Source organism: Fundulus heteroclitus, unplaced genomic scaffold (assembly GCF_011125445.2).
Source record: "Fundulus heteroclitus isolate FHET01 unplaced genomic scaffold, MU-UCD_Fhet_4.1 scaffold_277, whole genome shotgun sequence".
NCBI lineage: Eukaryota > Metazoa > Chordata > Actinopteri > Cyprinodontiformes > Fundulidae > Fundulus > Fundulus heteroclitus.
The window spans coordinates 34070-178248 of NW_023396686.1; the positions used below are offsets into that span (position 1 = coordinate 34070).

Here is a 144179-nt window from a genome sequence, read left to right on the forward strand (position 1 = left end):
GTTAGTTTTTCAAACTGCATCCAAAAATTGAACAAATGTGCATTATATTTTATTCAAATAGTTTTTAATTTTTAGTTTTCATTTATATATCATCAAGAGTATACAACTAGAGTAAATCCTTATTAACTTAGTGCATCACTGTTTTCAGTGAAACAGATCATTGGTTGTTTCAGTGCCTTCTCGCTGGGCACACAAGAACTGGAGTAGTATTCGTAAACTAGCTAGAAATGAGCCTTATAACCAGTTTTGTAAATACTTTGAGTTGAGTGAATGTTTAGCATACTTTGTCTACAGCTGAACGTCCTCACATGGGTTATTGCATTAGAATGCAGAAATTGTGCACGTCGAAGCTGTACAGACCTCGTGTCTTTTGGTCTGCTGGTGGTCAGTGGCTTCAACGCCAAAGATCGACTCTTTGTGTACATCCTGATAAAGTGCCAGTTTTATGGCTCATTGATCTGTTTTGGTTTTCTCCTTTTCACTTTAAGTTTCCGTTTAAGGTTTGCCTCTTGACAATCCAAAATTCATTTTTGTTCTGTTCCTACACTTTATTGTTGTTGTTTTTCTCTCCCTCCTCAAGACAAACCAGTTTGGTTGTCTGTAGTTTTCTGCAAATGCATGGACAAACAAGAGGCTGGTCTCCTATAATTGTCAATAGCTCTTTTTTTTTTTTTCTTGTTTTCTGTGTATATTTTGAAACTGATGCATTAAGACCGTTACATTTAGTATTCACTTTACAATCCCAAACAGCTGTTGTTTTAGGATGCCGTTTATGTAAACTTGACTAATGTGATTTGTGGAGCTGTGGATGGTGTATGTCAGGGTGAGCAATGTGAGTGGTGGTGTTGTTTTTTTATTTTTATTTCAAAGGGACCTTACTCCTGAAGGAAACATGACTTGGGAGTGAAGAGCTTTCTGGCTTTCTTCAACTTGTGAAATAGAAGAACTATTTCCAATGTTGACTATTTATGATTTGTGTTTGCTTTTGTGTGTAGAGAGATAATTATGAGTATACTAACTTTTTTTTTTTTTATCACAGTAGTAGTTATGCATCTTAACAGAGAAATCTATCTAATTTATTTGTGCGTTGGTGGTTCTTAGAGTTGTGTCCTGCAGTTATGGTTGTTGTTTTTTTTTCCTTCTAACTGTAGTAATGAATGTGATTATTGCCCCTCTACCCTTTTCATCCGCTCATTCCTGTTCCAGCTGGGAGAGCCCCGCTCTGGGACCAGTCTGCCGCCGGGGAGGAGGCGGCCGCCTTCTACTGTGACTAAAGTGAATGTCGTGTTGCTGCACTTGGTTATCGTTGAATCAAATCCGGTTGGAGCTCAGAATGTAAATATTACATGCTCAGCAATACCAATATTTACTGACTTGCTTTTAATTTGTTACTCCCTCTTTTAAAGTCTTTAATGAAGCCGAGGGGAATCTTTTTACTCTGTTGTCCACCGATGAGGATACTTACACCAGCTGTAACTTTTCCAAATTCTCCAAAGCGCCTAAACTTCTTGTACATGTTGTTTTTTGCAGCTGTTACTAAACTTGGGAAAACCTCAGATGGAAAATTTAAGGGTGAACCATCTTGCGCTGCTGGTGGTGGTGCCTTTTTTTAAGGCGAGCGAAATGCTTTATATACTATGAATAATGAACATAGAAATTACTGTGCATAGTTACCCCTGTATATACCACCTAAGTGTACATACAAACATATGCTCTAGACTCTGCTGACCAAATAGTTTTTTTTAGCAGGGTGCCATGCTGTCAGACCAAGAAATTTCAGTATTCATTGTGAATGTACCGCTCACATTGTGAATTATGGATGGAAAAAAATTCTTTCTTGTATCCAGAATCTTTTAGCGGCACATACAGAAAAGGTAATTACTTTATTGAAATTACAGTTTTCTAGTCTGTGTACGTACGACTTTTATTACAGTCTTTGCTAAGTTATGGAGAAGAGGGAGATTTTTTTGTGAAAGTTCTCATTTTTATCTGTTCTTTGCATTTGAAGTTTTTTTTTTTTTTTTTTTTTTTTTTACATTTAAAGATAATTTAACTCAGTCACAGCTAATCTTACATTATGCACTCTCAGTAAAAATTCCTACAACACTGCAGAGATTGCACGCATACCTTGAGAAGAGACGACTGTTGCAACCAGGTTGAATTATTGCTGTTGCCTTTTAAATGTCTAACTACATCCTCAGCTATAAATTTAAGCCATAACGCCTGAAGTGTGCTTTGAGCGTTTGACAGTTTTTGCAATTGTCATTTTCCTAAACTTTGTATTGACGATTTTTCTCATTTGCATCTGTCCCATTTATACATAAAAAAAACACATTGCATTTATGACAAGTAACAAATGCAAACACATTTTTCTCAGAAACTGCTATGCAGCTGATATACTTTAATTCAAGATCTATATAGCTTTGTGTTTAAACCACAGAAGAGAAGCTGAAGTACATATTTTATTATTTATGTTGCTTTAAAAAAAAACTGTTCTTATGCTTTGATTGAAGCACAATGATATTTCTTCTCTCAACAGTAATCAAAGTTGTGAGGCTCTTTTTTTATTATTTTTTTAGACTGTTCTCAGTAAGGAAAAAGTCACAAGCTGTTTGCTTTGTGGTTTACCACCTTGCTTGCAGGGTTTGTACGAAGACCTGTCTGGTAGTTGGTCTTGCTGTTTACTGGAACAGTGGTTACTCTGAGGCGATCTGCTCTATTGTCTTGTGTTTTCCAGTCAGCAAAAATCCAAATCTGTGCCTATCGGAGTTGTTTTAATGGTAACACTGACCTAAAGAAAAATGTATATAGTTTTGAAATTTGATCCTACTACTCCTTTGCAAATTCTGTAAACCAGGTCAAATCATTCTTCTAGTAAACAGCTGGGAAAAATGTTTCTCACCATTTGAGCAACTGTTAATCGTCCCTCGTTAGGGGAGGGGGGAAATCGATGTATATATTTGGAGTTTGTTTTTGTTACTTTTATTTTCTCGGAATTACATTTTGTAAATTTACTGCAATCTGTAATTAAACTAATATACTTTAAACGTTAGTGGTGTTTTACTTTATCTGTTATACTGAAGGGTATTTCACGGTGGTTATCCTACCAAAGTGCCTCAATTACTGTTCTAGTTTCATCTCATAGCTCAGTTCATATTTAAATGATGTATGTATTCGCTTCTTTAAAGACAATCTGAGTAATATTTTTTTAATCCACAGTTTTGGCTAATTTGACTTAATTTAGTTTGTATACAAAAAATAAATAAATAAACAGAAGACAATACCAGCTACTTGAAATTTTGAGAGTTGATTAGGAAAAAGGCAACAAAGCTAACATTTGGAGCCATAGCCATATATACCGCAATCCAGTAAAATTCCATGATCAAGTTTTAGAAACTTAAGCATGAAGGCTTTGTCTAAACTGTGCCTTAATCCTCTTGTTTTACATTCAGAATCTAACTCTTTATTTCATCGACTGTGCTACACAAGCTGAAGTTGATAAACAAAACTCAGATAAATTAAGAACAGCGCATGCAATGCTTTTGAAATCAAGTTATATGAGAAAATGCTCTAAAATGTCCAAAACTTTTGAGAAAGATTCCTTATTATTCCAGAATCTGAAGCTAAAAGATAGCCAACATGTCAGTTTTAACTGTAAATGGGAATATAGTTTTGCAGAAAGGTAATTATTTTATGTTGCAATGAACATGGCAATATATGGCTTTGATTATAAAAAAAAAAAAAAATTCAGTGGGGAAAACGGGTCAGTTTTCTTTTTTTTTTTTTTTTTTTTTTGGAAAAATTTTCTCTTCTATACATTATAAGCATTCTACTTTTTGTGTTTACAGAGCTCAGTGATAACAAAACCAGTGGACACTTGTATTTCTGAAATCAGAGAATAATAAATGTTGCTAAAAATAATTATTTATTATTATTAATAATCAGAAGCCCTCTTGGCATGAATCCGACCTGTCAAATATTCGTTGGGTTCAACAGATAAGAAGCTGCATTACACTAGAGAGGAAAAGATCCAAAACTCCTCCAGGTACCTGACACACTGAGAACGACATCGGTCAGCTGGTCACCGGGTTGTAGGTGGTTGTATTTCTCAATGAAGTCCGTAAGTGACAAGTCTACATGATACTTGTGTGGGTAAGGGTCCTCAGCCGTGCCCTTCAAGTCTTGGATGGCCTGGGTGCGGATCTTGTAGTATTGCTGTGACACAGACACTGTGTTAGCCAGTCTGCAGCACATTCTGCAGGAAAGTTGTTACAATTCTGACCAATTTTCTGTACATGGCATGCAAAGCTGTATCGTAGGCAGTAATTCACTGATCTAACAGATTTGCATCAACCCATCACCTCCTCTCACTCTGTTTGCGGCTAATGCCAAGTAAAGCAGCTTTTCATTGGATGTTCACGGTCTTAGGGATGGTCAGGTTTGTCTGCATAGAGTTCTATTTATTAACTTTTTTTAATGCACTTTGGGGAGAAAATAAAATGGATTATTAAAATTATTTCATAGTTGTTACCCAGGCAGAATAGATCTTTGTCCTTTTTTGGAGCTATAGAGAATGGTTAACCACATATGAATGGGCCTCCTATGGCACCATTTTACAGAACTTCTTTCAGTTTCTTTTTCAGCTGACCTGGACCAAGGACACCCGGTTTAATCCCTTTTGGCAACCATCTACCATAGTTACAGATTCCTCCTTTGCTAACCAAATAAACATGACATTACATGATTATTTGTGACCCCGCCTGCCTACTGTGCTCTGCGATAGTCAAATCCTTCCTCTTGCTCCGCGTACACGTGACAAGACGTTTGTACTTTATTGAAAGTATTCACAATGCAGATAAACCGAGACACAGCTTTCTTTACGCCATTACAATAAATACCTTAAACATCTAGCCTGAACTTCAAATATTCCTATTTTAAAAAGGTCAGTAAAACAGTTTAACAGATGACTGGTGCTCTTAATGTGTGTTTGTACTGTTGTACAATAGTACCTAAGAAAATAATAGTAGTGAAACTAAAAGTGAAAGCAGCAAAAATTATATATTATCTAGATGAGTAATGCACTGTAGACCGAACGGAGCTCATATTAATCCTCCTAATATACAGCAAGCGACAAATATGAGCAACTAAAAAAAAATTCATTTCTTTAAAGACCGACCAAACACTAAACAAAATTTAGCCAGTTTCTGTTAAAGCATTTGAATTTTATGCATTATCTACCCGATTTAAGATACATTTTCGCAAAAAACTAAATACTGTGCCGAGATTGCAAAATAAGGAAACAAAATGTTATTTGGGGGAAAAATCAACATGACATATACAAATATTTTCACAGTTATCCAATGATAAAGGCGTCATAAAAGCACATGTACATATTAAAATAAATTAGAAATTTAAATTATTTTTATGTCTTAACGGGTAGTTTCTAAAGAACAGATAAGTGCATTTAAAAAGGCCCTCAACTCGCACCATTTAACTTTAGTTTAATGTTCTTTCACTTTTCATTTCAGGAGCACACGCCCAGATTTCAAGCACAGAGGCAGATAAACATGCTATTTGTTATTTGTTATTTATTTTTATTTAAAAGGGGACAGTGTACATTAATCAACATTAAAACAATGTAAATGTACCCGAGTTAGCTAAAAAGTGCTAATTTTCATCGGTAGTCCCCCAGCCAGGTGTAAAAAAGGCAACCTTAAAAGTAATCACAAGTATAAAATCACAAGATAAAATTACAATGCCAATTACATAACAAAAACATTATGGTTAAGAAATACAATTCATGTAAAATAATTATAAATTATTTCAATACACACAGAAAACCTTAGTGTCCACAAGTTTGGCTCTCTACAAGCCATTTTTTTGCATTCTTTTTGAATGAAAAATGCCCTTCAAAATTAAGCAAACATCACATTTTTGTGCCTCGTGATTGATGGATGCAGCTTCTTCCCCCAAATCCTTTGCTTTTGCTTCTTTCTCAGCTGCTATCTTCTCAGCTTTCATTCGCCTCTTCTGCCCACTGGAATGAAAACAATAGATGGACCCAACGACTCTCTTAAAAACAAAAAAGGACCTTCAGATTATTATTTTTTTTTTTAAAGGTTTACCAACTTCAAACGTCAACAACGCTTAGTACAGTGTGCTGTGGGCTATTCAAACAAAAGATGGAACACATCTAGTTTTTTGATGACAAAAGGTTGGTCGTCTCTCACACTGGAACGGAAAAGCCACCAACCGTTTGTAACCTCTCCACCTCTCTGAATATACATGTATTTTGCATCATTATCCATCGAAAAATCAGTAATTACATATTTTCAGATTTCTTCAAGAAGAAACTACATTTGTATTTAAAATGTTCAAATATTCCAGAGCATTCATGACATCCTGCTCTCCCAAAAGAGAAAGAGAAAGTTACAGATGCACGGGGTGGTGCAACAGGAAAGCAATCTCATCCTAGCAGCATTTTTTTTTTTTTTTGTGTGCCTTTCACCAGTCCTCTGTTTGATATATGAATATGTTGCATGCAGTGTTCATAAAGTGTTTCTCAGCGTTTAAAACAACGAGACACACTTTATGTTCTATTGCATTGTATCTAATTACAGTGCAATAAATTTCAGTTACAAGTTGACAAACACTTGAACAATCCTCGTCAGTTTTTTTTTTAGAGGAAATCTTAGGAATGCCAGTAAGTGCAGCTCAGCTGATTTTGGTTCAATTATTATTTTTTCTTCACCTTTGACGAAATTCACGTTCAGTAATTAAAACCTGAATTTTTCCAAATACATATTGTGTGAGATTTTCCAACTGCTATAAAAGACTAATTTATCTGAAGGCTGTATCATCAGAGGTGCCCATAATTTTAGGGTGTGCTGTATATTAATGAAACTGCCCTTTGAAGTCTTGGGCAGTAGGACTAACCAGCCTTGATTTGATTCTCCTTAACCCATATAGTTGGAAACCAATTGCTGGTATTTGTGGCAACAATTTCATTAAAGCACCCATCTTTGGAGATTACTGCGTTATAGATATGTTTTACTTTTTAGAAAGTGTAAAAAGTGAAAGTGAAATGTTCAGTGAAAGCAAATTATTTGAATAGTCGTTAATGATAATCAAAGACCTTTTGTCGAAAAATACTTTCACTTATGTTTAGGGTGTGACAGGCTGTAACCCTGTGCATTTATCCAGTGTTGGGACTGGCCCAAAATAAAACTCAACCCACTGTGCCTGGGGCTGCATGTTCAATATGTGTGTTATAATAGGCCACCTCCCACCCTTTTAAATACGTTGCTTTTGTTCTTTTTGGAGTACTTTTGTACTATTTCTACTTGTTTTTTAATTAGTGAAAAAGGCAAAAGCACTTAGGGAAATTGTCTAATGTTAGGGATATTTTAAAATGTCATGATAAAACACTTGTTTGGCATTCAGCGTGATGCGTTGACAAACGCCTAGAAATGTTGAAACTCCTTGCTTAAATTGTCGGTTATGTAAAAAAAATAGCATTATAACGTACATTTTCAAAAAGAGCAAAATGCAAAATTAGGCTAGCTTTACACTGATATTACAAATAATACAGAACTGATTAACAGTGGGTAAATATCTTTGATTTACTTTCGATGGCCTGATTTCCGAGATTCCCCTGAACGCAACCGTGAAGCTTTTATCTTGCGCGCACGCGTATGCGCCGTCTCAGAACGGTTCTGTCTTTCTGCGCGCAGCATCAAGAACATGGCTGACGTAACAGCGGTGGAGGACGAGAAACTCAGCAAAAAGTGAGCACATTTCTTTACTCGCAAGCTTTTCAACCTCCCGCTGCTCCCTAATCTGTGGTCTTTTCTGCCAGGTGGCTCTTCTTTTAATAAAAGGACGTCTTTATTCTCGCTATGCGAAGTATTGTAGCAGCTAAAGGAAGGTCTCGTATGGAGGCACGCTTACAGACCCCCACATCCCACGTTTAAGCTCGCTATGCCTTCTGGTAGTTATAGTCCACAATGGTAACGACGACCAGTCTCGGATGACTGTTAGGCGAACAGTAAAAACTACAAAATGCACTTCCGCACTACAACAGGATGCCGGATTCCACTTTCTCCTTTAAAAATGACTAGATTTATAGGTTTTGTAGCTAAATTGTTGGTTGAAAACGACTTATAAACTATAATAATTGCGTTTGACATATATGCAACCGACAACTTAATGCATTTTCTCGTAATTTTATTATTATTATTATTATTATTATTATTATTATTATTATTATTATTTCCCATTTAGTCCCCCTCCGGTGAGCAAACACAGCCTTTGATGCCCCCCTTTGTCTTTGCGTGTATATGTCTGTTTTCTCAGGTCTGTCTGCTGGCTGTGGTAGCTCAACATGCTGTGTCTGGCCAGAGCTGCCAGGCAGCAGCTGTGTCAAGCCTTTGCTGTCAGAGGACAGTGGTTAAAATATGCCTCCCCGTATGCAGCTGCAGCCCCAGCTCAGTCTCACGGAATCCGATGGAGAGGTGACAAAAGGTTGGTGGCTTTTCCGTTCCTGTGTGAGAGAAACAACCAACCTTTTGTCACCAAAAAACTAGATGTGGTCCCTCTTCTGTTTAATAGCCCGCAGCACACTGTAGTAAGCGTTGTTGACGTTTGAAGTTGGTAAACCTTTTAAAAAAAAATAAGGTCCTTCTTTGTATTTAGAGAGTCGTTGGGTCCATCTATTGTTTTCATTCCAGTGAGCAGAAGAGGCGAATGAAAGCTGAGAAGAAAGCAGCTGAGAAAGAAGCAAAAGCAAAGGATTTGGGGCAAGATGCTGCATCCACCAATCACGAGGCACAAAATGCCAGCGCCCTGGATGATGAGACGCTCGATCCCAATGTAAGATTGTGTTAAATCATGGCTTAACAGACACTCAATGTTATGTTTGCTTAATTTTCAAGGGCATGTTTATCTGCCTCTGTGCAGGGTTGGTCAAGCGAGCTTGAAATCTGGGCGTGTGCTCCTGAAATGAAAAGTGAAAGAACATTAAACTAAAGTTAAATGGTGCAATTTGGGGGCCTTTTTAAATGCACTAATCTGTTATTTAGGAACTACCCGTTAAGACATAAAAATAACTTAAATTTCTAATTTAGTTTAATATGTACATGTGCTTTAATGACGCCTTTAACATTGGATAACTGTGAAAATATTTGTATATGTCACGTTGATTCCCCCCCCCCCCTCCCCCCCAAATAACATCATTTAGTTTTTTCTGAATTTCTTATTTTAAAATCTCAGCACAGTATTTTTATTTATTTTTTTTTTGCGAAATGTATCTTAATCGGGTGGATAATGCATAAAATTCAAATGCTTTAACAGAAATTGGCTAAATTTTGTTTAGTGTTTGGTCGGTCTTTAAAGAAATTAATTATTTTTAGGAGGATAAATATGATTTCCTACTTTCTGAATTGAAATATATAATATCTATTATATATAACATCTTTTGCAGCTTTCACTTTTAGTTTTACTACTATTGTTTTCTTATGTACTATTGTACAACAGTACAAACACACATTAAGAGCACCAGTCATCTATTAAACTGTTTTACTGACCTTTTTAAAATAAGAAATATTTGAAGTTCAGGCTAGATGTTTAAGGTGTTTACTGTAATGGCATAAAGAAAGCTGTGTCTCGGTTTATCTGCATTGTGAATATTTTCAATAAAGTACGAACGTCTGACTGTATGTGGAGCAAGAGGAAGGATTTGACTATCGCAGAGCAAAGTAGGCAGGCGGGGTCACAAATAATCACGTAATGTCATGTTTATTTGGTTAGCAAAGGAGGAATCTGTAACTATGGTAGCTGGTTGCCAAAAGGGATTAAACCGGGTGTCCTTGGTCCAGGTCAGCTGAAAAAGAAACTGAAAGAATTTCTGTAAAATGGTGCCATAGGAGGCCCATTCATATGTGGTTAACCATTCTCTATAGCTCCAAAAAAGGACAAAGATCTATTCTGCCTGGGTAACAACTATGAAATAATTTTAATAATCCAATTTATTTTCTCCCCAAAGTGCATTAAAAAAAGTTAATAAATAAAACTCCATGCAGACAAACCTAACCATCCCTAAGACCGTGAACATCCAATGAAAAGCTGCTTTACTTGGCATTAGCCGCAAACAGAGTGAGAGGAGGTGACGGGTTGATGCAAATCTGTTAGATCAGTGAATTACTGCCTACGATACAGCTTTGCATGCCATGTACAGAAAATTGGTCAGAATTGTGACAACTTTTCTGCAGAACGTGCTGCAGGCTGGCTAACACAGTGTCTGTGTCACAGCAATACTACAAGATCCGCACCCAGGCCATCCAAGACTTGAAGGGCACGGCTGAGGACCCTTACCCACACAAGTATCATGTAGACTTGTCACTTACGGACTTCATTGAGAAATACAACCACCTACAACCCGGTGACCAGCTGACCGATGTCGTTCTCAGTGTGTCAGGTACCTGGAAGAGTTTTGGATCTTTTCCTCTCTAGTGTAATGCAGCTTCTTATCTGTTGAACCCAACGAATATTTGACAGGTCGGATTCATGCCAAGAGGGCTTCTGGTGCCAAGCTGCTCTTCTATGACCTGCGCGGTGAAGGAGCCAAACTGCAAATCATGGCAACCTCAAAGTACGCCACCCGGCGCTTCACTGTACATTGAGTCGGGTTCTGAAGTCATCAGAGGGCACTGAGCTCACTTTTCTGCTGATTTTGGTTACTCTGGCAGGAACTACAAGTCCGAGGAGGCGTTTGTGGCCATCAACAACAAGCTGCGCCGTGGCGACATCGTCGGCGTCCGTGGAAACCCTGGAAAGACCAAGAAGGGAGAGCTGAGCATCATTCCCGTCGAGATGACCCTCCTGTCACCATGTCTGCACATGCTGCCCCACCTCCACTTTGGCCTCAAAGACAAGGTAATGCACAACACGATGATACTAGACCCGAACAGCATGAAGCTTGTCTCTCCATCTTTGTTACACATTTGAGACAAGACGAAACATTTCTACCATCCTCTTATATTTTTACTATACATGTAGTTAACTGCACGTTTGCAGTGTTTTAGTTGGTAATTACATGTTTAGCAACAGAACCTGAGTTTTCTGCACTTTCCTTAAAGGAAACGCGATACCGCCAGCGCTACTTGGATCTGATTCTCAACGACTATGTGCGGCAGAAGTTCTTAACCCGAGCCAAAATCATCACGTACCTGCGAAACTTTCTCGACCAGATGGGGTTCCTGGAGGTAAGTTGTGTTCTGGGATGTTGAAGTCAATGCTATCACACAGCTAACCTACTAGACCACATATCAAAGGCTAAAAAGTGGCTGTTCAGTCAGTTTCTACACTTAAGGAAGTGCATTTTCCAGTGTTGCTCTGTTGATCTGACGTTTGTCTTAATGTTTCAGATTGAGACCCCGATGATGAACATAATTCCCGGTGGAGCAGTGGCCCGCCCTTTTGTTACCCACCACAATGAGCTGGATATGAAGCTCTTCATGAGGATTGCCCCTGAGCTCTACCACAAGGTACAGTGCTGTCAAGGCTCAGCAGTCTCTTCCAAAAACTGCCATTCTCAGTAAACTCGCTCTCAGGACGTTTGGGGAAACAGAAAATCAAAAGCTTTTACTCTGCTTTTTTTGACCAATGGAGCTTCCTGTACCTTGTTGTGCTCAGACGTTCACGTTTTCTTCTCAGATGCTTGTGGTCGGTGGCTTGGACAGGGTGTATGAGATTGGTCGTCAGTTCAGGAACGAAGGCATCGACCTCACTCACAACCCAGAGTTCACCACCTGTGAATTCTACATGGCATACGCTGATTACCACGACCTGATGGACATCACAGAGAAACTGCTTTCAGGTAACAGGGAAACCATTTGGAGCAAAGTCGTTTCTTTACGAGCAAACGTTGGGTCTAATTTAAAAATCATGTGTTTCAAGGTAGAAAAGTTGGGCCTAAAACAGTCTCTCTTTGGTTCTTCATCATTGAACAGTTTGGATAATACATCGCTATTGTGTACCATAGCTGCAGCTTAATGTTTGACTCATTATTAAGGGAAATTTAAAAAAAAACTCTTTATAGTAACACATAATGATAATAAAGATTCTTGAGTAGGTCTGAACCAGCATTACAACTTTTCAGAACAGTGTAGTAGTCTTATTTATTATTAGATAACAGATGCAAACAAAATTGCACAAAATTAGAGCATCAGCTCAGTTTTTACTGCCTGATGATGAGCTAAATTGCGTAGATGTTTCAAATTGTTTTCTAGAGGAAAGCATTCTCTAAAGTTAACTTTGTGTATTTTAAGCTATTTCAAACACCCAGTGACGTCAAACTGACCAACCAAATTGCGGTTTAACGAGTTTAATCATCCACACATCAAGCTACTGGGTGTGATGGAGCATAACCAAACAACGCAACAATGGGGACAAGACGAACACGTATTTCTTGATGCTCAAGCTAGGCTTTGTCCAATGTTGGTCCTCAAAGCCTTTGTTTTCTAAACCTCTCTGGTTCCAGACACCTGACACGTTTAAATATCCTTACAGATGCGCTATAAAACGTTTTTGTCTCACTGCTTCTACGTTTATTTCAGGAATGGTGAAGCACATCACTGGAGGATACAAGGTGACGTACCACCCCGAGGGTCCCGAGGGCCAGGCCTACGAGGTCGACTTCACTCCGCCGTTCAGAAGAGTGAGCATGACTCACGACCTGGAGAAGATCATGGGAGTTAAATTCCCTCCCACCGACTCGTACGACTCTGACGGTATGAGCCTGTACGAATTCATCCTGCGGTGGAGCGGCCGCCTATCGTGTTGTTGACAGTTTATCTAACATAAGGTCCCGGTTTGTTTTTCAGAGACCCGCAAATTCTTCGACGAGCTGTGTGCCCAAAAAGGGGTTGAGTGTCCTCCGCCGAGGACCACTGCCCGCCTCCTCGACAAGGTGCTGTGTGATGAACTTTGTTCCCACCCCCCTGGTTGCTTCTCTTTGTGGTGCTAATGTTGTTCCCTGCTCTGCAGCTGGTGGGAGACTTTCTCGAGGTCACGTGCATCAGCCCGACTTTCATCTGCGATCACCCCCAAATCATGAGCCCCCTGGCGAAATGGTAAGAAGCAACAAGCTGTTCGTTCTAATTTTGGGTTGGTGCCGAGACTCTGAGGCTGACGCTTTGCCCTGATGTTTTAGGCACAGATCGGAGAAAGGTCTAACTGAGCGTTTTGAGCTCTTTGTCATGAAGAAGGAAATCTGCAACGCTTACACGGAGTTGAATGATCCAATCAGACAGAGAGAGCTGTTTGAGCAGCAAGCCAAGGTCCGTATAGACCAGTCCCACATTAGTACATTGTCTCGGTATAAAAAAAAGATTTCCACTCTGTTCGCTTTCACCGTTCTCATGATCTAAGGTGGCTCTTTCTAGGCAAAAGCTGAGGGTGACGATGAAGCCATGTTCATTGATGAGACCTTCTGCACAGCGCTGGAATACGGTCTGCCTCCAACTGCCGGCTGGGGGATGGGCATCGACCGTCTCACCATGTTCCTCACCGACTCCAACAACATCAAGGTGGCGTTTCCGTAAAAATCATAATACAATTGGGAAAACTTCTTGTTTTTTTTGTTTGTTTTTTTCAGAAGAAAGATTTCAATCAATTGAACATTTTCAATTGTGTACAGTGCGTGGTAATCTGATCTCTTATCAGTTTGTCTGTTCAACTATTGAGGTCCAGAAAGAAATCATAAATATGACGCAGAACTTTTTGCTAAAACCACACAACCTTCAAATTAAATCAAGTTAATCTAATTTTTGGGACATTTTCATAGATCAAGTGAACAAAAACATCGACTCGGAAACCTTAAAGTAAAAATAAAGAAATAACAGAAGAATGAGCAGAAAGTCCATGTTTGCAGGTTAAGTGCAAGAAAGCTGCAGACGGAGACAAACAGAAAGTGAAACAAAAACACAAGCAATCAATGTAAGACAAGGTCAGACTGGGTTAAGGAGAAGCAGCCATAAACTGTGGATGAATACATTAAAATTATATTTAATCAAAATCCTTGAGTTTAACAAAGGAGAACAAGCAAAAACCTTTATTAAGCATAGGCCTAATGATGCGTTGAACATCGACAAGTTATAATTTGGATTACTAGATGAGGTTGTATGTCAGGTAAAGTACCAGAGGCCTATCCTGAGAAGTGGGTTAGAAATTCCTAAGGTTGCTCTTAAGACTCTGGCTTTGGTTAAACTCATAGTTGAACTACAGAGCAGGTTATTAACTCACTGAGTCTCTAGATATGTGAGCATTCATGCAAAATAGGTGGAGCTAGTAAAAGAGTGCAATAACAGTTAAACAGGAGGGAAAGCTGGCTTAAAAAATGTTTAAGTTAATACATGGCTGAACATAAGAGACATGCAATAAAGAGGGGGTTCCCAATCTATTTAGCCTGCGACCCCCTTTTTTTTGGGGGGGGGGGGGGGGGGGTTATAAGAATAAAGTCCTAATATGATGAGAACAAAGTCTCATCATACAAACATAAAGTTGTATTTTTACGAGACCTCTTACAGTAAAGTCCAGCCTTCCCCTTGCGTTACAAAGGGAAATGTCTTGTAAAGTTATACTTTGGTATTAGTTTTGCAAAAAAGGAAAAACAAAATCTTTTTAGCACCTCAGCATCAGGTCACCTTGACCCCCAAGAGGTGTTTCGTGACCTCCGCTTTGGGAACCCCTGCATTAAAACATGAATGAATTCAAAACTTCTCTTTGCATTATCTATGAAATTAATGCTTTGCAAGTGTCGGTGTTAGTGGAACATAAGAAATGAAATGCTCACAGTAAATAATGTCCAACAAAGCTCATCTAACTAAAGAAACATTTCGACTCGTGGAATTTGACGTCGATGTTCAAACAGATGCAAGAGCCGGTTTGGCGAGATGTCCTTTACGCTCTAATTCATTCGAGATAAGTCATTGTGTACAAAACAAACAAATTATGTTGGTCAAAAGATCCAGTGGCTAACACCATATGTACATACAGCAGCCAGTGAAAATACACTACTCTGGCTCTTGTCGGATAGATGAAAAGATGAATTGCATAAAAATCGTATAAAAAAATATATATAACTTAATTCTAATGGGCATAAATCGTCTGATGGAAAATGGCTACAACAGTCAGGGATCATCTGTCACTGCTTAGAAGTATTCTGTACAAAATAATGTTTCCTTCTGAGCTTTATCTCCTAAACTGAAAAAAAATTCAACAACTATCAGCCTCTTTTTTTTTTTATGCCGTATATAATTACCACTTCTGCCTTTATAGCTGACGTAAAACCATTTCTCTGTGAAAGTCAACTGTTGTGTAACCTGAGAAGGGTAAAGAGAAGAGGCAGACAGTTCAGGCGTCCCAGTGATATTCGCTGTATATGTTTTTAAAAAGCAACTAATCAATGATTTCTAGCATGAGTTATCATGGCGACATACCCAGGTAAAATGTGAACCAGCTTCATGGTACTGGGGATCTGCTACTGAACCACAGAGCGAACGTCTTTTAGGATAGATGCTTCTGTAGTATCATTTATTTATTTTTTTTAGTACCGGTAGATAATTGATATATTTTATTGCAATAAAATTAACTTGAGAACTTCAATTGATCCTTTTATGGTTTGACAGGATGTTAAGAAGAGAAATTGTGAGTGGAAATTGTCTTGATAGAGTAAAATCCCTGCTGTGGTGGAAACCCTCTCCAGCCTGTGGTGTCACACCATAAATGACTCCAAAACATCATCAGGGGAAATTTGTTCTCCAACATACAGTTTAAATATAATGCTTGATCTTTTACAGGAAGTGTTGCTGTTCCCAGCCATGAAGCCTGATGACAATAAGAAGTCTGCCGCTTCTGAGGAAACCTCCACCTAAGGCCATGATCCTGCATCTCTCCAGCTCTTATATCTCTGCAGGCGTCCATATGAAGTTTAGGGCTTTGGATACCAGCAGAATGTCAATGTTTGGGTCTATCTGTGTTGATTTGTTAAACAGATTGTTTTGGTCATTAAGGTAAATCATTATATCACTGGTATTACTGTTTTTTTTTTTTTTTTCCTTCATCTGCTCATCATACTGGCTAAATCCTCGGTGTCTGAAAGAAAATTGTACTGCTCTTTGCTTACTAAATGGTAAAGTTATTAGATCTGCTGTCATTTGCAGATCTGGGGGTTACTTTTCTGTCTTTATGCTGAGTTACTGAGGGAGTCCTTCGGTCTGAATACCACAGTCATACCATGGATTTACACCCGAGCAACAACAACTCAGACAATTATGTTTGAGGTGTTCCCGGTGTATTCATGTCGTTTTTAACTACTCTGCTTGAACTCCTTGTTCAAGATTTTTCACGATGGGTTCCACAAATTTAATATCTGCCAAGAAACTGAAATATTAGGCTTGAATAAAGTACAAATGAACCAGTGTTGTCTTGTGTTTTGTTCATTTCCTAAGACGTTTGTCTAAGGGGTTTAATTTAAGATAAGATAAGATAGGGCTTTTAAAGTACAGGGGAAATAAAGCAGATTTGTGTCCACATATGTACAGTGTATCAAAAAAATAAAATAAAAGTACAAGGGGAAATAAGCAGATATTTAGGATGACTTATGTACACTCAGGTGACTTATATACAAGTAGGATGATGTCTATTAGGTGGTGCCAGGTAAGAACAACAGTGAGGTAGTGAGATAACTATTCAGCTGAAGTCACTTATTAAACAGGATTATTTAACAGTATTATTGCACAGTGTATTAAAGAGAATTGCACATTAGTTGTTAGTTACAGCAGGGACGAATGACCTGTGGTAGCGCTCCTTTTTAGACGGGGCGTCTAAGTCTGTCACTAAAGGAGCTGCTCAGCTCCTCTACAGTCTGGTGCAGGCGGTGGAAGGTGTTGTCCATGATGGATGTGAGCTTGGACAACACCCTCCTCTCAGCCACTTCCTCCACTGAGTCCAGAGAGCAGCCCAGGACAGAAGTGCCCTTCCTCACCAGCTTGTTCAGTCTCTTTCTGTCCCGCTCTGCACTGCCAGGAGCCCAGCAGACGACAGCGTAGAGGAGGGCTGAGGCCACCACAGAGTCATAGAAAGTTTTAAGCAGGGACCTGCTCACTCCAAAGGACCTCAGCCTCCTCGGGAGGTGGAGGCGGCTCTGGCCCTTCTTATACAAAAACATTTTAAAATGTCACATATTAAAACAAAATTTATGTTTCACTGGGACTCTGGTTATATAAAGTGTGATTTTTATTACCAAACTGCACACAGTAATTGTATTTAGTTGTTTTATGGATATTTATGCTCTCAATAAACCAACAGTGGAGAAAAAAGCCAAAATAACATTCCTGACAATATTGGCAGTTTTCAGACAAGACAAGTTGGAATTTATCGTTGTCACAATAACAATAAAACAATACGATCAACACCCAGCATCAGTCAAGTGGAACTATAATGCTTTCGTCCGAATCACTTGTTAATTTACCACCACTTTACCCCTTTTTACCCCTATTCTGGGGTGTACCTGAGAGCAATTTGTTTCGGTGTGGTCTCTTTACATTTAAAGGGGCCACTTCACACCCTGCACCCCTCCAGGTAGCAGGGGGTTATACTTCGCCCGTTCAGCCATTTTTGTAGTATGCAAGGGACAGTGTAATGAACAACCAATGACTTCTTTCTTCTTTGGCATCCTTCAGTTTGGACTACAAAATCCATCAGAGAAATAAAAATGGAAAAGACCACTAAGCTGGAAGTCCATAACCTTCTTTGGCAGTTCCACAGCAAATACTTGTTGCATTCAAGTTTTCGATGTTAGAACTTAGAAATTAAATGTTTTTGTTGTATTTGGTTACAAAAAGAAAAAAAATAATCTTTGTAATGTATATGAGTCTGACGGTATTTCAACCGAATCATTTTTCTTTTAGATAAAACTTCTAATTTATAAATATTTATATAATTATATATTTAATATGTAGCGTACTCTCCCAATTATTGGCCCGAGGCAGATTCCAAAGTTAGGACCCTTCTAAGCTGTGATCCTATGACAGCCTCAGCATTAGGTGTCAAACTCATTCTATATTGTGCCACTTTGGCATCGTGAAGTCATTAAAAGGGTCGGTTGCACGTGTGTAGATGACACTTTGGATTTCATAATTTCATTCCAGTTCACACAAAAAAGTAAAAAAAAAAAAATAATAATTCATAGTAACCCATTTGAACAGTTTATTGCAAAACAAACATTAATATTGGGGTGAGCTACACTATACACTCATCATTCTGCATCACCGTTCCTCTTTTTGGACATTTCTGGGTTGTTTTAAGGTGTTGTGGAAAAACAGACATCTAGTGGCAGGATGCTGTCATTACACATTAAAAGGAAGGATTAAAAAGGCTTGTGAAGAGGTTAACTGCTTTAGAAAAAGATCAAGCAATCTGCATAGTTGGCTTTATTCGGAGAAGCCAGAGGTTATTCAGATTAAAACTTCCTAAGGAACAGAGTTGATGGGGACTTCCTAACGTAAAGTTGTATACTGCTATGAAAAATATTTGTCCTACAGATTTTGTCTGTTCAGATTGGTAAACAGCTTTGGAGCAAGGCCAGCTAAATAAATACAAGATGCAGTTGTTAAATTCATAAAAGCAACAACAACAAAAAAAACAACAACAACAAAAAAACAGCTATTCAAACCTATTTTAAAAAGTAACTGCCCCATAAACTTAACTTGTGCCCCCTTGGCAACATCTGTCAAGTGTTTGGAGGAATACTGGACCATCCTTCTTTGCATTGAACAGCATTCAAGTATAATTGATCTAAGGTCATGCCACATCATCTCAGACTGAAGTTTAGACTTTAACTAGGCTACTCTGAAAAAACGTGTTTTTTGTTTTTAAACATTCAGAAGTGGTCAGTGTATTTTGAATCACCAATCCTACTACATAACCCAAGTGGACTGAGCTACAGGACACAAACTGATGCTTGAACATTCAACTTTGAATTTTCTGCTGGACACATACATTTATAATCGTCAATTATGGCAAGTCCTCGAAGCAGAGCAGCCCCAGAACATCTCACTACTGCCGCCAGGTTTGGCAGTCAGTATGTTTGTTTTTCTCAAGTGGAATAGTATTTATTTTAAATGTATTTGCCCAAGTTATGTTTGATATAAAAAAAATGTATTTAACTGAAAACATGCAAGCTTGACAAAAAGAAAGAAGCAATATGTAGAGGGAAATGTGATTTTTCACCGCAGGGCATGATTGGCTGCAGAAAAATAGAAGCTGTGACCACACCTTGGCTCATATCGAAACTGACATCTGTAAACTTTTCTCTCCAGTTAATTCTTTCCTAAGGATAAAGGATGAAAAATTCCACATTGCTAAGGATAATCCCTTAAGTAATGTAATATTACTCATCCTCTAAATCACATGTGTCAAACTCGAGGCCCCTGGGCTGAATCCGGCCCATCAAGGCAATTTAGCTGGGCCTCAAAAGCCAATAGAGGCATATATGCTTTTAAAGTGTAGAAAGTGGCTGAAACTGTGCCTCTTGTAGCGAAGTTTTTTATGTGTAATGACAGCATCCTGCCACTAGATGTCTGTTTTCCCACAACACATTAAAACAACCCAGAAATGTCCAAAAAGAGAAACGGTGATGCAGAATGATGAGTGTAAAGTGTAGCTCACCCCAATATCAACGTTTGTTTTGCAATAAACTGCGTCAAATGGGCCTAAGGGGTACTATGAATTCTCTTTTTTTTTTTTTTTTTTTTTTTTTACTTTTTTTGTGTAAACTGGAATGAAATTATGAAATCCAAAGTGTCATTTATTTTGTAGTCCAAGCTGAAGGATGCCAGAGACAACAAGTCATTGGTTGTTCATTGCATTGTCCCTAGCATACTACAAAAATGGCTGAACGGGCGAAGTAGAACCCCCTGCTACGTGGAGGGGGGCAGGGTGTGAAGTGGCCCCTTTAAATGTAAAGAGACCACACCGAAACAAATTGCTCTCAGGTCCGTCCGTCCGTCCGTCCGTCCGTCCGTCCGTCCGTCTTCTTCCGCTTATCCGGGGTCGGGTCGCGGGGGTAGCAGCTTCAGTAGGGAGGCCCAGACGTCCTTCTCCCCAGCCACTTGGGCCAGCTCCTCAGGAGGAATCCCAAGGCGTTCCCAGGCCAGCCGGGAGACATAGTCCCTCCAGCGTGTCCTGGGTCTTCCCCTGGGCCTCCTCCCAGTGGGATGTGCCCGGAACACCTCACCAGGGAGGCGTCCAGGAGGCATCCTGACCAGATGCCCGAGCCACCTCAACTGGCTCCTCTCGACGTGGAGGAGCAGCGGCTCTACTCTGAGTCCTCCCCGGATGACTGAGCTCCTCACCCTATCTCTAAGGGAGAGCCCAGACACACTACGGAGAAAACTCATTTCTGCCGCTTGTATCTGGGATCTCGTTCTTTCGGTCACGACCCAAAGCTCGTGACCATAGATGAGGGTAGGAACGTAGATCGACCGGTAAATCGAGAGCTTCACCTTTTGGCTCAGCTCTCTCTTCACCACAACGGACCGGTACAGCGCCCGCTTCACAGCAGACGCTGCACCAATCCGCCTGTCGATCTCCCGCTCCATCTTCCCCTCATTCGTGAACAAGACCCCAAGATACTTAAACTCCTCCACTAGGGGCAGCACATCCTCCCCAACCCGGAGAAGGCACTCTACCTTTTTCCGGTTGCTCTCAGGTACACCCCAGAATAGGGGTAAAAAGGGGGAAAGTGGTGGAAAATTAACAAGTGATTCGGACGAAAGCATTGTAGTTCCACTTTATATAGACTGATGCTGGGCCTTGATCGTATTGTTTTATTGTTATTGTGACAACGATAAATTCCAACCTTTCTCGTCTGAAAACCCCCAAAACTGCCAATATTGTCAGGTATATTATTTTGGCTTTTTTCTCCACTGTTGGTTTATTGAGAGCATTAATATCCATAAAACAACAACTAAATACAATTACTGTGTGCAGTTTGGTAATAAAAATCACACTTTCTTATATAACCAGAGTCCCAGTGAAACATACATTTTGTTTTAATATGCAACATTTTAAAATGTTTTTAAGGGCTGTATTTGTGCTTTAAAGCTGTGAATAGTCTTTTATCGTCACTTTTATCACAACATTACCATGACAAGGAATGTGTTATCCTGAATGTGTACACCACATATGAGTGCCTCACAAATGAAACTGAGCATCTTAACAAACTTGCTTTTATTAATTATTTTATACAAGATAACAAGTTTTTTAATGTGTTTGTTATTGGTGACATGAACTCTGATATCACTGATAGTATATCTATATTTGGTACTCATTTATACCAGTGTTGTGAGGATAGTGGGTTAATTCTCTCAACCAAAGTCCTGCTGCCTACAGATAGTTTTACATACATTAGTGAAATAAAAGTAAAAGATCAGGCCAGATTGGAATAACCACGTTTTATAATAGAGCTCGGGAGGCTTCTAAGGAATGGATTCAGGCAGGGAGACTGAGATTTGGGCCTGATTGTGAACATAAAAAGCTTATTAATGCCTAATACAAGTATGCTGTGCGTTATGTTGGTAAAAATGAAAGAGCAATGAGGACTGATTCAATGGCCAGAAACCTCTTTTGTAACAATACATAAGACTTTTGGTAAGAAGTTAGAGGTATGACATCCTACAAAACATCCCTGCCCTGTGTGGTTGTTGGCATATCAGGCGCTGCTAATATTGTGGAGCTGTGGCACAAACATTACAGTAGATTATTTCATTGTATTCATAGTGAACCATACACTGTAAATAATGTTGACCATATAGAAGAATTCTTTCCATATGAGGTTCATAAAGCTATTTCCAAATTGTCTAACAATAAAGCCACTGGGTTGGATGGAGTCTCAGCAGAGCATTTAAAGTATGCAAGTGCAAGGCTCGCTCCTCTACTTTCCATTTGTTTTACAGTGTTTCTTATACATAGTCTTTTACCTGACTCTATGTTAAGTGTCCTGTTAGTACCCGTCATCAAAGATAAAACTGGGAAGATTGGCAGTTCTGATAATTACCGTCCAACAGCGCTGGCCAGTATAGTTTCAAAAATTATTGAATAAATCCTGCTGGACAGGATTTTAGGGGTTATCAATTCTACAGATAACCAATTTGGTTTTAAGGCTAGGCTGGGCACAGATATATGTATATTCAATTCAATTCAATTCAATTTTATTTATATAGCGCCAAATCATGAAACATGTCATCTCAAGGCACTTTACAAAGTCAAGTTCAATCAGATTATACAGATTGGGTCAGATTATACAGATTGGTCAAAAATGTCCTATATAAGGAAACCAGTTGATTGCATCAAAGTCCCGACAAGCAGCATTCACTCCTGGGGAAGCGTAGAGCCACAGGAAGAGTCATCTGCATTGTACATGGCTTTGCTGCAATCCCTCATACTGAGCAAGCATGAAGCGACAGTGGGAAGAAAAACTCCCCATTAACGGGAAGGAAAACCTCCAGCAGAACCGGGCTCAGTATGAACGGTCATCTGCCTCGACCGACTGGGGTTACGGAAGACAGAGCAGAGACAGCTCAGTTGCTGGGTTACAGCAACTACTTAACATCTGTTCTGAGTATGGTCTGGAACATGACATTAAGTACAATCCATCTAAAAGTGTGGTCATGATCTGCAGGAGTAAAGAGGATAAATCTATTCAGTTTTCAGATTTTCGGCTGTCAAATATTGTGCTGGGTGTTACAAACAAAACCAAGTATCTTGGGCACATCATCACAGAAAATCTGCTAATGCCCTTGCTCGTAAATTTGGTGCATGTAGCTACTAATGAAGTAAAAGTGGAACTATTTAATGCATATTGTACCTCTCTGTACACTGCTCACCTGTGGTTTACATATAGAAAAGCCAACCTGCAAAAGCTGCAGGTGGCCAATAATGGTGCTTTGTGGGTACTTTTGAAATGGCCAAGATGGACTAGTGCGAATGAGATTTTTGTCACAGCAAGAGTCAATACCTTACATGCTGTTTTATGAAGGTTAATGTATAAGTTTATCTGTAGTTTAAATGCATCTGGCAGTGAATGATCTTGTCATTTACTGACACCACACGTAGTGCATTCTGATACCAGTCTAAGCTGTGGAGATACTCCTGTCTTCTTAAAGCTCCGATTTAACTGATAATGGTACTTGTATTGTGTTTTTATTCTTATCTATTTATTTTATTTATGTATTTATTGGACCACGAGTCCAGAACAAAGTCTATCTATCTATCTATCTATCTATCTATCTATCTATCTATCTATCTATCTATCTATCTATCTATCTATCTATCTATCTATCTATCTATCTATCTGTCTGTCTGTCTGTCTGTCTGTCTGTCTGTCTGTCTGTCTGTCTGTCTGTCTGTCTGTCTGTCTGTCTATCTATCTATCTATCTATCTATCTATCTATCTATCTATCTATCTATCTATCTATCTATCTATCTATCACCGTATATCATGATACAATATAAAGTCCATATCACCCACTCCTAATAGACCACAACTGAATGATTTCAATCTGAAAAGGGAGAACCGAAAAGCATGATGTGTCCCCATTAAATTATTAATGAGCTTTATATAATAGATAGTAGTACCAATAACATACAGTTTGTAGTCTATTATATTAGTTGGGAGACATTTTTAAATTAAACCGTCGGTAACTGCCCGAAATTCCCTCTGACCTTAGATCCCCTTTCTCTCTTCTTCCTCCTCCTCCTCCTCCTCCACTGGGAGCTGACGGTGCGCGCCCCCGCGGCCCGATGTGTGTGTGTGCGCGCGTGCAAGTGTGCGGGTTAAACGGTGGCGGCTGCCGCCTGCTGCAGACTGAGTGAAGATGGCGATGAGAGCAGCGCTGCGGTGCCTCTCTGTGAACTTTTCTCCCAGGCTGCCCAAACTCTCGTCCGCAGCGCTGCTTTCAGCAACTCGGCTGGCGAACAGGAGCTGCTCCCAGCGGACCCTGACAGTGACCTCGGGCCAATGCGCAGGTAAAAAAAAAAAGAAAAAGAAAAAAGACAAACAAACCAAACTAAGGAGCAGGGACGGATCCCACTTTCCATGCGGACAGATTCCTCTAATCATCTACTGAAATACACACATAGATAACACCGTAGGTGACCGTGCAGCGCAGGAATAGGAGGGGAACCAGAGATTTGTTGTTTAACTTTAATGTTTTCTTTTTCTTTATCCTGTAAATTTGGCAACATGTTGCATGCCTTTTCTTATTAACCGCAAGCTCCTGATTAGGGTGGTAACGTAAACCCATGTGCGCCAATAAGCAGCCGATTCAAGCAAATGTCCCCCACGATGCTGGAGTTGCTCCACATAAATATCCACAGGGGGATCATTATCCACCCAACTGCTCTCGTGTTTTAAGAGTATTTTTTTAAGCATTTAGTTGACTGCGGTCATGCATCAGCATCTTGCACCATCTCAAATCAGGTTCAAACCTGTATTTTGCTGCATGATCAGATGTCAGCTCTGGAAATTGTTGAGGCATTGGCCTGCGGTTTTCCCCTTGGGGCGATGACAGCACTCAATACTGGTTATTTTCTGAGTCAGATGGGAACTTTTCCTGAATGCACAACTGTACCTGCAGCCAGGGGCGGTTCTAGACAGGGGCCAACAGGGGCCCATGCCCCTGTAGAAATGGTACTGGCCCCTGTTATGGCCCCTGTACTGAAGACATAACATTACATAAACTTCTCATAACTATTTGCAATGGCAAAGAAACCATAACTGATTGGTCACTTTGACCAATTTTATTTTTTACCTATACAGTTTTACTCTAAGAAGGATTTAGAAATTAAGATGTTTCACGTTTAGCTTTAGCCATATTGAGCTGGGGGGCAAAGTTTTCAACTGCTAGATCAGGTGTCTGAAACCTGCACTTCCAAAACCACAAGTGGCTCACTCAACATTATTACACAGTTAAACATTGCCATTTTATTGTTTCACTTTTTTGTTCTGTGCCCCTGTGAAAAAACACTGGCCCCACCTTGGCCCCCCTGGTAAACTTGGTCTAGAACCGCCACTGCCTACAGCAGAAAACTATATGCTCTGCATGATAATGTTTTATCTCTCTGCACGTGGTATCGTATAAGTGGGAGCCCACCATCTGGCTCTGGTCCATAATACAATTATATATATATTTTTTGCCAGTCTTTTTTCCCCCCTGTATGACTAACCGCATTTGTTATCACAGTTCACATAACCTCTTTTGAATATGCAATAATTTTTCTCCCTGTAGCGCTCAAGTTCACCGAGAAGCATGAGTGGGTGCTGGTGGAGAGCGGAATCAGCACTGTTGGTATCAGCAACTATGCTCAGGTTTGTTTATTAATCAGCCACTCTATCAATCTTTGATTTATGGCCCTCTTTGTTCTGGTTTTTCCTGATAGCAGTCTAAAAGCTGTACAGAACTGCACTTTGATCACAGCAGACCCACTGTATCAGGGCCATTTACTGCTTTATGGCTATTCATTGGGATTATTGATTATCACAACGCAGCAGAGGTTGGCAGATCATTTTAAGTTCAGTCACTCGATCACCTGCAGATGTCCAAGCGGTGAATAAAAGCAGGAATGTTATCATCCCAAACCTGAATGAAGCAGTTTAGCTTTTTTTTTTATGATCATTTCCTGTGCTATTTAAGCAGAGCAGCAGAGAGAGATTAGGAGACAATCAGCAAGCTAAGGTAAAGATGCACTATACAAAACTAGCATTACATTTAACTTTAAACAGAAAAAAAAATCCCCTAAATTAGTTCGTAGAAAACAAAAAAATCAATTTTTGATGTTTTATTTTCAGATACCTCGTGGTTACTGGCTAAAAAGTAGCATAAATAGGATCTCCAGATACAGTTTTTGCAAGCAGTTAGACAACTTTTACAGCTTGGGTGTAAACAGCTTGTTGTGACATGTCTTCACTCCAATTACTTGGTGCTGCTGATGCACTAATTGTGCAGCTCAGGAGCAACACCCAAATGTGATCTGCAGTTAAATGTAGAGGTTATTTTATGTGATGTTATGACCAAAGGGAATTTTCAGCTCTAACAAGAAACAAGTCGGCCTTGAGTTAACCTTTCTAGGTAGACGTTGTTAGTGCATGAGTTTTATCTACATCCGGCCAGAGTTGAGCAATCTGCTCTTCATATAAAAAAGTCTCATATTAGCCCCCCCCCCACCCAAAAAAAAAAGAAAAGAAAATCTAAAGATAAACATACTTTGTACACCTCTTTGCACAAATACAGCATTTAAAGACAGAAACCGAAGCATAACCTCAGATTGTTTCATTCGCATGGAGATATTTTTGTGTCATTCTATGTGTTGGACCAACATAAAGTAGCCCTGATCAGATACAATAAATTTTTTTAGTCAGCTTGTGAAATGTTTTAGTGGAAAACCTATCCTGGTGTAACCATAGTGTAAATGTCATGCCGTGGAAATCCTGTTTTTTTCAGCAGGGATAGGAAAGTGAGTCTGAGGTGTGGTTGATGATGGACTGAGCTAAATGCAGACTCGATGCTGAAAAATAACTTTTTACAGGATCTAGAAAACCTGAGGGTGAGGCTCACATTCCACCAGGACAACATGCCTTTGTGTACAGCTGGGTTACAATGGAAAGGTTCAGATCAAAACATGTTCATGTGTCAGGATGGCCCAAGTCCAGATCTAAATCCCATTCAAACTCTGTCACATGACTGGAAAATTGATAATCACAATATGATCTTCCAACCTGTATAGCAATTTTGCAAAACAGAACTGAGGTGAAAACTCTAGATGTGCAAAAAAATACAAATGATTGTAATTTTTTTGTAGTAAAAGATTGTTCTACAAAGAGTTGACCTCCTTCTCTTAGTTCCACACAACTCTGTGTTGGCCAATGACAGCAGAAAACATTGCAATTTGTGGCTGTGAAGTAACAAGATTTGAAAAATAACGGGGATGTGAGTTTTCTCACGCCTGCTTAAATCGAATAGTTTGTAAAACACGGCAGACTGCGTTGATTGTGTTGTAGTTACATTATAAATCATTTCTCTAATTCTGAAAACATATTAATTTTTCCTTTAGTTAAAGTATCTCGTGGTGCTGTGTGACTTGAAAAATAAATTAAGCTAAAACACATTAAAATATATTTATCTTATTTTCTATGTTCATCCATCTATACCCATTTATCCTTGCAGGGTGGAGTTGGGTGGCTTTCTCATGTGGCCATCTTGTGAGAGGCAGGGTACAGGCGGTACTGTCCTTTTAAATCGGCAAAATACAAAAGCAGTTTCACAAATAGGGCTAAACAGACTTCATTGAATTCCCACTATAATGTAATTGAAAATGGTTAACGTGACTGGCAAGAAGGTCTGATAGACTGGCGACCTGTCCAGGTTGTACATCGCCTCTCGCCCAGTGACCACTGCATGCATAAGCGGGTATAGAAAATGGATGGATCGCTGGATGGATAGCTTGACTGGAACACAATGTCAACATCTATCTGTCGTATTTGATGAGTGTGCAATTAATTGTTGTCCTAACTCCTTTTTCCCCTGAGCTGTGGATCTGTGCAGTTCAGCAGTTTATGTAGACGGCCATTACTTGGTAGGTATGTGCCATACTGGCGGCACTGGTTTTTATTTAGGGGTAAAACAGGCAACGAGATAAAGGGAGCTGAATGCATATTCACACCACAGTTTTCAGAATAGTTTTGTAAAAGAAAAAGAGAACCATCTATGTTTTTCTCCCACATCACATTTAGGAGTTATTCTGCATTGGTCACCACAAACCAATCCCAATAAAATGCATTGAAGTTTTTGTTTGTACTGTGACAAATGTGGAAAAAAAATCAAGGGGCTGTAGTACTTTAATAATTCATGCACACTGTATTTTTGCAGGTAATGTGTAATTATTATTATCCGAACATTTTAGGAAGCCTTGGGTGATGTGGTTTACTGTGGACTCCCTGAGATCGGCGTCAAACTTGAACAAATGGGTAAGATCCAGAAATATGTCCTATGAGTAGTAAGTGTCTATGGCAGCACAGTAAGCTTAATCTTCTATCTTATATTGTGTTGTGTATTTCTGTCGCAGATGAGTTTGGTGCCTTGGAAAGTGTAAAGGCTGCCAGTGAGCTGTACTCACCGTTGACAGGGGAAGTGACAGCAGTCAACAAAGAGCTGGCCGACAACCCAGGACTTGTGAATAAATCCTGCTACGCAGACGGTGAGACTCTGTGTGGTGCATCCTGTTACGTCTGCCAGAAACCTTTCTGTGCCAGTTCAGTTGTAAAGCTGCCAAAATAGAGTCCTGTAACAGTTTCGCTTACGGGTTTCTATCTTTTTTTTACTTTTCAGGATGGCTAATCAAGATGACTGTGGAAAAGCCTGAAGAACTCGAAAAGCTCATGGACCAGGCTGCTTATGATAAATTTGTTAAGTCACTGGAAGAATAAATCAACACATTTGTTTGCGATTATTTGTTCTGCAACTGCTGTCAAAGATGTTCAGACAGGGTTAGTAACATCTGCAGCAACCTGTATCATTCTTTGAGGTGTTTATTTTATGAACTTTTGATAATGTGTTGTAAAATGTTTAAATACCCAGAATGGTTTGTGATCTGCCAGTAAATCTAAAGGGCCCTCATCCATATCATTGGATCTCTTTTCTTGTAATCCTTGCCCTGTTGTTAAATAGTGCAGAGATTTGTTAAAACGCTGGAAGGTTTTGTTTTAAATTCATTTAATAAAAGATAGGTCTTTAAGATGGATTTTATGTGTCTGAAGTCTGTTGCATAGTTTTAAGCAGATTCGTTTTCACACATCACCCTCTCACAGTACGTCTTTATCATGTGCCACACACATAAACATATACTCTGATCATGTTCCAGCTGCACGGGTGCTGGCAGGGCACACTGCCTGTTTGAGTTTATTATAGGTCCTTACACCTTGACCTTTCCCTTTGGTTGAGGTTAGACTGAGATTGCTGCAACTACTTGATCAATGATTAACCCAACTGTGAGTATTTTTAAGCCGTTGACTTAGCACTTTTAGTTAAAGTTTTTGATAACGTGTTAAAAAGAACAACACAAACATTTCACATTATGGGCCCTGTGATAAACGAACAGCATATCTCCATAGTTTCTAGTTTCAGTTCATCCACACAACACAAGTTTTGCTGTCTAAGTGAAAACCTATAGTAAATATCCTAATTCAGTATCTCAAAAATTTAGAATATTGTGGAAAGGTCCGATATTGAAGACACCTGGTGCCACACTATAATGAGCTAATTAACTCTAAACACATGCAAATGCATTTAAAATGTCTCTCAGTCTAGTTCTGTAGGCGACACAATCGTGGAAAAGATTGCTGACTTGACAGTTGTCCAAAAGACGACCACAGACACCTTGTGTAAGGAGGGCAAGACACAAAAGGTCATTGCTAAAGTGGCTGGCTGTTCACAGAGCTCTGTGTCCAAGCACATTAATAGAGAGGTGAAGGGAAGGAAAAGATGTGGTAGAAAAGGTGACCAAGCGATAGGGGTGACAGCCCCCTGGAGAGGATTGTGAAACAAAACCTGTTCAAAAATGTGGGGGAGATTCACAAAGAATGGACTGCAGCTGGAGTCAGTGCTTCAAGAACCATCACACACTGATGTATGCAAGACATGGCCTTAAAGCCAGGACATCTAAATTTTACCATTAAACTGAAAACAAGTCCTCATTGAGTCTTTTAGCAGGATGAATGATCCAAAACATGTGGCCAAATCTAAACAGAAATGGTTCGTTGGCAAAACCAACCTTTCAATCATTTGAAACGCAGTCCCAAGAGCCAAATCCTATAGAAAAACTGTGGGTTTGGTGCAAGAGAGATGATCCAGAAGTACGCTAAAGAGGTCTCCTGGATCCTCTTTGCACAATCTCCATACAATCTCTGTAGATTGGAAAAAGAGGAACAGTCAAAGATTTATCCATATGTCCTTTAACCTTGTTAACTATAACAGAAGAAGACTGCTTTTCTCTTGACAAAAAAGGATTCTACATATAATTTATTGTAATAAATATTTCTTTATCTTGGATTGTTTTCAAACGTTTGAATGCTGCTGCTGCTGCAATAAAGGATTCCTTTTAAGGCTTGGTACACATTTCTAACAAGGTACTAATAAGAGTGAAGGGTGCACGTTGCAATACCCTGGCAAGCCAGACTGACTTATGCCGTAAACAGGGCATATGAAGCATGATATTGTGACAAGCTGTGTATTGAATACACATTGCGTAAGTCAGTCTGGCTTGCCAGGCTAATGTTGCTAAACCTTTCAGTCTTGTGTTCACAACAAACATTACAATAATATAGTTTTTGTTTCATAATTTATGTCATCTAGCAAAAGCAAAAGAGAAAAATATATAAAGGACATATTCTCACTTAACAGAGTCTCTAAAAAGTAGCATGCATATACAACTGTAAGTGGACTGAATTTATATCTAGTCATGTTGACTATTCAAAGCTCTTTACACCAGAGCCATGTTCACCCACTCGCACTCACTCATGTGCACACATTCATTCACCCATACGCAGACTCGCAGACAACTTGGGGTTAAGTGCCTTGCCCTTGTAGAGGCACATCAACATGTGTCAGGGAAAGCTGGAACCAAACCCACAGCATTCCTATCTTCAAGTTCTTTATGAGAAGATGAGGTAGATAAATTATCTCATTGTGACGCCTGCTGTTTGTCAAAGGCTTTTCACACTAACAATTTTGTTTATTTTATTGCAGTTTCTCCTTATTTTAACCTTTAAACTATTAGTAATTAAACAACGCAATGAGTATCTCCATGCCAAGTTGACAGTCAAGTTTTGTTTATTTTATTTATTCTTTTTTATTTTTTTTAATGAAAACAGGCTGTTATTTTAGGCATCTTTAAATCATTAATCATTGAATCAAACATTCAAAAGTCATGGCCACTTAGAAGGCTATAGGGGGTTTGCAGAAAAGTAGTTTTGCATATTGCTGGTTTTCTGCCTGTCCAGCAGTTCAATTTGTAAACTAGATTTAACTATCTTCTTGTATCATTAGCTCACTATTTCCTAACTTTCTTCACTTGGTGAAAAATATAATAAAATATATAATAATATATAATAAAAATATAATATTTAACTTTACAGCACATGATTAAGTTTTACTTGCACACTGCTCAGTACCAATACTTGCTTTAGGTCAGGAAAAATGTTAGTTGTTCTCAACAGAAGTTTGATTACAGAAGTGTAACTGAGAAGCAGGTCTACATCTAATATTGAGAAATAAAACTGGAGCCGTTATTTTTTTAACTGTCCACACCACTGAGCAAATTTGTTTAAGGTTTAAATGAGATTTTTACTCAAAATAAGAAACAAAAATTGCCTATAGGCTAAATTATGTTGCCTAGCTTATGCAACTATTGTTTTTGTTGTCATATTATCTCCTCTTTACAAACAAACAACTGCTCATTCTGCGATCTCTCTGCGAAGCTATAGATAAAACTATAGCTTTATCAAATGTACTTTCTTGACTTGTTTTGTATATTGTTTCAGATCTTTTCTAATAAAAACATGAAAGAAAAAAACGTGTTCTTTGTTTATGTTGTTTAGTAACTTAAATGCATGAACACACACCACACACACACACACACACACACACACACACACACACACACACACACACACACACACACACACACACACACACACACACACACACACACACACACACTAATAAGAAAGGACTATAAAACTAAAACTTAGAATTTCACATTGTTACATTTTTTGCATCTTTCCGCAATTTGCACTGAGTTGTAGGGGAGGGGAACGCTCTTGAGCGCATCTACTCTTTGATCAGGCATCTGCTCTGCCATTGGCTGGTTTCTCCATATGTCCCAACGCACCGCCTTACAACTTCCTTTTTCTTTCGGCCATTTTCCTCCCTCATAGGTACGAGAAATTATTCTGTCTGTATTTTCCAACAATCTGTCAGAATCCTTTATAATCCAAATGAGTCTGTGACATTGCTTTACAGATTAAGATAGTACGGGTTTTCATCTTTAAAACAAGACCATTATTGTCATAATTTTGCCTGCGGAATAGCTGAAAACGATGTGTTTAGAAAAGCTGTTTAGAGGAGGGGTAGCTGTTAGCATTGCCTTTATAATTCAGTCATTTATTGTTATATTTCTGAACCGTAACCCTCGAAATAACCATAATGAAGATATAATACACAATAAACTAATTGAGACGAGTTACTGCGTGGCCAAGCGGAATCGTAGCGTAATGGCGCGTAGCTTCGGTAGTTTAGTTTACACGCTAGCTTGTAGCGGCTAGCCTCGTTTATCGGCACGCCGGTGTGACTGTGTGCTCATGTCTTGTCTTCCTCGCTGTGTCGCAGGGAACTAGGCAACCATGGCCCCCAGCCGGAATGGAATGATCCTGAACCCCCATTTCCACAAAGACTGGCAGAAAAGAGTGCGCACCTGGTTCAACCAGCCTGCCAGGAAGGTCCGCAGGTGAGAGCCGTGAGAGGGACGCATGCTAACTGAACGCGAACGTGCAGCAATGATGGCTTTAGCGGTACAGCCAGATACAGCCTCAGGTGTAATTACTCATGGTATATTTAATTATTCTGATCTTTATCATCTGAGAGCGGGTTCTTGCTTCCAGAAATGGCCGTGGAGAGATCTGCGTAAATGGACGAGATTTAATGTCAAAAGCTTAAATGGTCACCTACCAAAACCTGTTCTTTGGTAGTACTACACTCTGATCTTAAATAGGTGTCTATATTATCAAAAACGGAGACATAATGGAGAAATAAATTCACATTACTGGCTGCTTTAAGCCACTCTGAACCAAAGATGACCCACAAAGAACCAGAAATCTGAACACTTTAATAAAGATTGTGCACCATACCAGAAATTAACTTGTTAGTTAAAGCGCTCGCATCATTCTGCAGACATGAACAGTGTTTTTATTTATTTTTTTATATGTAAACACATGGAGATGTCATAGAAGTGCTGTGTACTTATTTTGTTTTGACTACTCGGGCTGTAAGGTTTGTCGTGGTTATCAGATCGACATCCTTAGGGATGAAGTTGTCTCTGTAGCGCCAACCTGAGGGTAAATCTAATCGGCTTGCAGGAGGCTTGGGATCTGCAGAGACGTCGGCAGCTCCTTTCTTGACCCTAGACCTGTAAAAGTCCCAGATGGAGAGAAAGTCAGACTCGATGATCTTTTTCACAGGCCTAAAAGTTTGTTGCGGTTTGGACCGGCCCCATTTGGTGGACAAACCACACAGTGAGGGACGAGCAGACCATACAGAATAACCAGCAGCTGTCAGAAATTTTCTGGGAAAGTTGCTCAGTGTGTGTCGTGCTGTGAAGGGCATTCTGAGTTTGTAGTTTTTGCCCAGTCAGTCAGGAGCCCCTTTTCAGAGTAGGACTCTTGGCAGCGTTAACGTCTATAACTTGCTCTCCGTTCAAAGTTGGACAGATGGACCTTTTTTGTGTTTTTAAATGGCTTAAGCGTGATTTAATGTTCCAAATCTTTCCACTGTTGATGCGACCTTAGCATTCACGTGCAGCATGTGATGGTTGCATCGAAGTTTTCGCTGCTGGTCAGCAACTCTTTCTCTAAGAACTCTCATGTTCTGCTCCGTGGCTGGAAATCCATGGCTTCAGTCAGGTTTTCATGACCATGAAGGTTCTGTCGGTGCGTTACTGCCATCTGTCCTCCCTCCATTAAATAAACCAATCAACCTGCTGAACTCGTTAAACATGGGTCAACTGCAAAATCCTTTTGACCAAGTAGTGCAAAAGTCTACTTCCAGGTCATTCTACTGTTGCGTCATCCTGTCACCACTGTGGAAAGGGGCAATACGCTTCCTGAGTCATTACTTCTGTCTAAGGAATATGTTTCCCCCCCCAGGCGAAAGGCTCGCCAGGCCAAAGCACGTCGCATTGCTCCTCGTCCCGTTGCTGGACCCCTGAGACCACAGGTTAGATGCCCCACTATCCGGTACCACACCAAGGTCCGTGCCGGACGTGGGTTCACCCTGGAGGAGCTCAAGGTAATGCATCCAATGTGTTCAACTCCCTTTTCATAGTCTTAGTCCAGCTAATTTTGTCTGAAATCGATTTATTAGGATGTTTATAAATCCGTCACACACTAAAAACGACCAGTCTGCCTGACTGGGCACCAAACTGATCCATGCATGAGTGGACCTTCACTCTGGAGATACAAAATCAAATGTAAAACCTTTGGTTTAAATAGATGCTGGTATGTTTAAAAGTAGGAAGGATGTACTATCTAGAGATAAGCTTTGGCTAGTTGAAATGTGCAATGATTTTAATCTAGAAGTTGTAGATTTTAGCGTTATTGCAAAAACTGGCAGCCAAATGCTGCTGGCACACCAGGATGAACTGAGAATGGTTCCTTGGAGCCTCGGTTGTGATATTCCTAAAATGGCAAGAGTTTCTCATGACTGAAAATAAAGAGCTGGCAGCTAAAAGGTTTGAAAACTAATCTTTTTGGTTTTAAGTCTTTAAAAAATGGTGAGTAGCTTAAATGCTGGCTCTACGCATTATAACAGTAGACGTAAGGAACGTGTGTTTCAGGGAATGAAGTAATCAGTTTGTCATAGACTTAAACAACCCAAGTTGTCGGTAACGTTGTTTGGTCAGGTTTGACCTGAAGTTTCTCATCTCCACTTCCAAACTACTACCGTGTTTCTGCAGGAGGCAGAATAGACCCGGCTTCTCGCATTGAATCATGCAGCCAACAAAGTGCTGCTGAGACATGATGCTCCTGGCAAACTGTACCACGTCTTTCCCCTAAATCTCTAAACCATGAAGGCTTTTTTTTTTTTAAGTTAGGTTGATTATAAAATCATTTTTCCAGTAGCCTACTAAGTTGTAATTTAGTCAGGATCCACATCCTTTTATTGATTGTAGTCAAATAAATGTTGGTGATCACTGGCAGTCATAATTTAATTGCGTAACGGTCGTTGTTCACACAGTGCCGCAGTCAGATGATGACAAATCTCCGGAATCTCTGTATTTTCTTGATGAAAACCTTGAACCCTTTTCTGATGACTGCTGTTGTTTTGAAGTAAAACAGTTTTGTCTGAGCGCTGGTCGGAGGGTTTACTTTAGACGTTCTAACGTGTCAACGCGCTGCTTTCTTTCTGCAGGCTGCTGGAATCCACAAAAAGACGGCCCGCACCATCGGCATCGCCGTTGACCCCCGGCGCCGCAACAGATCCACAGAATCTCTGCAGGCCAACGTGCAGCGCCTGAAGGAGTACCGCTCCAAGCTCATCCTGTTCCCCAGAAAGGCATCTGCCCCCAAGAAGGGAGACAGCTCTGTAAGTTTCTGTTCAGTCCGCGAAATTGAAAGCTAAAGATGGTTATGGTTAACTTCCTGTTAGTTCAGGTTCCTCCTAGCTGGGTTCTTATTTAGCTACTGAAATTATAACCAGTTAGGACACGATCTCACAGCCAGCAAACGTGACCCATCTGTCTTTTTCATGACTGTGCGTACGGCCCTATTCAAAACTTTTCACCAACAAAAATCCGTTTTGTACCACTTCCATATGTGGTATTACATGTGTTCCGATAATTTACACACATCCACACAGACGTCTCTTTAGCCGTAGCAGCAGCTGTTACTTTAGTCTCATGATTTGGTCTTAATATTGTCGGCTCCCATTGCTCACCTTTTTAATAACAGACCCCAGTATCCACTATTATACATTTTTGAAGCAATCTTTATTGAACACTTCCAGTAACGACTACCTCTGTTACTCTGTAAACAGTGCACTGCTGTGACGTCTATTCTCTTTCTGCACATGCCGGTTACTTTGGCGTTTGCATTTAATTGCCGTATTTTTCAGACTATAAATTGCATCATATAGAGGGTTAAAAGTTATACAAGTCGCACCGGACTAAATGCTTTTATTTAGAAATTTATTTCACACAATCCAACACTAAAACATGACATTTAATCGGGTAAACTAATTTATCAATTTACAACTGGCTGAATAACATGGAACATACCTGGGAGGCTGAATGGAGTAAATTAGTGTAACACCACCAACTCCAACCGGGTAGATTCCTTCCAGCGCATTTCAGCGTAACAGCTCGGTAGGCTGAAAGTGGTCAAAGTTACGTATAATTTAGACTGAGCGTAACGGTGCTACGTGTTAAGCTAACAGCATGACACGGATGTTTCAGAGCAACATAAAACTCGATCTAAAGTCAGTTGATTTGACCTTTTGGGAGGGATTCTCACTGACCACACCGCATGTCGGTCTGGTCCTTCGAGCTGCACCACCCAACGCTCTGCTGCGTTAATGGATACCGAAACAGCAAAACATCATACAAGCGTTTTCAGTCTTTGAGTTAATGGTTCAATTAATTCTTAAGTGGTACAGGAGCAGCATTTAGTTTTCACAAGCCTAGAGAGCCCAGTTGTAACTAGACGGTGATGTTTACTTCTTGGTTCATGTTCAATTTGAATAACCGTTTAAAATATATATACAAGTGGCACCTGACTATAGTCAGAAAAATACAGTAGTATGAGTGACCACCAAAAAACTTGGATTTCAGTTAAAAATAATTCATAATTAAGAATCAAGACCTGCAGTGTGAAGTCCTTAATTGTTACAGTTTGCATCAGTTATGGTTGAATGTTTCAAACTATGCAGCTCCAGCTAGATTTTTTTCTTTTTCAGCAAACATATTCATGGCTTCAACGTTTTATCTATTTTTTTTTTAATAACTATTTTAATTTTTTCTTCCAGGAGGAGGAACTGAAGATGGCCACTCAGCTCTCAGGTCCAGTTATGCCCATCAAAACTGTAAGTTGCATTTCCAGCTGACCAAATCTATTTGTAGAATTAGTTTTTCTGAACTAATGTCACCTGTCGTGTTTTTTGTAATAACTGGATGGCGCACTTTTTGGTCAAGCAGTCAAATGATGACAAATCTCCGGAATCTCTGCACTGCTTTGATGAAGCATTTGAACCTATTTCTGAAGGCTGCTGTTTTAAACTGAGCAGAACGCAGAACCCTATAGAACCTGTGAAGTGTCTCACGTCCTCACTCTCGTTTCCTCAGGTCCACAAGAAGGAGAAGGCTCGCGTCATCTCTGAGGATGAGAAGAACTTCAAGGCTTTTGCCAGCCTGCGTATGGCCCGAGCCAACGCTCGTCTTTTCGGCATTCGTGCCAAGAGGGCCAAAGAGGCAGCCGAGCAGGACGTGGAGAAGAAAAAGTGAAAATAGTCACTATGGAACTTTGCTAAATAAAGTCTTTAAAAAGAGCAATGTGAGACTGTGAGATTTGTTTTAATGGGAGCCCTGCTTCACAGGCTGTCAGTGAATACCAGCAGGATTAATGGATGGTACAGAGGGTTCTGTAATTATTACTGGATTAGATCGTAGTTCTTGGCTGCAGATGCTGTGCCTGATGACAGGACCTCTATAAAAAGTTCACTCCTTGACAATGAGCCCTACAAACGTGGGACTAAGTGAAAATAAAACAAACAGCCTTTAATAAAAACAGGACAGTTGCCTATTCATTCATTTCTAAGTCTGTTTGAAATAGTACATTAAGATGTGTGCATCATGACTTCCAGAGGTGTGGAGTGAAGGAGCCTCATGGGTCAGAGCTCTGTCTAGTGAAGCAGCAGAAATCTAATTGGTTATTTTCATCCAGCAGTAGGGGGCGCAACAGGCCCAGAAAACCGGTCATTAATGCAGACATACATTTTTTTTTTTTTTTTTTTTAAAAAGATGCTTGTTGCCAAGTTTAACACCAATTTTCGCATCATTTATTAACAATATATTGCCAGAATACCATTAATAAGCGGAGGCTGATGGTTCTGGCTCGTTCTTATTTGAGCTAGGGGGGTGGAACAAAATTAGCAGACTTTAAATACAGGAGATCTGCCAAACCCGGCATCCTGTGATTATTAAAGACGTTCAATTGACCACATACTAATGGACAATGTAGTGAAGGAGGAGGTCAGCCGTGATGGGCTGTAAAAAAAATATCCCAGTGGGACTTGGTTCCTCTGCAGGGAAGCAAAGCTAAATTTTAATTAGGCACACTAATGTGCTTGCAAATATTGCAAAAGTATTATGGACTGCCATTACAACAAAGGTCCTGGATATTTTTTAATTGTGTGAAGTAATTATGTTTTTAATATGTTTAGATAAATTAAAAAGGGACTCGGGTGCAAGGAAGGTTGCCTGATATTAGGCCTGCCAAGATAAATGCGGTCTATTCCTTTACGAAAAGGACAATTAAAAATAAGTTCAGGTGAAAGTGTTGTGGTGCCTATTAAGTCAAAAATAAAGTCTGAAGATAATTTGTTTATTTGACTGTTTGAGGATCAGTGAGTAGTTAAGATCAGCATTTACTCAAAGTTAATAGAAAAATGGCTCAATAGTGGTTTTTGTTTTTTTTAACCACAATATTACAAAGTGGTTAAAATAGAACTATTACCAGCGTTTTATTGATAGGTAATTTCCAGTCACTGCTTTGAAAGCAACCAAGATAAACTTGTGTTCATTTCCAGCTACCTACCTTGAAGTTTTTAGTGTTGCACAAATGGCTGAATAGTCTGATAAATGTAAATTAAACACAAAGTAAAAAGAAATTTGTATTTGATGGATTGTTTCTCTGTTGTTGCAATTCTTCTTGGCTGTTGCTCTTATACTGTTACAGAGCCTGCTTATTTCCCCCTAAATGTCTCTATAATTGTAAAGCTGATTTATGGGTTGAGCAGCAGAGCTGAGTAGATGGTCTGTGCCAATGAAAAAAATGACCTAATCCTCTATGCCAAATGGCTTTTGGCGGAGGGAATTTTTCATAGGAAAAAACAAGGCTTTCCATCATTAGAGGCGACCTCAGTGCAGAGAGATCAAGATGAGATTCTGCAACCAGGGGTGATCCCATAACTCCCAATGTTTGGAACTGAAGTCTAACCTTCAAGGTGTTCATGCTCTCCCCAAGGGAAGGTCGTTTATCAGAGACCGCCTCCAGAATTTGGCAGCGGAGAGCCCAGAACTCGCTGCAGACGACACTTTTGGATTAGTTTATAAAAAGTTGTGCTGTTGGTGGCAGAGTGACCCAACAGATGATGGTTGAGGCTGGGGATCAGTGATGGTTCTAGACCAAATTTACCAGGAAGGCCAAGGTGGGAGCCAGTGTTTTGTCATGGGGGCAAAAAACAACTAATTGCTATAGAATTGCAGATTGCAGGCCTAGCAGATGAAAACTGGGATCCTACGTTATAACGTTGGAGCAAAGAATGCAACACCATCATTTTTAAATCATTGTTAAGTTAAATCTGTAAGGTTATAAAAAAAATAACAATTGCATAAGGGACCAATCAGTGACGTTTTCTGTGCCAGCACCTATTACCAAAAGAAAATGATTTAGTATTATGTTTTCAGTACAGGGGCCAGGACCAGTTAGTTCTACAGGGGCACTGGCCCCTGTTGGCCCCCGTCTAGAACCGCCCGTGCTTGGGATGCAATCCCACAGAAGCGAGTTACTAAGCTGGTGACGAGCAACGAGGAAAAAATGCCACGCTATTGTGGTTGTGTATGGTTCTCCCACCCTACACTCAAAAGGAAAAAGGAATTCATTATTAAATTGCCAGCATGTCCCGTTTCTTTACGTTTCAATAACTGAATCTCAACAACTCCATATCAAACAAGCTTTAGTAAGAATAAGCTTGGCAGTGGCAGAGGAGATTTACAAACCTTGTCAAGGGCACCAAACCCTGCTGCTCAACCAACAAATGCATATTTTTTTCTTAAAAATGAGACACCATTTGACGGGAAATAAGACTTTCCACAATTAACTCTTAATTATTACACAATACAGTCAAGTTCAGTCATGTACATAATTTATAGTCCAGCCACCTTTACTAGTAAGGGAAACTTTAGACGCTGAGGTCCTTGGAACCAAAATCTTTCCAGTGTCCAAAAATACCTCCACTCAGGGGAGCTGCAGGTAGAAAACTGTCGATAATGGTGCACAAACACGCAGGCAGAGAGAAAACTCAATGCCTTTGTGGGCTAGGGCCATGTTCACAAGCCCTCCCATTAGGGTTTATTTTACATGCAGCTTGGTCAGCAGCAGCGCCAAGCCGAGCTGTCGATGCGACTGGGGAGAGGCGGCGTGAATTGATAATCCATGTGTAAACGCCAGGGAACGTCCTGTGAGGTGCTGGACTGACAGCAGCGGCAGAAGATGGTTGTTGTTCGGAGCTGTGGCGTAACAGGGCTCAGGTGTGCGCCCCAGAGCAGATGTTTCTTACCAAGTCTGAGAGCCCATGGAAAAAGGAGAGGCAGTGAGGGTGAAAACTTGCCCAGGAGAGCTGATTCTGTGTGATGTCTGAGCAAAATCTAAGCCGATGGGTCGTTTTTAAGGGAATCTTGGAGATGATATGGAGCCGTGAGGGGATTCTGAGAGATCTGTTTTGTTTTTACAAAATGAGCAGCTCAACAAATCACAATTAAAAAGGCAGAGAGACTTGGGTTTTATTTTAATTTATTTTATTTCTTACAGTGATTAGAATAACCTCACAGCCTGCTTTGAATCTGCCACAGTTAAAACAACAAATATGGTTTTGGTTGGAGAACATGTTCAGTTAACACAACCAAGAAAGCATCCAAAACACTTGGATAGTGTGAATACTTTCATTAAGAAAGGCAAATAATGAACTTATTCTGAATTTATTCAAGCTCCTTCTGTTTTGTCTTTATGCAATGTCTGGAAATACATTCATGCTCATAATGCATTGGTGGGTGAACTGAGAAAGGACTGAAGCTCAAACACAGCATAGAAACTGCATTATGCAACCTACATACAGGAGCAACATGAATAAATATCTACAATATGAATCAAAGACGTTGGTCCAGTCATGGTAAAATCTTAACAGATTCTCTTTCTGATGCTGGGATGCTCGATGTGTTGAGGCATACAAAAAATAATCTTTGTCAGGTTCTTCAGTTAAATATTCCTGAGCTTAATTATAAAAAGCCACACAACAGAGTCCACATTGTTATTAAATAAAACCAAAGCCAAAAACAAAACAAAAACCTTAATAACTTAATAAAGTGCTGTGTTTGGTCTGCACCAAACTGTGCAATATGTTAAAAAATCAATCCTCCCTTCCTATTCTGTTTAAAGGACATTGCTTCAGAAGTCTTGTTGTTCATTCAGATGCAAATTTGCAAACACAAGTTGTGCTGTCAGGTTTTTTCCGTAGAGAGGCGACACCTTGCTCCTGGCAACACTTTCCCACAAGCTGTACTTGTTCCAACGGTGCTTTATTATGAAGATTCATCATCCTGAAGCCTGTAGACTGAGTTGTAACTCTTGGTCTTTTGGTTGCCTGAGCGTTGAAGGGGGATCCTGCTGGGGAGCTCACGTCTCCCAGCAGATTAGCAGCTGTCTTCGATGTTTTCCACCTGCGACTGACCTCTCTAAGCGTAGAATGATGGACTTCAAATTATTTGAAGGGTTGATCATATCTCTCGCCCGCTGGCTGGAATAAGGAGCAGCTCCCATGTGGCCTGGCAAAACTAAGCAGGCACAGCAAATGGACAGACGGATGTCCTCGTGATGCTTCCCAGACTGATCGCATGCAAAAAAAAAAAATGTTTCTATGACAGTTTCTGGATTTAAGAATCCAAACAAACTAGGAAAATGATAATAGACATGTTTGGATGCAATTGTTATAGGTTGAGCTCTAGCTCAACTTTACGACTCGAATGCTTAGTTTTAATTGTTAAGATTGACAATATAGCTGTTGAATAAAACAATTTTAAACTCTGATGTCTAATACTATGTCTTGTATTCTGAACTAAAATACACCTTATTTTCATTGTGACTTGTAATCCAAGTCTATTCTAGTTGACTTTTAAAATTCACGTATTGAACAGATGGCTCTGATTTTAAATCCCTACCTGTTGTGACAAAAAGTCCATAATAGCTGTGTGTGCCCATAGATGCATATCTTCACCGTAGTGGAGGCAGATCCTTACAATTTGCATTGAAATGAATGTCAACGTTTCACCAGATGCAGCTGTCTGTTTAGTCCTCTCTGCTTTGGTGTTTGTGGTTTTAACAGAACTTATCGGTAGGCAGGTGGGCTACTGCATCAAATTGACTCATTTAAAATAAAAATACGCTGATGTTGGAGAAATATCTGGCAGGCATATTAGTCCGGATCTATAATTAAAGCCCTATTTGCAAACAGAGATTAACTTGAGGGGAGAGAAAGAGCGGAAATGACTCGTATTTTATGGATTTCTTCATGGGTCACAGATTTAATGCGTTCAAACGCTCTGCACAGATCTTCCTCTGGTTTAGAGCTTTGTGTGAGCTATCAGATGTCATTCTGTGTTGCACCCCACCACCCTCCACCCCCACCCCCTGCTCCTCCTCCTTTTATGGACTCGGGTTTTGAACTGAAATAATCGTGTCCCAGCTAAAAGCCCACCCTTATACATCACAGCGGCTGGACTCTCTCTATTCCCCCATATCTCTCTCTCTCTTTCTCTCTCTCTTCTCTCTCTCTCTCTCTCTCTCTCGCTCTCTCGCTCTCTCTCAGAACTGAGCCCACTCCCTCCTCAGCGGTCGAGCCCATGAGTTTTCAGATGAGAAATCAGAAGACAACAAGAAACCAATCTTTGTGTTTCTTGTAAGAGCGGATTAAACAATTGTTGTTTTTCTTTCGGGAGGAGCAGAGCAACAAGGAGGTAAGGAGGTTTTCAGTTCAGCTCATTGTTGTTGTTGTTGATGTGTTTTTCCCGTAAAACTGTAACTATACTGAATGATCAGTCAGTCATGAATGATTTTATTAAAGCAGAAAGAGGCTGTGGGTGTTTGCAGAAGCATTAAATGCATTAACCTCGACTGGTTCTGTGTTCACTAGACTGTAGATTTTTGCGTGAATGAATCGATCAGTCACAAATTATTGACTAAGCACTCAGGAGCCATTGCTCCTGTTGAGTTGCATTTCTTTGTACTTTAAGACAGTCAAAGTTTTGCTTTATGAAACAGAGTGGGATGCATTTTAAAGCTCTTGAAACCTGCTGCCTTCTTGAGTTTAAAGTTTGGGACGAGGGTTGTCGGGGATGTTCGTGTGTTCCAGCCAGCGCTGCTGTCTCTGTCCTTGGTGCTGAAAGACAAACCTGCAGCTCGTTTGTGTCACTTTGTGATGACTATATTTCAGCCTGCGCTAACAGATTCACTCCCTTTGGTTACGGAAACAGCAATAGAGCAGCTGTGGCAGGCATATTTTGTTTTAAAGCTACAGACACAAAAACAAACTCATAAGGTTGTTTTGTATATTTGTTAGGGAAATAAAAACAACCAGATAAGAATCATGATTCAACATATATACATATATATATATTCAATTTATATATATTTCCAAAACCTGTGATCCACTGTTTGAATTTATATTAGTTTGCTTTCTCATTTTGAAACATTTGCAGTTCAGCAAATTTAATTATTTTCCTTTTTTAAGGCATGCATATCAATAAAAAAGATTGCAATTCAGACTGACTGCCTCTTGCCCTTTCACTGTGGAATTTAACTGCACTCAGTTTGGCATTTAAAAGGAGCAAACAAAAACCTGAATCTTTGCAGGAATCTGACCCAGACTTCTAATAGCCAACCCTGCAACCTTCACATCACTACAGAGGTGGGATGAGATTCCTCGCAAGAGGATAACTCTGACAGGCAGTCATAACAACTCAGCTTCGGTTTACTCTCTCGAGATTGTGCAAGACTCTCCGTTTTTGTGACATCTGCACCAAGACAAAAGAGTCCTGTCTCCTGTGAGTGTCCCAAGGACTGTGCTGAGGTCCTTCAGCCTATCTCTTGTCCCTTCTGGAGCTATTACCAACAGCTTCACATCACACTGCTTTGCTTGTTGCCTACAGCTCCTCTCATCTTGAGCCACGATGAATGAAGTTCAGGAGGCAACCTCCCCTGCAACCAGCCTGAGTGGCCCGGCTACCTGTGTCTCCAAAGTTGAGCTGCGTGTGTCATGCAAAGCTCTGCTGGACCGAGACACGCTGAATAAGTCGGACCCCTGTGTCGTACTCATGTTACAGAACAATGGACAATGGATTGAGGTGAGGTCCTGTCAATTTCCCCCCTGTCCCCTCATTTTGCTAAATATGCTGCTAAGACTTTTAGTTGAGAGTATTCCTTTCAGGTCAAAGAACTCATATTTCAAAAGGTGTTTACTACCTTTTAAATCACATTTAAAAGAGCAATGCTCTGACTCACACAAAAACAGAGAAAAGTACTCTGGGTTGCTCTGAGCAAAATATTTTCTGACGGGAAACACAGAAGGACAGCTGCTTCAACCATTGTCTTCATGATAAAAAAACAAGTGACTTAAATTGTATATTAATGTGTTGTTGAAACCAGATATTTACATACAGTGTATAAAAAGACAACTAACCTTTTTTTCCCCTCAATGTCTGACATTAGATGTTTAAATAATTAGTATTTGTTAAGTGTCAGATTGATCAGTGAGATAATTCTTTTTAGTTTTTCTAATTTCCTTCAGATCCACAAGTTTTGATACAGCTAGTTATTTGGTGCAATTGCCTTTTAACCTCAATGACTTGGGTCAAATATTTTTGTTGTCCTTTCACAAGCTTCTCTTCCTCCTTGCAGTAGTGGTGCAACTGAATCAGGTTTGTCCACTTACAGGATGGCCTTGTGATGAACACCCCAAAACACAAACATTGTCCATTTGGAAAACCAATTTGTGTGCAGGTTATAACGCTGTGGCTTATGTGTGAGACAGTGTTCCCTCCTCATGTTCATCTATTTTTCAAAGTACAAATGTCCATCCTGCTGCATAACATTTCCACAACATGATACTACTGCCCCCATACTTCACAGTTAAGAGGGTGTTCTCAGGTTTGCAAGCATCCCCCTTATTCCAACATATGCATCCTTACATTTTGAGGAGAATGTGGGAAGCCTGAGGCCATTTTGGCCAAACATTTATGTTTTTATTGGATCAGATCACAGGACATGCCTTTAAAATGTAAGATCTTTGACTTCTTCCTTTCTGAGTGGCCTTTCAACTCGCATTGGGACAGAACTCACTCCACCGTGGATTACACACATTTTGTAGCAAAACCCATTAATCTCCGAGGAACCGGTCTCCTTCCTGAATCGTATGCTGGATGGACATTCCCATGCTATTAATACTTGCTTATAAAGATAAACCAGATTTGTTGAGGTCCACAATTTTTCTCCTGATATATTGGCTGATTTCTTCTGTTTCCTACGATGTCACACAAGGAAGTGGTGTTTGAGATGTTACCATAAAGCATATTCACAGGTGTGCCGTCATTTAACTCAAATATTGCAAATTTATAAACTTACAAACCTGTGGTGTCATCACATTAGCTTTCCCTAATTATTTGAATCCATTGTATTATTTGTGTAAGTAAAAAAAAAATTGTTATGGTTCTGGCATTTACCAAACAAAAATAATTTTGGTAAAACCAAACTGACCTGAAACAGGAAAAGTTTAATATGGGTTAATTTCCAGCATTGAAAGATAAAGTTAGCTGTCCTTTTTATACAGTATATGGAAATATCTGGTTTATATTGTATATTAAGTTCATTTATATCTGCAGATATATATACCACACCTCAGTTATACCAAAGTGTGTAAGGTTGTAAAAGCTCTGGCAGAAACTGAAATCTTTTTGTAATGCAACGTGTTCCAGCTGGCCTTCTGTTATTGAGGAAAACATAATTACAAACAGCTGGCAAATGAAGTCTACATGTTAAGTAATACCGTCTGTACTAGCAATTTCACTGTTTAAAAACAGATAATGTTGTCACCCCCTCTCCACTGCATATTTAACATTTGACTATCTCCATTTGAACCTAAGCTGATGAGAAGTTTGCGAAGCAGGTTTCTCATTTCCCTGTTAATTAGGCAATTTGACTTCATGATGGGAGGCCAAAACTCAGGGCTCTGCTAAGTAGAGGATGTGTTAAAGTGTTGCAGAGAATAGCTAATCTGATTATCTTGATTTCCTGTATATCCATAAAGTCTTTATGTATGAAAAAGAGAGAGACGTTTTTAGGTAAATTGTAGAAAATTGTTTAGTTAAACTCTGCCAGATGTTGTTCACGTTTGCACTTATCTGGTGAAAACGCTTACGATAATGTTTGGGCTATAAGAGCAGGGAATCACAAGATGCTATTTATAGGGACAAATAAAAAAAAAACAATTAGCTCAGAGGTTGTAACATAGGTTCATTGTAGCATGAGTTCATGGGGGGATATTTTTAGCCTCGCTTTGTGACGCAGATTCATACGAAATAATTCACACATGACATGTCTGTCTATTTGTCTATCTGTGTCTGTCTATCTGTTGGTCTCTTCTGTCCAATCTGTGATGGTAAAGACTTGTCTATCATTCTACTGTCAAACCCCTCACATCTGGGAGGTACCTCTGCTTGTGTAAATTGTTTACTTACGTCAATAAGTGAGTAAGAAGCAGAGCCCACTCACATCCACGGCACATAAGCCTCTCTTTTTTCCCCCCCCCCTCCCCTATGAGCTCATGCTGTTTTGGCCCCAGTGATTTTAAAAAGTGCTCTTATCTCACTAGGAATAATAGGACAAATCTAGAAACAGGGCAGATGATGATGTTACTTTATAAAATTTTGTGCATCGATTGACCTTTTTTTTTTTTGTTGTTTTTTCGTCTCCCTCCTTGCATGTGTGCTCCCGGGAGTATACCCAAATCGGATCTGCTTGTTGATGTCTCATAATGTTGAACCCTCCTGCTGGAGCTGATTACAGAGGCACATATCTCATGTCAGGGTAGTCTCTTTATAGATGACTCCAGCCTCACACCAGCAACAAGCAGGCTACACAGGCTTCATCACAACCCATCTTATATGATTCTGATTATCCTTCATCGGCAAACAGACTCGCTTCAAATCTGTGCATGCAGATGGTGCAGTGAGAGAGATGGCTGAAAAAAAAGACATTAAGTACTAATAGTGCAAATGAAGCTGATTTTTTAAATTTGTTTCTATGCAGTGTTTGCTCGCACAGTCGGGTGTTTATGCAAAGCTCCTATTAACACCACGTGTCAGTATTTTCAAAACAAAAACACCTCTCCTTTTTATTTTGTTTCAGCAAGTAAAACTATCATAATGTTAAATGTTACAAATGTGCAAATGTGCAAATCCTTCGATATAAAGTTTACATTCAAGAAATCTAAATGCTCACAATTGAATATTTCTGGGGGGAAAAAATGAGAAGGTCTACACTTTAATCAAATCACATCCTGCTCAAGTGTTTTGAGCAAATGCCTTTTCTCAGCATGGTGCAAATTGTCAATCAAGTGGTAAAAATTCAAATCAAATTCATCAACCTTTCCGTCGAATGTGAGGCGTCAAACTAAGACAGTGGAGTGAGATATTTCTAGATGCCTGGCGCAGTTTTAGAAAAGAGGAGATGTATGGGTGCATGCACGCAAGTAGGAAGCCTTTTGTTGTTTTGATCCTCTTAGAGGGGCGGATCAGTACCAGGATAAAACCATTCACTCTGAGTCATTACCTTGTTACATGAAAGAAACATTATTTTATGATAAACAGGACCGAAGGCAGTGAGAGTTGGTTGTAAGCATTGTCCATCCATCCATCCATCCATCCATCCATCCATCCATCCATCCATCCATCCATCCATCCATCCATCCATCCATCCATCCATCCATCCATCCATCCATCCATCCATCCATCCATCCATCCATCCATCCATCCATTCAAAAGCAACACTTTGGTGAAAGGGAGCTTTATGTTTCCACATAATTATATTGATGAATACAGGCAGAAATATGTTAATTTAGGCCTAAATATCTCTAGCTCAGTGAAGTATTCCATCTTCTTAGATGTTGAGATGACAACAAGCAGCCTAACATTATCATTATGTATTTTTTTTTCCTGAAAGAGAACTTTTTAAAAACCCAAAATAAAAACCCCAAGGTCTTCATATTTTTCTTAAAATTCTGTTTAGCTTATTTATGGATATCTTTACCCAACTTTCATTATCTAAACATTTACAAACTAATTAAGGATAATTTTTTATTTTGCATTGATAAAATTAAAAGCGGTTACATTTTTTTGTTATCCCCAAAGAAAGGAAAAATCAGTGTTGTCAATTTAGTAGGTTACATAACTTGTGAACCTTTGAAGCATGCAAGAATTAAGCTCATGTCAAAGCAGTGTTTTGGAAAACATAAATTTATAACAACAACAACAACAACAACAACAACAACAATAATAATAATAATAATAATAATAATAATAATAGTAACAAAAATTTAAAGTTAATAAATATATTATTGGATTTTTTTAAAGGATATATTTAAAGATTTCACAGAGAAATTTACAAATTGAATTGAAATTGTAATAGGATGAATTATTTGTTACTTTATTGTTGTAATTGTATATTTTAGGACATAGGCTTTATATATGATTGAAATGGGTTCTTTAACATACTATTCAGAAGTATGTTTATTTTAGGTACACTCATATTAAAAATACTGCCGAGCAACAAAGTATAAATTTCCACTGCAGAATTTCACTACTTTTACTTTTTTTTAAAGTGCACCAAAGAAAAAAAAACTTGCAGATTCTACTTTGTTTTAATTTTGATCGATGACATTCCAAGAAACGCAGGAATTAAGAAGAAAAGCTGACATTATTAAAAAAATATGACATTATTTAAAGGGGACGTATCACGCTTTTCAGTTCTTCCTTTTCACATTGAAATCATTCAGTCATAGTCAATATAAAGTAGAACTGTGTGTCTCAGAGAAACTCGTTTTGGTGCTCTCTCTTTAAGTCTAAAGGCGGTCTCCAGGTCACAGAGCGTTCTACTCCAACCCGTGTAGCCATTTTTGTAGTATGCTGGTGAAAATAACCAATACCTTATCCCCTTGTGGGTTCGGCATCCTTCAGTTTGGACTACAAAATTGCTCAGAAAAATAAAAATGGCAGATTTGCAAAATTGATTTGCTGGAAGTTCATGATCTTGTTTAGCAGCTCCGCAGCAAATACTTTGACCTGATTGTTAAAAAAAGTAACAGAAAACAGAGAAAATGAATGGCTTGAAAAATATAACCCAAAAATAATATAAAGATATCTATGCAGCTCTTTGACAGACTACATTCACATTTTCTGTAATCCTAGAGACTCCAAGTACACAACAAAATGTACTGAAGGGCTAAAAAAATTGATTTTGCCTGATATGTCCCCTTTAACAAATTTCCACAATGATTCACAAGTATTTGAATGGCAAGGGATTTTAGTCTTGGGGGTTTGAGAGTTTATCAAACTCCTGAGTTTAATTCAGATGACCACCAAGCCATGATGGATACTGCTATGAATGCCTAAAATTGGGTACAAATCTGTTTATATTCCTGTTTGAATGTTTTCTTTTTAATGGTTTCTGTGCACATTCAGCACTCCTTACAGGAGTGAATCGTTTATTATGCTTATATCACTTTAAACAATTATGTGCCATTGCAGACACATTGCATGTTGTCTGAACCCATGCTGATTTAGCTCACCTGAATAACTTAGCCCTTCCTGACAACTGAGTGATGAATGCGTCTTCCTACTACTTCCTTCTGCTCCTAATTGGAAAGGTGAGGAGAGGGTATGGACGGCACTGAAGAGGTACACATGCTGGATCTGGCTCATAATGAGTTGCTCTGCCAATCATTTTCATTGTGATGAATCTACCAGTTCTTGAGTAGTTTTTATAAGAAATTGACTCAAAATGATGGCTATAAAGATTTTCATTAATATAATCTCATAATTGCAATCAGCAATGTTCATCTCCATAAATTGTTTTTTGCTGCAATCCATGCAATTTACTTACATTAGACTCCAACTTTGTACAGCAGCGATACATAACAATGGCAAACCATTTTAGGGGGGGGGGGGGGGGCACCTAAATCTATATAAAATCCTAACAGAATTAATCAGAAGAAACCTGATGAGTTGCCTGATGTGATCTCTCTAGAGGCATGTGCTTCTCAAGGCAGGTTTTGGGAGGGTTTATTTTGTCTTGATGAAAAGACAAAATACCGCAACAAATAGAAGAAGTGACCATGAGATGTTCAAAAAGAGAAGTATATTTGAAATGAGTTTGATTGATTTTTAAACTAAAGTCTGGTTGGAGGCTTTAAAAAAATGTCCTTGAACCTCCAGAGCTGTCTGGGGAATTTGAACAGACATGTTAGATAGTGCTTTCCTCTTCTATCTTTTAAAGAGCAAAGGCAATTTTAGAAGACAGATCATCGTCCCCCTAATAGAGTATAAAAGTCTTACAAGAAATGCTTGACTGCTGCCGTAATCCTGGCAAACCAAAAATCTGTATCTTTCTTATCTGATCTCCACCAGAGCGAGAAATGAGAGACAAGAGAGCGCTGTCACCCCATTCTAAAGTCATCATACCACAAAGTCTGAACCTGCTTCACTGACACTGAAGAAATGACTCAGAAATAACTGACAGATATTGAAGTGACGTTTTAGATGGCCGCTGAACCCCTCGCTGTCTCTAATTTACTGCCACCTTAGCTCTTCTTGGCCTCATAATGGACCCTTTTCCCCCCTCCATTTTAGAAGTTTGTAATGTTCGTATCAAAGATTGTAGAAGCATTTACAAAACTGTAAAATACATGTTGTGGTATTGGACAATTATTATATTCTGCAGATGAAAATATTTTGAACAATTTTTGTCCTTCAGACTTTTTTCTTTATAAGATTTGTGCGGCAGAAGGACTTTCAAGCAGACATGTGAGAGCTGAGCCAACATCTTGAGCACACGGCGTCTCAGTTAGCTCAGTCTCTTCTTGTCTGTCAGTCAAAGGCAAGAGTCAGGACTTATATATTTTTTTTCAATCTGAGATTAAATGTCAGAGCTCTCCAGTTGTCTCTCGTGTCATTCCCTGGATGGAAAACTAACACCGCGTGGCATTGCATGAGTGCTGTAGTTCTTCTACACAAGTAGGAAGATGAGTATCCTGCAAGTTATAGTTTCTGACTTACACTGAAGGCTGATGTCGCCTGTGAAATTGGTTTCAAATTGGTTTCGTTTGCTCACAGTCAACTATTGCTTTGATGATTTTACGGTGATTACAATAGAGAATATCTGAATGCCTAAGTATCTTTGTCGGAAGGCTGATTTTCAACATGTTCCCTCCCAGTTGGATCGGTCAGAAGTGATCAAGAGCAACTTACACCCGATCTTTGGGAAGGTTTTCGGACTGGATTACTACTTTGAGGAGGTACAGAAGCTGCGATTTGAGGTCTACGACATCCACGGGACTCACAGCATAGGGACGCGTGACGATGACTTCCTGGGAGGCATGGAGTGCACGCTCGGTCAGGTGGGAAGACGCTTGCCTTTGTCTGCAGATGGTCTTTAAAGAAAAATAACATGACTAAGAATGACTAAATCAGTTCACGTGGACTCATATCCCTTGCGTCTGATGTTAGACACCTGATAATGTGTTTTGCTGCCAACAGGTCTGGTGTTTGTGAGTGATAGCAGTTACGGCTGTGAATGACTCAGAGCCCTTTACGCTCCTCCTAACTGCAGGGGCTTACAGGTGCTCTGCTTGTGTTGCTTGTTGCAGATCGTGGCCCAGAAGAAGATGATAAAACCCTTGCTGCTGAAGTACGGGAAATATGCCGGCAAGTCCACCATCACAGTAAGCTTTTTTCTTTTTTTTTCTTTTTTACCTTGTGTTTGTGACCACCTTCTGTGTGGATTACTCAATTAATGTCGGGCAAAAAAATATTGTATGCAGATTTGTATTTTTATTTTCTCAAGCCCTCGTCACTTCACACTCACGCTGTGAAAAGCTCACACTCTGCGTTTCTTTCTTTCACAAGATTTTCTCTTTTTTTTGATGGAGCTGAGAGTTTGTATAAAGAGTTTTGAAAATCATCATCTTTCTAAATGATCCTTTCAGTCTTTTGCACCATGCAGAGTCATTCCTATTAAACACTCCATCACACAAGACAAGGAAGGCAGTAAAACCCATAAGAAATGATAAAATTATCACGCCTTACTGAAATATTCATGCCCCTCGAAATTTACCTTTTTTTTTGTTATGTTAGAACCACAAACCTCAGTGTATGTTATCGGGGTTGCATATGATGCCGTGACACACAGCTGTACATAACTGTGAAATGAAAGCAAAAGGTAAAACAAATAACAAAAAACAAATAAATTTGAAAAGCATGACATGCGTGTATACAGCTCTCCTGGGTCAGTATTTAGTAGGATCGCCTCGTGCTGCAGTTACAGCTATAAGCCTTTTGGAGTATTTTTCTTTGTAGAGGCTGACAATTTCTATCATTTTTGTCCCCAAAATAGCGCAAATTTCAGCATACAGGAGGGAGAGCATCTTTGAACAGAAATTCTTACGTCTTCAGAAACTAGATTTAGCTCTAGATTGAAATTCCACCAAAGTCTCAAGTCTTTTGTAGGCATCCAACAGGTTTTCCTCCAGGATGAATCTGTCTTTAGCTTCACTCGTCTTCTCATCAACTTTGTCCCTAATGAAGAAAAACTTCCCAGCAGCACGATGCCACACATAACATTTTGCACGCAGGCTAGGTGTCATCTGACCTGAGCGCCTTTTTCCACATGCGCATGTTCCCTATATGGCTTGAGGCAAACTGGAAACATTTAATTATAGGCTGCTTTGCTTTGGTATGTTACCTAAAATCCAACTACATACGACAAAGGAAGTTTGTTGTTGAAACATGACAAGATTTGGAACATTTCTAGGGATAGAAATGCTTTGGGAAGGCAATGTTTGAGATACTGTATCATGTCTCAGATGCTGAAGAGAGCTGGTTCATTAAGCACCATCTCAAAAGTGCTTCATGGCGCTTTACTCCACCAGACCCAATGTTCTAATAAATTTAGAGCAAATAAGATGCTGAAAGGTCTATTCACGCCTGATGGTGCTGTTATTTATAAGGTTGGATAGTTTCATCCAGTTTCCTGAATATCGGGTGTCAGTTGAGATCTCATTTTTAAACACGAACAGAGCCTTTTCATCAAAATGTGACGCCTGGCTTCACGTGGAGAGAGGCTGGTATGAGATATGTGGGAAATAACTCAGTCTTAATCAAATGATTTAATACCAGGGCAAGAATTTCATTTCACCTCTTGAAGGTGTTCAGATTATCACTGAAATGTTGAACAGGGGAGTTTTTGAATCCTCTAGGGAAACAGAAGAGTAGCGAGAGCAACTTCGTAGCGTTGATCCTTCTGCACCCCCAGAGACATGAAGCATTTATTGCACAATGCGCCACACAATAGGCAGTAGACAATTATCAGGTATAGCTCACCAAATGGATGTCTCCTCAGATGCAGCAGAGGCAATTTAGAGGATATAAACAGGAAGGATATTTTTGCAGATCATTAGTTGTGCTGTGGGATACAGCGTGAGCTCATTAAATAAAAGCCCAAATCGTCGGTGCCCCCCATTCGAAAGATTCCGCTGTATATCTTATAACAACGCAGTAGAGGAACATGTGGAACGTGATCGTTGGGAAGTTAATGAACCTCTGTAAAGAACAATGGAGACAGTCTCATACAACAGGTGAATTAATATCTTTTAATGGGTTAATAAGCAGAAGCAGTAGGAACCTTCTCATGCAACATCAACTCAGATACAAACACCAAGGGCTGGTTCTTATTGGTAGTTTTATATGCTAGCATCAGGGGGCAACATAATCGTTGAGTTGTTACTGGTTATCAACCGGGTAGAACCGGGTCTTTTGCCTATTTAGAGCCTTGGACGATCTCTTAATATTAATACTGGTCCCAATAGAGGTAATATAAAAGAATTGAATCAAATTGATTTGAACTTAACGACAGCACCGCGAGGACAACAAAAAGAGATACATCACAAGGAATCTGTCACAATTTGACTAAACTCGTTAAGACTTTATAAGCGTTTTGACTTTTTCCGCCGTGTAACATGTTAATTAAGTTAGCTTGTCGGATTTCTTTTTATGTTTTCAGGTTTCCTTCAATTCATTTATATTTTAAAAGTAAAGTAGTAATGTATGAGTGATTGTAGTCTCTCTGTGTTGCTCTGGATGTTTGGAAATGATGTTCAATAGTTCTTAAATAAAATTATTTTGTTTTCTTTTTGTCTTTGGTCATCATATTTTGTAATTCTTGTTCTCGCCTTTTGTATTTTTAAAAGTTCTTTATTGCATTTTAATTTATATACGTATGTTACTTTTTTTGCTTTGGTGCAGTATGATTTTTTATTAGTTGCAATCATGCTGATATCGTCACTGACATTACACAATGTTGTTAAAGTCAGGCAGGGCTCGACTGAGAACCAAGAAATTATTTTATGTAAAATATCAGCAGGGAGCAAACATGTCAGCTTAAAATTAGAATTTCACTCAATTTCTGCTTTTTTCCTTCAATTTCTGTTAGCTGAAGTTTACCGTAACGTCCTGCTTTTGAGTCCAATCAGGTATTCCGGCCTTTCTATGCCCTGAACCTTCATTTATACCAAGCTATGCATATTATAATGTCAGAAAACCTGACCAGATTTTATTTTTTTTTATTTTATTTTTTTTTATTTAAAAGGGGACAGTGTACATTAATCAACATTAAAACAATGTAAATGTACCCGAGTTAGCTAAAAAGTGCTAATTTTCATCGGTAGTCCCCCAGCCAGGTGTAAAAAAGGCAACCTTAAAAGTAATCACAAGTATAAAATCACAAGATAAAATTACAATGCCAATTACATAAAAAAAAAACCATTATGGTTAAGAAATACAATTCATGTAAAATAATTATAAATTATTTCAATACACACAGAAAACCTTAGTGTCCACAAGTTTGGCTCTCTACAAGCCATTTTTTTGCATTCTTTTTGAATGAAAAGAATGACAAGGACTCTCTGATGGTTTCTGGCACTGTTTATTGTAAGTATTCTTTGATTTGTGGTAAATTTATCTTTTAAATAGTCACAAATGTTATGATGAGATTCATTTGTTTCACCCTGGGTCCAAAGACTAAAAGTCATAATTACTGTTTTGCAAATCAAAGAAGCATGAACTGCATCGCAAGACACCAGAATTGCAGCACCTGGTTAATGAGCATAAATATATGTCCCTTCTCTTGGAATCCCAGGGATGTTTGGAGGCACAATTGGCAAAGTTTGAAAAAACATGTGGGGGGAAACAAGATATCTGAGTTGAATTCACCTGTTTCTTTTTAATGATCTCTGTATCTTTGTCTTAGACAGAAAACCAAAACCTGAACTATGCACAATTCCAGCCTTCATCATGAACAAGCAAAACCTCAGTTAAACTGAATCCAGGACTCGATCCGAATAAATACACACATTCTACCTTCATGTTTTACAAAACTGTTCAGCTTCCCTTGTTGCTCGTTGCAAATGTCTTGTTATGCTTTCCGATAAAACGAGCAGGTTTTCCGCTTTGCAGGCCATCACTGTCTGGTCTTGTCTGGACTCGGTCATGCTTGTTGCACAGCTCCACTTCCTGAAGCTTGATGTCAGGTTTCTGTCAGCTCCTGACAGCCGAGAGGAGAACAAACCAAAGTTCTGAGGGTGGGAGAAGAGCAGCGCGGCGGGGGAAGCAGAAGCTGTTCGCTGATTCTTCAAACCCACAAGCCCAAACTTTTTTTTCTTTTGAACTAAAGGGTTTGAAGAAAACAGGAAGCTTTCAGATGTCAGATTTCCAGCAGCTTTACTGTTGTGCTGGACAGTCCATTTGGACTTTTTCCGAAAGTTAAATCTGCAGTTTGAGACCGGTACCTGTGGGAGTGGGGGCCTTGCAGTGTGCGGCTAATGGCTCCCTCCGCATTTTAGTTTGACATGCTGTGATTCTAAGCTGAGTAAAAGCCACTTCAAAATTTCCCCTGGATTAACTTGTCACCGTGATGCACAGTATTGTTACTTTCTAAAATAAAATGTCAGTTTTAAAAGCTCTGTAATTAAATAGTGTTTTAAAAGTGTACAATATGAAATGATAAATATTAAATATTGGCATCACTCCAATTCAGTTTTTAACTTTAGTCTTGTAATGCACTGTCAAGGAAAAATAAAACATACCCTGACAGTGAATCCAGACATTTGTAATCTAAGGACACCTCCATTTTTAGGTAATGTGTTAGACCATGTTTAGGAGTAATAAACTTGTCGTTTTCTGTACGGGTTTATCAAATATCTTAAGTCATTGTGGAGGAATTTTATCACACTCTTCCTCGTATCTTAGTTCCTTAGGAGTTTTGTGGATTTATTTATACATAATTCCTTGAAGGTCCCACCACAGCATTTGCGGTCAGGCTGGGGTCTGAGCATTTACTTGGTCATTGCATCACTTTTGCAGACAATCTGCTGCAAATTTCCAGCTTTTTTGGGATTGTTGAACCGAGCTTGCTCTCTGAGGCCATCTATCTGACTAATGGTTTTGCATTTGACTCAAAAATACTTGAGCTTAAAGAGGAGTTGCCATATTCTTTCATAGAAAATAGGCTGCACTTGATAATGCTTGGAAATGACCTTATATCTAATAAGCAGTAACAGCTGTATATTTAAGATAATTGTGGATGTTTTTTTCACGTTAGCATCAAGGGTTAGGGTAATTAGTTATCTGAGTGCATTTGATCCACAGCACCTGGCTGCTATTTTCTTTCTGAAATGTTATCAAAGCAGCATCACGTAAACCTCTTTCTCTCCATAATTGTAATTTCTGTTCTTTTCTTTTAAACCGTTGTGGCTGAAAAAGCTTTTCATCACAAGGTGGCTTTCACGCCCTTCCAAACGGGAACATCCTAATCGTGGTTGTATCTTAAATGAAAAAAGGGTCACTGATTATTCCCCGTTGTGTTTGCTTCAAATATTGACATTCCTCTTTATTGTGCATTAACGCTTCAATGTTTTTTTTCTTTTTTTTTTTATCGATTCTGCAAGCTTTAATGTTTCATCTGACAAAACATTAGCACAGCATCAAATGAGTTATCTGGGGATAAATCTTGACCCGACAACTCATGATAATCACAGGAAATGTTAGTGACTTTACTCTTTTCCATGCAGGTACACGCAGAAGAGATTTCTGGCAACAATGGGTATGTGGAGCTCTCCTTCTGCGCTAAGAAGCTGGATGATAAGGTGAGAGGAACCCCACTTGCTTTAATAAATATAGGTTGAAAGCACTACAAATCGTAAGAGTTCAGATGGTATTGCACTCCTAATGCCACGCTGTGTGGTGATATTGGCCACTTCTCCATTGACACATCACAGTCTGAGTGGAGCAAGAATAACGTGATTACGACCGCATGAATGTTAACGCGACAATCTGACACATGAATCAAAGCGCAGCCCATCCCATAATGTCAGAGGGGAAATGTGTCTTGCCACTGCCATTTTAAGGCGGCACGTTACTGACCTCAGCTGCTCCGGACCGCACGTGTTCAAACTGCGCTCTTGGCACATTTCAATCAAAAAGACAGCGGGAGCTTACATCTACTTACAATTCTGATGAACTCCAGTCACACCGTGTTCTCCGGGAATGGCCTCGGGAAGAGCGGCTGGATGGGGGTGACCTTGATTCCTAAAAGGTGCAGACAGCGAGACAGCAGGTGCGTTTAGCTTTGAAAGTGCAGCAGGAAATCTTCAGCAGCTCTGACAGTGAAATCGACTTGAACTCGTACACGAGGGCAACGCTGATTAAAAAACGCCTCTTTGAAATGCACGTATTATATCAGCATCGTCCAACTACTATTATTGGCTTAACTTCACTAATTACATCTGAGATCTCTGCTCATACAGGCCATGCCTATATGACACCGAAGTTTAGCTTTGCTCCATTTAGTCTGACGTTTTCATGCAGTTTCCTTCTGGTCATCACTCATGCTATACTATTATGTGTTGATTCAGGTGAAAGATCAGGTTTACTTTGGTGCAGTCATTTCCATTCATCTGTGCAAAGCAGTTGGCAACAAACGGGAAAGTCAGCAGTGTTTGTTATTTCTGGTGAGGGCACAGAATCAACATTTTTTCTTTGCTTGTTCTGCTGCATGCGAAGGTGCGCTATTAAAGAAATCTGAGCGTTTTCGTTAGATAAGAGAATCTGGAGGTAGAGAAGAAGGGATGGCAGAACGTGACTCAGAAACTGTAGAAATTTGCAACTTTTTTCTGTTTTTTTTTTTTTTTTAACAAAAACCTATTCTCCTACAAAAGATGACCTTGTGAATCCCAATGAATGTTTCAGTAGAAAATTTTGCAGCTTAATCGGGAACGAATGAATGCCTATTCCTATCACTTTCTGCCTCTGTAATACAGCACTAACATTGTGTGAATGGGTAAACAGAAAGTGAAACCAGAGGTGATCAGTCCCCACACCGATGCTGAAACATGTGGGTTTGGTGCAGGCGGCTAAATGTGACATCAAAATAGCTCAAACCTGTGACATCTGGAGTTCAAAGTCTACACAAAATAAACTATTTTCTTGGTTAAATGGGTTTTTCTTTAACACCTTTAAAGAATAAAATAAATAGTAATATCTAATAAAAATGTATGTTGCATATTTCAAGTCTTGATAAGCATGTAAAAAAGAAAGCGGTGTATAGAAAATGTTTTTCTTAGACATCATTCTTCGAAGTCAGACAGGTCAAGCTCGAGGCCCGCTGACCACATCCGGCATATGAAATGATTTCCTATATCTATTATTAATTGCCTGCTGAACGGTTATACAGTGCTCGTGTCAATGACACTGCACAGCCCATAATGTACCGCAGCAGCTGCTCACGCCTGAAGAAAAGGGTGCACATAGAGTTGGATGCTGCACTTTCCTTGTTGCCAAGAAACAACAAACTCAAGTGAGCCCCACATTGTTCTCAAATGCACATTTTGCAGATAAAACTGAGCAGGCTGAGCATTAAGTTCACATGGTGCTTCTCTGTTTTTGAGCTCCAAAAAATAACATGCAACCGTTCTACAATCCACTCGCTTTCAATGCGGAGAGCTCCTGCAAACATCTACAGGGAGCTGATAGACCTGCGGTGTAACAGCACACTCGAGGTTAAATATGATGGCGTCAACAGGGAAAGATCGTTCAACTCAAGGGACAAGATGGCGCACATAAGCCAACCGATGCTCACTTTCGCTGTAATTCTTAGGCGCCACGATATTTTTGCTTTCTGTTACTGAGCTGTTCAAATTTATATTGTGTTTAAAGCTGGGCTAGTTCACTTTTATGAATGAGCAGTCCTAATTGGCCGGTTTCTTTTTTTCCACCAGCTGTTTGAGCTGAGATGGTGACTTGTGACCTTGGAATCAAGTCGCTCTCAAGTTGCTAAAACAAACTCATTGTTGACTTTTTGTCCCAATGTTTTGAGGCCTGACTTAAATTTTGGTCTTGGACTCGGGTCTTATGAACAATGTTAAATAAACAGCAGTGCCAGTATGAACGCTGGATCTCAGCTCTGACAGCTGCTGCACTGCTGTGCATTTTTTACTGTGAAAGGATGCGCTTCATTCATTGTCCAGCGATCTTCGCAGACGATGGGCTTTTAATGGTTCATAACAATCTATTCATGTTAGCTGTAGCTTCATAATGATGACCACACAGATGTCCCTTCAGTTGATTACTGTACATGACTCCAGGTTCTTCAATCAGACATTTGACATTCCCAGTCATTTACTTACTCCGCTGATTCTTGCTCATCATGATGTAATTGATAGTGTGCTTTGGAACATGTTTAATGTGTTCGAACCAGCTTAGGCTCAACAACAAAAGGTTTTAAATGTAGATTTGGAAAATGATTTCCTATCTCAATTACTCCCTGACTCAGAATGAGGAGGGAAAAGCCTCTTACCCTACTTGCATGGCTCACAAAAGTATTCACAGCCCTTGAACATTTTCAAATGTCACATTACAACCTCAAAGAGAAATATATTTGTATTTCATGTGAAAGACCAACACAAAGTTGTAATGCCTACTGCTGGTGAACCCGGTATTCAGTCGGACACAGAGCTACGTTTAAAAGGTTTATTGTGTAGATGATGAATAATAGCAGGTGAGGCAGGCAAACAGAACCAGAGTATGCAGATGAATTATAGCTGAAGGCACAGGCAGGGATGAGCAGGAGACCAAAGGATCCAGGTAGAAAAAGATCAGAACAGGCGATGTAGACTGAGGAACCGCCAGAACGGGCAAAGCAAGCGGCTGGGACTCACGGAGAAAAATGGCAGAACTGCAGCACGCCGACATGGGCACTTTTAACTGAAAAGTCCAGCTGGCTGAGCACACAGGATCTGGTAATGGCAGGGCACACACCACCGGACAAGACGAGAAGAAAAGAGACGTTCTGGCAGGGATGAGTTGGCTGAGGCAGGCATATGTAGGCTGGTGAACAGGTGACCAGAAATGAATCTAATTACTGGCAGCAGGTGGAGTAGATGTGGGCTAATTGACTGGGGCAGAGCTGACAGGATAGTGGCTGAGAGGTGACAGGCTGAAGAAAAGTCCAAAGGCAAAACAAAAAAAACCCAAAATCATGACAAAAGTGGGATACACTTTTGAAGTAGAGAGAAATGTATGCATGATTTCTTTTTTTCCTCCTTTGTATTTGTGATGTGCAGTGTCTGTTGTCCGGCACACATATCGTTTTGCATTTTAACCAAAAAGTTAAATTTTGGTCTCGTCTGACCAAAGGACCTTCTTCCTCATGTTTGCTGTGTCCCCAACATGGCTTCTGGCCAACTACAAATGGGACTTCTTATGGTTTTAAGAATTACTTTCTTCTTGCCACTCATCCATAAAAAACTCTTTTGTGCTGTGCACAACCAATAGTTTTCCTGTGGACAGATTCCCCCACCTGAGCTGTGGATCTCTGCAGTTCATCCAGAGTCACCATCTCTTGGCTGCATCTCTGATCAGTGTTCTCCTTCTTTAGCCTGTAAGTTTAAGAGGACGGCCTTGTCTTGGTAGGTTTACAGTTGTGTCATTTTCGTTTCATTCGTTTCAGACGATGGGTTGAACAGTGATCCGTGAGATGTTCAAAGCTTGGGAAATCTTTTTATAGCCTAATCCTGCTTTAGACTTTTCTACAGACTTTTATCCCTGACTTGTCTGGTGTGATCCTTGGACTTCATGATGCTGTGTTTACCCCGTAATATTCTCTTAACCAACCTCTGAGGCCGCGACAGAGCAGGTGTGTTTGTAGTGAGGTTAGATTACACACAGGTGGACTCTACTCAGTCATTAGCAATCATCAGGCAACTTATGAAGGCAAGGCAAGGCAAGGCAAATTTATTTGTACAGCACATTTCAGTACAAAGACAATGCAAAGTGCTTTACATGATTAAAATATTGGAAAGTAAAACAGAATAAAAGCAATTGGTTACACTCGGAGAAAAGGGGCTGAACACATTTGCACAGAGCACTTTTCTGTTTTTATTTGTAAAAAGTTTTAAATCATGTGTAATTTTCTGTCTACTGCACAATTGTATACCACTTTGAGTTGGACATTCAAATAAATGGCAATAATATATTTATGTTTTAGGTTTCAATGTATACTTCTGCAAGCCACTGTAGTGCAATGTGTAATGAAGGAGTTGAGGATAGGAACACAGGGGTTGATAAATGTTTGCATAAAAAACAACCACAAAATAAAAGGCTCTTTGTTTGATTCATTCCAAAATTTCAAATGAACAAGTTTTAATCTTTTCTTATTGTTTGTTTTGGAAATATGTTTATTCTATTAATTTAATTATCTTTCTAATGTGGTAAATGTTTTGCTTTTTCAATTATCCAAATAATTTAAAATAGCTGATAACAATTGTTGTCATATTAAATTAAACGTTATAAACGTTTAATTTACATGGAGTTGTTAAGTGTTAATGTGTTGACGTGGATTTAAAGATGAACATTACTGGATTTGTTCTCCCAGTCCACAGCCATGCAGTGTTATAGGTGACCAAGATGGCAGGACTTTGATGAAAAATTATTCACTTCAGTCAGAGACTTGAGAGATGCTGTGCATGTATATCTTTTCAACGGCAACGTTATGTTGCTAAAGTTACTCTGCACTCATGTATTTTATTCAAAACTAAATCCTTACGCACCATTACGCTATTACGCATGCATTTAAGGGAAAAGTCCTGCATATGTTGCTGTATTTAGGCACTTGTGATATTTTTGCAAATAATTTATCTCATCAAATTAACTATCTGAAGTTGTTTGAAGTTTTTTTTGCTGCCTTTTCAAATCAAGAATACAAAATCTAATGACTGAAATCAGTGCTTCCCATACGGTTGACTGATGCTGTTGTTCCCTTGGTCCCCTCCCATGTTCCCTGTTCAAAACTCACAATCATTCCATTAATCCTTTAATAACTAAAATCACAAACCTCTCTATATCAGTCTCTCTGGCACTGCCCTTCACTGCTTTAACTCATACCTCACAGAATGGACCGAGTGCATGACCTTGGGGGAGGCAAAATTCAGTCCTCACACTGTCTCCTGTGGGGTCCCTCAGGGCTCCGTACTCGGTCCTATACTATTCACCATCTACATGCTTCCCCTCGGCCGTGTCGTCAGCAAGAATGGAATTAATTTTCATTGCTATGCTGACGACGCTCAACTCAAAATTTATTTATATAGCACATTTCAGTACAAAGACAATGCAAAGTGCTTTACATTATTAAAATGTAGGAAAATTAAACAGAATAAAATCAAGTTGGAATAAAATGTTGAAACAAAATAGAACAGGGGAAAATAGAAACTAAAAGCAAACATTAAAAACAGTTTTGTTGAACTAATGATGTTTCAGTAAAACAGTTTAACTAGAGCAGTCGAACGCAACCCTAAACAAATCTGTTTTAAATCTTGATTTAAAGGAACTCAGGCTTTCCGCACTTTTACAGTTTTCTGGAAGTTTGTTCCAGATAAGTGGAGCATAGGAACTAAATGCTGCTTCTCCTTGTTTAGTTCTGGTTCTAGGTATGCAGAGTAGGCTGGAGCCAGAAGACCTGAGTGGTCTGGAGGGTTGATACACTGATAACAAGTCTGTGATGTATTTAGGTACTAAGCCAATCAGAGATTTATAGACTAACAGAAGGATTTTAATGTCTGTTCTCTGACATACAGGGAGCCAGTGGAAGGACTTTAGAACTGGGGTGATGATTATGGCGTACAGCTGAAGAAAACTCAAAAATCCTATCTCAAAATATTAGAATATTTCCTCACACCAAGTAAAAAAAAAATTATAACAGCAAAACAAAATCAAACATTTGAAAATGTCCAATAATGCACTCAGTACTTGGTTGGGAATCCTTTTGCACAGATTACTGCATCAGTGTGGCGTGGCATGGAGGCAATCAGCCTGTGGCATTGATGAGGTGTTATGGATGCCCAGGATGCTTCAATAGCGGCCTTTAGCTCATTTGCATTGTTGGGTCTGGTGTCTTTCAGCTTCTTCTTCACAATACCCCACAAATTCTCTATGGGGTTCAGGTCAGGGGAATTGGCAGGCCAATCAAGGACAGTAATGCCATGGTCAGTACACCAGTTACTGGTGGTTTTGGCACTGTGGGCAGGTGCCAGATCTTGGTTGTGCACCGTTTCCTGCCACATTTCCCCCTTCCAACACACTTTTTGTGAATGTGCTTTGAAACTGCACTCTGTGAACAGCCTGCTCTTTGAGAAATGTCTTTTTGTTTCTTACCCTCCTGATGGAGGGTGTCAATGATGGTCTTCTGGACAGCAGTCAGATCAGCAGTCTTCCCCATACTGGTGATTTAGTTTACTGAACCAAGCTGAGTGTTTTTCAAGGCTCAGGAAACCCTTGTAGGTGTTTCGAGTTAATTAGACGATTCAAGTGATTAGTTGAATAGCCTACTAGTATACTTTTTCACGGTATTCTAATTTTCTGAGACAGTCCTGTAGAGCACATATTCTGGGCAAAACATACCAAGAATTGAGTAAATTGCTTTGTGAATTCCCCCTGTGTTTTTTACTGTGTTTAGGTCACATATATAATACCATTTATAGAAATATAAGAACAACATTTTAGTCTGCTGAAAAATTTACAGCGTTGTATTAACATCCGCCATAAATTTACAGTAAATGCGTACTCAAATGCTACAAATAGCCCAACAGCTTCACAAATCTCTCATCAACAGAGAAATCTGGAAACCGGATTCTGTAAAATGATGAGGTTTTGAATTGGAGTTTATGAACCCTGAAGATGAATGAACTGAAAAGCCAGAGGTTCCTGAGACCCATCTGTTCTGCAGCTGGTTCGTACTCTGTCTGGTTTGAAAACCTTTGGTCCCTGAGTGAATATTTCCTTTTGCTCCTGACCTAAACATAATATTCTGAATCTGATAATGGTGGTAAACTTCACCTAATAATAAACTTAAATAATGATCTCCAATTGGGCTCTAACTCTCTCTTTGGTTTGTCACTCTTTTTTCTGCTGCACTCTCATACTGACTAATGGTGGCACTGTGGAAATTCCTCTGAAATACCAACGTTTAATAACGTAATTACCAAAACAGCCCATTTTCCACTTATATTACTCCATCCTGCTGCACTTTCAAGTAGGTCAGAGGAAATGTGCTGGTGAACAGGGGGTTTAATTATTGATTGTGGTAACTGCTAATGATTAGCATTAATGTCATTTTAGCCAGCATTTCTCATCGGTCCATGGAGCTGAGGCCCACTGGCTACCAGTTGCGATGGCAACAAAGGAATGATACTACAGCTCAGCTTTTTTATATTTTACAATTTTTTTCCCACCTATCCCTCAGGAGACATATCTGGCTAATGTGGCGGGAAATGCATCCTTAACTGTCTCCTGGCGTGTACATCCATGTGCCACAGCCACACAAACATACACACTCACAGGCTTACACAACTGTAATTATTTTCTTTCCTCCCTGAAGAATCAATTGACCTAAATAATCTGTGAAGCCTCCGTTCTCGGACACCTTGCAGACAAGATAATAAGAGGCTGCGATGTACGGATAAAGCGTGACAAAAGTTTAATACCTTTTTTATTTGAGCAGTATATTTTTTACCTACATCGATGATGTAAACCACATCTGAGTTGATTTGATTACCAGGGACATGAAGTGGGAAAAATAAACCCACGTATGAATCTTTATTGTTAAGCCAAGAAAGTAGACCACAGCACTTTTCAGAGTTAGTAAGGCTGTTTGCTAAAGAAAACATGCAGCAACTAAATATTAAAGCACACTGCTAAACTTTAACCTCAGTTAGAGGTTCTAAATGTCAGACCTAATTGTGATTGTTCAATGCGGGCTACTTTGTGTACATTAAACTGTATTTATTCCTGCGTCTTTAACCAGTGGACAAGAATCTCTCGGTCTGCAGTCAGTTCGTCTCTAATTTTTTTTTTTCATTGCGGACAACATATCTGGCACCCTCTGAACAGTTATTCAGAACCGGAAAATGAATCTGGCTTCTGACATTTCTGTAGTTTAGTTTTAGGGAAAATGATCCACATCTTCTACAAGATTTAACAAGTTTGTCCTTTTGCTCTTGCTGCACTCCTCCACCTAGTTTCATGGTTTATTTATGCTGCAGGTTTGTGTCAAGATGCTTAAAATCAGGCAGACTGGGAGTATCAACAGGGGATGGAAAATGCAGTTTTAAACTTATATATTTCAGCCTATCAAACTACCTCATTAACTGTATGAAATATGCTGTATCTCGGAGCTTGGATGTGATCATTTGTTCTCATGCCAAACAGATCTTTGTCTCAGACTGAAAAGGGAAAAGCCTTGAAACAAGCTCCTGAAGTTGTTTTAGAATCTGATTTCTAAGAAATGTCACATTATGTCATCTCAGGGATGTCTGACATAAAACACTGAACTACCAGTCTTCTTGTATCTTCTGTGACAGGATCTGTTCAGCAAGTCAGACCCGTTTCTGGAAATATTTCGACTCAACGACGATGGAACTGAGCAGCTTGTCCACAGAACCGAGGTAATCACTGTATTTCGGCTGTATCTCATTTTTGAGTGTACCATACAGCTATGACTGCTACTGTCCCTTGTTTAGTTTAGGACTCACAAAGAGTAGCAGCTGAAAAGTACAGTCCTCTAAAATTCTTGTACATCATCAGTTGTTGCTGTCACTCTGTAGCAGACAATTCATTGCTTAATTTCTATCATGTAAACCGTTATCAAACCTGTATGTTGTGGATAATTTTTCCCATTTCATGCTTTAGTGGTTTGGGTGTTTCTAACTCTTTAGGTACGGAAAACAACCATCTGCCACGAGGGGTTTCGTACCGAATCATTTCATTCCTAACTACAGCCCTTTGAGCCACTATTATAACAGATAATTTAAAGTCCCTTCTTAAGATTTAGTATTTATTAACTATAACACTGGGTCGTCATAGTTGTTTGATCACATGATCATTATGTTCATGGAAATAGCTGGTTTAAACTTAGGGATGCACAATTTATCGGCATTAACATTGGTATAGACCAATATTTGTAATTTTTTAATATATCGGTATCGCTCCGATAAGTAAAACTGGGCCGATATTAGCAACAGGGGGAGGGGAGTTTTTTTTTTTTATACCATGTGACAGTGATAGATTGTAAATGAAGCAGAGATGCAATGTCAGCAGTGGGATTGATTTCACAGTGTCGAAAGAAGACATATGAAAAGCAACGTGTAAGTCAACCCACATTAAAAAGTTCAGTTAGCATAGTTTTCAGACGGCACAAAATTGTGCAAAATTTGATCGTCCCAGAAACTTAAATGTGTGTGCCTATTTATATATACACACACATATATCAGTAAATATTGGTTATCAGACATAACAGCAATATTAATATCGGATATTGATATCGGCCCAAATTTTCACATCAGTGCATCCCTATAGTTTAAACTGTAGGTTGTGGTAGAACATCTTCAAACAAACAAAATGCTAAGATATCTAATTATAGGTGAGGTTTTAGCATTGTTATGACTATTTAAGAACATAGTTAAATAAAATAGGTTGTATTTCCTAAGAAGATTGACTGTAGTATCAGACAAAATACAGTAGAAAACATTTTACTAGACATAGACTCTTGTGATGGTATCTATTTTTTGTGGATTTGATAAATAATATGAATTTCAGAAACACTGTGTTTCTTTAGTTGTATGTTCTGTGTTTGTTGAGGAGAACTGACAGTGGAACAAAAGAGAATGGGTTAGATCTCACCCGAAGGGATTTAAAGCTGTTTCTGTTCACCATGTTTCTGATTTACTGTCATCCAACAGGTGATTAAAAACAACCTGAACCCAGTGTGGGAGCCCTTTAAAGTGTCACTCATATCTCTGTGCAGCTGCGATGAAGAGCGGAAACTCAAGGTACCCTTCCTTGAGGGAACTCTAAAGGTTCACAACCGAGCTGCTGAAACTGTGTTTTTGATTGTTATTTGATGGACACATATTTTAGCACTGCCTAGCCAAAAAACAAACAAAATCACAAAAAAAACAAACAAAAAAACAACTCATAATGAGACAGTGTGTTGGTACTGTATCCAATGTTACATTTTATCTTAATTGAAAAAAAAAAAAACTGCTGTTGTGAAACATGGTCAGTCAGTTGATTAAATGCACTCAGTAGAGCTCATTTTTGGGCACATGATGTTACTCACCCTGCAACTGAAGCAGCCCCACATTAAAACACTGCCCACACAGCATAAAGCCGTAAACACAAAGCATAATGGCTGCATCTCTCAGTCTGCTGCTCGAGTCGGGGCACTCATCTGAACGCGTAACATTTTTTGATGTCCGATGTGATTACTCTAGATTTTTTTTACAACTGCTTTTTTTCTCTATAGATGATCATTTGGTACTATTTTTTTTACTGTTTAGTCACACATTGAGCAGTTTGTAACCAACATTTCCTAGTTGATTTTTATAGATTAAAAATAACTCTTTTCTGGCCAGTACTGATTTCTGTTTTTTCTTTGAGGACGGATCTACCAATTTCAATTTTGTCAGACTTTGATGTTCTTTCTAAGGACATATATGAACTCAAAAGACTTTGTTTTAATAAAAAACTAAACATAATAAACATTGATCATAGAACGTTGCCTGCATCCAGTGTGGGATTCAGGCACACTGCATATAATAGGTAATAAATCCGCGCTCCATTCCACAGAAAGATTATGTCCATTCAAGGGATTTAAGCATATTTCCCCAACTCTTGTTGGATTTTAAGACAATTTTAAAGAAAGTGATTTAAAGAAAAAGCTATTTTTTTAAGGATGTAAAGTTAAATAAGGAAAACATGGCAGTTTATTTAAGGGTATCACTAATCAAAACAGAATAAATTAAAATGTTTTCCACATAGCTATAGGAATGTGCGCGAAATGTGTGCTCTTTAATGAATGCAAAGCTATTCAGCACATCAGCTCTGGTTTCTTTCTTTGGTCAGGCAGCGCACTATGTAATTCTTGTATATTCAGAGCCAAACTGAGGGTGTAAGCAATGTTTTTTTGTGTGTCATAGTGCCTAGTGTGGGATTATGACTCCAGAGGAAAGCATGATTTCATCGGCGAGTTCTATGCCACATTCAGGGAAATGCAGAAAATTTCCAGTGGAAATAAGGTCAGTGAATTTAGAGGCAGAACGGAGTAGAGGAAACGGGGGAGAGAGGAGAGGAGAGTCTGCTGTGTAACTGCTTCATCCATTTCCAGCATGCCTCTCACTTGATGCAGCTGAAATCTATCTGACACGAACCAGAATGTCACGGTGCTTTTATGTTATTAGAATGCAATACTCTGTTGCTTCTGTCTTCATTTCTTTTTAAATATGTTTTTGTCTTTAACTCGATTTGTTGAAGGTTTCATGGGATTGTGTGAATCCTAAGTACAAACAGAAGAAGAGAAACTATAAAAATTCAGGAGTTGTCATTCTCAGTGACCTGAAGGTAGGAATCTGCCACAGCAACATATTACATTTATCAGAATAATCAAGAAGAAGGGAAGCTGAATCAGATAATGTCTGAGACTGTTATAAAATGTTGTATTCACTGTTTTTACAGGATGTGTTGTAATCTGTTGATCCAAATTACAGTCAATCCAATAATAATTTTAACTCTGCTTTGTTGAACAGTACTTCCTGTTAGCGTAGGTGATTATTCTGTTGCAGATAATAAACCTACAATGAAATCTGTCCTGAGGTTTTGCCTGATGGACATGTTCCTTTGTTTTTTTTTTTTCCTTTCAGCTCCACAGAGTCTACTCCTTCTTAGATTACATCATGGGAGGATGTCAAATTCATTTTACGGTGAGCTATTCAATCTGTGTTTACAAGCTGCAATTTTTTGCACGGCTACAGAATGCCCTAATGATGCAAAGTTATCTAGATTTCACAATAATTACACCTTGTCTGGATTAGAACACAGGATCATTTTTTTCCTGTTATGTCTCCTAACAGCATTTTTTAAAATCTGTGTATAGCGCTAGTTTGGTTGTTAAAAGCCTCAGGGAAAAACAGAAACATTTTCCATTTTGTGACCTTTGCCCTCTGTACAGCTTCTTCTCCTTCTGTTGTTGTTAGATGTCAGTAAAATTATGAGAACTGCTGTGGCGGAAGCAGCTCCTTGATGTAACAGCTTGCTTATACAATGCATGAGAACTATAACTTCTTCAGCTTATGTGGGAGTCAAATGTTGAAATGCTTACCTTTTATCATATGTTCTGATTTATTCAAACTTATTAAAGCTGCTTACATAAATTCACTTTTAAAAACAACAAAAAAGTCAACTAAGTGTACCAATAATAAGATTTGCTAAACTATATCAATGTTCATAAACCAGTCAGGTTCACCAACTAACAGAAAATCATAACAAGGAAGAATCCTGGACCTTTTCCATAAAGTGATCTACCTACAAAGAAGCACAAGTAGCTTTCTGTAAGCTTCTCAATTTATTCAGAATCAATCAAAGATAATTACACCTTAACTAAAGATTATAAGAAGAATCAACAAGAGTGTTGAACTAATTTAATCTATAGTCACTTTTACAATCAAACTATTCAGTAATGTTTAACTGAGAAAATAAAACATAAATTCAAAGGCTAACTAACCACGAGCAACGCTAATTCTTCTATAAATTACAAATTAAATGGACATTTTATGAATGAAGGATGAACTAATAATTACTAGAATCTAAGAATGACCAGGACTTCTTAAGTTTATTATAAAAAAAAGGAGATGGAACCAAAGTTTTCAACCACGCTTAATTTGATAGCTTTCAGCACCAGAATCTCCAGAACTTAAAAATGTGCCTCAGTTTGGTCCAATACTGCTTTTCTTCCACTTCTACCATGCAGCCGACTTGGATCTCTTGACCTAACTCTAGTTGTTTTTGGTTTAGAAGATGAATTGGATTTCTGGCCAGACATCTGGTTCTGTCAGCCTGGAGGTCACTCTGAGATTGGCCGGCGGTTCTGGCACAGGTTTGGATGTCTGGAGGTTTCCCTCTCTGGATCACTAATGGTTGGAAATGAAGTGAAAAGCATTTACAGAAATTTACAAAGAGATCCTAAGCACACGTTGAACGTTTCTGACGGGAAAATTAGAATCTATAACAACTTCACACAAAAATAGGTGAACATGACTTACTGTATGATGAACAAGATAAACAACCGAACCAAATCTCAAAAGGTTGAGAACTCCTCTGTGACTCCCTGATAGGGTCAGGCAAAGCCTCCTCATTGGATACCCCATAACTCACTTATCCAAGAGCCTGTGCTTTCAGAGGAGGAGACCATGAGAATTACATCCCATTGAAAAGTCAATTAAAAATTGACTTTGCATCCTTTTCCAAAAACACATTGTCTCTCCAAATAGCTCAAATAAGCTATCACTGTATTTAACATAACTACGTCTTGAGATTTTTTATTTTCCAAATGAGCAAAATAAGATTGTTCATTCAAAAAATATTTTAATATTAAGAATTAAAAATTGCCAAATTAACTGAGAAAGATAATATGCTTCTCGTGTTCTGAGGATGCCTCCCTGTAACTTTCGGAAATAAGAGGTAGTTTTGAGTAGACCCATGGTTCTATGTGGACATTTTGCTTGAGCGCTTATTCTGTCACATTTTGCGACATACCTGTTTTGTCCTTTCTTTCTACTAGGTTGCTATTGACTTCACAGCATCCAACGGAGACCCCAGGAACAGCTGCTCATTGCACTACATTAACCCGTACCAACCCAATGAGTATTTAAAGGCTCTGATAGCCGTGGGCGAGATCTGTCAAGACTATGACAGGTTTGTCAGTCTTCAATTTCTTGGAAAGCAGCTCACTGGATTATAAGATCATTTTCGTAGGATTTCACACTTAAAGTGTACAACTCCATGTAAACCCTAGTAGGAAGGACAGTAATGAAAATTGTCAGCTTTTCAACTCACCAGTTCAGCTACTACAGCTAAGTGTTAATCAACATTTTCTTTTCCTCGTTATGTCTTTACTGAGATATTTTTTAACAATTCTTTATTTAAAAAGATTCCAGTTTATAACCTTTTGCTGCTCAAACATGTCACAGTGTTGAACTGTCTGTTAGGTAACGGGAGAAAGCTGCATTGCGTAAGACTACACAAAGTAATCTTTGGCCTTCACTCGCATTAGTTATGCATAACATTATTCTTATCAAAGTAGTTGCTTGCAACTGAGGCCAACAAAAACTCTGACCTGGTATAATAGATTTTCTTCTCTTCTTATCTTCTTCCAAAATATCCATTAATTATCACCTTTCCATCTATTAATCAACTAGAAAAAATAAGACATGCTTTACTGTCAGCTCTGAGTTTAAGACCTTTTTATTCCTAGCTCGTCTGATTTTATTCTCACAAATAATACACAAAATCCTCATATAGCAAAAGTTGATAGATCCCTTTCCACAGCCACAAATCAGATGCTAAATACAGTCGTTGTTTTTCTGTTTGTGAGTGTGTTAATTCCCAGATTGTGTGAACAAGCCTTGACTAGATGTGGAAAGGGACTGTGGTGGAATAGAAAACTGCTGGTGTAAATTGAAACAAAAACAGACAACTCTACAATACATGAATCATGCAACAGATTTATGAAATATACCATATAAAACTGTTTTACAAGGACAAAAATAGACAATTAAGGCTTTTTGTAGTAAAAGTAAACACCAAAGTATTCTTATAAACGCTAACATGTAGCAGTAGCTGTATTTGATGGAATGAGACATTTATATCCATGTTTCAGTATGATTTAGTTTTTTTATGAGCTGACAGGCAAACTGCCTTTTCTCACAGTTGCAGCTTTCAGCAACAGTTGCAGCGGTTCTCCTTCCTAGTATGCATGGGCTCATTAAGCCGTACTACAGATGAGATATGGACTGACACCAGCATAGCAGGCACTTCAGACAGAAGTGGGAGGCAAGGGGAAATCAGCAGGGTCTCAAATCTGATGTGAAAACAGAGGAGGTGCAGCATGATGCTGGATATGTCTCCGTTTGTATGAAACAATATTGGTGATTGGTTAATATTTGCTTTTCATTAAACAATGTTTTACTTACGGACCTGCAGGTAGTTAATTAGCAAAAATTATACATAGAATGATCTGATCTGGAGAGAGATCCCGTCTCGCCTGTCAAAACTAAGCCAGATGAGCTTTAATTCTCTGACTGTGGATTTATGCAGATCCCCCTATTGAATATCAGCGGAGCACTGTCTTGCTAATTATAGCATCCGAGAGATAGACGCTGAAAACCTGCCTGCTTAACGTGCAGCCGACCCTGGTAGCTATATCGTTCACATGTTCACATGAAAGCATCATACATGGAAACATGCCTGCGAGCAAGTAGGGACTGTAAGTGTAGGAGGCCCTTCCCTTTAAAGTTGGAATTGTTACTGAGGTGAAAAGCGTGGGCGACAAAACCTTTTAGCCTTTAGTGAACATAGGTGATGTGGGATTTTCGAGTCCTTGCAGAGGAGTGCATGATGGAGCTGGAGTGACTAGCTTTTTGTCTGTGTGGGTAGTGACTCGGTTACCTCTGCGAGAGGGTTGTTACACACTGGCTGCATCTCCATGTGGCTCCTCACGGGTGCCGACAAAGTGAAAAGGGAAGAATCACTATGTACTTGACAGTAAAACTTACTATGAACATGACTTGGCAGTAGTCTTTATTGTTCTCTTGTGCTGCTGATGTATCATATCTCTGCAAATCCCAGTTCTAAAAAATAAAATCCTACTTTTACACATTTATTTATACTAGTCATATATATCATGATGTAATGAGAACTTTTTTTATCTGTCCGTCCATCCAATCTATGACAATGAAGACTTATTGTCTATCCATCTGCTGTCAAATCCATCACATCTGGGCGGTATCTCTGCTTTGCTTACGTCCATAACTGAGAAGAAGAAGCAGAGCCTATTCATATCACCAGCATATAAGTCTCTTTTCTCTGAGCGCATACTGTTTTGTACCAGCGGTTCTGGAAGTGCTCCATCTCACTAGGACAAATATAGTAGCTCAAATCTTGGAAACAGGGGGAATAATGATGTGAAATGATGAAATTTTTTGCAACCATAGACTTTTTATTTCCTTTTTCTGTCTGTCTGCCCATCCACCTACTTTAATCCTGTTAGGGTTAGACTGAGGCTGGGGGGACTTTACAGGCAAAGTACACACATTTACAGTACAAATTTGGTATGACATCAAATGTTACATCTACTCACTTTGCTAATGTGGTATTTGCTTAGCAATAACACTTGGAGGTTTCCTTTTTGAAGAGATAAAACTGAGTTTAGGTCTTACTATTTTTTTTTATCCTAAAAATATAAACTCTTTATCAAGCTTCTGAGCTCAATTTTATTCCATTAAGTCAAAAATCAAGGGCTCTAGAAAAGGAGTCCGCTAAATTTGCTTTATTAACAACATCAAAAATACAGTATGTGTCAGAGAAATGCCAGGCATGAAGAACCTTTCCCCCAGGTCCTTATTATTCAATATTAAAGCTATAGTTCCACTTAAAGCTAATTGATCTAAAACTAGAAGCTGTTTTTTTCCTGTGTTTGAATCACTGTTTGAAATGTCAACAACAGTGGGAGGGAGGCCTCTATTCAGTGACTTTATTGGGATGAAAGTGGATGAAACTTTGGTTGAAAAATGTAAATGGTTGTATTATACAAGACATCTGTGGGTTTCTGAAACTCATTGTGACTGGAATGTGTTTATATCTGGATACAAAACGCAGCATTAGCAGAAGCGAGTGGTAGGGTTGCTTGAAAGACAAAAACATTTCTACTCATTTAGATGTTTTTCAAAGAAAAATCGTTGCAAAACACAAGGTCAAAACACGCATCATATTCCAGCCTGTGTGAGCAAAAAATGAGATCCAAATTGTCCAGAAACTACAGAGCTTGTGATCTTGCAATTTGCAGCCATTGTAAATAATGTACAAGCGAAACTAACAGAGGAAAAAGCGGGGGCGACAATAATAGATCTGGCCTCTTAGTGTGGTTGCCAACATAATGCAAAAAAAAAAAAAAAAAAAAACGACCAAAAGATAAAGCAGGCACTATGGCTTCAAATTGACTAAAAGGTACCAGCTTGAAGTTGCTTTATTTGAAAGTTATCTGACTGCTAACTCTGCAAGTCTTCCTTCTGCCAATGCTAATGCAAGTGTGCATCCATCACAGTTAATCAAACGCTTGTGATATCTGTAAAGCTGCCTCATAGCAATGTTAGCAACTCCAACGGCAGTCACAACCAAGCACAAAACTCATCACCTCTTACACAGTAAATTTCATTCTGTAACTTCATCCGTTCTAACTGAGTTAAAGATATCGTCTCCAGTGTTTGTGCCCGAAACTATGATTCTTCAGAGTGATTATTCAGTCACAACAAAGGCATGAAATGAAGTAAATGGTCAGATAAAAGAGGCGTCCATTAGAGAAAGCTGTCTGTAGGCAAACTGTCACAGACGTGACGGAAAACAAGATGTGACAGCTCTGATCTTTGTCTGAATGTGACAAATTTGGTCTTATTACAGTAAACTGAAAGATTTTAACAGACTGCAGTTTTTCTTGATTTATTATGAAACAATACCCTCCATCCCATATCTACCTATCCCTGCATAATCCTGTGCAGGGGTGGACGGGGCTTGGGGGTTGGAACTAAACCCCGATGGTCAATAGATGAGAGGAAGGGTATCAACAGGCTCTATAGACCACCATGCACATACACATTCACATATAAGGGCATTATAGAGTGGTAAATTGATCTAACATGCATTTTGTTTGGCAGTAAGCTGAAACTGGAATTAAGGTGAAACTATTTTCTCAAAATGTTTTTAATGGAATGGCAGTGTCAGACAAGCCTAGGTTTGGCTCCCTCACCCTTACAGCCCACCTTTTTTCAGTCCCTTTTAGTCCCGCCTAGAGTTGCAGTCAAGACCACCTAATATGAGACCAAGTTGAGGGAGGTGAGACCAAGTACAAGACCAAGACCAATCCAATGAGAGTCCATTTGCAAACACATTGGTATACTCATACTAATAAAGGTGGTTCTGCAAACAGTTCAGGTAAATCTGCCTGTCGCAGTGAGCTGCACAGCGGCACAGTTGGCTCCTACCCTGGCGTGTGGTCCTTCTGCATGGAGTTTGCATGATCTCCCTATGCATGCACAGATTATCTGCAGGTACTCTGCCTTCTTCCCACAGTTCAAGAACATGACTGTTAGATTAATTGGTCTCTCCAAATTGTCCTCAGGCATGAGTATGTGTGTGCATGGTTGTTTGTCCTGTGTGCTGCTGTACAGATAGCAGGATATAAATAATGGATGGATGCCTGTGGCAGCTCATTAGCAAACCAGTATCAGAGATCCATACTAACTGTTGTGCCTAACTTTTTCTGTTAGGTGCGTTACCATTTAACGTTTAGGTCAACTCTTAAAGTATGTCAGCAAACTTTCGACTACATGCCCCCTGTCCTGTACATTTTAGAAGCTGGTAACAAGCAAAACAGCCCAACCAGACATATATAAACAGTGTACGTATCCAGCTAAATGTTAAGTATTAACATTTAGCTGCAGGCAGAGTAAGTAGAGGTGACAGGTGGAAGTGGAAGACCTAACTCGCTTAGCGTTTTGTCCTTCTGTGTGTTGTCCAGGCAAACACACATCTGTATATTACCACCTGAGAAGATTTATCCTCTTTTGCTTTCTCCTCTAACCCTCTCATCCTCAGCACGTACTGGCACATCTGGCTGCTTTAAAGCTTTAAAAGCCAAAAACTTTATTGTTTGCATTCAAATGGAGAAAGTTGCAGTTGCTTTTTGTCTCAAGACTGGTCTTGAATCTGAAGTACCACAGTACTACTCTAACCCAATTATCTTTACCTCAGTCACACACATCCTCTCTCCCCGATCATTAGGGCAGCGTGTTATTAGGAAGTCATTTAATTTTCTTTATTATTGTTGCTTATTGAAATTATGATATAATTTGCAATAAACTCACACATTCCTCGTGCATTAGTCGATACAATGCTTCTGTCACTTTCTGTGACCTTTAGCATCTGAAGCACTGTCAAATGTGTCAGGTTTGTGAAGCTTCGTCCAACAGGCTGAATATATTATTAGTGTACAAAGAATGATTTTGTGTAATATAATTGTCAACAGATTTTGCAGTCTCAACAGTACTGTGTAATATTAACACGGCACACAATGATTTTGCGATTTTCAATATGTTGTGCAGCCCTCCAGCTTATCCTCCTTAGCCCTCTTTAAAACCCCTTTTTCACACAGAATCCACTCCCTGCAGGTAAATTTCTGCACATATGGTGGTTCTTAGAGAAAATCCAGCTCTGTGCTGTTAGGTTCAGTCAGTCCAGTCTTAATTACATTCTAATTTGACTGGAAAACAAATCAATTCAGTGCTTTGTCCTCATTTGTCTCAGGAGGAAAACATTTTTGTCGCACACAAATCAGTAGCTGAATGTGAAGGGCTGAAAAGTTTTGCAGTATGGATAGAGCGAAGCCTGCACACTTGATCTTCACTGCATTTATTGATGCCGTTTGGATCCTACATTAATCTTTATCAGATCAGACATCTGAACAGGATTGAGACATGCTCGTATACAAATACTTCACTGAGATTATTTTAGATTTCCTCTGTTCCTACCGGCATCCATGATTTTTTTTGCCAAGGTAACTTCTAGGTGGGAGGACCTTAATTGTTCAAGTCATGTGCTTACTAACATTTGATTCCCACTGTAAGCACCTTCCTTCCTTCCTTCCTTCCTTCCTTCCTTCCTTCCTTCCTTCCTTCCTTCCTTCCTTCCTTCCTTCCTTCCTTCCTTCCTTCCTTCCTTCCTTCCTTCCTTCCTTCCTTCCTTCCTTCCTTCCTTCCTTCCTTCCTTCCTTCCTTCCTTCCTTCCTTCCTTCCTTCTCACTAATCAATAAACTCCCCTAAAACAAGAACAAATGTTGTCACCTCTGTCCTTTAACTTCAGTGACATGAATTTGCTTGTTAATTTTGCTATAGAAACTAACTAAACGATTTAATTTTCTAAAGTACTTCATAAAGACATTTTTTTGTGTTTGAGGCTGAAAAAATAGGATATTATGAGAAAACATGGCTAAAAAAACATCCAATATTTACTCAATTGATTCATTGGTTTGAAGCTGCGTTATAAACAAGAAAGCTAAATTAAAAATTCTGAAAATGAAATGAATAGTCTTAAAAACATGGATTCTTGTTTCATTTACATTATCAAAGTCATGCAAAGATAAAACAAATCAAGATCTAGAATTGCCTATGGGCCTGATCTTCAAAAAGTTTGCACATATTAAAACACCTAATTAGTGTGTACAAATTTGATCTTCATACTAGGTGCAAAGCAATTTGCAAGTGTTAAATGAGCAGAACAGCAGGTGCCATTTTTTTGCGTGTGTGCTTTCATGAATATCCAGATCACATGCAAATTGACCAAACCGTGCAAACTAGGAGGAAGATATACAAATATAAATATAAACATTGTGGCATGCTTGTAAACAAAGTTGTAAAGACTGCAAAGATGGCAAAATCCTTCAATCCACCATGGAAAACAAGCCATGGGGGGCGAGACGCAGTGCCAGACAGAACACTCTCCTTTTCTTCCTACTCAGTCGGTCTGCAACACTAACAGCAGCGCGACCAGCTTCCATTACAGCTGTTGTTGCTCAACATTTAGGCCTAGTTCTCATTCATAAAATAGTGAAATCGGTGGCATATCTGAGTACATTTTAAAAGGGGGCAGATTGTCCAAAATGGGGACTGTCCTTATTAATCGGGGATGTGTGGTCATTCTGGGAACAGTGGGAGCAGCTTGTGTGTATATCCATAACTTGTGGCAAGAGGGATTTTATCTCCTTTCCTTATTTGGGTTTTGTACCTCATCCATCCATCCATCCATCCATCCATCCATCCATCCATCCATCCATACCTGCTTATCCTTGTAGGTTTGCAGGGGGGCTGGTGTAATCGCAGCACAATTATTTTGTATTAGCTAAATTACTTTGGGGCTTTCTTGGTTTGCAATATTTTAGCTCAACCGGTTGTTGTAAGAAGTTGATGGAGGTAACTCCAGCTGTTTAGAGATGAATCTTGCTCTAGCTCTGACCATAGAGCTCCTTCCTGGACTCAGAAGGGGGTCAGGGAGGAGCTGACAGCAGACAAAGTCAGCTTTGGGGGGGTGCTAGTGCCTATCTCTTGTGGCCAATGGGTGAATTTGGGTACACCCTGAACAGCTCTACTAATGTTATTGTTTAGTTTAAATGTTATTATTTATTTTAAATAGTTATCATTATTATGACTGCCAGCAACAGGAGGCACCAAGCTCATCATTCTGTTTGGTTATTCTTTGCATTGATATTCCATAAATAACTCTGACTTCGAAGGAGCTATATTTAATGCAGAACGAGACAAGCAGATTTTGGATAAAATTCTGACTTCTTGTCACAATTCTCCTCAACTTGGTTGTTTTTTTAATTTGACTTCAGAAGGAAAAAACGATATCAAATCCTGCATCTTTTTTTTTTTTTTCTTTTTTAGGGATTTTTTTGCAGCTCTAGTGGCTTGCTTTTTATGACAGTAGGCTGAAAGGAAGGGAGTGGAAGAGGGGGAGAGACATGTGGCAAATGACCGCAGGTCGGCTTCAAACCTGGGTCAACCGTGTCGAGGACTAAAGGCCTCCATATATGGGTCGCGCTACCCGCTGCGCCATAAGCGCACCCAAATCCTGCATCTTTTTATATGATCACTCTAAAGTAGAAAAGATAAAGTTGAAGTGTGTTTTAGTCAAGATCATATATATATATATATATATATATATATATATATATATATATATATATATATATATATATATATATATATATAAATATATGTATATATACGCAGTGTGGCTGTTATTTGGTCTTCACAAGCTGATTCCACAGACATCGCAATTGTTTTATGGTGATACTATAACTTTTTCAAACTCTCAGGATGTGGTGACAGGTTACCACACAATTTATTTTATTTTTTTTGACAATGCTACACTCTGATTTTATCCTGACACTCACCATAATAATTGAATATATAGGTAGAAATACACTTTGTAAAACAGGTATGATAGAAATTGTCATGCAGGATGTACAGAACAAAGGCAGAAAATGATTTAAAAAATGTATAAAACAATTTGCTTTTAGCCCTTTAGAAGGAAAGTTGTCTTTTGTGGTGAATATTATGATTCATGTTATTTTTTTAATAAACAGAATGAGTAATATTGGCATGTATGTTATTAAACCATCATGTTAGTGACTTTTGAGAGAGTTTAAACACAAGCTGTCAACAGCGTTGTGCCAGTAGTTGCTTGTTATTGTCCCACTACTAACAGTACCATGTAGAAAGTGCTCCAGTGGTGTTTTTATTGTTGTACTTTATCAGAAAACAGTAAACAGACAATGAACATATTTTTTTTCTATTCATAATAGGAATATTCAAAAGCACAGAGAATGTTGTGATCACATTTCAGGCACGCAATTCAATAGACTGGAGATATGGTGCACTATCTTGCAATGAGAGAGTCAGCCCAGAGATTGAATTTGTATTGTTATTTATACACAACTGTATACCCTGGCCTTTGACTGGGGCCGCTCACTCCAGCACAGCAGTCCCTCGCAGTTATATCAGCTCATGCAAATGGTGCAATGAAATACAAGGAGATGAAAGACCGAGAGAAGCTCTTTGAACAGGTGCAAACGTTGGCTGCTGGGACCATGGGACCGATTCCAAACTGTGATTCAAGCTTTTATCGTGTTATGAAATGCAAACAAGCATTGGGTGTGCCTTTGGAAGAGAGAACAGATGGATACAACAATGTTTTCCACTGATTTCTGTGAAAACAACTGTAGTAGTAGTAGTAATTTGTGCTTCAATTAATTAAGAATTTTGCTTTTCGTTTTTAGTGACAAGCGGTTTTCAGCTTTGGGTTTTGGTGCCAGAATTCCTCCAAATTATGAGGTGAGTAAGTCTGGTAAAATCTTTGTTTTTACGACCACCTAATAAAGCCCTACGTCCCAAGTGTTTGCATAATGGATGAATATTCTGTGCTCATTTTGAGGTTTGCTAATTTCCTGTACCCTGGAACTATACACTCACCAAGGTGACTTCCATGACCTACTCCATGTCACAAGTTGTCATTTCATCAAAATTTCACATTTCAAACTAATTACTGAGGGTATTTTATTCATGAGACCCTTGTGTTAAAATATCAAACTGTCCTGAGAAAAGATTATGTTAAAAAAAACTGAAGTCGCAGGTTGTTGATACACAATTTACATAAGAATTCACAAGTGTTAGTGTTTGTTTAAAGAAATTGCCCCTTAAGAACTGAAAGGTGTTTGCGGCTCCTCTTAGTGCCCTGGGAGAAATCTAAACGGTGAGGGATAACTGTGCATGAGTGTGTGCACCCGCAGACACCCACAGATGAAACACTCCTCAGATAACATATCAAACAAGACCGGCCTATGTTTAATGTAATATTGTAATGTGATGTGTAGCACTAATAATTATCATTTCAATCATGCAAATATTTGCAGCACAGCAAATGCAGACTGAGATTCTGAATTTACCATGACAGTCAGTGCCTTGTAGGAGTCACATTTGTCAAACTGTGTGCTGTTGACACATTGAGGTTGCTGGTGCTGTTGAATGTTAATTAAGTCATTATACTAATCATGAACTGCTCTCTGAACTTGGAAGCTACAAGCTTTTTTGCATTAAGTGTGCAGGTTTGATGGATATGGGCTCAAACCGCTGTGACGTTCTTAATTATGCTTCATGTGTGCCACCGCCACATGTGCTGGAAGACGGCTCTGTGGGGAGAATCTGTAATGTTCCACAATATTAATATGAGCAGATCATAGTTCCTATGGATATATCAGTAACAGGAAAGGGGTTACATTAATTTTTGAGCTCATCTCATCAACTCTTGCAGTCTCTCACACATTGTTGGCCACTAATTGCAATATTAACGCAACATCCTCAGCTACACCAAAAAATAAATAAAAAATATTCAATAGGATTCTCAACTTAAATGATTTCCTGTTTGAGAAAATCAATAAATGAATCATAAACAATCCCAAAACGTTTCAAGCAGTCGCTCCTGATAAACTTTTCTAACTTCCTGTAATAGCTAGCTGCACTGCAGCTGCTTTTGTGTATCTGTGTTCCTCTGAATCCATTCTTATGGAAAATCACCTAATTATTGCTGCCTTTGTGTAATGTTAGTGTTGAGTCAGACTCTTACAATTTTCAACAACCACACACACACACACACACACACACACACACACACACACACACACACACACACACACACACACACACACACACACACACACACACACACACACACACACAAACACTTGACCACATGTTATTTAAAGGATATTCTCAGGTTTTATTGCAATAAAAGTACTATTATATATAAAAGGTCATAGTATTCTTTATCCAATAATAAAGAAGGTCTGTTTTCAGGCAAGTGAACTAATACTGATTTTGGTGTCTTTCACTGCTTCATGTGTCATGCTATTTACGACTAGACTGTACTGAATGCAGATTGGTGAGTTTTGCGTTTTTTCTGACTGCAGTTGGATCCATCTGCTGATTGCAAACTGTTGTGTACATACTCATGCAAATCATTTGGTGACTATGGCAACACAAACACGACAGGTGTTTCATGATCCTTGGTTAAAGTATTTGAATACAAGCAGTTTAAACTGTGCTGTGATGCAATAGCACATTTCTTTTAAGTGTTTTTGCACACTGTGCATTTAAACGGACTAAATTAAACAGTAAAGTACTTTTTAATGTTTGTTTGATTTATCAAGAGCACAATTCATCTTAAAGCAAGAAAGGAAACGATTGCACTGCTGGCTACTGTTTCCTGCTGTCATCTTAGAAGGTCAGACACAAAACATGCTTTCAAGACGGATGAAAACTAAATCTACATCCTTCGCAGAAGCCAAGTTGTCATTCTATTAAATTTCTTCACAGTTGCTTAGTTTTCAAAAGTCATCTTCAAAATCCTTTAAATAAGAGCCAGCTGGACAAGAATCAATTGTCAGGGATCTGGCAGACAGTCAGTGCTTCCAGAAAAGACACGGTGGGGAGTTGCCAGCTAAAACACTAACTGATAAACAGAAACTAAGTGAAATTTGGATGTCAACCAAAAAAATGGAAATAACTGGTACTATTTCTTCAGTGAAATCAAACCACATCCTAGATATGTAGTTGTGTTGTCTGGCATTAAGACCAGAAATATTAGAAGAAACAGTTTGCAGAAATCCAAACCGCATGGAGATCCATTATCAAATATTTTTACTGCTTATTTTGTTTGTTTTAACTTCTACTGCTTAGTGCTCAGGCCAAAACAATAATACTGTTGGACAGCTGAAAAAAAGAGAGAAAGAAACACTACTTAAATTTGTAGAACAAGTAGACGAGTTCCCACATTCCCAGGAGCCACAGGCCAACTCATGAGAGCTCTACACTCCTGGATGTGGCATGAATAGAAGTGCAAACAACACCTCATCAAGGCTGCAGCCTACAGCCACTACTCCACTACGCTGGAGCAAAAGAGGAGTACGTTGTACCTCAGAGACCAGCAGCACCCCCACCGTGTTTGCACATGTGTCTGTAGCAATGTGAAGTGTTACGATTAATACAGCTGTGTATGTCTAAAGTGCATTAAAATCGGGGTTATGGCTGGGGTGTGTGAGACCCCACAGTTTTTTTTTCACAGTAGAGCCATTAGGCGTTTTGCTGTGTGCAGGATATTTCGCCAGCATGTTTTGTTCTCACGAAATCCGTGATTTCGATTGTTGTTTGTCGGGTTTAATAGAGAGAGAGAGAGAGAGGGTGAGAGAGAGAGACAGACAGACAGTGACAGAGACAGAGAAGGAGAGACAGAGACAGACAGAGAGACAAGAAGCATGATCACAAACATTTTGCAGAACAATGTCAAGTAGCTCTCACAATAAAGTGTTGAAAATAGAAACAAACATAAAATCTTTTATAATTACAGCCTACTGGTCAAAGCTCTCTTCTAAAAGTGACCTTTGTCAAGGAGTTCTTCTCATGCAAGCATTTATATAAAGTTCAGCAGTTAAGAAATATTTTGCTAGGCAATTAATGTTACAAACGAATATAAGCAGAGGAATAAATACAATGCTCTAGATACAGAACCACATAGAAGAAAATAAAGAACAAATAGGAAAATGTTACTTAGCGGCCTGTTGGATTTTATTAGCATAAGATTAGGCCCATTGGGAACATTAATATGCTTTTTTGTTCTTCCGGGATTTATAGGTTTTTTACAATGCTTAGAAATTCAAAAGGGATGTTTCATCTCCTAATTTCCAAATTCACTTTTGTGATGTCACCAAGAAGGCAAAGAGAGGGACAGACTGGCACTGTGTACTCTAGACATGTTGATAGGTCTTCACATACCTTCACCCAAAAGCAGCAGTCAGATGGACTGTGCCAGAGAGCACTTCGGTAGTCAATAACAATAACAATTAAATTAGATCATCATTAGATCATCATGTCATTATGTGAGTCAAAGTGAAAGACTGATCTATACTTCTTCGAGATCAGACACACACAGATCTTGGATGTTCAGCCCCTTTTTTAAATGTTGGATTATTTGACGTATCTTTTGTTTTCCTATAAAAATGGCAAAAAGAAAGCTGTTACAGTAGTAAACTTGCATAATTCCTACAAGGCTTGGGAATAAACTTTCCCTATCTTCATTTGCAGGTGTCCCACGATTTCGCCATCAATTTCAACCCAGAGGATGATGAATGCGAAGGTAAGGAGGAGTTCTCCACTCTCTGTTCCCACAAAGCAGTTTGTTTTCAGAGGCGAAACCAAAAATCTGGAATAAGTTGCTTTAGATATCTCCCACTTAATTTATTCAGCAAACCTGCACATTATAGTGTTTCTATTAAAGGTTTTCTTTTCTTCTTTTTTTCAGATTTGTTGGATTTAGCTTACATTTTATAATTGTTTAAAACAAATACTAGACAGAACAATATTCATAACCATTGAACATTTACAAATTGCAACCTTAAACTTCAACATATTTCATTGCAACCTTATGTGATATATCAGCACAAATGTAAATCTTAAATTGTTACTGCTATAACTTTAATAGTGTTAATGTATCAAAAGTTTGCATTTACACTTTATAGCGGTGGAGCTCTACCTGATTTATATCACGTGTGTAATTTTAGTTGGAAAGTGCTCCTAAACCCCTAAGGGCTTAGGAATTGATCCTCCTGAATAAGACACTTAAAGGACCAATAAGTAAGACATTTACTGCAGAATTAACCAATATCTCACTTGTCACCCATGATGGAAGTAACATTTCTTATAAACAGTCGTTTCTCTCCATTAAATATTCAAAGATTCTTTATTGTCACCGTGTGTTACTGTGGTGAAATTTCCTTTTGGCCACTCTAGCCAAGAACACACATAAGCAAGCAAACAAACAGTTAATGAACAAGGGTTACAGTTTTGTTTTCCATTATAGCGTTCAAGAGAGATTAAAAAAATTAAAAGATCAAGATTAACAATAAATAAGAGAAGCAGACCAGAAATAGAACAGCATACAACATCATATACCTATCCTGTGGAAGTAAAAATTCAGTGGGGTTTCAAACCAGCAACAAACGTTGAGCAATGGCTATTCTCCTGGATGGCGTTGTGTATGTGTTTTTCCAATATGTAACACTAGGTGTCAGTATTACTTATTTACCCTTTAATTGGTAAATTGAGTACACTTGTGGGTAATTTAATCTCAGTATAAATAAAACTGTTATGTAAAAGCAAAATTTTAGAAGCTCTCCATCCAATCTGATTGAGCTTGATCTATTTAAAAAAGTATAAACAAAATTGTTAGGCTTTGAATGTTCAAAGCTGGTAGAGACGTACCCCATTGCAGCAGAAGTGGGCTCTGCCTTTGTAAGAGTTGGAAAACCATTTATTATTTCCTTCTATGTCACAAAAGTTATCCACTACTTTGTATTTGTCTTTCACATGAAATCCTAATGAATTAAAGTTTACATTCTGGTTAATGATTGCAACATGACAAAATGTGGCAAAATAGTTTTGGAAGGCACTGTTTTCTATTTTTTTTTTAGATAATCAAATACAAAACATAAATAAATGTAAGTTAATGTAACTATGCTTCTTTTCTTCTGTTTTCTCTCCCTTCTTCAGGGATCCAGGGAGTTGTCGAGGCATATCAGAACTGTCTTCCTAAGATCCAATTATATGGCCCAACAAACGTTGCGCCAATTATTAACAGGTTAGCCAAGGTTGCGGCAGGAGATGGCAACATTAAAGATGCTTCGGTGAGTAGCCCAGTGACATATAGGGTTTGTTTTTATGCCTCCTACTGAGATTCAAAAGTGAGGAGCCTCTGGTTCCCAGTGTTGTTGTAATAAGGCTAAATGGTGTAAAAGAAAAAAAGAATTCATTATAAAGTTGTTATCATATCTCATAAGTTTCTGTATTAGATTAGTAATTTGTGAAATGCACCTAATTGGTGCTAAGAGTTGTCTTATTTCTATTTTCTAGCATTTATGTAGAGATTATGTTTTAGTTTACCATTTTTCATTAAAAAACATATAAGCTCACTTGGGGAGCCAAGGAGCAAACTGTTATTCAACTTAAAATGAAAGTATAATTTACATTAGTCATAGTGTTATTTGTAGTGTCATGCAAATATATCAAACACTACTGATTTCACACATACTTTATTCACCATAAGTGCAAAAATAACCTTCCTTAAGTTAGTAATGTAATATAACAACACAAAAATAGAAACACCACAGTGCATTTATAAATACTGCCAAAACACACATTTAAAATGATAAATGCTGACGAGAAAGGACAGTATTATCTCAGTATATCACTTTATGTAAGGGTTTATGTCAAAAGACAAATCTGTTGCATTCTGAGAAAACTCTTCCAAATGTTATTTTCACCATTTGTATCTGAAATCCTGTAGAACAATTTTAGAGTAAAAAAAATTATTATCAACTGTCAAATGTGTTATAGATATGACCAAAGCTATTGAAAGACAAGCACAATATGTCAGAAATGTATTGTTACCTGAATTTCACTGTTATACAATATGGCACAGAACTGCTTGGAATGCAGTCGATGTTAGCTCATGTTAAAGATACCATGCATTTTTCATGCAGTAGATAAGGTTTTAGAAGGGCATACAAATTTACAGAAATCAAGCAATTAATACTAAAATGTTTATTTGCCAAAAGTATTTAAATGGTGTTTGCAGTATGCAGCAGCTGGTTCGGTTCTCCTGCTAGCACCAACCTAGGAGTAGTCAGTGCTTAGGGATCATCAGTCTGTGGGACAGGGTTCAAATTGATGTCATACAGTAGAACACACTTCATAGTTCTTCATAGTTTGTGTAATTCCTTTTTTAAGTTAAACTTAGGACATTTTTGTCCTGCTAACTTAATTAATTGCTGGTTTTGTTACAATTGTGCCCAGAACCCATTACTAAACCAGGATGGTTTAGTAATGGGTTCTAACTGGTTTTGACCTATTTCTGTTCAAATTGAATCCTGGTGTAGTCCTGGGCTATAAGTAGTTTTAATATAGTTCTGTAGTTCTTTATACACAATGTCTTGTTTTTCGTGTCTCCGGGTCCTGCAACTATGGTAATAAACTTCTCCTGCATGAGTCATCCAGACTCAGGCCTACTCCTTACCTACATCCTCTACAGCAACTAATTATTTCCCTAATAATATTGAGTTGTCAATAATTATTAACTGTGCAATAAATCTTAATACATAAGTGGAGGACCCAGTTCTGTACTTTGAGCAAAATGTGTGACACCAAGACTGTATTTTAACATTAGTGGTTGTCCATTTCATCATTCAAATGAGAACATATTAATATACTATTGGTATATACTAGGGCGATTATTAACGAACAGCTGATTAAACTTTAAGATATGTAAAGGTAAATATTAAATTAGTTTTGCAACCACATCAACAGATTCAATAATTTCTTACTTTTGGATTGTACCAGATCACCCTCGTAAGGATGAAATATTTTGTGGGCTAAGCCCCTGAAGATGAAAATGTCTAGCGCCGCCCTGACTAAGAAACAGAAGACGTAGCCAGATACACCCTTTTCAATAAAGCCTTGTTTTGTGATGGATTTTTATTTTTATTTTTTTACATTTTTTCCCCAGAAGCTAGATAAACTACCGATCTGGGGCATCAGTCTGCTAAGAAGCCAAAGCAAAAAGACAGAAATCATCTTTAGACATTTGTTTTCTTGGTATGTTTTAGCTCATCTACAGAGTTTTTACATATTATTTTCCAATGGCCATGTGTTTTGTAGCGCAGAGCCACTTTATGATAACTGCGGCTGAGTGAAGACCATAAAATCCTTCAGAATAACATCAAAGTGCTCCTCACATGCTGAGACGTGTCCTTGCTCAAGAACAAATAGTGGTGAGATCAGTAAGGCAGATTTTCACATTAAAACAATTTCTTTCTTGCTGTCTTGCAGAGATACCACATCCTGCTCATCCTCACAGATGGCGTGGTCACAGACATGGCGGACACACGTGAAGCCATCGTTCGAGCGTCCTACCAGCCTCTTTCCATCATCATTGTTGGCGTGGGCAATGCAGATTTCACAGACATGCAGATCCTGGATGGAGACGATGGTGTCCTGCGGTCACCGAAGGGCGAGCCTGTCCTCAGAGACATTGTGCAATTCGTCCCCTTCCGAGACTTCAAAACGGTCAGTGTTTTTCTCCATCTGTCGTTTGTTCTGTGCTAATCTGTTTTCCTTCAGACCGCTTGACATCTGAGCCACAGAGGCTTTTGCATATCTGAACTTTATTTTCTATGTGATCAAACCTTTGTAATTGAAAAACATGAACAGTCAGCTTGGGTTGTTAGCAACACATTCAATACAATGTGCTTTGTGGATTACAACTTTTTAGGAAAGCAATTTTTACATAGGGGCTTGAGGGTTCTAAACAGTGTCTTAGCTGTTCTTTGGACTGCATTATTCTGGACAGAGGTCTCAGAGGTTCAGTCTGGAATCTGCTGTAGCACCACCACTAAGACCTAGACTCTCCAAACCTTCTCTTTTTCTCTTTTAGCCCTTTATATTTGTCGAGTTTCTCATGTCAACCCTTCGTGATTTTGCTTTTGCCTGGGATCACTCTGTCTATCACTACTGCCTTCTTTTTAGCTTCTTCTGCAACGCTGATATGTGGTAGATTAGCTATCACCTATTTAACTGTATGCATCCGGAAATACAGCAGGATCTCATATATTATGTTGGTATTTAATTGTTGAACAGATAATCGTGGTACCTTCAAGCCTCTGGAAATTGTACCCGAGGATGAATCTGATTTTTGGGTGGCCATCCGTCTATACCTGACATCTCTACTGATTTCTTTTGATATTTCCTTGATATCACAGACAGAAGAGGTGACCCTGCAATAAACCAAGCTGTTCCTTCTAGGAATCGTAAATTTTTTTGTGTTTTTTTCTTCTTTTTCTACTGGATCTTAGACCATTCTGCATTGTTTTGCCAGGAGATGCTAATAGCTGTTAGCTGCTTCCTTCTTTTATCCCCTGCTGCTTACACGCAGTGACGTACTTCTGTAAGCGTGAAGGGCTTTATTTGCTAACAAATTGAGCAAAAACAAAACTTAAAACGGCAAAAATAATAACTAATGCGGCAGCAGGATGCGATAAGCTTTCATAAAAACTTGCATGCAACCAGAGTGAGCTACTGACGTATAAATAAATAAAAAAGTTAAATAACATGGCTATGCAGCTTTAAATGGCTGGCAGTATTAATATTACTGTTTGTTTGATTGGCAGAGAATGTAAATAGAAAATGTCATGACATATTTTAATTTAGATAATGAGTTGTTGCAGGTCTTCCACATATTACCTTGTTATTATGCCATATTTTGATGCATGCTTCATATTTTGAAAGGAAGATGTTACAGAAGCCACTTTCGCTTTTAAGATGTTTCATCTTCCATTACTGGTTCTTAGTGCTAATTTGAATATTACACCTTGTGAAGTCCTTGTATTTGCACACATGAAGTTGTCTCTTCAGGAGCTCCAAATAAATAAATAAAAGAACTGGACTTCAGCTCAGTGGTGGAAGACATTTTGCTTTTCATTTGAAAAGCTTTTTCTATTCAAAGCAAGAGCAGAAGAAGTTCTGTTTTTACAGTTCCATGAGTGTGCTGTTATGCAATGCAACTTCCCATGTCTATTAGGCTCTCTTATCAATGGGATTTTTTTTAACCCTTTTGAGTTTTCCATTTCCTGGAATTTTCACCAGCATATTCCTTAGGAGTTGGATATGGACTTTCCCGTTATTTGATCCTGAAGAGTTTTTACTGAATGCTCTAAAGTGAATTTCTCACGCACATTTTACTTTGTGTAACTATTTCGCTCAGTTTGATAATAGAAATAGGAGAGTGGAAACAAAAAAGATAATTCAGTCAGCAAATTACATTTTTTCAACATCTAAAAATACTGAAAAATGCAATATGTACAAAAAAGCAGCATCACCAAAGTAATGGGATACTTAGGTTGATGTACATGTGTGTGGAAAGGGATGTGTAAGCAAGTCGTTTTTGCCGCATTGGATAGCACTGGACAAATAATCACATTTGCAATATAATCGCAATTTTCAAAAGAAACAATTTCCAAATCGCAGCGGTATGCAATTTTTGGCTACATAATTAATGGATCAGACATGTCCTTTAGGTGTCGGTAATGTGTTTAAAGTAAGTTTGCCTCGACATGGAAGGGAAGAGAGTTGCAGCAGTGAAATAATGTAAATTAATTACTTGTTTTAGAGTTTATATATTCAATACTTTTTACCAGAAACTTTTAGGAATCTCACCATAGCATTAAGTACCAGTCAAACTTTGTATATAGACTTGTTTGCTTGTTGCACTTTAAGTTCAAGAAGGATTGATGTCCAACTCAACAAGCTATTCTCTTGAATGAGAATATTCAGATTAATAATCCGACAGTTCAATTTCTTGTTTTAAATTGTGCAACACTGGGCATTTTTGTTACTTGTGGTAAATTGCGAAGAAAAGTAAAAATTAAATCATGGTCACAATTATTGTTGAAATAAATAGCAATTTAGATTTTTTTGCAAAATCGCAAGAGCCCTAACACTGTAGAAAGAAGGCTGCCCAGAGAAACGCAGACAGCTCACTGTTGTAACGTGACACACAGCCGACTCTGAGGTGCAGCAAGATTTCTAACGATTGACTCAGGCTGTTGCCAGGAGAAAGTATGGCTCAAATGGAGCCTGGATATTTGGTACTTACATTTGACTGTCTAGACATTTCAATCTCAAGATTATACGCCCCTGATATCAGTTAAACTGCTGATCTATTGTTCCCGTTCTTTTCAATGGGAATTTATTTTAAGTTCAATCTAATACTGTCAACAGCATATTTAAATTCATATATCCCTATTTGGGTTTCTGCTTAAAGTAGTCCCACAGTCCTACTCACAAACATTCATCTCACATACATTTCATCTCATTTACATACACTAGAATACAATAATATAGTTTCTATATTGTATAGTTAAGGTAAAAAAAATAATTCAATCACCTGGCAGATAAAAAAAATTGTGAAGATTTTTCATTCAACTAAGAACTTTATTTCTGATAAGAAATTAATCAGGCATCTGTCACAGATAGTAAAATAATGTAAAATGTGAACAAGTTTTGAAAAAGTAAGTTATTTTAGCCTTTTTTTGCAATTTTTTTTATTATGAAATGGGATGTCTAAAAAGATTTATCATAATTGGGAACATCATTACAATAATCAAACCCTGCTTATATTTAACAACCAGATATTTGCATGTTTCCACTAGTATTTTGGTGATTTATGTCTGCTGATGAGCTCCAAGCCATTCAGGTAGGAAGAGCTCCTTGCCATCACCCTCTTTAGATTTTCTGTTGGATTCAAGCTTGCCATCTAACTTGGAGATTCCACAGTGGTAATATTATGTTCAGTCAGAAGCAACTTGTTGATAAATCTAAAATATGACTTTAAACCTAAATCTGCCTACACCCACCAAGTACGAGGATTTTGTGGGCTCAGCTGGAATTGTACATAACACACATCCTCTTCAATTAGAAGGTATGGCTTCTTTCAGGACATTGATGCAATGATGACAATCTATTGACAGTATATTTCCGCTGAAGATCTTTTTTTTGAAACCTAATACACGAGAAATATGCTTCACAGTTGAACTATAGACAGCACGGCCCTGACTGTGACACTGTGCATGCTCTAACGCATTCTGATATGTCAACATGTTTTAAATTAAAAACCTTTCACTTCACGCATAACCAATCTATTTCCCTCCCTTTTTCATCTCCATTGTAATACTTTCTGACCTGTTGCTGAAACAGTTACTGCTATATAGAAGCCCCACTTGCTCCATACAAAACACAGTAACAACCAAATGGGAATGATACTCTGATTAAAGGTATTTTTTTAACCCATAAAATACAAAAATGAAACTGTCAAAACTAAACGTTTGTTTATAACTACAAAAATCTTATACATTTTGTCTAGAGATTTATTAGAGCTAAATTTATGATTAAATTTTACAGATTAAACAAAGCTAAAAAAAAAAGACCCAACTGAACATACGTAGATATTGTAATATCCTCAAAGGATTATCGTTATTCTTTACAGAATTAACTTTATAGATGTCACATTTAAAAGTTTGCGCTGGCCCAGTTTGTTCCTGACAAATGAACATCGTGTTGTGTTTGTAAGATTCAACCGGACACTTTTTTTTACAGTTAAGCCTGCCATCACTTTGAGCAACTTTCCACAATATTAAAAAACGGATGCCAAGCTAAACCTACTTTGCACGTGAACTCCAAAAACTCGAAACTAATTCTTACTGAACAACATCAATATAATAAAGGCTATTATATCAGTTTGCCTTTATTATGTGTAATGTATGTAATGTGAACCGGAGTAGCCAAAGAGAAATTTATGTAACACGTGGTGACAATACAAACCGGCTTGACACTATATATATATATATATATATATATATATATATATATATATATATATATATATATATATATATATATATCTTTTGGGATCAGGCCATGTGGGTCTTCTACCAGAATAACGCACAGCAGTTATGTACCAACACTGTCAGACACTGACTCACCTTTTTTAATTAGCTTAAAGAGGGGAGTAAGCTTTTGACATTGCCAACATCCCCCAGAGTTTTACCTGAAGGCGTTTTGTTTCACAGATTAAACAATGCTTCACAGCTTTTTTGACAACTCTTTTTGTTCTCTGCTCTCTGTTGCAGGCTTCTCCTGCAGCTCTGGCTAAGTGTGTTCTTGCAGAAGTACCCGGCCAAGTAGTTGAGTATTTCAGCCATAAGGCCATTTCACCAATGAGCTCAATGAGGGAGTTGCTGACCCCCATCCTCAGCCCAGTGGCCACCACCCCAACAGAGTAACTGGCTGTTCTGTACCTGCAACCCACCTTGGAGCGCACACTAAGAGGGGAAGAAGATGCATGAAGATGAGAACCGAAGAGAACATGCTTCTTAATGTGTTGTTACTTCTTTATTTTAGATAAAATGTTTACACAGAGACTGAAATACAAGAGATTTGGGGTTATGTTTCTGTGCTCTGTGTGGGTTGAGCACTTTTTCCTAGCTGTGCAAACTGACCATCCAGCTTTTTCAGCAACTCAAGCCCTGAGGGGTTTGGTTTTCTCCTCATTATGTTTATGCATGCGGGTCAAGACCTTACGATGATTTAGTAATCAGACAGAGGCTTGTTTTTCCTTTTTGTCCTCACATCAGTTTAAGGTGTCCCTTCCCTTTTCACACATATTTAAATAATTTTAAATGCAATCAGAATTAGATTGTTTAACAATTTTTAATCAAGGTAAAAGAATTGTAAGAAATGCTGCAGTTTATTGTTAGACTCATAATTTGTCTGTGGGCTTGAGAGTGGGTCTAGTGGCAGAATTGGCCTTATTTTTGAATTACGACATTTCTATATACGCATACATCATAAATTCAATTCCCAGTACAGGAAATAACATCAGTATGCACTGTAAATGTCAATTTTTTTTATTCATGTGTACTTCTTGATGTAATATATTGGTAAAAGCTTTGTCTGAATGTGCACCAGCCGCTGACAACAAAACAGAACCTGCGTTACAAAACATGTGAATGCAAAGATGGACAGTGCTGATTAGGTCAGTGCAATCTATTTATATTTCACCAAATCCTGAGAGAGGTCACCTCTGAACACTAGACAGAAGAGCAAACAAGATAAAATCATGTTAAGCTGCATAAAGTCGAAACAACGTTTCAAATCTGGTATATGTAAATATCAATATGGTATCAACATCCAGATACATTTTATGTTTGCAGATTTTAGGTGTCACTGTGTGAAACTGCGAGTGACCTGACTTCACAGATCTGCAGTATGTGCTATAGCTTTGGCTCTTTATGTGCTATTTTCCTTCAAGACTGTGAGCTGAAAGCTTAAAAAAAAATACAACCGGGCTAGATTATTATTTTTCTTTCTGAAGAGAGTAAACCAGTTTGTGGTTTGCTGTCAAGTGGCTACAGTAAGCAGTGGAAATCATGCGTCACGGCAGGTTATCTCCGAACCATTGTATCGTTGTCATCCTTTAGTGAGCCATTCTGATAGTAAACTTTCATGTATCTGCTGTAAGTTTTGTTCTGCAGAGACACTCAATTGACCTTTTTTTGCTGCTTTTATATGCAACATAATTTTACCAGATGTTTAATGAAATATTCAAGTTGTGAGAAGCTTAAATTGAAGCACAGCACAAAAACCATTTATTGGTTAATGCTGTAACACATGTTAAGATTGTGTTCATTTACATCAGGATAATAAATTATTTGAAATTAATGTTACCGATTTCCTTTTAGTGTTTCTTGCCATAAAATGAGTGTACCCCAAGAGCAATTAGCTCTCCTAATCCATTAATTCAATTTCCAATTAACTCTCACCCAAAGGGAGAAACAGACAATCTTGATTGTGTTATTCTGTTGAGCTCATCATTTGAAAAAGTATATAACCTTCAGCTGTACTTATCTGGTATATAGGTTGAATCGCATAATGTAATGTTCAGGATTTAGCTGCAAATTCTTTTTTTATTTTTCAAACAGTCATTAAATCTATAATTAACACGCAAAGTCGATGTAAAGAAGAAAAAATACCCCTCTTTGGGCAGGATCAACTTGTGATTCTCAATACATCCTATACATCTTCTGGTAAATTAACTTTAGGGGCATTAAACCCAACCACTGGACAGGAGTGTGTCCATCAGTGCTACCAGTGGGCCAGAAATGAGAGCAGCTAAATACAAAAGTGAAATTAACGTGTTAAAGTCCCAGCCCTAAATTCAACCTTTTTATTTGGATGTGAACTTGAAATGTGAGTCCCTCCTCTTTTATATAGATGCGTAATTACATGACAAATCACACATTATCTTCATCTATTTGCAGAGAGATTAATAGAAGGAAAATGGATGGATGGAATATTAAGTTTTAAAAATGGTTTACTAAAATTGTTTAAAAGTTTATTAGAAAAAAACTTTGTTAGCTTTTAAAGTCAAGACTTTTTAAGCTTATTAGAAAGACGTTTGCATAAAGTTAAGTATTGTTGAAGTTAATCTTGGCTTCTGAACCTTGCATTCTGGCAGGTATTTTTGGGTTTGAGTAAAAACAAGTCAATAGTTCGGCAGGAGGCTTTTTCAGCTGCGTTTCTCGTGAATCTCGCTACAGTGTAGCTTTACATTGCGCTCACCTCCGTGCGGAAATGAAAAATAACTTTGGCAGACTTCACAAAAAGCTCTCTGAGAATCACCTTTCTCTGGCCTCAACCAGCTAGAAACTGTTCCCCAGATGTTGTAGCAGAATTTTCTTTACTTTGACATAGTTTCTCTGTATGCATCAAAATCCTTTTCGTTTTATTTTACGAGTATCCTGGTACGCAGCTGCTCATTAGGGGAGATGCATGTTTTGATTAAAAGCTGATGCAGTTCTCATTGAGGAGGACTGCAGCCTTGCCTTCCATATTTCAGAAAAGTGCATGTCCAATAAGTTTTTGACTTTTCCAAATCTGACCCAGTCAAATTCGGGACATTCTTTCAATTTGTGGGAAACCGGGACTAGAGTGAAAAATGTGGCACAGTCCTGCACAGATAGGGACATCTGGTCATTCTAGCCTCATCATGACATATTTGTCAACTACAGCCAATTATTTTTTCCCCACCTCAGACTTCATCGTGTTCCTCAGTGCCCATGCTTCAGTCCTTCTGTTGTTGAAGCCCACTAGGCCACCATGTATAGGTGCGGGTTATGATAATTGTTTACACCACAATAAAGATACTTTGACTCTAATTAGCCTATTCAGATGCGCTTCTATTAATCAAAAATACTTTGGTACGACCCTAAACAGGCCATTCATACTCAAATACCCTCTAATATTGCTGAATTAATTGAAAAAAAAAACTCCTCCAAAGACTCGTTACAGGTTATTGCAAGAATAGGAGATGTTGGCATTAAAGTAGTAGCCAGGTAATAGGTTTAGTGGCCAACTCCTTTTTCATCATAGGGGCACCTTTATTTAGATTTTTTTTCCCATTCCAAATTGAATAATGTTTTAAAATTTGCATTCTGTATTTACACAAGTTATCATTGATAATAAAAATTATTTGATGGTCAGGAAAAAAAAATAACTGATACTACAAAGTGTTAAAATACATGATTAATTGAACATGTTGACCTAAATATGTTCTTATTTTCCTATTAACTTAGAAATTGCTGTTTGTAATATGTAAAAACTCATGATAACTTAAAAACAGTATATCCCTTGTTACGTTTTTCACCCATGAAGGTAGGCATTTTTTCACCTTCTCAATGCATGCTGGGTTAATGATGCGGTTAGGTCCTACTGGACTTAAACCTACAGTGTTAACACAGGAAGGCTAACGTTAAAGTTGTTTTTGTTTTTTTTGTATAGTATTGCGTTTGAGGCATACTGTGTCACTGTTGGCTGCAATTTCAATACAAAAAACAACATAAAAAGTGAGGTGAGTTTTCATCGTTCGTCACATTAAAAAAGAAACGCGCAATGAGAAAAAGCTGTTGAAAGATGACAACTTCCGAAGGACCCACATTTGTGCTCTCAACATTTTTCTCCAGAGGACTTTGAGTCATTTGTACAAAATGATGAAGCAGCAACAGGTGGGCGTTACCCTCGCAAGCTAAAACAAACTGCCGTGCCAACTATTTTATCCATAAAGCGCCTAAACCTCACCGTTTTGTGAGCAAAAGATGCTGGGAGAAACATCAGAGACAGACAACACCATTTTATATAACGAATGTATTTCCGCTGCCGCCGGAATGTGAAATCATGGACCCGACACCGGACCGAAGACCAGACCTTAAATAAGTGTTAACGGACCGAAGACCAGACCTTAAATAAGTGTTAACGGACTGAAGACCAGAACAATCACATCCTAAGCAAATGTTATTGGACCTGACACTAGATACGGAGCACTGCTCTCCAGATGGCAGAGTCCTACGACCGGTCCGTGTCATTCATTGTTTATTATTATTATTATTATTATTATTATTATTATTATTATTATTATTATTATTATTATTATTATTACATACTATGCCTCCGGTTCAAACTGAAAAGGTTTAATATTCCCCATTGTTGTTTTGGCTGGATGGAGCTAGCGCTAAAGGACCTAGCATAAGTAATTTACCCAGAATGCATTGCAGGGTAAGCAACATGGCGACATCTGTGTGCCAATATTTTTATAAAAATGTATAAAAACTAAACAGCTCACAGTATTTTTACTGTATTATTTTTACATCTAAAATAGATATTTCTCAAATAAAGTCTATTGTTACAACTAATCATGGATCTCTTTAAAGATTGGGTCTCAGGTTTAAATAAGATGTCACTGTCTCTGACGGCACAGAACAACTGCAAAAAGCCTTTTCAGCCGAGTTATCCTACAAATAGCCTTCCCAAGATCCAAACATTTTTCCGGCTTTGATTTGTCCTCTAAGGCCACGGCAGCACTTCCCAGACACACGAGTTATTGACTCTTTCTGAATGCACTGAAACACAGCTGCCTCTGCTGTCTGAACTTCTTTTAAAGATCAAATAATGAGGATTTCTCTGTCACCGTGGAGCATAGCAGGAGGTCTATTGATTCAGCAGACCCAGTGTTGGAGCCAAGTCGCATGTGAAAATCCCTGCCGGGAGATTGGACTCACAACTGAAGCAGAGCCCCATGTGGTTAGCTTAATGCAGTGTAGGAATGATGCCAAAATTAGATGATACTCTGCTGCAACATGCAGCAAATTACAGGCTATTTTTTTTAAAAGCTGCATGACATGGTGTAAGAATGTCGTGTTAAATTATTGTAAGTTGCAAACCAAATGATCTAAAAATCTATCAACAGTAAGGCTGGGCAATGTGGCTTAGATATAAAATCTCTCAATTCCTTTTTCATGTCACAAAAATAAATTATTTTAAAATCTTTCTTGTATTTCAAGCATTTCGTCTGGGAGTTGACCTTAATTCAAAGAGCAACAAAATACAAGCTGTAAAACAGTTGTAAACAGTAAAAATAGCAAAACGTTTGCTGCTAGTGAAATTACACAATTGGGTAAGAACAGGCTTCACTTCGTTTGTGTAACTTCAAAGTAAATGAATAAATTAAAGTGTCATCAAAGTAAATGAATAAATTAAAGTGTGTCATATTATGGTAAAAATGTTTACCATCATATTTACAATATTTTGACAATATATTTTCCTAAACATATATTCAGTAATGCATGTAATTCTCTTCATAGAAGCCTAACGAGTGCAATGGCAAAATAAATGCAGATTTTCTATAAACTTAAATCTTAAAAAAATGGAAATTCAAATTAATCAATTCATTTTTTGTCCAACCCTAATCAACAGTCTCATAAACTCAACGTCAGTCTAAAGGATGAATTCTTGACCTTTGCACTTTTATTACCATATAAGGAAACAAGGAGATTTCTGTATATTGCTATTGATTAAGATTTATTTGCTATCGTCCCTAAAATAAATACATCCTTTACTGACTATCAGAAAAATCTTCAGGAACTAGCAATCATCTCAAATTTATTAAATGAAGACACTCATTTTAATCTCAAAAGTCACTAGGTTAATGAATATTTGAAATATTATCTTGATCTGATCAAAACCTAACATTTAATTACAGTTTTCCTTCCTCCCTTTAGTTTACAGAAAGAGGTCAAAAGAGATGGTAAAAAGAAGCATGAACTACCCAGACACATTAGCTATTGGCACAAGAACTTAAGGAAGAATAGCACTCCTTCTTGTTGACCAAAAATCATGTTGTTTCACTCCTGACGCCAATTCACCTTTTCCTCCTACCAATTCCATATCCCTGTCTCTCGGTTCCGTATCAAGAAAATCCTGGCACATACAGCTGTAGTTTTGGTCAGGAGTTCACTTTCAAACTTGTAGATGTTGGTTCTGGTCCAGATTGTTGGATATTTTGGTGGTACCTCGGCTTTGAAAAGGAACCATTTTGGATATATAAGGATTTGTTTTAAGGACAGCTAAGCTGAGCCCAGATCCAAGCTGTGGAGGAAAACTGATTTTTTTTTTACCCCATGACAAAAGCAACACCACACATGAGTAGGAGATTGGGGTATGGCATGATAACCTTGCCTGCACGCCAAATTCTCACGGTATTTGTGCTCACTCAACGCAAACGCACTTATTTCTGTACATAACCTCAACCCATACACACACTGCCACACAATGCAAACGGCTGAAGTTCAGGCAAACACAGGTTACTATTATAGCAATGTGGCCTGCCTTCTTTGATACTGGATGAAATCAATCATGCAATCAGGATTTCTTCTTGAGATATATTTTTTTTAGAGCAAATCTGCCCCTGCATGGAGGCCACCAGTTTCTCTATATGGTATGCCTGAAATGTCAGGACAGGAGACATGGACGAAAAAAGAATCTTACAGAACCTTTACACAAAGAAAGTCAGCTCAGAGTATTTTGTATTTTAAACAAAACATTTTATTACAACCGTTTCTGACTGGGGATCAGACTTGACTCTGTTGAACTACGCTTCTTTAAAGATTACAGGATACACCCAGGACAGGTTGCTAGTCTATCACAGGACCAATACAAAAACATAAGTACGTTTTCAAAAGATGTAGTTATTTCGAAAGTTTTAATTATCCATCCATTTATTGTCTAAACCTGCTTGTCCGTGCAGGCCAAAGTTGTGGGGGCTGGTGCATTTCTCCCGCAGTCACTGGGTGAGTAACAAGACACACTCTAGACAGGTTCAGGACAACCTAGAGACACACAGGACACGCAAACATGTGCACACCCACTCATACCCAAGACCAATTTAGACAGACCAATTAAAAAATTTAGTAATATCTATCTATCTGTCTGTCTGTCTAGATATATTATATTAATGATGCAAGATGGCATACTCATGTCTAAATAAACAGCTATGTGGGAAAATATTTAGTATTTAATATTTATATAATATTTAATATTTATATAAATAATCGCCTTTTCAACTTGTCGTTGTGTATTCCATTGTACTCTCTGTAGCGTAGCCTGAGCTGTGCCTACAAACTACCTCATCGCACCACATGACCCAAATTGTGGATTTCCTGCCGAGTGGTCGCCGAGGGACAATTTTTAGTCCTCAAAAACATCTTTACCGGGGCAATCACGATCTTAAGGCACATTTTTTGAAAATATGGTCACTCATGCATGTATTTCCGAGTTGGTCGATCTCAGAATCAAGAAGTACTTTAAATTAACTTAAATTAAAAATTTAATTAACCTAACAGATGTGTTTTTGGACAGAAGGATAAAGCTATAGTAGCCAGTACATGGACATACAAAGTCCATGAGAAAGCTAGGATTTAAACCCAGCACCTTCATACTGCAAAGCAACAGCACTACCAAGTGCACCACTATGCAGCCCCTCAACACTTTGTTGTTACTCTCAACTTCACACAATTAGAAATAAAATCCGTCCTTAAAATGTAGGGTATGCTATCAAGTGCACATTTGCATTGTGTGGTTTGCTGACAGTGTGCGTACTTTGGCATGAAAAAGAGACATGAAACATACTCTCTAATGCCATCAGACAGTTCCTTTCATTTAACGACTATTGTTGAGAGCGCCGAAAAATGGTTGTTTCCATGGTGACACCTACTTGCGGGAAGAAACAGACCTTCATTTTTGTTTGATTCAGGGACGAATCTGCAGGATGTGCCGAGGATGGAGAGAAGAGGTCATCCCCACTTGATTGCGAAGAGAGGAGGTTTTGATTGTGTTGACTGCTGCCTTTAGCAGGGCCACTGAATGTCCGGCGGGGCTAACAGACTCAGCGGAGCTTTGCGTTCCGAACACACAGTTTAGCTGTTTTTTTCTGTGAAAAATTTTCATGCATGGTCTTTTGCTTAACAGATCCAATTAAAAAGCATCCACCACTGCTTAAAATTCACAGGCAATGATATCTACCGCAGACTTTCACTCTGGGACAAGGTACTGTGATTGAGTAAAATCTCCTCATTGCCATCATATTGACAGAACAATTTAAAAGCCTTTAAACCCAGCTTAATTTTCCTGGCACTTGAATGGCTGGGGTCATGCAAAAATCAGAAGGAAGACCTGTTGAGTTTATTCTTTATGACCGTGATAAGTAAATGCCTTGTAAGACACAAAGAATTGCACATCTCTGTTTAATTAGCAATCTCCACCCCAGTGCCCAGGTTGGATGAGAACACATTTTGAAATGCTTCCTTGCTTCTCTGTTAGACTGTGCAAATACTGCAATGTTCAAATATATGTACAGGTGCATCTTAATCAGAGGTGTCAAATGTAGTCACATCTATTACTCAAGTAGAAGTGTAGATACACGGATTTAAAAACACTTCTGTAGAAATATCGACTCAAACCTGTTACTCAAGTAAAAGTACAAACGTACTGGACATAAGAAAAGTTAAATTATTAAAGTAGAAGTAATTTAGGTTAAAAAAAATGTCGTACTGCCTTATGGAGTCAGAAAGGGGTCAAGACACTATCAAAATCACTCTGTTCGCGTAACGCTTTTTATCTGAATATTTTTTTGCTTTGTATTGACAAGCCAGAGTGAAGACAAGCTGAACTAAAATGGATGTAATGAGAATATTGTTCAAAATATAAGGAGTAAAAAGTACAGATAATTGCATGAAAATGTAAGGAGTGGAAGTAAAAAGTAGGGTTAAAAATAAATACTCCACTAAAGTATAAATAACCAAAATTTCTACTTAAGTAAGGTAACAAAGTATTTGTACCTAGTTACCTGACGCCCCTGATCTTAAAGAATAAAAAATGTCATTGGAATTGTTGTTTATTTCAACAATTAGATCCAAAAAGTTAAGATTGTATATCAGATTCATTACAAATGTGTGATATATTTCAACCAATATTCTCCAAAACAAACGAAAAGCATGATTCATTTTTAATTCAGAAATGTTAGTTTATACTTGTTTGAACGGCTTGATGTCCATGTGTGACCTGCACTTACACATTTTCAAAATTTTGGCCGTGTCTCGGTCTCTGACCTGCATTTTTTTCTCAAAACTTTCTTTCTTTTTTCTTTACTGTGTGAAATTCTTAGCTGAATTGAGATGTAATCCATTGTGTCTTTTGCTTTGAAACCTTTGGTGCTGCCACCTGTGCTCCTACGTACTGAGGATGAGAAGACTAGAAGGATGAGTAAACAAGAGTGGGAAAGGTTTTCCAGAGCAAATACTTTATACTGATGTTTTTTTTTTTAACTCTCCCTGTGTAACACAGAAAGAACACTGTGGTCCTCCACCTCCACCTGTCACCTCCACTCACTCAACCTGCAGGCTAATGCTAAGTTAGCTGGTTCTCTAGAAAGAGCTTCCTGTCACTATTAAGTTACAGACACTGACTTAAGTTAAGAGTATTCAAACTGTTTACGTTAGTTGAGTTGTGTAAACTTAAGGTTCTTTTTTTTTTGAGGCAGCAAGTTTGCATGCATTTTTCAAGTAAACTCAATCTATTGCGTCTTATAGTGTGTTCTTGAGTACAACACTACCAACAACATGTGGAGTCATCAGGATGGTCCAGATGAATTCTTTGGAGAAAACAAAACAATTTTTCAACCTACAGTTTCGAGTTTTTGGCTCTCCCTGGCAAAGTCAAAATGACCAAGTTTCTGGTTGTGGGGGAAGATGTGGCCTTTGAGGATGTAGCCATCTTATGGTTATTGGGTGGAACCTGAAAGTAGATTACTTAAAAGACTTATTTATGAAGATTTCAACTTCTCAAGGATAACAATCTTAACCTTTTCACTACCTATTTAGGTTCATATGCAATGTTTAAAGGTACATATTCATGTTATTTTACATTTTTTAAATTTATACGCCAGTAACTCACTCTGGTTGCAAACACTGTTTTTCTGAAAGATTATCATTTCCTGCAAGCGTAGTATTTGTTATTTTTGTATTTTAAGCTTTGTTTTTGCTCAATTTATTAGTAAATATAGCGTTTTCTGTGTATATTTACCATTACTACATCATGTGACGGGGGTTACACCACTGTGCATGCGTACAATCGGTCAACAAGTTGAAGCAATGGAAGCGAGGGAGTGTGGAACTCCCGGCGTAGTTGTGAAAAAATTAATAAAAGTCCAAGATCAAGCGTAAAAAGGAGCAAGAGGATGTTTGATTCCAAGAGGGATAAAACTTGAGTCGTGCTGGGAAAACCGTATTACAGCATGGTCTGGTCGGTCAGGACTTATTTACTAGATGCATCAATGGCGACCATCTCATTTTCTAATAGTTCTGTAGTACTGCTGGTAGATATAACCATGCCTGTTAATGTCAGCACATCGCACCGTTGCTGGGGTTCTATTTAGCCTCAAAATGGACTATCACGATCTTGATGGACGCTTGGAGTATATAGCCTTATTTGACCATAATCAATTGGATTTTGGTATTTATGGTATAGGCATATAACGTGGCTACATACCTTTAATGATTTGCTGTTTTTTCGTCTCCTATCTCCACCACAAAATGCTAATTATTAAAATTGTCCCTGCATTCTTAAGATTTTGTTCGGGAGTCTATAGCAATCTGTGTAGTTAATATGTATGGTGTGTAAGTTGCACTTTTTGAATTGAATTAACAAAATAAATACATTTTTGATAGTAATATTAAATGTAATGTAATGTAAATGAATTCATGAAGTTGCATCTGTATTTGCAAATATTCACATAAACACACTGAAACTCAAAAGACCTGCTAATTCTTCATGCTGCCAAAAAAAGATCTGCAGTCTTGTGTCTGCCAACATATTGTGTTGTTTTCAGGAGATGTGTTCCCTGTCAGTAGCTCCTTTTTTTGTTTTCTTAGTCAATCATGCTTGCGGGCAGCTTAAATGAACTGGGTGTAAATGAATGAGTCATCTAGAATAAAGATTCACATTCCTTGATAGAAACAAAGAGGACAGAGTGCCACCTTTGCCACATTGGTGATTTTTAGTTGGTGTAACCCTAATAAAAGTGCTGCATATTATCTGAATTGAGCTGTGATTCAGTTGCTATTTTAATTTCCTGCTCCCTCATGCAACTCCACATTAGTTTTTTTTGTTTTCAGTAAAGTTTAAATATTTCTTTGGTAACTCATTAGTTATTGTTTCAGGTGCAGAAGAGAAAACAAAAGGTTCTATTATAAACATTCAATATAACTTCTCATAAGTAAAATCCCCCATCAATTTGTGAACCTGTTTATTTCCGATAAACCCTCAAATCAAATGTTAGAAATATACTTTATTGTCTCACAGTGGGGCAATTAAGGAAAAGCAAGCAGGGAAAAACATGAACACAGAACACATCTTAGGAAGATATTTAAAAAAGAAAAACTCCACGATGAGTGGGTTGCTGCTGGGACAGGCTGCCTGCTCACACAGCGCTGGAAGTTAAAAGTAAAATGTTAGGCCTCTTGTTGTCTGAGGAAGAATGTGCCATTAGTCTTTTGTAGAAACTACAGATTTTCATGTTATAACCTCAGTGTCAGATTTATTGTCAGATTTCTTCTGTGCGTCTACCACATACTTTGCCTCCCCCTTTCCTTTAAGGATTTGTGACTTTGAGAGGAGCAATGGGAAGAACTCACTGTGCAAATGTCAGTGCCACTTGATTGTATTCATTCTACCAGGTTTTAAATTTAGATACATTACAGATATGTTCTAAAGTGGATTTGAGTACATTATAGATTTCTTTAAAAATAAATTACAAATACTCTAATGTAATGACAACGTGAAAACTTTTGGAAATTTTTGTTTCTTTTATTATTTTTGTGGCATTTCTTTAGTTGAAAGTGGACAAACAGGAAATAGAGAGAGAGGGGGGAGAGATGTGGTAAAGGTCCGCAGACCAGGAGTTGAACCCAGGACAGCCGTGTCATGGAGTAAGGCCTCCATTCGAGGATTGCACAATACTGCGCCACTGCAGTACCCAGAGAGCTTTGTTTCTAAAGTGGACTTGATTGAGCTCTGTCAACTGAACTTGTGGTTAGTTCAGTTGACTGATTTGCACACTTATCTGTATATGATGACATAGCTGAAAGTACATTCTGTATCAGATCAGAAATCAAGCCATGAATCCAAAGGAATTAATTGAAGATAACTGGAGCTGATGGGAGACTGCAGTCCAACGCTTTAAATCACCCCAATGTTACTAACCTGTCATACGTTACAATCAACCTTAATGTTACTGTCTACTTGTCGTTTCTGAATATCTAAATGCACATTGCTGTAGACAAAGCCTCAGATCATCATTGTTCAATAAGCACCCTACTACCTCATTATCTGTTATCTTGTGACTCTCCTAAACGCTGCAAAAAACAAAAAAACAAAACTGTAACCATTGTTCATTACCTGTTTGTTTGTCAGTTTGCCTTCATTATGTGTAATGTGTGTAATGTGAACCGGAGTAGCCAAAGAGAAATTAATGTAACACATGGTGACAATTAAAACCGGCTTGACTCTTTATATATATATATATATATATATATATATATATATATATATATATATATACTTCTGATTGGTAAAATTTTCAGACAGCATGGGATTAATTTTTACCGTTATGCTGATGACACTCAGCTGCATTTATCCATGAATCTTGATAAATCCAACCAATTACTTAGACTACACGCATGTCTTGATGGCATCAAAACCTGGATGACTTTAAATTTCCTGCTTTTAATTTATGACAGGACAGAAGTTGCCATGTTTGGACTAGAGTCCGTAAAAAAAGAAAAGAAAAAACTTAATCGATCACTTAATCTGGATGGCATTAAATAGGCCTCTGGTATTAAAGTAAAACAACCTTGGTGTTATTCTTGACAAAGACATGTCATTTAAATCCCATATTAAACAGGTATCCAGGGTTTCCTGTTTTCACCTCTGGGAAAATTGCCAAAGTATGTAAAGTAATTTTTTTTATTATCATTAGTATTTCTTTTAAATGTAGTGTGAACACTTTCTGTTTAAGTTGTATTTGGTGTCTGGTTAGTTCCCAAATAAACAGAAATTCAAATGAGAAGAAAAAAAAAGTTATAAGTTCTGATTGATCCCAAACTTTATGTTTAAAGGAGTCTTTGAGTCTTAACCTTAACGATCTCATACAATAACATTACTATATTAAATTGTTGATAAGATGACTGTACAAGATAAAAACCTATGGACTGGTAGAATTACAAATTGCCCCAGACATCCTATTATAAGCACGGGGCAATGTTCTCTTTTGTCTGTTTACATTTAGATGGCTCAGTTGTCAACATACTCTGTATCCCTCCCACCCTAATTCTCTTCTGTTTATGCCTCTGACACCCGCAGTCAAACAGTAATTTGATTAAGCTCCAGAGTGCCTGGTTTACCAGCTGGACTAGATTTGGCTGGAGGCTTGGCGTAATCAGTGCGGAGATTGAGATAAGATTGCACCCATCGGAACAAAGCAATAACAGCAATCAAGATACAACATAACAAGGTGGGGAAACACTGTAACTTTTTATAATGTGCTTTATTGAGTTTTGCTACAATAATCTTTTGAGTTTTTTGTTTTGTTTTTGAAAAGTCAAGAAAAGTTTGCCTGACTGAATAATAGCTTATTTCCCTGAGAAGTTGAACCCTAAAGTTTTGGAGCCTCTACTCATCATTGTGTCTTCTCCCGTTCTGCCTGAAGGCTGTGAATTATTATTTTAAGAAGGCTGGGGAAAGGAAATGCAAATAAAATAAGCATAGATTCCAAACATTTGTTCACAAGATGCCACATAACATGGCTTGTTATGGTCTTACTGATCCAGTGTCTAAGAAAACTAATCAACACCTTCCCATCATGGCAATGGTTTTTGCATAACCTCAACTAATCTAGCATTGAATATGCATGATGCAATACCTTTTTCTATTCTAATTAATAAACACCTTATATATTTTTTTATTTTTATCCCTTTTTTGGAGAATAGGTGTATGCACATTTCTCAAGTTGTTTTTGCTGAATGGTGACAGGCATAATTTTGATGGGATTTGCAGGTTGTTGTAGTCTGGGGCTATTCAGCGGTCTACTCATTACATTTGATCCCCCAGCGGTTACAGGCATGTACCAAATTTTTGTTAAAGGTTATAAAGATTAATCTTTGTGGCACCAGAGTATGAAATATTTTTATGCAACTTGGTGGAGCATGGTGGCAGCGATGGCTACATATGATGCAGAACACACCGTGATCAGGGTTGTATGTAATAGGGTGTTTGTGGGTACGTGTATCTGATGCATAGAGCGTGCATGGAGATGTGCAGAAGAGGAAGCTGAGAGTGTGAAAAATAGCAGGGACAAACCCGGTTTGTAAAGTACCAAAAGTGTATGATTGCTTTCACACTAAATTAAGTTTTTCCACTTTTCTTCAATCCACGCATGAGGTTGTCTGTGTCACAGAGAGGGTGGCTGGTCCTCATTCTGGATGAAATCAAACTTTAATCTCTTTGTCTAGACTTGTCTACATAGCTTGGAAATAAACATGTTTTAGTAAACAATTCAGATTGACATTTAATAAAAGTTTTGTTTTTTCTTTTGTACATGGAGGATAGTTTAAAAAGTTGAATGCTGAAGCAATTTGTACTATTCAGAGAAGACAAAAATGTATTTTGTTCTGAAAAGGATTTAAATAATTTATTGCAGACTATAAGAGAAGAGATAAATAAGCTAAAGATTGGATTTAATTTTTGCTTTGAATATTTGAACTGATTTTAAACCTACATAAAGCAAAATTGTTTTAAATGGAAACCGTGTGTGACATAAACCTTGTTGGAAGTCATATAATTAAATCCAATATATTCATTCACGTTTATGTTGTAAAACATGTATCAACTAAGGAATTCATAATTCTATACAGGAATTTTAAACTTCAATATTTAACACATTTTTTGGAGGTCTGGGGGAACACATAAAAGCAAAGACAATGTAGTCTTCAGAAAGACCCAAAAACATTTTTTTTTTTAACAAAGCTAATGATAGACGACCAAAATTGAACAAATTACTCAAATGATTTATTATGTATAAAGAAAATCCCAATAATGTATTGACTAAGTTTTCAAAAACGTTTAGAAAACATAGCATATTTACGAGCTCAGAGGACAATTTATGTTCAACGCCTCCAGTGAGGTCTAATGTTAGGTGTAGTGGATATGGACAACTCAGATATGACTTAATTAATTGCAACTATAATCGGCATATTTTTCTCCGAAACCTTGTAGTAATTTCTGATTGTTTGCAGGCCGTCGAGACCCTAACTGCTGAACTCAACAAGTTGCTTATTTTGGTTGATTCTGTTGTCACTTGGGCTGGCTGGCCAAGAACCGTGCAAGCCCATCGGACCTGTCAGCCATCTACTGCCTGTTTCACTGCATGACCCATGCAAGCCTTACAGACCTGCCGTCGTCTCCTGCTGTTTTCAGTCAGCTGTCAGCATTGCCAAGCTCCTGCTCTTTTCTGAGTCTTTGCCTGCCTGCACCAAGGCTTTATCATTTAAAGTAAATATTTTAAAACACACCATATCCGGCTTGAATATTGAGTTCTCTGCCTTGGAGCGCATAACACTGCATGACTTTATAGGACATGAAAACATCTTGCCAAACACAGAAATTCCCTGTAAATTGTGCAATTTAGTGAGTCAATCGTCAGACGTGAGGTGGAAGCTTCTATGATGTTCTGCTTCGGAGGAAGAGGATGACTTCAGGTGTTTTGACGACCAAACTGAAGTTTCCGTCTTTTCGTGAGAGTTAGGTCAAGAAATGAACAAACAGACGATTCCCTGAGAGTTTAATAAGCTCCAGATGGGCGTTTGAGTTCAATCAGTTAACATTTTAAGAGTCTAAACTATTAGTTATTATTTCTAATAAATATAAAGACAAATCTTCTACAATACAAACCAAAGGTAAAACTATTCAGCAGACTATTGTCTCTGTTTTTCCCCCCAGGTTTTTCTGTCTTGCAGATTTTTAACCATTCATACATTTCTTTGTCACAAATATAATTAATGCAACATTAAAAAATGCAAACTGCAATAATGTTAGGCAAAAAATATTATGCCACGGCTGTTTTGGGAGCACTGAGAGACAGAGCTAATGCAAGACAAGGGCAACAATGAGCCTTTTGAGTCACGGCTGATTTTCTGCTCCATGATGATAATTGGCAATTATGAGTTAACCAGGTTAAATGGGCTTGGCTCCACACTCTTGTGCTAATCAGTGATGTGAGTGTGCACATACAAACATTTTTGTACAGTAACTGCGGTGCACTTTGGTATTTAGACTTCACAGTTAGAGTGCATGTCTAGCTTTCTCGTAACGCTCCTTGTTACCAATACCTCCTATACCAATCTGGCTGAAGGTCTCAATATTCTGATAAAGGAAGTAATATAATGTTTGTTACATTTTATGATGTTACCAGCAAAGATGTTCATTCTTTAACCTTGAGATTGGTTATCATTTTGTAACCAATGTCAGATTTGTTTGAATAAACATGAATTGCTTTGTCCCACGCTCACTATTTTGCTGTGGCATTTAACAGTCATCCAGGGACAAATCTATTGCAGAAGGGAAAATACCTCTGATAACACTGCCATTTTCCACAGGTTAATGAAGCAGATAAAGGAGAATAAATAATAATGACTTTATAATGATTTTGTACTCAAAGAAATACATTTGCAATGGTATAAACATCATGAACTGATTCAATCTGGTACAAGAATATAAATGTCAGGATAAACAATGCAAAATATCTCTACAACAATTCTTTCATTAAGGTCCAGCCAGTGTGTGTTTTAGAGGCAGGTTGTGATGTATGCATTTTTAAATTTTTAATTTGTATGCATACAGTGAAAACAATGTGGTAGGTCATAATAGTGTGACTTATCAACTGAAAACCAGCTGGGGACTCAAAAATGTGGGGGCATTTTACTAAAGATATGTCACTGCAAAGAACAGTAATTAAACACTATTAAGTGTAATGTTTACATTTATCTAATTCATAAAGGTAATTATATGCAATGCTGCTTTTGGTCATGAATTTTAATGCATTTTACTACTAAAACATAGTCTTTTCCTGCTTCAAAATTTTGGTTAACCGCATTAATCTACTAGGACCAGTTCACTTTAGGCTCATTCATCAGAGGAAAAAACTGGGGCAGCTCTAGTCCACAATTTCCTGTTTACCACCTATGCTTTAATGAGTTGCTCTCAGACGCGCCTCAGAAGACGGGTAAATGAAGGGCTGTGGGGCAACAATAACGAGCTTTATATATAGACCACAAGTGATTTCAATGTGGAAAGGAAGGCATTAAAAAGCATATGTCCCCATTAAAGTAAGGTGATTACCAAAGAGCAGTTACCAGAACGCCCCTCCCCAAACTGTCTTTTTTGAAAAGTTGTCAAACTCACGGACAGAGGTATCAAAAGTATTCACATCTATTAGTCAAGTAGAAGTCTAGAACTAAGGTTTAAAAATACTTCTGTAGAAGTAGAAGTATCAACACAAAGCTTTTACTCAAGTAAATTACCATTACTATAATTGCATAGTATAATGTTAATATTGAAAAAAATGGGGTTGACTATTTCACCCGCATATATGTCCATTGAAAACAAAGCATTTAGAACAATGCAAATATATTAAAGGTCCATATTGGTGCAATACTGGGCATCAACATTGGTTCCATTGAGCAGAAAATCTGATGTCTGGTTGCCTATAAGTTCTGGTGCAAAAAGTCAAACTTCAGAGACATATTATTAATGACCTTTTAGTTTTTTATTATTGGGGATGTAAATGAACATCCAGCTTCAGGAAATGATGAGGGCAACAGATGTAAGATAACAAAACTGGACATGACAGTGAGTGCATTACTGTCCTATAACAATTACCCTTGTCTGTATACAGTAGACAGTTGTGTCAAAATGAAATGATTAATCTTAGCAGTTAATCAAAAAATTACTGCTTCCTTCTTGTGACTCAGTATATTCACAGTTGAGAAACTGTTGTGAGGACTCAGCTGCAGCCTCCCGTCTGTCTCCTGCCTGAACCTTTGGGCTTTGGAGTCTTCTGTGGGTACTCACCTCCCTTAGGAAGTAATCAAACCACCAGCAACCATAAACCAGCTTACCTTTTCTCTCCCGGTGGACCAGTTATCACTCAAATTAATTATACGTACTTTCCTTCTCAGTGTCGCGTTGATCCAGTTTCCCACTCTTGCCTTGAAGTTCTCCGTTCTCCATCTCTCATCTTGTGAAATAAAACTCAGACTTTCTCTTGCCTCTGTGGTTGTTGCCTTTTAAGTCAGAGTTGAAGCTTAGCATTATGACTGATAGGACTGACCTCAGCGGGACCTGCTGCCGCTTCTGATCCACCTCTGCTCGTTGCCACAGAGGTTTCATCCCCCACTCTGATACCATTTTTTTGGTAAAATAGGTAAGAGCACGGGTTTCCTTCTTCAGTGCATGTTGGTTTTTTGATGTTCCCCTCAGTCATTTCCAGATGATGTTAGTAAGATCTCTTGCATCATTGGTTTACTTTGGGACAAGGCTTTAAGGTGGGCTGAAGCATTAGTTGACAAAGCCACAATTCACAGATTCACGTTTGATGATGAAAAATGTAAACCAGTGAAGAGTTGGTGAAGAGATTATGGTCTCTCAAAGAGGGGAACTGATTAGTAGCAGACCTGACTATTGAGTTCCGAATCTTAGCTGCAGAATCAGGCTGGAACGCTCCAGCACTAAAGGGGGCTGGAGCGTTGCAGCCTAAAGCCCACTTAGGGGAAAAATTAAAAGATGAATTAGTGAGCTATAATGAACGTACAACCTTGAAAGAACTCGTCAGTCTGGCCATCTGCATAGACAACAGACTCAAAGAAAGATCACAGGAGAAGAGAGAACAAGTAAACCCTGTTTTAAAATATCCATACCCACAACTCACATGAATGATAAAAGTTTCTTAACCTAGACCCTCCGAACCTTTGAAGCCTGCAGAAGCTATGTAGATTGGAGGTACTCAGCTATCACCCGAGGATAAAGAAAGACAGATAAGGAATAAACAGCGCCTCTATTGCGCCGCTTTGGGACATTTCCATCTTTCCAGCCCCGTCTGCCTAAAATAATTTGCCTCCCAGTAACTCAGGGGATACTGGCAGGCGCTTTCAAGAGTCATCCAGTCTTTGTTTTTTGTTAAAGGCCACAATAGTTCACAATAGTCTTTATCAATTCTGGGTCAGAGCAGAACCTCATTAACCCTGAATTGGTGCAATATCTCCAGATACCTGTTCGTAGGCTTCCCTCTCCTATACGGGTTGCTGGTTTGGATGGTAAGTCATTGGAAACCATCAAGCAGAAAACTCTCCCAGTTTCATTTATTACCTCAGGTAACCCTTTCATTCTTTAGTTTTCCCACCAAGAACTCCCCCATACTGCAATTATGCACTGGAAAGATTCTAACACTGAGACTTGGAGCTCCAACTGCATAGCCTCTTGTTTGCAGTTGGCAGTCCCTCACTCATCCCCTAGCTCGGTTTCTCCTGAGAACCGGTCTGATCAAACTGCTTAGCTTCTCTGTAACCACGTTTTCAGACTCCATGGTATCCCTTTTTAAATAGTCTCTGATCGTGGAGTGGAGGGTCCTACTCACAGAAGTGTGCAGGCTGTGAAGAAGCACGGTTTCTTTTTCTCATACAAGAGGTTTTACTTGAGGACCTTTAGAGAAACTTTAACTATTCAGAAAAGAGCCACCAATTTCCCCTTCAAGAACTGCATCTGGTTGTTTGCTGTGTTTTCACAGCCAGGTCGGACTGTTACACAGACCTCTGTATACTGGCAGCATGTATACCTCATGTCTCTTTTACCTTTAACACTATATACTTTGGGGGATGTCTGTATATCGACACCCTCTACTGGTTCTAGTCTAAACTCAAGATCCATCTGTTCAAAAGTGGATATTCTCTGTGACTGCTGGTTTATTGTAACTTTTATTGTTTGTTGTTTCAACTTTATTGTTCTGTACAGTGTTCCTAAAGGTACTTTTAAATAAAATATATTATTATAACTCACAAAGCCTGAAATAACACCACAGCTGTTTCACATTTATCCTAATAAAGTTTTTATCTGCAGAGGTTGTGCTTCAATAACATTTGGATGAAGCTTGCAATATCTTTAAGGGGACTGTGGTTATAATAGTAGTCTTAAAGTCCTTCTATTTTTGTTTCTTACAGCAATAAAAGTCACAGAAAACGTGCCGTCTATAAAATGTAGAAGCTTCCTGAAATGAGCCTGCCGGGTGATGCATCGAATAAGCTGTATGAAGGATCATGCAATCTACCCAATTCCTGCAACTTCCTCATACAAATTTTTTGAATTAAGGTGGAGAAATTCTGAGAAGGCTTTTTTTAAATAACCCTATTGCAAAAGATACTTTACAGCATTAACAACGGACATTGTTACTGCAGTAATGGTGTGCAGGCTCATGACCTGCATCTTGTTAACTTTCTTCTTATCTGCATGTTTTAGCTTGTTCTGAATGTATGCCACTGGATGAGAAAAGAGAGACTAATTATCCAACATACAGCAGATGTACCCATCGCCTCCACCTATCACACTTCCATGATCTATCCTACCTCAACTCTATTTCTGCAGCTGACTGAAACCTCATGTGCTTCTAAAAAGATTTCTGTCCTTTCTCCTCTTGACAGCATTTTTAATTAAGGTCTTCCACTTTCATTGATTTAAAGTTACATTTACAGGAGTTAAAATTAGTCTTGAGAAGACTCCTGAAACAATACCCTGCTTCGTGCAATTGTCTTTATTAGTGACATAATTTAGCTGAGAAAGAAAAACTGTCACCTGCTCTGTAGAGTTGGTTATCTTACCTTACCCCGAAAGAACTAATTATTGATTTGTAATGCCATTCAAGGAGCTCTTGATGGTTGTTTTACTACAGCATATGAGGTTGCAAGTCATTCAGTGTAATTTTCTATTATTGATTTGTTATGTCTTCAAAATCTGTCACCTCTTCTCATTGTGTTTTTTTTCTCCAGGGGTTTGTTTTTGCAATCTTAATTGTGATCACTTGTATTTTCAAGTTTGCAGCTTGTGATCTGATAAGTGGTTTTCATGGTCTAAAGACACATTCCATTTTATCGATTTCAGTAAGTTTCATTGGTAACAGCCTCCCGTTTCCCTATCAGTGTTAATTTTTTGCTTTAAGCTGCAACAATATGACAAAATGCTATTTTAAATTCCTCAAAGTAGGTCATGTATAAATGTATGAGCAAATAGTTATATCTTAGTTTTTTTCAACTTGATTGTTAATATGAATGTTTCATTCTTCTTCTCTCAAATATGTTATCACTGACATTTCTTTATTAGAGCAATGTATTATAAGGCTTATAGCAATACAAAATACACATATTTAAACAGACTAACTGATTTTAAGACTGCAATTACAAATACAAAATAAAGTTGTCCATAAGGATCTCTCCTTTCCCACAAAACATGGGAGCCTAATGAAAAATGTGTGATCTATATGTACAGCTTTTTCTCCCATTGTTAATTGGCAGCAATACAAGTAAGATTAAATAAAAATCCCAGCTGGTGATTCATAATTAATCTCTTGAATTATGAATTTGGTGAAGATCTTTGTTGTGCTCAACAGATTAGAAGTGAACACTAGAGAATATTTATATTCTTTTAAAGGGTTTAAGATAATGCCATGATTTGGGGTTTTGTTTAGGTTTTTGGACTGATTGATCCATACCATTTCCATGATCATCTCAGCTACCACCCACTCTACATTATCAACGTCACCTGCTGCCATTAATTATCATCGATCTATTCCACCTGGGACTAGTGTTCCTCCAGTGTTCCTCTCCGCCTGCTTCAACTTGTTCCTGGGGATTCTGTGCCTCGCTATGCCCATTGCTGGGGAGTTATCGGCTGCGTCTGGCCACCTGCCTGCTTCTGTCACATCATCTGGTCAAGTCTGTCTCTGCCTGCATCAAATGGTCTTCTGCCTGTCCCGGACAACGTCACCTGGTCCTCTGCTTGCTTCTGTCAGTGTCACCCAACGGTGGGGGCGATGGTGGCGCAGGAGTTAGGGAATTTGTCCTCCTTAACTCTTGCGCCAACCAAGTGGGTTGCCGGTTTGATCCCCTGCTCTGACTGTCTCAGTTGTTATCCTTGGCGGTGGTCAGAGGGCCTGGTAGCACAGATGTCAGTCTGCCCCAGGGCAGCTGTGGCTACTGACATAGTAGCCACAGCTACTACGGTAGGTACGGTAATTCTGTCAAATCATACAGATTGGTTAAAAGTTTTCTAAAGAAACCCAGCAGATTGCACCAAGTGATGGAAGAATTTGTCCTTCACTAATTTATACCTTATTTCCCACAAACCATTTCATACCCATGTATTGCATTCAAGTTTACTTTCTTTGTAGTTGACTATTTTAATCAGTTATGATGATCGTTAGTCATAACAATGGTAAATCCTCTTGTATGATTTAAGTTCATTTCTAGTTACTGTATCTGAGACCTGTTTCCATTTATTTTGACTTTAACCACCATTTGGGCCATTTGACGTATATGCAATATGGTAGATTGGGAACCAAATCAAACCAAAATATTTTTAAGCAACCTTCCTGCTGGTGGTTATTACTCTTAGGACTCACATCACTCTATTTTGTTACAGCAGACTAATCTAGAATATAGCAAATTAATTTTAGCCTTCAGTTGAGAATGCAAGAATAGAAAGGCCCTCTGGTAGAAACACAAATTGCAAAGCACGTCCAGGCAGTTGGCTTCATTTCAAATGCCCAATGCTATAAATGTTTTAGATGCCATGTGTATGCAGCAGTGTAACACAGCCACTGAACTAATGTAACATACTGTGTTTACCTGGAGGAGAAAATGAAGAATCTCCGGTATATCACTGCCTCTCTGGGAGATGAATGGGCTTAATTTTGCAGTGCTAAGCCTGCATGGCTCTAACTCCCAACCAACAGAGAAAAAGAGCAAACCTACAAACAACTCTAAAAACTGCATTTACAATAATGTCTAAAGCATTACACACTGGTAAGAGATTTTCTATATCCTCTTGCAGTCACAATTGCAAAACAACCTGAATAATGCAAAGCTATAAATAGGTTTATTGCATATATTGTTACTGGCTGACATGTTGTAGATCAAGAACATATGATAAAATCCTATTAAATGGTAAATGTATTTTTTTTTTTCTTTCAGACCCTAACAAGTCTTAGATTTTCTGTGAAAGGAGCACTTTGATGGCTCATTGGGGTCTACACTTATAGAGAAAATGATGATGGTGAAATGATTTATCTTCACACGAAACATCTGGTTGGACCCAATGTTCTCATTTCTTTAGTAGGTGCAGTTCAATTATGCCAACAAGCTGGAAAATACAGAATTATATCAATGTTGATTAGAGGACCAAAAGACCATAAAACAAATTGAAATTTCCTAATTACATCACTGATTTGACCAGACTGGAAACTCAGGCAGTTAGATGTAGTTTAAATGACTAAGGAACTATCTCCTATAATTATGTGGCAAACCATGTAAAAAATTATTGCTCCACTGAAGTGTACAAAAAGTAATTAGACTTTATTATGAGAGCTCGGGCAGAGGTTTCTCATTGTTCCTCTGACCTTTTTTGAATAAAATTACCCTGTAGTTCTCTTTTAGTGAAGCTGTCATCATGGTGTCAGATGTCCCAGGTTATGTGTGGTAAAAAGAAGAGAAATGTCAGACGTATAAAGAAGTCAATCATGTGGAATTAAATACTTTCATCAGACAATATAGCATATAGAAATCTCACTTAATCTATCACAAACTATCTGTATCCACTTTGTACAGCGCAGAATATTGCTGAAGCTGAAACCAGGGGTCGATAGGTGACAGATGGGGAACACGCTTCACAGATGGCCACAGGAGTGATATAAGAACTTCTTCATTGAAGCAAAAAAAGGAAAGTTAAAATATATTTTTTTTTATTAGGTGAGAAGAGAAAAAATGTGAAACACTTGAAAAATAATGAATGTGACACATACAGAGGCTTTACATAAAGGAGCAATAAGTATAATTTCATTATTTTAGACAGAAATAATTAAAGAATCGTTTTGTGAAGAACTAAATGTATCTTTTTAGATGGAATGTGGTATGACGCCACATACCATCTCTCTCTGTTGTTCTCCAATCTCTTGTTTACGTAGCGAGACATGCATGTGTGTTAAACACGTGTATGTGAACAGCTGCCGCTCATGCCCTTAAAATGCCAACGCCAGGCACAGAGAGCACGCCCAGTGGATCAAACCATTCTCTTGCTAACAGCGTTATAAAGTTATTAGTTAGTTACTTCTTCACTAGACACGTTCCTCCAAAAGGTGATGCTGTTTTGCCGTGTATTTATCCTTTGCAAATATGCACACACAAGGCGATGGGTGAGAAGGGCCAGGTGGAAATGGGTACTGGGTTGCTGCTGGAGCGGAGGTAGAGAGAAGCGTGGTATGATACACATCTTGTTTTGGGCTACAGACAGTGCCTAAGCACCCAGTGGGGAAAAATCGCTTATTGCTCCTTTAAACACTATTGTAGTATCAGATATTTATAGGTAAATTATAGGTAAATAAAAAAAAAAATGGAAATTGGGAATTTACAGTGATTCCACATACAAATGTATCTAATAAGGTTAATGCATACATGAATGCACTTTTTATACAGAATACATGCAAACCTACTAGCACATATGTATAATTAGTAATTATTCAAGAATAAATAGCACTGTGCATGCTGTTCCACTTATTGCTACTTTGCTTTACTTTTCCCACTCTGCGCATCTGCATAAATGTGTGCACTTAAAGATTAATGAGCATTCTATAACACCATTTTAAAAAGCCTGTCAGCTAATTATATATTTTGTATCTGTTTTATGTAAAGCAGAGTTTGCTCCATGTAGTGATGTGCAAGTAAAACAGGCAACCTTATTTCAGCTTTGGAGGAGTGGAACCTTGAAAACATGGGAAGTTGTACTCACTTAAAGTCCTCGGTTTCATGATTAAACACTTTTCTGTGTTATCTGATGAGATGGTGAACAGTTTTTGTTGGTTCTGCATTTTTCAGATCCAGCTATCAGAAGGACACAAACAAAACATTTAGGAGACAAATGGTCCTCAACAGAAGGCTGGTAATATTTATGTAGTGCTGTCCATAAGACAGAGTGGTCTGTACTCCCCGAGCACATTCATTGTGGGAGTAATGCATCTAACACTTTTCAGCCAATGTCCTTGATTAACGTGTGAGGGGAAATGCAAAATAAGATGTTTTATGTCTGAATGACTGCTAATGGTAACAAGTCTGTTACAGAGGATACGTCTAAGTGAACACATTTGCTGCCAGTTTTTAATGTGGGTCTATCAAGTATCTTCTCTTTTTTATTTAGAAAGAACCAATAGATAAAAATAATAAGAAGGGTTTAAAAAAACTTTGATGTGGCTTTGTAGTTCAACAATTTGATATGGCCTTAATTTCAGTCTTGAATGAGTCAAAGGAGAGAATAATAGTAATTGTAAGGAAAGTGCAAAATAAAAATTGCATTGTGATCAGAAAGTATTTTAGTTTTTTTTTTCTTGGTAGGAGTTTAAAAAAACAGATCAAGGAGAAAGGTTCCATGCCTGTAGTCTATATTATGGCATATCTATGTTTGCATTTTGGACTCAATTTCAAACACAAATGTATGTAGAAGTTCACATTGTTTATTAGTGCTGGGAATCTTGCCTTGATGTGATTGTGCACAATTTTACCTTTGGGGCACCTCAATCCTGAGTTTTTTTTTTTTTTTTTTTTTTTTTTTAGTTTAGTTGAGTTAAAAATTTGTCTTGAGAAGAAGGCCGAATAATTTAACCTGATCTGCTAGAATCTGCCAAGGAGAAAATTATAAAACCTTATACCTAACATAAGGTAATTTTTTATTCTAACTTTGATTTTATGAAGAAGACAGAAACTCTCATATTTCAGAGTCAGCTGTCACAAATTAAGATCTGAACCAAAATATTTGTTAATAAGGTGTAACATAAAATTGCACAAATTTATACGACCAGTGAAATGCTTGGACACATCATTGTCTTTCAATTTCCCTTATTTCTATTACTTTCTACATTGTAGAAACATAGCGAAGACATCAAAACTACAAAGCAAGTATATAGAGTTATATAGCAAAACAAAAGTGTGACATAACTCAAACATTTGTTTTAATTACTGCTTTGCACTCTGTTTTGCTGAGTCACCCTAAATGGTTTTCTAACTGTCTTGAAGGAGTTTCCAGAGGTAGTAATGAAAATAAAATCAAACTATTTCATTAATAAGCTGTGTGCAAACTTTTGACTGGTAGTGTATATGTGACATTTGAACGTTAATATTATAGTTGTATGCTGTTGTATGTTTATGCATAGAAAATTAAAGCAGGGCCAGATGAAATTCATCCATTGTCTCTACCCACCTGTCATTGAACAGTCAGGAGGGAGCTGGTGCCTATCTCAGCAGTCATAGGCAAGAGACGAGGTACACAGGGCAACACAGAGACACACTTGCACAACCAATCATTAGAGAGACCAATTAATCTAACAGTCATGTTTCCCTCTCAATATTTACAGCCTTTTAACAACGGTTTGTCCAATGGTATGTCCGTGTGAAACACTACAATCACCCTACAGTGATGATTTTCATACCACACTCCAATCTTTTTAAAAACACAGGCACACAACAACATGGCAGCAACTCAACACCTACGTAGGTCTCTGGAAATGGTGAAGATGACTTCCTGAAGTTCAAACTCAGCATCAGAATGGAGAAGAGAAGCATTTTGAATTACTTGAAATGCACAGTGGTTCTTGGGTTCAGATGTTCTGGTCTGAATATTTCAGGAATTGCTGATCTGCTTGGATTTGGCCTAAAAAGAGATAATATCCAGGGAGCAGCAGTTGTTGATATCAGAGGTCAGAGGACAACAAGCATGCATGTTCGAAATGATGGAAAGGCAATAGTAGTTGACATTTTTTTTTCTTGGGATACAATTGCCCCTTTTTTAAATTTTTTATATTGTTTGTTTAATCATTGTTTAAACTGATTGTTGCTTTCAGCAGAATATTCCCCATGTAACAAAGCATTGATAATAACTATGAGATCACTGCCCTTCAATGGCCTCCAAAGTAACTGGATCTCAATCCAATAGAGCACCTATGTGATGTTGTGTAATAAGAGATACACATATTCAATGTGCAGCTGACAAATCTGCAGAAACTGTGATGCTATTATGTATGTTGGATCAAATTCTCTGAGAATGTTTCTTACACCCGAATCTACAATGTAACAATGAATTAAGACCGTTCTGAAGGCAAAAAGGGGTCCAACCAGGTACTGGCAAGGTGCACCTAATAAAGTAGCCCTTGAGTGAGAGTATTTGCCACCAAAGAAACAGTATAAATTACTGGCAGCTACAAATAGCAATGCCCAGTTATAATGAGTGATTGGGACTTTCTAAATGTCTTTTTTGAATGACGACTCACCTCACGGTTATGTATCAAAACTCCTTGCCTCAAGTCAGTTGCGTTCTGCCAAGTTTTACTAAGTTTAATTGAAAATGTAAACACCTTTTTGTGTTTTATCTCTTTTCTCAAACATGTTAAATCTGTCCCTTCCTATACTGGCTTCTCTTATTGGGTGTGTTTCAAGCTTCCTACTTGTTCTATGTTTTTCAGGATTCAGAAACTATGATCATTTTTTATTATATGTTTACTTTAATCTCAGCTATAAATGCGTAAGAAAATTAAATGTATAAAAAATAGAGACCCCACATAAAATGAGCATCAATATTACTCTTTACTTGTAAAGAGCAATATTATTTAATCAGTAGCACAACAGGGCTCCAGTCAGTAAGATGGCACAGACAGCATAGATGTCAGTTTCCATATCAAGGGTTTAATGCTATCTTTATCAAATAAAGGTCTGTGATACAATTCTAAAGAGTTGAGAAATAGTAATAAAGGCATAAAGGTTCTGATGCACAAAAACATCCTGTCAGTATGTGTGAACTGGGTTGTGTTTCAGTTGTAGGGAGAACTGAGACATCAGCGGCAGATCGTAAGAGGTGATATTATCGACTGAAACTGTAGAGGCAATGTCTTCTGCCTTCTGCCCATGCAATGTGGGCACTGTGCCCTTTCCATTGTTTTTGAAGGAGACAAGCTGAGTGCAGGGAATATAGATTTTTTTTTTCATTCTTTTTATGTGGACCCTCAACAACAAAACACAAGATAAAGATACAAAAGATCCCGTGACTTTAAAAAAAGGTTTTAGAGACACACAGGAAACATTTTTTTTATATATATACTGTTTGCCTTTTATTAAACTGGGATTTTACTTCCGACTGGAAATCTCGTTAAAGCTCAAACATCATTACTGATTAAGGTTGTTAAATATAAGAGATTTTTGTGTTTTAGGTTCTACGAGCTGAACGTAGCAGACACTCATCATCCATCCATCCTCACCATCCATATATTTAGTCCTATATGGTTAATGAAATGTCAACAAACGCTGGTAGATTCAACATTTATCTGAGACCAGTCATTTGTTAAGATGTTTTGTTTCAAACCTTCATCCTAAACACTGAGCAATTGTAAAAGCTTGATTGCCTAACCATCAAATGATACTCCATGGTGTTGTATATGCATTGCCTGCACATCTATAAAAGAGGCTGTACCTGAAGATCAACAGGCCTGTAGGTCTTGTGCACAGGATCTGTAACTTTTGATGTGGACCAGGTCGAAATAAACTCTTCCCTTCTTCAAGAAAACTGTGTTAGCAGAGTCCTTCTCTGAAGTATTCACACATTGGCGGTGGGAAAATGAGAAACCTCCATCGTACACGACAGGATCTATCAATGAAAGCCCATCTGATTGCTTCCGGTCACTAACCGTGTTTCCATCCAATTATCATTTGAATTTTGAGCAAACTTTTAATATGTCGCAAAAAAAAGAAAATGTGAATCACATGTTTTCTATCGACTGGTTTGTAGCGAATGAACCAGGAAACACAAAGCATAATGTCAACATACGTTTATGTTACACTGTATAAACAGGAAGTAGTGACTGCAAACTGACATGGACCACAGATCAGTAGTGGAGTGAGGCTTTAATTCATGGAAGAGAGTAAAAAAATGCTTGAGTCGCTCATTCAGTCTACACATACCTGTTGTTGCTTCCAGCCATGTTTTTGAGCATTATGGGAACATTCAGGAAGATGTGGGCAACAAAACACAGCTGATCAATCATGTGAGGTAAATGTTCGCTATGTCAAAACCACCTCAAGTGAGAGTTAAAACCTTTTGCAAAATTTTGTGAGTTGTTTCAAATTTTCCCATTTCCATCAACCATTTCTAACGTGATGTTTCAAAATGTGCATTTGCGATTGAAATCCAGTTACTGACTACAATAACACATCCTGAGCAAACAAGTGGTGACCGTGGGAAGAAACAGTTCCCTTTAAGAGGAAGAAACCTGCAACAGAACCTGATTTAGTTGTGTTTGTTTGGTTGTTTTAAAAAATCTAAAATGGCCACCTACTTCCCTAAAGATCATGCCTTGCTTTATTTCTTCCATTACAACTGTTTAACACAATTCCTAAATTGTCAGAAACTAAATATAAATTCAAGATAAAACCCTATTTTCATGACAGCACTTACTTAAGTATCAAGCAGCATTTGCAGGTGGAAACTGATTTTGACTGGTGAGACTTTAAAGTGACAAACCTATGGAAACTAAGGTTGTTAGGATTGACACTGCATAGGGCATTTTCATCTCAACTCTGCTAAGATTTTATGTACAATTTACCTTTCCCTGACAGCATTTGTAATGTCTACATCGAGGAGTGTATAGTTCCTGGTTTGTAGAACAATGCTGAGATCTATTAATTGATTCTGCAATGGTGTGTTGCATGGGTGAGAGTACATCTGGGGCAAATTCAACTAACTTTTGTCATATCTGTTGCATCTAACAATATTTATCAATTTGTACTGTTGCGCTGATGGGGAATTACCATTTTATTGAGTAAAGCCTGCCTTTGTGAGAGTTAACGTGTAAAGCCACCTTTATAATCTGTTGTACAGCTCGCTTGATTCAACCACACATCTTTGTTTTTGTTGTTGTTGTTTGCTTTGAGATGTTTGCCAGAGAGCAAGCAAACTGATTCTGTGAAAACAGCATAATCTAATGCAAAAGTATCTGCACTGCATTGGAACAAAGCCCATCAGCTAAACAGAATTCGTCTGTTAAGTAAAAGGGTCTTTATCGAATGTCTGTGGGTTGTTCATACAGCTTCATGAAGTCAAGGCTCATGCTGAGAAACCGTCTTTAGGGATTCATGCAGTCAATAATATCTTCCCATGAAAATAAAGATTATGCCAGAGAATATTCATTTCGCTTCAATAATTACAAAGTTTTGGACAACTTTTTTTGTTTTAGCTGTGCTTCATGTTTAATGCTACACAGCCAACCAGAAACTTCAAGTATTAATTTAAATTAGCATTTTTTTTTTACTTTTTGACAGGCAGGTTTTGAAAGGTCAAGGAAGCCACAATGACAAAACAGCAGCCATCTGGAAGAAAACTGACCCTCAGTCTTAAAGATCACCAGCTCACACACTTAGAAACTGGTTGTGAATACTAAGACTTTACTCTGAGGGCTTATTTCCACAAGAAGATTTTGACTGCAGGTGGACTATTATTCCTGAAACATTCAATATTTCTACAAATCAAGCCTACATATTTTGTTTGTGGAAGTTAATTTTATTTTGGACGGTGCCTTGCAAAAAGTATACATATATCTTAAACTTTTTCACAGTCTTTACTGTATTTTGTTCAGGTTTTATGATATACCAACCTAAAATAGTCCATAATTTTGAAAGGGACGAAATAAATGACAGCATTTTTTTTTTAGATATAACAAAACTTCAAAAATGTTTATCTGGAGCAAATTTCCAGAAGACCGTAAAAGTGCTGAAATCCTGAGTTCTTTTAAATCAATGTTTAAAAACACATTTGTTTAGGTTTGCCTTTCGACTGTTCTAGTTAAACTGTTAACTGAAACATGATTAGTTTAAGTTTATAGTACAACTGTTTTTAAAGTGATTGACATCTGCTGTTAGTTTCCATTTTCCTGTGTTTTATTTGGTTTACATTTTCTACTTTTTATTCCAATGGTTTACTTCTACTTGCTTTTATTCTGTTTTTATTTTCCTATGTTTTAATCATGTAAAGCACTTTGCATGTTCCTTGTACTGAAATGTGCTATACAAATAAATTTGCCTTGCCTTTAGAAGGTCACTGGTTTATTCATGCTTCTGTTTTATTTCTATTTTCTACTTGCCCTTCCTGAGTTTACTTGGGTTATTCTCTCATGTCTGGCCATTCGTCATGTTTCCCTGTCAGATTCTGTTCTTCTCCTGCCCCTGCCAGTTCATTGTCCTCCCTCTCCTTCAGCCTAATTACCTTAACTCATCTTACCTGTGTTAATTTGCTCCACCTGCTGTTCCTTCCCTCTCCTCCCCTATATACTTAGTTCAGTCACACTCATTGTTAAGTCTTCTGCCATGCTACCCTGGTTCTGGTCTCGTTCCTGTCATGTGCCTCATCTGTTTTCATCCGCCTACTTGTAAGAGTTTGTTATTTTTATTATTTTTCTTTTTTATAAATCACTCTCTACAACATGCAGCTTCCCAGCTCTTGTCTGTGTTTCAGTCCAGCAACAAACCAAGCAAATCTAACAGGAAGAAATATTATGAAAGGGTTTTAATGAGACAGATTAAAGGTGTAGTTGGTAATCCTGTTCAGAAACACTTTCTATTATTCTAGGTAAAATGGTCCTTCCATCCTGGAAGTAGTCAATACATTATGTATTTAACAATCAATCTCTGTGGGAGCTGCAGGCCTGTCAAAACTCTAACCAATCACTACTCTTTGCACTGAAGAGAAGGGATTTGTCAGAGTTTTGTTCCTTCTCTCACTCTTCTGTCCCTCCAGTTCTGGGGGTATCCTCTCATCTGTTGGTTGTCCCACATGCCAATCATTTTGACGCACTCACGTAATGCCAATGTGCATCCACGTTTCCTGTTAGTTTCCACCTGCTGGCTGCACATGCGCACTTAAAGTGTTTATGTATCTGGTTACTGGCCAGGTTAGCATTTAGCTTTGGTGTAAGCCGTTCATTGTAGCTCTGTTGCTCACTGTATACTTTGAATATGGCATGTTGCAAGAAGCAAACCGCGTTCATGTTTATGTTTAGGTTTATTAGAAGAGGAGGAAGGCCCCAGTTGAAAGAAATAAGACCAGAGTGGATCTGGGAAATTTTTTTAATGCGATCCCTCTGAAGAGCGGAAGAGCAAGGTAAGACGGTGTGGGGCATGCAGTTATTCGAAAAGGGACTTGGGTAAACTTCCGGAAAAATTGCCAACCCTAGCTTTAAACAAAAATGCAATACAGATCACAGTGTGCAGTGGGTCTGCTCTGACTAACACAGGTTTTACTCCAACTCTTAGAGGTTTTCAGTGGTGGGAGGTTGTGTTAACAAGCTGTTATTCTAGAGAGCAAAGGGTCTTGGTACCTAGCACTGACCGTTCCTGCAGCTGAATTTCAGCTGACTGATATGGGAAGCAAACGATTTTCCCTTTCTGAAACTGATTACCAAGTTCAGTTCAACAACATGCTGCAGCAGTATGCCTTGGCCCCCAGTACCCCCATCCCCTTTCGCCAATAAGTAATGTGTTTAAGTAATGCTTAGAAACGCAAAGGTGTGGCATCTATTTGTTCCCAAATGCACTTATGTGACTTTAGCAAGAAGGTAATGTGAGGGGCAGACTGGGATTGTGTACCTTTGCCTGTCTATGACTTTTACCCACAAGTCAAAGACAAGCAGACAGTGCCAAAGAACACGTGGATAGTCATTATTTTCTTTAGACAGCAGATTTCATAACTTGCACCTTGGATCTTATCATATAATTCTAATTTTGCAGCCACACTTGTGTGACAGCTATATTTGATGTTTGCTATAAAGTCTATTTACTGCAATAAAAGAATAAAAAAGAAAGAAGTATAATACACACTAAGAGATGGTAAAAACTAAATGTAAACATGGAAGAAAACACAATTTAAATGCAATTATTGCCCATGGAATGTCACTAAAACCATAATGTATGACAGGGAGAGCTACAATAGGGCTGTTTGTTTTTCTTCATGAATAACTGTCTGTTTATCTCTGAGATTATGCAAAGGACTGAGCCTCATGAAAGCATGGGCACAAGAAACATCTGTAAAATCATGGTGCAGGTCCTTGTTGTTACCCTTTTAAACTGTGTAATAAGGCAAAGGATTAGGTGGGTATTATGATCTCTAAGTGCTCTTCTGAGTCACTTAACTAAACATGGAGGACATGAAAAGCAGAAGTGGTGGCAAGATGTCCTTTAGTTTAAAGCAATACTGCTGGGGCACCCCAGAAATGGTAGAAAGGGTAGCACCATAAGAATACTTTGACTGAGGACCAAAGTTAGGAAAGAAATACTTGACTGCAATCCTATGACTTTGGTAACAAAAATAACCTCTGTTTCATGTAACAAAGCAAACACAGAAGTGCTAAATACTCAAAACAAATGATCATAGTAATATCACAGTTTGTGAAGCAGGAAGAAGGAAAGACAAGAAAACATCATGATGTGTTCTTGCTTCTTTGTATTTGAAGTACATCAGACAGTCTTGCCAGGCCATTGTGTTAAAAGGCATTTTGATGTGTCTCTGGTTGGAAAATCAATCCCTGAACTTCCACCTATTATATTTGCTCTCTGGTACAAACAGAGCTCCACCTACGCCTTTCCTCAAATCAGTTTGCCTGACATTTTGGCAGTGTTTGACTGATGCTTTATCGCTTCCACAGATTCTGTCTGGAGGGAAGGCATCAAGATTATGCCAAGATTATGCCAATCTCCCATCTTCAACCAGGGCACCATGATGTGTTATATATTTAGACCCGAAGGATACACGAAGCAAATGAAATGAAAAATATTGTGTTAAGTTATTCTGGAAACAAACCATTATAAACTAAAACATTTATTCTCGTTTCATTTAATAAAACTGATCAGCGTGTATACTACAGCAGCTTTAAATGTTCTCATTTTGTACAAACAGACATGATTAAATGCTAACTAGGTTTTGGGACCAATGTTCCATTGTGTCATGTTCGGTTGATTAAATCCAAAGTACAAAGTGCAAATACAATTTAATAAAGCACACGTAACATCAAAGCTAAAAACTTCCAACAATTAATTTGCATTGCTGCCATTTTTTGCAAGCTCATTTGCATTGACGTCTGCAATTTGCATGTATCTGGAAATCTTCATCCAGATATTCCTATTAATTATTAAAAATACTATTTGTACAGTCAGCTGTCTGTTGTTTTCTAGAATAAACAAAAACAAACATTCTTTACATGGTGTTTAGAATATTAGGAGTTTGTATGAATATGGCTCGAACAAGTTTTCTTATCAATGAATTAGGGTGCGGTAAAACATTATCAGTCAAATATTTCATCAGAAATTGTTTCCTAAAACAAAAGTATATGTTCTGTTAAAGAAGCATACAGAAAGTCAAGCTGATTGCTTGAATCCCCCCCTCATCTAAAACCATTCAGCAGATGTGTTTATGCAAACTCTTAACAAGAATAATGTTTCTTGACCTACCGTACATTTTATTTGCTAATTAATAATGGCTTGTATAGAGCACAAGATGTGAATATTAATTTCTCTGCCAGTCTTGTTACATGTGTATATACATTATTGAGTCATAATCTCATGTGATGCATATATGGATAAAAACCTTTTGGAAGATTAACCTTTACACCTAAAATGAGAAAATCTAATCATACCAGTCCCTTCCTCTTTCAAAGACTGGGATAATGACCTGAAGAAATGGCTTTTGATTACATATGCTGGCAAATTTAGCCCCTTTATCAGCTTCATTGCTACATGAAAAATGTTTTGTTGAAAACGGCCGGGAGCAATGTCACACACCTCAAAGCATTCATAGAGCCCATTCAAAGCCTTAGCACCACAAATCAGTAAGCTTGAGTTTTAGTTTCATTATAAAGAGAAATTCAGACGGCTGGTTGCTCCTGTGCTGGGGAACCAGGCCAAATCATCCAGCCTCACAGCTGCAAGATTATGAAGGTAAAAATATTACAATTTTGAGTGTACTTGACTATTTTTATTCTGCCAATCTGTGTAGCTGGAAAATGTGGGGAAGGATGGAGAAAGGAGAATATCATGCTTTGATGAGCTATTACTTCTCTGAAAGGAACTAAATACATTACTCCCTATTCCTGGAACATAGATTTTTACGATTTTTATTCATAAACACAACTGCAATTCAGGACCAAGAATAAACAAAATTGTTAATAAATCTTTGTGCCTTTAATGTTATTTTCTCATATGCAAATATTCTACTTACAGAAACAAGATGGAGTTTTTTAACCTCTAACTGCTTGAGAAAATCTTCTTTTGATTTGGTCATCAACTTGGTCTCAGGCTTTTTAAGTCTTTTAGCTTCTTGACTTCAGGCAGACTTTATTATAGCACAAACTGTAGGTAGGTTTGTATGAAAAAACCCTGCAGAACATTAGGATATACTCAAATTTAAAGAGTTGCAACAGGTGCTACACTGCATTGTAAAATGAAAGCAGGACAAAAGCCTGGTCTTCTTCAGAATTAAACATTTGCTACGTACAGGACAGGAAGCAATTTTATAGCAATAAAGGAAAACTGTCCCAAGGCTTTTGGTTTTCTCCTTATATTACATTATTTAATGTCAAAATAGTTTAAGCAAAGTTATTAAAGGTCTTTTCAGCACATTTCTCAAATTTTATGCCACTTAACTTTTAATATTCAAAAGTTTGAAATGTCGAGCTCAAGCAAACATCTCCTTGCACATGCCCTTATTACAGTGCAAAGTCAGGTTACGTTTGAGTTTTAAGCATGTTTAAACGTCTGTGAGTCAGAAATAGGTAGCATTTACATTACACAGGTTTGGTATGCCTTCATTAGATGGTAAACAGTGGAGGCTTGCTTAATAATAATGTCACAGAAGGTCAGAAACCCCCTGTGAGCCAGGGTCTAAAAACAAGTTTCTTGGGTGCATTTTGTCAAACTAAACATGAAACTATAATTTTAAAGCTAATGCATATGAGATTTTTTTTTTTTTTTTTTTTGGGGGGGGGGGGGGGGGGGGGGGGGTATTCTCAACAGATGCCTACATTCAGTGATGGAAGTGAATAAAGGACTTGTGGACTTTTTGTCTACATTTTACAGTAACATTTATTGACATGTGTTAAGCTTCTATGCATGTGAGATTGACTTTTACTGCAGTTACAGCTGATATTTTTTCCCAGTAGCTATGAATCACTCTGCCAGGTTTAAATGAGCTGTCATAAAATTAGGGTTACGAGATAAACACACAGCCATTGGTCAGTGGCAAACAACTCAGTATCTCATTATAGTCTCACTCCCATTCTTGGCTTCTTCCACAGTATTTTTAGAAGTCGACTGTTTTCCTTTTTCTGTTTGTTTGGTCAGTCACTGTTCCTTCATGAATAACAGTGGCATTCAGTTCCCTAGGCTAGAAATAATATTTTTTTATATTCTGTATTAATCAAGCTGATAGGTTATTGTCATTTTGTTTAATAAGTAAATGCCTGGAAGGTTCATAGAAGTCTACAGCAAAAGATCACTTCAAACAAATGCAAGTATTGAGCTGTGCTTGAGAAGCTATGCATGTCTTTATAGGCATGTAAAAGTTGCAGCACTGATTACAACCATCTAACATCTTAGGCATTAATCCAATATTTGTTCAAACGTTTTGTTTAGCAAGAAAAGCATTAAGATACCAAGATGCAGAAACAAATTGTATGATGAGCCCCTGTTTGCTGTCAGTGGTGTAATAAGAAGGGGCACATAATTTGAGTTGTAGGTCGTGAAACTGTCGCACAGTAACTGATTAAAACTGCTCCACATGCAAATGCTTTGCTAGAGGCAGCATGTTGGCTTTCATATGCCCACTTAGCCAAAAATCAATTTATCACTTGTTCTTCCACAGGAAAACAGGGTCATGCTTGTTTCTTGTCTGCACACTCAAACAGTAGGGATTTCATAAAAACAAAAAGATCAGAAATGAAATACACAACAAAAGCTGGAGACTGGCTAAACTCCTGTACAGGGAAAATGTTAATTATCTGTTGGCAGATGAGTTCTGTTTCCTATCCTGCTGGTCTTCTGGTAAAAAAAAAATATTTTATTGACTTATTTCTGTCACATCTGGCCAAGTATGCTGTCTCTTTTTAAAACACGTGTTGCACAGGTCTAAACATAAGGAAAAGAAAGAACATTTTGTGGAACACCAAGTCCTGTGACTCCATGTTTTATGTGTGAGAAAACTTAATGTAAGCTGGACTCCACTGTGCCCCACATTATAACTAGATACACTACTTTCGTGTGATGTCACTGTCACTGTGTTTTATTTAGTTTTTCATAACTGAATGCTCCAAGAGGGTCCCCAAATGAGAAAATCACTAAGGATCAAATTAATCACAGCAACACAGCTGTGATGGCTTAAATGTCCCTTTCAGTTTCATCCATTGCACATCTGGTGGTAAGTAAAGCATCTGCATAGAGTGGTGTGAGACTAGATGATATTATTGGCTCAATGCTTAGAGATTAGAGTCCTAGTTGCATTGATGCTGCAGCAGCGGTGCATTTGTGTGGATTGTGTGAGAGTTGTTTCTTCCAACCCCATTGAAATGAAAGGCTGATGCTCCACAGTGTGATGGGGGTACACGCTTTGCAAAATCAAGGATGGTGTTTATCAAATTTGTGTGTGATATTCTCTTTTGGCATTCGTACAAGCTCAGACCAATAAACAACAAAGCAGAAACTATTTTAGCAGATTTTATTATTCAAAGAACAGTAGACCGTTTGAAGAAACGTGAAGAAAGGAAACAGAGTGTGGTCATACTTAAAGCAAAACTGATCCATGCCAACACTGTATGCCTTCCTTCTCTTTCTAAAATTAGTCAGAACTTGCATGGATTCTAAACAGTTCTGTATATTCTCATTTTCTCTATCACTTCCTCTTTTTTGATAAATCACAGGTTCTGGCTGAGTAGAAATGACAGTAAATGGAGTGGATAAAAGAGTCCTGTCAAGTCTGTGACACATGGGATGCCGCAACACCAGCCAGGAAACACATTTGTCTCTTTTTGCCGGCATATCCATGCAGAAGCTCTGACAGAAGCATTTCACAGAAGTGATGCTGCCAACATCGAAAGTCATTGCTGCCAGGTTAATGATTCATGGATGGACTTATTGTCATGTTATCAGTGTAATGTTACTGCAAAATCATAAAAATAAAAAGTAAATAGAGGAAAGAAAATTAGCTTTCATGGTGTTTATATTCAGTTAACCTAGAAAGTGAGCAAAGTGAGCATTGATAAAGACTGCAAAGCCCATGAACTGTTAACTGTTTCCTTTTCCCTTGGCTTTCATTCTCTACATCATGCAATTTAAATAAATATCTATGAGAGTAATTTGATTCTCTTGTCACTGTGTAGTTTCAGATAAACTGTCCCTAAAGGTATTGCTGTAAAGGATTTCCAATATCTGTGCATTTTTTAAAGTTCAGATTTAATCTACAGTAGAGAAAATAAAGGGCAACTGGATTAATTATCTTTTTAGGGATACAAGGTGATAAACCTGATGGACTAATAATAATAACGTCTTGTGATATGGTATTGATTGCAGGATGACAAGATCAAAAGGCTCAGAACTTTGATGTCGTCCATTATTATCATTATGATCCCGATTCCAGTATTTTAAAGTGTTTGTTTACCTTTGTCATTTTTAAAAATCTGTCAAAGGTTATCTCAAAATTTGGCCATTGCATTGCTCAAAGTCTGCCTCTGATTGGCTTATTGATTCGCTGTGACATATCCTTGATAGAAACCTCAAGCTGCACAGAAGCTGTGCTGTATTCAGAGAGATTCAGTAACACGAAACCTCAGAACCCATCAGGAAACCTTCGCTAGCTGATTGACAGCCGGGACTCATTGCCCTGTCATCATGAGTGTTTTTGTTTGCATCGTGAGCTATGCTATGTTCATCTGTTTTGGTTGTTGGTTTTTTTGTTCAGTTGTGCAAGATTTCAATTTTTCCTTTTTTTTTTTTTTTTACGCTGTAAAAAATGGGTTTAATTTCTAAGCTGTCTTATAGTTGCTAATTTCCTTTAGAACAAAGAGTTAAACGCACGAGGGGTTCTGTTGTCACTGTCAACAAGCTTGCATGTGTGTTTATGTGAGTTTGTGAGACACTGCACACAGATACTACAGCAGCGCTACATGTTTTTATATATAAATATAATGTTTTCTACTGACATTTGAAATTATCTATATGAATATGTGAAAGCAGTGAAAGGCATTGATAAACATTCTTGATATTGTACATAATTATTGGTTTCTGAGTTTCTTTAGTCTTCTACATACAATATATTTATCCACTTTCTTGGACATACTCTTTTTGCAAAAAATAAAATAAAATAAAACAAAACAGGTAAAATGTACTTCACTTGTATAAAATTGGAAAGATATTCTACTTGATGTACAACAGAATATATTTCTGTTTTTTTAATTTTTTTGTATATTGGTGTGTCCTCTTTGCCTATCACTTAATGCCTGAAATACTCAACAAACACAGAGCAGGCTGTTCTCAGCAGAACCGACACAAACATTGCGTACCTTGTCTTTGTGTAACCAGAGAGATTGGTTTTGTTGATGCTTTGAATAAGCAAATTTTGTCAACCAAGGGAACAATGCCAAAAAGTTCATAGTGTGTATGTCTTTTCTGTCAGCCTTTTTTTGTAATTCTGTTTAAATGGTAGCTGTGTTATTTTGTAATATTTAGATAAAAGAAACCCATCTCGTTCTATTTTGTTTTTTACCTTCACACTGAGAATGGACCACGCACCAATATCAGAATAGTAAATAAGCTTCATCTGTGGATAAAATCCTAGAAAATCCTAATGCAGGCGACTCCCCCAGCTCACTTAAAGATAAACAGCAGTGAATCCAGAACAGGAGGCGATGTAGACTGAGGGGGCGGGAGGACGTGGGGGATGTGCTTCATAATGTCACTAATGAGCGTTAGAGGCCTTCTGTTAAAGACAGCTGCTGACAGCGCATCATGAAATTTTTGAACATATTGCAGATCAGTTGTTTTTTTTTATTAACTTGTGCTGTCATTTGTTGGAGCCCATAGTTTCATCTCTATGTTCTAGCAATCAAGAAAAAAATGTGTGCGCAGTACATTGGTGTTTTTTGTACTGAGCGATAAATGGCACATTAGCAACTTTTAAAACAAAATTATGGTCTTACTCATTATGAGTTGGTAGCAGCTGGAAATATCTTTTGAGCGGCTATCTCACGAGTTCCTGAAACAGCCCTGGCTAGTTCTCAAGTAATGAATAACAAAAGTCCATCTGAGCCCATGGATGAAGTCTGAAGACGTCTCATCACTGCCTGCTGTTTGCCATTTCTTTGGAAGATGAACATTTTTGTTCAGTGGTCTTTAAAATGTGTTATTTACTTCCCTGTCTAGAACAGGGTGACCAGACGTCCCCGATTTCCGGAGACAGTCCCCGTTTTGGATGACCTGGCCCTGGCAAAAGCTGTCCCCAGAAATGTCCCCGATTTCAGTGTATTATGACGGATTAAAAAAGTTTAACGCAACGAGGTATTTATCCGGCCCTGCCGCTGTCCCGGCGTAGAAGAACAGCTGAGCTGAACACCTTTCCCCGCCCCGTCGGCGTAGCAGATCGGGCAAAAGAAACCAACCCCAGACGGAGATTCTGTGGTGTTCTTTATTCAATCCTCTTTTTCTCATCTGTACCTGTAGCTAAGAGGAAACGGCTGGATAAACTCATTAGGGGGGTTAGCTCTGTCCAGGGATGCCCCTTGGACCTAGTACGGGTGGTGGGAGACAAAAGGAGCTCTATGCAACAGCTCATGGAGCTGTTGCATAGAGCTGCAGAGCTCGTGTAGTGACAGACTGCTGCATCCTAGATGCTCAAAGGAGCGCTTCCACAGGTAATTTCTCCCAGCTGCCGTTAGACTTCATAAGCTCTGCTGCTCACCGCAGAATCAATGTGTTTACAACATGATAATGGTTGCAAGGGTTCTGATCTGATTAAGAATCATGTACACTGCCTCTTGAATACTAATTTCCATCTGCACACGCTTTAGCTACTCCAAGGTGTTTGATTGTGCAATGATGCATATAGCATACTTTTCTCACATCATTGTGTAAATCAGCTGCTCTCTTTCCTCCTTTTATCTGACTATGCCGTATTATCAATAATTGCGCAGTATTTTCTATTTTGCCTTTCTGATAAGTTCATTCTCTTCTGTTTTCGATCTTAACTTTAAATTAGCTTGTTATTCATATAACTAATCTAGTGCGCAACTCTGACTATGTGTTTTTTCCACTGTCATGCCTGAATTTCCCCATTGTGTGACAATAAAAGTATTTCTTATCTTATTTTATCTTATCTTTATTTTATGTTCTGCCTTCTTCTTCTAGGTTGTTGACTGTACCAAATTGTTGCCACCTTCTAACACATCAGTCAGCTGTATATCTTTACCTCTGCCACTATAGGCCCACATGTTGCTTGGTTTTCATTCCCCTAGCACCATAATTTCACTGCTCTCTGACCAAAGTCAAAGAATAATATGATTGATTGATTGATTGGTTGGTTGGTTGATTGATTGATTTATATAGTGCTTAGCACCAACAAACTAAGGTGACTGAAGCACTTTACAGTAAAGGTTAAAACACAAAAGAAATACACAAGAACAACAATAAAATAAAGAGATGGCATAACACTACATGGTATTAAAAGCCTGTCTAAAGAGATAAGTCTTAAGCTTGGACTTAAAGCTTCTCTGGTCAGAAGTTAAACAAAGATCTAAAGGGAGGCCCGGTCACTCCAGTGCTTTAACCTAGTTCTTGGGACAGCTAATCGAAGGCATGTTGATGACCTCAAAGATCTCCCATGTATAGGAAGACTTAAATATTCTGATAAATAGGGTGGGGGCTAGTCCATTTAATGCTTTAAAAATGAACATTAAGATTACAAAATCAATTCTAAAATGAACAGGGAGCCAGTGCAAAGAGAATAGGACTGGGGTAATCAAGAGGTGTTGGTTAAAAGACGGGCCGCTGCTTTATGAACAAGCTGAAGTTGTCTTAGGGAACACTAATGGACATATGCAATATACAATGGAGAATTCAACCGATAGCAATGGGGGATCAATTTTTGTTTTTTTAGAGTATAGCGCCAGCCCCCCCCCCCCCCCCCCCCCCCATTTTCCGCTTGTCTCTTTTTATTTTCTTTTTATTGCCTGAGTTCTAAGTTTTGCTTTTGGTATGAGACTGTTCCTCCACAGAAATACTAACTCCCAATCGCGCATTAGAAACAGTTTCACCATGTTCCTAAAGGCTGTGATTCAGAAGGAAACAGAAAAACCCTGTAGAGTAATCCTGAAAACATGAATGCTTGGTGATGACTGTCTGATTGCCTAAAACTGTTAAGCTGTTGCATTGGTATTAACTGCGGGCATGTTAAGGTGCTGGTAAATTTAGCTTTTTCCGAGCTAGGGAAAGCGTCAGGCAGAGGAGACAATTATTGGTGTAATTGTAACAGTCTGGCTTTTCAGGCACAGTTTTCACTCAGTGGACTCATTGATATTCACTGCAGGCCACTCGGCATCAAAAGGTTTGACGCACACATGAGTGACGTCACACAACAAACATTTCACTGCACATCCATCAGGAACGAGCTGATAAAAGGCACAGTTATATCTGCAGACAGTTCTTAAAGGACACTTTGATTAAAGTGGACTAATACTGCCAGGGTTTCTGAGGGCTGAGCTGTGAACTGGATTATCTAGCAGGATGAAAGACGAGCATGTTCATTTCATATAGTCTCCATTGTTTCTTGTTTAGGCGATACTTAACTTGCTGGTGTAAGTGTAGTGTCACTTTTAACCTCCTGGTTGAAATTTAGCAAATTGACAAAGTGAGCGGACTGAATGATAAAAGAAATAACAGGAAATAAGGAAGATCATTGGTACCTTTTTCGTTATGGTTAGGCAGAATTACATTAGTGAATATACCCATCAGTGATGAGTGGATATATTTTATTAAGATTTGTGAGAGCAGTGTGATCTAACTTTCAGTTTTAAACTCAATCTAAACATTATTTTTGTGATATTACAGAAATTTAATTACAAAGAAAAATTAGATAGGATATTTCTAAATAGAGGGATAAATTATCTCTTGTTTAAAGCATCCAAAGGTTAAAATAATAATAATATTAGTAACACACTTCACAAATGAAGATCTAAAATAAAACAAAAGAAAATCATATGCAAAATCTGAAATTTAAAATTTTATTTATGAATTACTAAAATATTTTTTTTCTCTCTCTCTCTTTATCAGTACAAGCCCTGCAACAATATCCTTTGGACTGATAAGTTCAAAGCAGAGATGTTTGTTCAGAATGCATGATAAACACAACATAAAGTATATTTAGAAACACCTTATATACCAAACTAAAGCTTTATAGTGGGCTTATTTTGCAGCAGCTGGACCTGGGCACCTTGCTGTCATTCTAGATTCTAAATGTGAAGCTATAAATGGCCTAGACTCAGTCATCGAGACGATAATGATCCCGAACACAGCCGCAGGTCAGTTACAGAATGACTGAAAAAGGAGACAATTAAGGTGCAGCAACAGTCCATTCATTGTCCAGGCTTTGCCCTCATTGTAATGTTCTGGTAGGAATTTAAGAATTTTTAAATAAACAAATGTCTGCAGCCATAGATGAATTGAAGCACTGTTGCCAAGAAAAGTGAACCAAAAGTGACAGAAAGTAACAGCAAAAGCCAACTTTAAAATATTGCTGCTAAAGCTGCATCCATAAGCTTATTAATCATGGGCTAAACTTAGTTTTTCAAAGCTTTTCCATTTTGTTTTCTTTTTTGTTTAGTGACAAAAATAACAGTATGGAATTTGTAAGAATACAGCTAACATCAAGTGTAGACTTGATGTTAGCTGAAGGCTAGTTGTCATCTATGGTCCTTCAGAGTACCATATAAAAGACAATAAATACAAATACAACACATTCAACAAGATACTTCCAAGATACTTCTATCTCCTATATTTAAAAATCAGAATACATCTGTTGAAATAAGAGGTATCAGGTAGCATACGTAAAAAGAATATAAAAATCCATAAAACATAATTGCGACAAATAATTACAATACAGTTCAAAACATTAAAATGCAAAACAGATATAAGAATTCCATTACTGATTATCCGGGGCCATGAATTTTGGTTATTGGAAAAATATTTAAAAGATTCATACATTTTTATATTTTCTGGCATTTCATTCGAGACATGAGAGGCTTTCACTAGAAATGAGTTCTGACCGAATGTGCTCTGTCTGAAAGGTACAGAAAGATCCCTTTACACAGTAGGTCTGGTGGTCCTTGAAGCACTTGTAACAGCATGACAAGTGCTTCGAGGAGAGGAGGTGCTAGGCCAAGCATAAGTTCAAAGACCACACAGAGATTTGCGAACATGATCATGTTCTCCTGCCTCAACAGATGATGTTTTGTAGCAGAGTTAGACACAGTTTCCTGTATACTATATATATATATATATATATATATATATATATATATATATATATATATATAATAATTATGTGTTACCACGAGGACATTTTTAATGAGACAGATAATGGCTCAGAATACACACAAATTACACAAAACATGCAGACACAAGACATAATCTTTCCAAACTTTTTTCTTTTTTTCTTAAATCAGTTAATTGCACTGACCAACTGCATTGCAGTGTGATGTAAATTGAGTTTTTGTGTCATAAAAAGGAGAGCAAAATAAATAAAAGAATTTAAGCCCTAAGATATATCATCTTTTATATTGCTTTGACTTTTAGACACTGTAAATAAAAGTAAGAGTTGTCCCTCATTGAATTGCTATTCAAATGCTGTATTTTTATATCCATTAACAATCACTCTGAAATTTTATGAAAAAGTAGACAGGGTAACATTAAGAGCTGCAGCTTGTTGTTTCTAAAATTGCAGAGTGACAAACAAATGGTAATACTTTTAATATCTGCTGAGATATAGAAAGTGCCAGGAATGAAAACAACAAGGGATAATGTAAATCTCACCACTATAGCAGGATTTAGCCTGTCTGTCTCTCAATGCCTGACAAGTCTTTTTTTTCTGAAGAGCCTTCTAACATCATCAACAGGTTTGGAAACTAGTTGAATTCAGCATTGATTCTGTAAATGAATAAAAAATATATATCATTGTTTAAAAAGATACCACATTCATTACTTTGAACCTGTCAGGTTGAGTTTTGTCTCCAGCAGAAGAGTCTCATTATCTTTTTGACATACTGTCAACATTGAAGTCCACGTTTTTACGCAATCACCCATCAAACCCTCCCTGCTGCATTATCTCTCCTAAACATCATGCATCATCTCTCGCTGGTAGAATTAGATAGCATTACTGCCCACACAGCCCCTCTCATACACAAGCATGCATGCACAGATCAAATCGATGGCTACCTTCCTCCACATCAGGAAGTGCTGCGCAGTAGGTGGCCAGAGGAGGAGGCCGCCCACTCACAGGATATTCAATTGCAAGCATGTATGAATTCATCCTCTCTCTTCGTCTCACTCATGTTCACTCGGGATCAACCACATTTATACACGCACCTTTGGGCAAGCTGGGCTTTGGTGTCCGTACCCACTCACGCAGACCCAACATAGAAACAAAACACACACACTCTCTGGTGAATAAAAACATCACGGGATTAGTGCTGCATCACATTTAAGAAGTGCTTGGTTTGCTGAATGAACTGTGGTACGAAAATGTTTCATAATGTACTCCTTTTATTACAAAAAATTCACTGGCTTTAAATACACAAACCATTTTGACATTTTATAAGGTTCTGATCTAGCGTTAAGATGAACAGCGCAGAGAGTGAATAAATCTGTGGTGATCTACCCTGATTTCCCATTTTCTAATTTAAAAATCAGGATCATTTGAACGTTTTCTGTTATGAGTTTTGAATATACTCTATAATGGACATGCATTTCTACATCCCTATCCAAAAGATTTTTAAGATAAATGGTAAATGGACTGAACTTATATAACGCTTTTCCAGTCATACTGACCACTCAAAGCGCTGTAGAGAAAAACAAAAATCACATTGTACTCATTTATGACATTGCTGTTCATAGCTATTTGCAAAGTGAGCAAGAACTCCGGCTACATTGTTATAGATATCTGGCTGAACATGTTTTCTTTGTGTTTTGGGTTTAGAAAGTTAGAAAATTGATTAAATGTAAAAGTGAGTGGGAAGGGAAAAAAATGTGATAAAATACAACATGTATTCAATTATTCCATGTATAAGGAAGAGTTTTGGGATAACAACTAAAAGTGATTTTCTCTTATGAAACTTTACACTCCCACTCCTCTACATTTCTCGTGTAAAACATTTAGTTTCAGCAAACTACATTTACAGGACCGTGCAAAATGAGCCAAGCCTCGTTAACATATCATTCCATCAGGGAATGTGGAAATGTGACATTTAAAAGCATTGCTATGGAGGACACATGAATTTTGGGGTCTTTGTGGGCATGCTCATCTGAACACACAACAGAAATTCAGCAGTTGAGACAGGGGTGTGGGTAGTGTGTGTGTGTGTGTGTGGGGGGGGGGGGGGGGAGTAGAAGTTTGATTATTTAAGGAAAGTTTTGAGCTACATGCATAACTGTTGTCATTTTATTCTTACTGCCTTTGGGTAAAAAAAAATCCTGGAATTAAAACGAAGGTATGATTTTGGAAACTATTGCTGCAATAATTTAACAACATTCACAAGTGGATGTTAAAACGGTTTAACCCCAAATTATTCATAAGTATGCAGGTTTAGAAGTACACCTCCAAAGATGAATTTTGTTTCTGACAACAAATTAGACAGACATCTTTAAAAATATAACAAAACAATTTAAAATGCGTATAAAGTTTTTAAACAAATCTGTTTCAATTCAAAAACATTGAATACCATGTTGAAAATTACTTATACCCACTTACTAACAAAAGGCAAATAAATCAATTGGCATTATAGTAATTAAATCCTTATCATTGCTGACCAGCTTTTTACATGTTTCCACTGTTATTTTAGCAAAATTTTGCGTGGTGCTCCAAACCTTTGAGGTTGTAAAGCCTCCTTGCCATCACCCTAATCTTTAGCTCCCTCTACAGATTTTATATCAGATTCAGGTCAGGGCTCTGGCTGGCTCACCCTTAACTGTTTGTATTATTTCCAGTGAAATGAACAGGTGGTGGTAAAATGTAAAGATTACTGTAAACCTACAAGTATGAATAAACTTGGGTTTTAACTGTACAATTCACAAATGAATTAGGCCTTATTATTGCATTTTGTTTTCTTGAAAGCCAATAGACTGAAAATCACAGTAGATCTACCGATTATTAAGGAGCTAAACTCTTTAGTTTGACTTTATATAACATTTTATCACCGCTTGAGATTAAAAGAATTAAGAATATTATGATGAGTCCGCCTTCCCCTTCAGAGCTTGTCCATCCATCCATCCATCCATCCATCCACACCAATGGAAATGTGTATTTTATGGCTTTAATTATAGCACATCTTGAGATTGTTCTGTAGAGCTTGAAACTTTAATGAGACAGTTTTCATTTTTACATTAGACTTTAAAGAATATATTTTAGATTTTGTATTTGTCTTCTACATAAGGCTGTACATATACACAATGAGAAATAACTCCTGCTATAAAGAAAGAAGAAAGGAGTCTTTGAAAAAGGAACTGCTTAGTCTATCACTTAGTCTAGATGGCATTAAATTGGACACCGGCAATAAAGTAGAAAGCCTCGGTGCAGGATATGCCATTTAAATCTTATATTCATAAAATTTAGTTCAAAGTCTTCATCTGATCCAAAACACTACAGCAACAGATCTGATTAAAATTAAAAACAGAGATCATATTTCTCCAATTTTAGCTTCCCTTCATTGGCTCCCTGTTAAATTTATAATTTAAAATTCTTCTTCTCACATAATCAAGCTCCATCATGCATCAGAGATCTATGGAGCCCCTAAAGGAAAATTGAAGGGAAATAATAATAATTAAAAAAAAAGTACTTTCTGGTGCGCACCAGAAAGTACTTTTTTTCGCTTCAATGTCCTTTTAGGGGCTCTGTAGAGACCTGACTGCTCCATATGTTTCTCACAGAGCAGACTGCAGGTCAATTGGTGGTTCCTATAGTCTCTAAAAGTAGACTCTACTCTTCAGGCTCCTCTCCTGTGGAACCAACTACGAGACACCCTGTCTACTTTTAAGACTGGTTTAAAATCTTTTTTTTTTATTTTTTTTATAAAGCTTATAGTTAGAATGGCTTAGGTTATCCTGAACTATTTCTGTAGAGATGCCGCTATAGGCCATAATGTTCACTTTCCCTCACTCTGTTAAACCTACTACTCTCCAATTTTGCATTACTTGCTTTTATTTAAACATTTTCTATTTTTCTGTGTGCTTTCAGGGGCTGTACAGTGGTACAGATGGTAGCACTGTTGCCTTGCAGCACGAAGGTCCTGGGTTTGAATCCCAGTCTAGGATCTTTCTGCAAGCTCTTTGTTGGTTACCAACTATGTGGTCTGGGTTAGTTTTGTAAATAGCGTTTGATGATTTACCCTGTAAAAGGCTTTGGTTGCATCTAAAAACACACACATAAAAACAGATACATTTTGTTTACTATATTTTACAATTAACTCTTTAAGGGCATGCCTAACTTGGCCTCAATCCTAAACTGGTTATCTGTAGATTTCATACATTTAGAGATCCTACCCAAAATAATTGCTTCAACTAATTTGGATGCTATACTGGCCAGGGCTATCAGTCTATAATTGTCCACACTGCCAACCTTCCCAGACTTGTTTTAAATAGCAGGAACTAACAAAACAGATAACATCAAATCTGGTATATTAAAAAAAAAAAAAAAAAAACATGCACTAGAAATGCAGTGAAACAGATAGAAAACAGAGGAGCTAACTTAATGCTTACAAATTTCAGATGCTCAGCTGAAATACCATCCAGCCCTGAGGTTTTGTTGCTCGAGAGATCTGTGATTGCCTTAAATACATTACGTGTTGTAATCACCTCTACATTGTCAACATTATCTTCAAAGTGAAATTCACTTGGGACACAATTAAACAGTCTACTGTAGTGCTGCATCCATAGCTCCAAAATGTTCTCAATCACACAAGGCAAGGATGTTTTTCTGGATGTCAAACCTTCCACATCTTGCCAAAAAACATGTAAATTGTTGCAAAAAAGTTTCCTGGCCATGCAGCCTGCTCTCATTGCACATCATTTTTACTAATGTATCACACAGCATTCCTAAATAGAGCATTAGCAACTCTCTTTCGTTCAAAGACAGACCCGTGTCTAGGCCTTCCTGTCCGGATCAATTCTTTAATTGTCTCCTGAGGCTTGGTCTAAAAAACAGCCACATGGTGATTCCAACCAGGCCATACTCTCTTTTTAGCTTTTAATCTCTGGAGGGGTTTACCTGACTCACCCAACACAATATCATCATACATAGATATGACAGCCCTGTGCTTGGGGTTTTTACAATTACCATCTCTACACATTGCTGCCTCCTTTGGTATTGAGATATTTCCCAATAGCTCATCTGTTGTGGTAGAATAGAAGGGTATATCCTCTCTTGAAATACAACTCCAATCAATATAAGATGAACCACTATAAATTTTCCATTAAGGGTAAAAAAAAAAGACAGTTTATTTGCATCCCAAATGGAATGTGGTCAGCAGTTGCAAGCTCATTATGAATTTTCATTTCTTCTAATGATGCTTGAGCATCTGCTGTAGCACTGCAGTGGTCCAGCCAGGAGGTTGTATGCCACGCCTTGCAAACATTTGTAAAGCTATCAGGCGGCAAAAAGAGTTTTACTAGAATATATGAGCTCATTATCCTCACAAAACTGATTCAAATGCCTTGCAAAAATCTATTTACTATCTGTAACATCTGCATCCATATCACCAATAATAAACACATTAGAACATTTGTTTTCCTGGAAAAAAATAGTTAATAAAAGTTTATTAAAACAATTTTGTTTCATTCTGATGAGACTCATACGGGGTATACATATTTAGGATGATATTCCTTTTCATTCTGTATTAAATGTGTTGCAATACACCAGTCTGCATCTAGTCTGATGACACCGACACAGGAGTCAAGTTTTTTATTCCAGAGAATTACCATTCCATCCTCTCTC

At 38.1% G+C, this 144179-nt stretch overlaps 5 protein-coding genes, 1 long non-coding RNA gene and 2 other non-coding genes across 15 annotated transcripts in view; all 8 read left to right on the forward strand.

Annotated features, from left to right (window-relative positions):
- The window catches only part of nfat5b (nuclear factor of activated T cells 5b), a 22113-nt gene extending 19066 nt beyond the window's left edge, over positions 1-3047 (forward strand). For all 6 annotated transcript variants that reach the window (XM_036129999.1, XM_021321748.2, XM_036129998.1 and 3 more), the window contains one exon: positions 1-3047. This exon is cut by the window's left edge and continues 1764 nt beyond it. The gene's annotated coding sequence lies outside the window, so the exon portion shown is untranslated.
- A 4648-nt stretch (positions 3048-7695) lies between these two features.
- On the forward strand, positions 7696-16479 carry kars1 (lysyl-tRNA synthetase 1). 2 transcript variants are annotated; one of them, XM_012873017.3, is made up of 15 exons: positions 7704-7787; positions 8356-8523; positions 8730-8871; positions 10309-10474; positions 10555-10648; positions 10746-10932; positions 11136-11261; positions 11424-11543; positions 11713-11875; positions 12615-12788; positions 12882-12967; positions 13045-13130; positions 13211-13337; positions 13443-13586; positions 15858-16479. In XM_012873017.3, the coding sequence occupies exons 2-15, from the start codon at positions 8384-8386 to the stop codon at positions 15930-15932; spliced, it is 1830 nt and encodes a 609-aa protein (XP_012728471.2). In that variant the 5' UTR covers positions 7704-7787; positions 8356-8383; the 3' UTR covers positions 15933-16479. The 2 variants fall into 2 exon arrangements, with proteins under 2 accessions (XP_012728472.2, XP_012728471.2); XM_012873018.3 differs by lacking the exon at positions 8356-8523 and having other exon boundaries at positions 7696-7787.
- Positions 16480-23882: 7403 nt separating this feature from the next.
- On the forward strand, positions 23883-28857 carry gcshb (glycine cleavage system protein H (aminomethyl carrier), b). Its single transcript, XM_012872995.3, has 5 exons — positions 23883-24087; positions 25350-25429; positions 28021-28084; positions 28183-28314; positions 28446-28857. The coding sequence occupies exons 1-5, from the start codon at positions 23937-23939 to the stop codon at positions 28541-28543; spliced, it is 525 nt and encodes a 174-aa protein (XP_012728449.2). The 5' UTR covers positions 23883-23936; the 3' UTR covers positions 28544-28857.
- A 3106-nt stretch (positions 28858-31963) lies between these two features.
- On the forward strand, positions 31964-37428 carry rpl13 (ribosomal protein L13). Its single transcript, XM_012873050.3, has 6 exons — positions 31964-32050; positions 32502-32619; positions 34034-34175; positions 35298-35471; positions 36909-36965; positions 37225-37428. The coding sequence occupies exons 2-6, from the start codon at positions 32516-32518 to the stop codon at positions 37381-37383; spliced, it is 636 nt and encodes a 211-aa protein (XP_012728504.1). The 5' UTR covers positions 31964-32050; positions 32502-32515; the 3' UTR covers positions 37384-37428.
- On the forward strand, positions 35138-35212 carry LOC118559334. Its single transcript, XR_004928787.1, has one exon. It is a non-coding gene; the product is annotated as a small nucleolar RNA MBII-202 (small nucleolar RNA).
- Positions 37083-37159, forward strand: LOC118559335. The gene has a single exon (XR_004928788.1). It is a non-coding gene; the product is annotated as a small nucleolar RNA MBII-202 (small nucleolar RNA).
- A 5237-nt stretch (positions 37429-42665) lies between the features above and the next one.
- On the forward strand, positions 42666-94840 carry cpne7 (copine VII). Of its 2 annotated transcripts, XM_036130002.1 has the most exons (17): positions 42669-42888; positions 43784-43974; positions 44080-44274; positions 51414-51596; positions 51846-51920; positions 57321-57395; positions 66159-66242; positions 67536-67625; positions 68775-68873; positions 69109-69195; positions 69495-69554; positions 71411-71544; positions 80738-80792; positions 84594-84645; positions 86058-86191; positions 88392-88628; positions 93245-94840. In XM_036130002.1, the coding sequence occupies exons 3-17, from the start codon at positions 44101-44103 to the stop codon at positions 93395-93397; spliced, it is 1692 nt and encodes a 563-aa protein (XP_035985895.1). In that variant the 5' UTR covers positions 42669-42888; positions 43784-43974; positions 44080-44100; the 3' UTR covers positions 93398-94840. The 2 variants fall into 2 exon arrangements, with proteins under 2 accessions (XP_035985896.1, XP_035985895.1); XM_036130003.1 differs by lacking the exon at positions 43784-43974 and having other exon boundaries at positions 42666-42888.
- Positions 94841-125208: 30368 nt separating this feature from the next.
- On the forward strand, positions 125209-132115 carry LOC118559333. Its single transcript, XR_004928786.1, has 3 exons — positions 125209-125322; positions 125953-126053; positions 131854-132115. It is a non-coding gene; the product is annotated as an uncharacterized LOC118559333 (long non-coding RNA).
- Positions 132116-144179: the final 12064 nt, after the last annotated feature.

Excerpts from the sequence above, each read along its gene's own strand:
- kars1 (XM_012873017.3), top strand. The coding sequence starts at position 8,384 with ATGCTGTGTCTGGCCAGAGCTGCCAGGCAGCAGCTGTGTCAAGCCTTT. Across the intron at positions 11,262-11,423 it reads ACCAGATGGGGTTCCTGGAG|ATTGAGACCCCGATGATGAA; the intron begins GTAAGTTGTGTT and ends TTAATGTTTCAG. Across the intron at positions 13,338-13,442 it reads TGTTTGAGCAGCAAGCCAAG|GCAAAAGCTGAGGGTGACGA; the intron begins GTCCGTATAGAC and ends GGCTCTTTCTAG.
- gcshb (XM_012872995.3), top strand. The coding sequence starts at position 23,937 with ATGGCGATGAGAGCAGCGCTGCGGTGCCTCTCTGTGAACTTTTCTCCC. Across the intron at positions 28,085-28,182 it reads CGTCAAACTTGAACAAATGG|ATGAGTTTGGTGCCTTGGAA; the intron begins GTAAGATCCAGA and ends TTTCTGTCGCAG. Across the intron at positions 28,315-28,445 it reads TAAATCCTGCTACGCAGACG|GATGGCTAATCAAGATGACT; the intron begins GTGAGACTCTGT and ends TTTACTTTTCAG.
- rpl13 (XM_012873050.3), top strand. The coding sequence starts at position 32,516 with ATGGCCCCCAGCCGGAATGGAATGATCCTGAACCCCCATTTCCACAAA. Across the intron at positions 32,620-34,033 it reads CCTGCCAGGAAGGTCCGCAG|GCGAAAGGCTCGCCAGGCCA; the intron begins GTGAGAGCCGTG and ends TTCCCCCCCCAG. Across the intron at positions 35,472-36,908 it reads CCAAGAAGGGAGACAGCTCT|GAGGAGGAACTGAAGATGGC; the intron begins GTAAGTTTCTGT and ends TTTTTCTTCCAG.
- cpne7 (XM_036130003.1), top strand. The coding sequence starts at position 44,101 with ATGAATGAAGTTCAGGAGGCAACCTCCCCTGCAACCAGCCTGAGTGGC. Across the intron at positions 57,396-66,158 it reads CTAAGAAGCTGGATGATAAG|GATCTGTTCAGCAAGTCAGA; the intron begins GTGAGAGGAACC and ends CTTCTGTGACAG. Across the intron at positions 84,646-86,057 it reads AGAGGATGATGAATGCGAAG|GGATCCAGGGAGTTGTCGAG; the intron begins GTAAGGAGGAGT and ends TCCCTTCTTCAG.